The 121,896-nt window shown below is 37.9% G+C and overlaps 1 protein-coding gene across 2 annotated transcripts; it reads right to left on the minus strand.

Moving 5' to 3' along the window:
- Positions 1-32,507: 32,507 nt before the first annotated feature.
- On the minus strand, positions 32,508-119,810 carry TRPM8 (transient receptor potential cation channel subfamily M member 8). Of its 2 annotated transcripts, none has more exons than XM_088132837.1 (24): positions 119,699-119,810; positions 117,552-117,625; positions 116,589-116,745; positions 115,426-115,603; positions 114,029-114,201; positions 112,991-113,165; positions 97,361-97,428; positions 89,884-90,081; positions 85,886-85,988; positions 83,724-83,842; positions 78,961-79,251; positions 78,680-78,775; positions 77,433-77,562; positions 73,400-73,545; positions 66,357-66,469; positions 64,926-65,133; positions 60,641-60,732; positions 57,827-57,968; positions 43,902-44,073; positions 40,940-41,117; positions 39,843-40,033; positions 38,751-38,850; positions 37,359-37,392; positions 32,508-34,672 (listed from the first exon to the last, which is right to left on the minus strand). In XM_088132837.1, exons 1-24 carry the CDS (start codon positions 119,786-119,788, stop codon positions 34,622-34,624), a joined length of 3,279 nt encoding a protein of 1,092 aa, XP_087988963.1. In that variant the 5' UTR covers positions 119,789-119,810; the 3' UTR covers positions 32,508-34,621. The 2 variants fall into 2 exon arrangements, with proteins under 2 accessions (XP_087988963.1, XP_087988960.1); XM_088132834.1 differs by having other exon boundaries at positions 64,917-65,133.
- Positions 119,811-121,896: the final 2,086 nt, after the last annotated feature.

Below are 121,896 nucleotides of genomic sequence, written 5' to 3' on the forward strand. Positions count from 1 at the left end.
CCCAGGTTCCCCATGCACCCTATCAACACTTTGTGTGAGGGAGGCACTGCTGAAGTCCATCCACTTCAGCCACTATCCACCACATGTATTCTACTAACATGGCTGCTGCTGTAGATCTACAGAGGAGAATAAGCACAACTTTAAAAGGTAATATCACACAGCCTGTCCGTCAGCTACTGCCCACTGTGACCAACCAGAGGGGAGGGGTGTACCTCCACCAATTGAAAATGGCCAGTTGGAACTGGACGGATCCCACTCACTGTTACATCATCAGCTTGCACAAATAGCAAGAGTTTGGTTGAGAGAAGATAGAGGAACACTGCTTCAACTTTGGCTTGGAAAATGCCAAAGTCAGCTGGCTTCAGCAATGGGTTGTAGATGATAGGAAGGCTGAATCATGCAGAGGTGTCCTTTAAGCCAAATTTAGGGACCTGTGGGAGTACTTTGTATGTTAGGATAGAGGTAAACTTATATGAAACTTGATCCAGATTAAATGGACATGGGTAGGTTAACTAAGGAAAGTTTATAATTGGTGTTAGATATAGATACATTCTCTCTAGAATGTTTCCCAGCAATTTTGAAGTTGTCCTGGGTTCAGCACCAACTGAAAAAGTTCAGGTGACTATGATTTTGCCATCTTCGTCTGGTACAACAGGTATGGCTGTACCTGGAGAGGATGGATTTTTCTCAGATATTCAAATATTACTGGTATCCAGGCTTGACTACTTGTAAAGCTATGTGAAGCTGCATTTAGAGATGATCTAGTACCTTCAGATGGTACAGAATACTGCTGCCAAAGTGCTGGTAGGGATGACTAGTACTTAAATTGCACTGTACCCATTTCAGCCACCTCACACTTTAAAATCTAGAGTGGAAGCACTTCTCTCTTTCCTCCTTGGAAAGCTCCTAGGTCAAAATAAGAGAGAGAGACTTTTATGTAGCACCCCACCCACATTTATGGAATAGTTCACCCTCTGAGATTCATTAGTCCCCATCACTGTGAATTTTAAGAAAACTCTGAAGACCCAAGTCCCATGATCAAACCATACTGCTCTGTCTAGGGCCCCAGTTGAGGTTGGCTTTATTTTGTCAACGTGTTTTAAGTAGCCTTGAATGCTTTTTAAATAGAATACAGGAATAAAAATATTTTAAAGATATACATTTTAACTTTGTTGAATGTTCAATCCCACAAATTATGTTTGTTATAATGTTGCTAGGATTATAACAAACATAATAATTCTGTGTACATAATAATTCTGTATAACAAACATAATAATTCTGTGTAAAGCCTGTACATTCTGATCAACAAGCCATTTAACCACAAATAGTGCAATTTTTATATTCCAACAGTACTGGCTGGTACTGTTTTATATATATATCTGGCTTATATGTTAGTTGATTACTTATAAACTATTATATACTGTAAGTGTATACTGCTAGAATTTTGCCAGGTACTATACACATCATAAAAACCTAAGATGGGCATGTAAACTACAGAAGATAAGACAAGAAATTAGAGAAGTCAGGGATTGATCAAGATTAGTACTTGTACTAAAATAATTTCAAAAAAATTAAAATCTGCTGATGCATTTATCAGGGGCACATTTTATATTCAATAGGGAGTTAGCAGTTTGATAAATCAAGTTAGGACTTTATGGTCATGGAGAGTGACCTAAAAGGAAATGAGAGAAAGTTTTGGCCAAATAAAGATGATAAATCTGCCCAAGGCATACAGAGAGACATGACAGAAAGCAACTTTTAGGATGCAAAGTTTAGGATCTTGTGCAAAAGTGATTTATAAGTGAAACTGGAAGAAATCCTGGAAGCTCTTTTTGCCTTGAAGTAAATTTTTCAATTGCACATGATTTGAGAGTGCAATGCCATCTGCCAATAGTCTAGAGGTAATTGGGGGAGGAAAGGGGAAAAGCTTTATTTCTAGGTGGTAAACTGTTCAAATCCTCCTTATTCATTCTGCCCGACTTCCAGTGAGGAATGGCGAACTAACACCCTGCACTTCATGGGAGACATTGTGGCCAAAAGGCAGCTGGATGCAGGATCCAGACTGCTGATAATTCTCTCTGGATAAAAGAGGGATCTTGGGATTTCCCTCATGCAATCCAAACAGTTGGGTTTTATTTGTTTTTTGGTGATTTGACAGCAGAAACTGATGTTTTTGCAGTCACTTGCAATCAGCTGGGTGTCATGGGTTTCATCATGCTCTGAGCCATTAATGTAGCCTTTTCATGGACTCAAAGTTCAACCAAACCTCATCTTTTTAATCACCTTGGAGTTTAATTTTTTTCTTACTGTTTCTTTCTTACTGAAAAACCTTCAGAACTGCAATTTGGACATTGGCTTGGGTGAGTCTCTCTTCAGTCCGTTTAAAAAGAAAGAAAGCTTTGTGTTTCCAGCTTTGTAAGATCTTTATTTTTTGCAATATATAACAAAAGGGGGATTATAGTGTTGTTTTCGGAAAGTTTTTAAACACCAAGGATTTGGATGATATTGATTTAAAGAACGACTCTGAAGTTAATTAAAAAGATCCTCTCATGTGGGAAAAAAATTAATGTTTAAATTTCGAACTGATAACAAAACTTTGAAGGTTGACCAATAGAGAGCACCAGATGGCTACTTTAAAGGAAACATTTTATAAGTTGGCTCAAGAAATGCTTGGGCTATTTAACCCTATATTAGAACTAAAAGCTGTTATTGAAGAGAAACAAGTCCCTTGGAATATCTTGGAATAGAAATGGACTTTAAGGTGGACTTAAAAATTATAACCTATAAGAAAGAGATGGAAATACAGGATTTACAAATGGAATTGAATGATCATTTAAAAATTTTAAAAGATATACAAATAATGTATCAAAAGAGGTGTGGGTTGCCTGTTTAATTTGGAATATAAGAGACTTACTGGAGTGGCTATATTGAAATTACAAATGGACTTTGATAAAGATGAAAAGGATTTTGAGAGAAGAGACAAGGATAGTAGAAGAAAGCAGATGTTAGAACTTTATGGGATTCAAGGACTGATGGGAGGAAGAAGAAAAAAAATACAAAATTGGTTTATTCGATTATGGTTAAATAATGGGTCATTATCTCTGGTGATGTTTAATGGATACTTTGGCTGGATAGTTTTTTTTATGGGGGAATGTTTAATTGGGTGTAATGGATTAGTTTGTAATATCTGTGTTAATATTTTTGGTATATAAATAAGGGATTATTATTTCTGATAATGTTTAACAGTTTTTATTTTCCTGTAAACTTTAATTGTTAATTGGGATTAATAATGGATTGCTATCTCTGGTGATGATTAATTTTTTAATTTTTTAAATAATGTTTAGTTGTTAATTGGGGATTAGATTTTGATTATTAAGAGAGGGATTAGGGGGATTATGTTTAAATGGAAAGGAGGACTAAGTACTTACATTGTTAGTTATATCTGTTAATTTTTACGTTTTGTTGATTAAGAAGGAGAGCAGAGGATTTAGAGGTAGGTTTATAGAAAATGGGATGAAGTATGGAATGAAGATGTATTTAGTTGTATTTTAAGAGAGAGTGATAAATTGTTAATGTTAAATATACTTGCTGGTGATGAAGGGGGAAGTTTCTTCTTTTTTATCTTTTGTTTTCTTTTTTCTCTGCACTTTCTTAATGTTATTATTTTTTTCTTCTTTTAAAGTATTTTTGTATTAGGTTTTTGTATTAGTTTTATCTGTTTTATATAATCTTTAATAAAATTATTAGGAAAAATCCTCCTTATTCATTCCATAGGATTAGAACAAGAAAACAACTTCCTAAATTTCAGAACTATTAATATAAGTTTAATCAATGAATGCTAGGGAAGCCTTTCTAATGTCACATTGCCATGGTGTAAGAGTAATAATAATAATAATAATAATAATAATAATAATAATATCAATTTAAATTAATAGAAGAGGTAGAGAAATATCCTTTCATCAAGTTACCTTCAACAGCCTATTCATTCAATCTGTATTTAAAATGTTCTTCACTGTATAAGGAAGAATATTTCATTATTAAAATTTTGCAGTCTTTTGGTCTTTTTTACCATGGCAGAACAGTTGCCTAGTATAAGGAAACTCTATTACAACAATTAGTTATACTTAAGTTATCGGATTTTAGGGGTGAAATCTTCGCCTTCAGATTTCCAGCCCCCAGATTTCAGACCATTTCTCCTTTTCCAGTCCTCCTGAATAAACAGGGCAGCTGGACTGCACCAATTATGTATAATCAAGATAATTTTCTGAGCCTTCTTGTTTCTCATCCCACCTTACCTGCATTTTATCAGCATCTTGCCTTTGGCTATAAGGTGGCATCATCTGTATACAAAAGTACTGTATATATACTACATCCCCACACAACACACCTCAAACAATAGCACAAGCATTCCTTATACATTTATCCATAAATGCACTAATACCCAAGGGGACATCACAAATGCTTGCCTTACTCCCTGCTCACTGCTGAACCATTTGCTAAGGACCTCATGTATTCTTATTATATTCTTACACATGCTTTACTTCTGTCATACAGTTCTCATCACATTCAGCAACCAACCTTCAATATCCATGAAAAAATTCCATAATTGAAGCCTATTCACTTAATCTTACAGTTTCTCTGAATCAACAAGCATACAATAAATATTATTTCCTACATCTATACAAGGACCTGCTGAAGAGCAAGAATCAGGCCTGCACAAGCCCTGCCCAGCATAAACTGCACTTCCCAAATTTTAGTCATTGCCACCTTTTGTATTATTTTTATCAGAGTTCTGCCATTTTTTCAGAATGCTACTGTATTCAAAGAGCCTTATTATTACGTAAGTGTATGTAGCACTGTGGTCAAGACATGATATTTCATAGTGACTGAGGCTGTGTTCCTCCAAGTAGCTACAGGGAATGAGCCATTTTTAGCATGATTAATCAAACTCGGTTTAACACAGGACTCCGGCTTCTTTCTAAAAAATTAAGCCAGAATTTAATGTTCGCATTTCGCATTAAGCCTGGCTAACCAAGCCATGGAAAGATTACTATTCCCACCTATTCCCAGATGGAGATAGCAGGTAAAAGATTAGATGCGCTCACTACTGAGCTAGCCTTATTGCTTCATGTGATTGGCTGTTTCCCAATACTCGTCATTCATTTCAATCTTGTCCTGACCATAAACTCACAGTTTGGTTTGAAGCAGATTGGACTCTTATTTTGCACCATTTCATTTGCAAAAGGGGGGAAATCATTCTAATCCATTTGACCAGATAGCCGTAAAAATTGTTTATTGATTTGTAAGACTTTGTGCCACTTCAATCCAACGATACTGTTAAGTGGATTACAAGATGTCTACAACATACTTTGAACATTTGCAAATATTATAGAGTCACGTTTTAGAGCAAATTCCTAAGGTGTATTGTTGCCAGAGCAAAGGGAATGTAGTAGTGTGAGGGAAAAGAAGATTGTCTATGAAGAATATGGCAGTGGCTGCTCTTGTTTGAGTTACATGAGGAATTTATAGGAGGCCAACCTTTTTTGGGCTTTCTATTGTCACCTTAGTTTTTAAAATCTGCATAATGCAGTTGAAGGAGTTCATCAGCATTTGGGAGCTGGGTCCTATCACTATGTTATGGACATCCTAAACCATGGTCTGATTTAGATACAGGCAAATTAATAGACAAGCCAGCCTGTATTTAGGATACAGTATATTTTGGTTAGGGTTCAGTATCGTTTGAAAAAGCAAGTTTGCATTATTGGCCATGGGGCATCAAATGCATGCTTGGCTAGGAGTGTTTTTGTCCAATTTCAGCAGTTATGTCAGCTTTCCTGGGATAGACAGGACTGGCTACAATGATCCAGGCCTTAGTTACCTAGTCTTTTGGACCACTGAAATCTGCTTTAGGTGGGCATACCTTTAAAGATTGTTTGGAAGCATCAGCTAATGTAAAATGTAGTAGCAGGACAGTTGCTTGATATGCACTTTGGAGACTATATAACCTAATCTTAAGCCAATTACACTGGCTTCCCATTTGTTTCAAAAGCTAATTAAGTACAGTGTTCTAAGTATAAGGCTCTAAGTGGTTTGGGGCCACCACTTAGTATCTGAAAGACTGCTCCCTCCCTGTCTTAATCTATATTCTTCAACAGATCTGTCCCTCTAACAAGAGAGTTGGGTAATGATTATGAAACTTTTCTGATGTTAATCTACTTCCTTGATATTAATAAGCAATTATGACAGGTTTGCTCATGTTAATTCATTTTAGCAGCTGAAACCATTTTTGGCAAATTGCCTTTTCACTTAAGCAACAACTCAGTAGTAAGTGCGCAACGGGACAAAGATTTTCACTAGCTAATCATAAATAGGCAGGCAAGTACAACCAGTTCACCAATGAAAACATAAAAACATTCCTTCAGGATGTGGTTTGGATTTGCAGTGTAAATCTTAGAAGTTTTAAAAAGCAAGACCAAAAGCCAAGCTTTCATATGCATTAATAACAATGCAGGTTGCTCTAGTTTATTTCTATTTCAGTACATGTAAATAGTGGACTGTAATGTGCTTCATCAGCCTAAGAGAAACATTAAATATATTGGTGACAGAATGCAAATTATTTCCAGAGAAAAATCTGTTCCCAATGGACTGCTACTTTTGCATTCTGGATAACACTACCACAATTGCCAACACTTTAAAAAGCTGAATGTGCGTGGCTGCTACCTATAAGGTATTTCCACAGCAGCTAATTTGGCCTGATACTTTCCAGTAAATGCCACATCAAATCTCCATTTCCAGATTACATTAAATTTAATGCCCTGTTTTTGTTTGGGGTTTTTTTGCAATGCAAGCAACATTTCACAACATTAATTTCTGACAACTGAGTATCTATCTGAACATTTCATTCTGCTCTTAAGTTTCTTTTTATCATTCTGACAGTTGTCTGGAAAATATGTTTAAGTTACATTGGCTGAAACATCTTTTTCCTGATTCATAACTACAGAGAATTCTGGATTAGTTGCCAACCAAGGCAACTAATAAATAAAACAATGTACTGGGAGAAGTAAAAATGCTGTCACCATTTAATCTGTTAGTTACATTTCTGATCTTGAGCACAGTAGAAAAGGTAGTTTCCTCAGTACTAGTTAAACAGTGTTTATTATAACCGGGTTAAATGGACTGGAGCAAGTACTGAGCTTCATCAGATCACAACTCTTAAGGAAATGAGATAGCTGGCATGGCTACAGAGGGTTGGTAAAGACCTTACATTAAGGAGTCACTTCCTCGTGAGATGGGTGGTGACCATATTTGAAAAATAAATAAATAAATAAATAAATAAATAAATAAACTAATTGAGTCAGTGCTCCATTTTAGCAGTTAAGGTTGCTCATAAGTTCTTCTCATCTTGCTTGATTTCTAAGCAGTCACAGAATGGCACTGTTAAGAATGAATATCATAATATATTTTACAGCCATGTTGGATGAGACCAAGGACCCAACTTATTCAGGCCTAGGGTCAAACTAATTACCTGCCTATTTATAATTAATCCAGCTTGCTGTGTCACAAAGTCAAGCTAGTTCAAATAATTCCCAGTGATTATATACCTTACAAAATAATTCACTGGTAGACTAGATGTATGCATAACTGGCGCTTGGCAGGAGAATTCCAATAAAGTATTGAAGAACAAATAAAGAACAAAAAGCAGTATGATGATGTAGTTCCTTCTAATAGCTAACCAGAATCTGCTTCTCTGTAGTTTCAACCCATTGGCTCCAGACTTGCCCTCTGAGGTAAGCGAGAACAAAGCCACTCCTTCCTTCATATGACAATCCTTTAGAAAAGTAGATTGCTATCTTATTTCCCTCTTCCCCAGCTAAACGTACCCAATTCTTTTAACTGTTTTTCATAGGACTTGGTTTCAGACCAGATTAGGAAACTAAAGTTCTGAATACTAATACTACTTTTATTGCAACTCTGAATATGCCTCCCCCTTTCCTGTCTTTATCCTAAAGAGAACTAGGGAGGGTCAAATCATCTTCTTTGTTTTCCATTCAAGAGATCACACTTGCCATAAACGAAGTACTGTATATAAATGAAGTATACGATCCCATATGATAATTTCAAGAATATCACAACAATGGAACTGAGATGAATGGAAATGAAATGAAACAAAAGTCCATTCAGCTTCAGCAGCTTCAATATCAAGCATTTAATCTGGTTTATTTATTTATTTGTGCATATCAAATTTGCAAGGCCATCTGATTTCATTATGACTCTGGACATCGTACACTATTAAAAACAATTTAGAACAACACAAATCAGAAAAGAGTGACAAACATCCAGGAAGAACAAAAAACCATACTTCTTTAGAATAAAACATTCCTGCAAGGAGCATTTAGAAAAGAATGCTTTGCTTGGCAGGAGCCACCATGGGTTTATTAAGAATAAGTCATGTCTATAAAAACTTGCATGCAGTCCTGTTTTTAGGATTCTACTAGACAACCCATGACCCGTTGGGTCATTTCAGAGTTATTTCCTTACCTAAAACAGAGAAAGAGATTGACCAAGGAGAAAAAGGCAGTGGAAGTGTGAGTGACTTATGACTTGCCGCCAGCCTCCCCATTGACCCTGCTTGTGGGAAGCTGGCAGGGAGTGTCAGAAATCTGCCTGCCTGCCTGCCTGCCATTTGCCCTCCCCTCACAATCCTCAGGAGAGGCCTGGTGAAGCCTCCTCCTCTTCCTCCTCAGCTGACTTGCAGAACTGCCTGCCACTTTACTGGGCGGAGTTGGAACAAAGGGAGCCACGGGCTGTGAGGAAAACTGCATCCCTCTCCCCATTCTGGTGTTTCCCTGAGGGCCCCCTCCCTTGGGGAAGGAAGAGGGCTCACCTGTCGACCATTGGTGCCCCCCAGCCAGTCCCACCTCGCCAGCATGTATCCAAGTTGTTCTGTTCTCTTTCCTTCAATGGCAACCACTGTTCAGAGATTTCAAATTTCTGCCTCATTTCCAAAGCAGCCAATTGCCGTTCATTGGTTGGGCCTTGCTGCCAGCCAATTGAGTGCAGGGGACAGAGGGAGCTGGGAAAGAGGTCGGGGAAATCCCCATGGTGATCATGTGACCTAGGCTAACCATGGTGGTGCAGCAGCACAGCAGTGCTGAAGCAGCCATAAATTTCCCAAATTTCAATCCCACAGGAGTAATAGGTCTTGGATTTTGGATGCATTCTGTACATTAGCTCATTTGTGGTACCTTGGTTAAAAAATTGTTGCCCTTTGACATAGAAGAATGCTGGTTTATTTCAGAATAATTTTGTTCCACTTTGGACAGATATTAAAAAAGACTTAGACCGATGGGAAAAGTTACAGTTGTCGCTACTAGGAAGAATATCGGTGATTAAAATGAATATTTTGCCGCGAATTTTATATCTTTTCCAGACAATTCCAATATTGGTGTATATTCAGAAGCACCTTTTAAACAATGGCAACGTGACATCTCTAAGTTTATATGGCAAGGGAAAAAACTAAGAATAAAATATAAAGTTTTACAAGATGTGAAAGAAAGAGGTGGTTTGGGTCTTCCTGATTTCAAATTGTACTATGTAGCTTGCTGTTTAGTATGGCTTAAAGAATGGATCACCTTGAGAAATGAAAAATTATTAAACTTGGAAGGCCACAATTTGAGATTTGGATGGCATGGCTATTTGTGGTATGATAAAGTTAAAGTTAATGTGGACTTTAAAAATCACTATATTAGAAGATCTCTATTAAAAGTTTGGACTAAATGTAAACCACTTTTATGCCCTAAGATGCCGATGTGGACACAAGAAGCTTTCTATAGAACTGAAACAAGAGATAAAAATAAATGGATGAGATACCAAGACTTATTAGAAAGAGAACAAGGAGAATATAAAATTAAATAAAAAGAACAACTGGTTTTAGAAGGATATACCTTCCAATGGTTTTCTTATATGCAATATAAAGAAAAATTTAAAATTGATAAAAAAGAATTTGGATTTCAAACAGAAGAAATTGGAATTTGAAATCCAGTTATGTGAAATAGATGAACATTTAATAGCAAAAATGTACAAATTATTGTTGAGAGAAGAAATGGTTGAAGAACAAGTTAAAGAATGCATGATTAAATGGGCAAAAAATATTGGTCATAATATACATATGCAGCAATGGGAAAATGTGTGGTCTAAACGATTAAAATTTACTTTATGTTATAACTTGAAAGAAAATTTCTATAAAATGATGTATTGATGGTACATGACACCCCAAAGACTATCAAAGATGTATGGGACAATTTCCAATGTTTGTTGGAAATGTAACCAACAAGAAGGGTCGTTTTACCATATGTGGTGGACATGTAAAATTGCAAAGAAATTTTGGATTCAAATACAAAAGTTGATGCAGAGCATACTACAAATACAGATTCCATTTAAACCAGAATTATTCCTGTTGGGGATAATGGACTTTCAAATAGGAAAACATCTTATTAAAATTACTCAGTACATGATTACCGCAGCAAGACTTCTTTATGGAATTTTGGAAAATCCAGACATTACCAACAATACAAGAATGGTTGTTAAAACTGATGGATATGGCAGAAAATGACAAACTGACTTGCCTATTAAAAGAAAACTCAAACAACTACTACCATAAATACTATAAATATATGGGATATATTTAGACAAAGAATTATTCCTATTTAATGTATTAAAAACTAGCACTTCTGATAGCCTTATTATGTCTAAGACCAGAGATAGATTGGAAGTTATCTATTTTTCATATCTTTTCTTCTGTTACTTTACCTCACTTTTTCTTTTTCTTTTCTTTATATTTTGCATTTCAAATTTTCCTTTTCATTTCTAACTTTTAAATATGTATCTTTAAAATCTCAATAAAATATTATAAAAAAAAATTGTTGCCCTTTGATGTACCACTTTGCCCAGTTGAAGGTTACAGACACAAGAGTTTTAGTAGCATATAGATTACAATTCTGCCACAAGTAAGCACATGTGGTTCTTCTAAATCACCAGTAAGATACCTTGATGGAAATGAAATACTTTAATTCCAAGCCGCAACACAGCCTGAGTAATAGTTCTGTTAGCGGACATGTTGTCAAATCAAATTCAGGATCTAAAATCTCAGCTAGGAAAATTTTCATATTACGTTAATCCTAGCAGCAAATGGAGTAGCACCCTTTACTTCCCAATCCATATTTTATACCTAAAATATGTATATACTTTAGTAAGCTGTTACAAACATAGCAGTAATAAGAACCATACTCCCTCCCTACCCCCCCTCCAATAATAAGGCTTTTCTTTCTGGAGGCTTGCTATATGCAGACAACACCTTTGCTCACACAGAGAAGTAGTGGGGTATCACCCGATAAAAATGTGCAGGTGTTGTTGTTCAGTCGTTAAGTCATGTCCGATTCTTCATGACCCCATGAACCATATCACGCCAGGCCTTCCTGTCCTTCACTGCCTCCCTGAGTTTGCTCAGTTTCATGCTCATTGCTTCAGTGATGCTATCTAACCATCTCATCCTCTGCCGTCCTCTTCTCCTTTTGCCTTCAATCTTTCCCAGCATCAGGGTCTTGTCCAAAGACCTGGACAAGGTCTTGTCCTCTTCGCATTAGGTGACCAAAGTATCTGACCTTGAGCTTCATTATCAATCCTTCCAATGAGCAATCAGGGCTGATTTCCTTTAAGATTGACTGGTTTGACCTCCTAGCAGTCCAGGGGATTCTTAAGAGTCTTCTCCAGCACCACAGTTCAAAGGCATCAATTCTTCGGCACTCAGCCTTTTTTATGGTCCAGCTCTCACAGCCATACATTACTACTGGAAAAACCATAGCTTTGACTATGCGGATCTTTGTCGGCAAGGTGACGTCTCTGCTTTTTAATGTGCTATCTAGGTTTGCCATAACTTTCCTCCCAAGGAGCAAGCGTCTTTTAATTTCATGACTGCAGTCTCCGTCTGCGGTGATCTTGGAGCCCAAATAAATGAAGTCTGTTACTGCTTCCATTTCTATCCCTTCTATTTGCCAGGAATTGATGGGTCCGGATGCCATGATCTTTGTTTTTTTAATGTTGAGTTTCAAGCCAGCTTTCGCACTCTCCTCTTTCACCCTCATCAAGAGGCTCTTGAGTTCTTCTTCACTTTCTGCCATTAGGGTGGTATCGTCTGCATATCTGAGGTTGTTGATGTTTCTCCCTGCAATCTTAATTCCGGCTTGTGATTCTTCCAGCCTGGCATTTCTCGTGATGTACTCTGCATATAGGTTAAATAAGCAGGGTGACAGTATACAGCCTTGTCATACTCCTTTCCCTATTTTGAACCAATCGGTTGTTCCATGACCAGTTCTAACGGTTGGTTTTTGGCCCGCATACAGATTTCTCAGGAGACAAGTAAGATGGTCTGGTACCCCCATCTCTTTAAGAATTTGCCACAGTTTGTTGTGATCCACACAATCAAAGGCTTTTGCATAGTCAATGAAGCAGAAGTAGATGTTTTTCTGGAACTCTCGTGCTTTTTCCATGATCCAGCGAATGTTGGCAATTTGATCTCTAGTTCCTCTGCCTCTTCGAAACCCAGCTTGTACATCTGGTATTTCTTGGTTCATATACTGCTGAAGCCTAGCTTGTAGGATTTTGAGCATAACCTTGCTAGCATGTGAAATGAGTGCAATTGTGCGATAGTTTGAGCATTCTTTGGCATTGCCCTTCTTTGGAATTGGAACATAAACTGACCTTTTCCAATCCCGTGGCCACTGTTGCATTTTACAAACTTGCTGGCATATTGAGTGCAGCAATTTAACAGCATCATCTTTTAGTATTTTAAACAACTCAGCTGGAATACTGTCGTCTCCACTAGCTTTGTTGTTAGTAATGCTTCCTAAAGCCCACTTGACTTCACTCTCTAGGATGTCTAGCTCAAGGTCAGTGACCACACCAGCATGGACATCAGGGACATTAAGATCTTTCTTGTAGAGTTCTTCTGTGTATTCTTACCACCTCTTCTTAATCTCTTCTGCTTCTGTTATGTCCCTGCTTTTTTTGTCCTTTATCATGCCCATCTTTGCACTAAACGTTCCTTTGATATCTCCAATTTTCTTGAAGAGATCTCTAGTCTTCCCCATTCTATTGTTTTCCTCGATTTCTTTGCCTTGTTCATTTAAGAAGGCCGCCTTATCTCTCCTTGCTATTCTCTGGAAATCTGCATTCAGTTGGTTATATCTTTCCCTTTCACCCTTGCTTTTCGCATTCCTTCTTTCCCTAGCTATTTGTAGAGCCTCATTAGACAGCCATTTTGCTTTCTTGCATTTCTTTTTCTTTGGGATGGTTTTAGTTGCTGCCTCCTATACAATGTTATGGACCTCCGTCCATAGTTCTTCAGGCACTCTGTCTACCAAATCTAATTCCCTAAATCTATTCATCACCTTCACTGTGTACTCACAAGGAATATGATCTAAGTCATACCTGAGTGGTCTAGTGGTTTCCCCTACGTTCTTCAATTTAAGCCTAAATTTTGCAGTAAGAAGCTCATGATCTGAGCCACAGTCAGCTCCTGGTCTTGTTTTTGCTGTCTGTATAGAGCTTCTCCATCTTTGGCTGCAAAGTATATAATCAATCTGGTTTCAGTATTGACTGTCTGGTGATGTCCATGTGTAGAGTCGTCTCTTGTGTTGTTGGAAAAGAGTGTTTGCTATGACCAGCTTGTTCTCTTGACAGAACTCTATTAGCCTTTGCCCTGCTTCATTTTGTACTCCAAGGCCAAACTTGCCTGTTATTTCGATTACTCCTTGACTTCTTACTTTAGCATTCCAATCCCCTAAGATGAAAAGGACATCTTTTTTTGGTGCTAGTTCTAGAAGGTGTTGTAGATCTTCATAGAACTGGTCAACTTCAGCTTCTTCGGCATCAGTGGTTGGGGCATAGATTTGGATTACTGTAATGTTGAATGGTTTGCCTTGGATTTGCACTGAGATCATTCTGTCATTTTTGAGGTTGTACCCCATTACTGCCTTTCCCACTCTGTTATTGACTATGAGTGCTACTCCATTTCTTCTAAGGGTTTGTTGCCCACAGTAGTAGGTATAATGGTCACCTGAATTAAATTCACCCATTCCCGTCCATTTTAATTAGCTGATTCCCAAGATGTCGATGTTCAGTCTTGTCATCTCATGTTTGACCACATTCAGCTTGCCTTGGTTCATAGATCTTACATTCCAGGTACCTATACAATATTGTTCTTTACAGCATCGGACCTTCTTTTCCCTTCCAGATACATCCACAGCTGAACTTCTTTTCAGCTTTGGCCCAGCCGCTTCACTCTTTCTGGAGCTACTTGGAATTGCCCTCTGCTCTTCCCCAGTAGCATATTGGACACCTTCCGACCTGAGGGGCTCATCTTCCGGCGTCATATCTTTTAACCTTTTGACATTGTCCATGGGGTTTTCTTGGCAAGGATACTGGAGTGGGTTGCCATTTCCTTCTCCAGTGGACCACATTTTGTCAGAACTCTCTGTCATTACCTGTCCATCTTGGGTGGCCCTGCACGGTATAGCTCATGGCTTCACTGAGTTATGCAAGCCCCTTTGGCATGACAAGGCAGTGATCCATGAAGGGGAAAAAATGTGAAGTAGGTGGCTGTATTAGATTCCTCTGGTAGAAACACCATATGGAACAGACCTTACCTGGGAAAAGTGAGAAAGTGATCATCTTGTAGAAGATGATCAACATAAATATGGTTGAGATGATCATCAGCATCTAATTCATAAGTTAAATACCTTTTCTGTGACAAGAGGACCCTGGAGACGAGAATTCTTGAACCTTTTCACCTGGTTTGAATACTCTGAGTCTTGTGCAGGACGATCACATGTCCTTTTTTGTTGTTTCGAGTGCTTCTCTATAGTGTGGATCAATAAAGGACTTATGCCAGGTTAAGTGCTGCTGTCAGGTTCACCTGTTGAACTTAATTTTATTGTAGCCGAACCCCCAAACTCCAAATGGCTACTGTGTGCTGTGGCAGCAATGCCCCTTTCTCTCCAGTTGCTGGTTGCTGCCATTCATAGCCATTTTTTTTTTTTACAGGTTTATCAGTGGAACAATGAAAATGGACTTTTTTTTGACCAGGCCATTAACATCCCCAAAGAGGAGGAACAGGTTGAAAACTGGAAAGGGATTTCTTAAGGCAGTTTTATTTCCAGCCAGCTTACGCCCAGGAGAAAAGCAGCTCAAGGCTGCAGTGCAGAAATGTCTTGTGTTCTTTTTTGATGTAACTACTCTTTGCCTGTGGGATGTTTACAGTGCTGATCCCAAAACATCTCTGTACAAATGCCAGCATGATGATGCACAATGTATAGAGAGCATTTTAGAAACTTCACGATTTAAAGCAGCAATACAGTAGTCATTTCAGTTTGATGTGGCAACTGAACATTCTTTCTGCATTTATTAAGGACTTCTAAATAACATGGTATTAAGAATTAAATTTTGTAGATCTGGGCTAGACAACATGGCCAACTAATTTTAATACTAAAGGCTAGTATTTTTCTACCAAACAGACAATTCCATAGCAAAATGTCTAGATAATGTTTCTCACAGTATAGTAGCTATCCCTTCTACAAAAGGCTAACATTTTGCCAGAATCACAGTATTCACTATTCATGTTTTGCTGAGACTGGAACATGAATAGATAACTTTCTATTTATTCTTCCCTGGATCACTCATCAGTTTTGCTCACATCAGTTCTTTATATAGTATGAGAGCATTTGTATACGCTTCTTCTTGATGAAGCAAGTTTATAGTTTTGTTTTGTTTTTAATGCTGAATTTGGAGACACAGCCTTTTACTGGAGTGTGATTTAAAAAAGGAAGAGTGAAAATTGAGAATTAATATAATGTTTATCTGCTTGTTGCCTTGGTATAGTAATGGATCTTCCCTATCCTCCTTCAGAGTTGTCCTCTTTATTTCCTACACTGAGATCCCAGAGAGTTAGTATCATTCAAAGCAAGTAGATTCAAACAGGATGAACCTAAGAGCTAAAGAGCCAAGACTTCCGGTGGAGGAGCAATGGCAGAAGGTTAGTTCCAACTGAAGCTGGGGTTTTTTTTCCTGGCCGAAGCCGGGATTTTAGCACGGTAATCTGGGTGTCTCAGGACTTTTTCTGGGACACAAAGCACTCTCTGGGCAAGGAGAAGCCATCGAATTGCACTTTGTGTCTTCTGATCAGCTGCAACTCATCGAATGATCATGGATGGCGACTTAACAGTGAGCAATCAGCTGGGAAGCGGGTGGAACAGCTTGTCTAAGCCGTGTCTAAACCTTCTTAAAGGGACAATACTTCCGACCACCCCACTTCTAAAATCACTTTTGTTGTACGTTATTTAAAGAATTTAAAGAGGCTATCCCCACTACAGAAATATTTCTTCTCTGGTTGGCTTTTCATTATTTTTGGGATTTCTAAAGTGTGTTTTACTAGATTTGAAGGATTGAAATACAGTGGTACCTCTACTTACGAACGCCCCTACTTACGAAATTTTCGAGATACAATCAGCTCCGGCCCTAAAAATTTACCTCTACTTATGAACTCGCCTCAACTTACGAGCCATTTTCTGCCCATTGCACGTGGTCCGCGGCCATTTTTCCGCCCATGCCACGTGGTCTGCAGCCATTTTCCGCCCGTTCCACGTGGTCCGCGGCCATTTTCCCACCCGTTCCACGTGGTCCGCGGCCATTTTACGCCCATTCCACGTGGTCCGCAGCCATTTTTCCACCCGTTCCACATGGTCCGCGGCCATTTTTCCACCCGTTCCACGTGGTCCGCGGCCATTTTCCGCCCGTTCCACATGGTCCGCGGCCATTTTTCCGCCCGTTCCATGTGGTCCGCGGCCATTTTCCGCCCGTTCCACGTGGTCCGTGGCCATTTTCCCGCCCGTTCCACGTGGTCCACGGCTGTTTTTCCACCCCTGACACGTGGTCCACAGCCATTTTTCCGCCCTGCCGTGTGGTCAGTGGCTGTTTTTCCGCCCCTGACACGTGGTCCATGGACGCCGGAACGGATTAACGGTAATTACATTGAACCTTATGGGAAAATTTACTTCGACTTGTGACCAACTTGACTTGAAATCAGAGTCATGGAACGGATTAAGTTCGTAAGTAGAGGTACCACTGTATGAGCATGCAATCTGAAAGTTTTAATGTTTTGCAGGAATTTTTCTACACTTTTAGGAGACTATTTTTATCTATATCTTACCTTTGTTTTTAAAAAGGAAGATTTTTCTATAAGTGACTTCTCGTGTAGTTGAGAACAATCTATTTTTAGATGCTGTGGGAAAGTTTTGGTCTGGCAATTTTCTCAAGCTATGATTGGTTGTTGATTTGACCCCCCGCTTTGTTTTTTGTTGTTAGTTGTGGATATCCAGTTACATTTGACTTTGGGGAATATTACTTTGGGCCACAAGAGGGAGCCAAAGCATTAAATTTGGATTACTGGATTACTGAAAGGAAGAAATAGCTCCTCTTTTTATTTTTTAAGCAAGTGGGGGAAGAAGAAGATAGAAATAGAGAGAATGACTACCGGAAAGCAAACAAGGTGTGGGTCTGGTGAATTTGACTGGAAATAGATAAATAAATAAATAAATGAAAGGTATGTTTGAAGAATATACTTTAAAAACTACACAAATGATTACTCAAGCACTTGAGTTAAGGTTTACTGAACTGGAAAAAAGGCTTGATCAAAAAATTGATAAAATGGAAAAGAAATTGGAAGAAGGGATTAAAAAAGTTAATGATATTTGGTGGAAAGTGAAAGGGAGAAAGAGCTGGATAAAATTGCATTACTGGAGTTGAGAGATAAAGAGTTTTGTTTAAGACTGAGGGGAATCCCTGAAACTAAAGAAGAAAATTTAACAATTATGATTACACATGCTTTGGCGACACTAATTGACTGGGAAGAAGATAAAATGTCAGATGAGACAGAAAAAACTTTCCGTATAAATTCGAAATATGCAATTGCACATAGCAAGCCAAGAGATGTGTTGGTGCAGTTTTCTAGGAGAAAAACAAAGGATTTGATCTTGCAAGTGTATTTTGATTCTAAACCTAATATTGAAAATGTGGATATAATGCTCCTCAGGTTTTATTTTTTTAATCCAGTAAGGATTTTAAGGAAGAGAAAAGAATATGCCTTCTTGACAAATGTTTTGAAAAAGAATAAAATCCCCTTTCGTTGGGAAAAACTGGAAGGGATAAGTTTTTCCTATCATCAACAAAGATTCAGATTAACTTCAATCCCTAAGGCTAAAGAATTTTTAGCTAGATTTGGAACTAACTTGGAACAGGAAACATCTGGAATTAAGCAAATGGATGTTGTCACATATGGAGAAGGGCTGTCACTTCCACAGACTGTGGTGAATCATCTGCGTAAAGATGGCTTTGAAGTGTCCTACATGGAATATAAATGGGGCAAATGCTCCACAGAAAAGAAAAAAAGTTTTTCATTATCTGAACAAATTGAAATATGATGTAATTTGCTTACAAGAAACACATATAAAGAAGAAAGATATAAAGTATTTGATAAATAAGAATTTGGGACAAGAATTTGTTTCAGCTAATTTGAAGAAGATAAATGGACTTGTATTATATGTTAAAAACTATTTGAAACCATGTTTGTTGTTAACATGACCATGGTAGATATGTAGCAGTTGAAGTCAAGATATATGGACTTAAAATGATTGTTGTGGGAATATATGCTCAGAATGATGATAAGAGTAAAATTTTTATGCAGCTTTTGAATGAACTGTCAGCTTTCTCATACCAAAGTTGGTGTTTGATGGGAGATTGGAATGGAGTTGCTTCACCATTGATTGATAGAACATCTGGAAAGCAAATTAAAATTAAGCAAGGAAAATAACCAAAGTCTTTTTTTGATTTAATGGACAATTTGGCATTGGTGGATTCATGGAGATATAAAAATGGATTGGCAAAAGATTTTACTTTTTATTCAGAGAGACTTACATCTTTTTAAAGAATTGATATGATATGGGTTTCAACAGACTTGGTAAACAAAAATTTCTACAGTGGACTACCAAAGACTTTTTCTGATCATAATTCAGTAAGTATGATAATTAAAAAATTTTCTAGGTCTTTTAGGTGGAGATTGAATGAATCTATTTTGCAAAAAGAAAAGGTTGTGGAGGACTGCAAGAGGAAACTAAAGGACTTTTTTGAGATTAATTTAGATAAAGATGTAGACTTTAAAACAGTGTGGGATACCAGTAAAGCGGTTATGAGGGGAAATTTTATTTACATAATCGTAATCTTAAGAAAAAATCTCAACAAAAATTACAAATGGTTTTGGATCAGATTAAGTTAAAGGAGAAGGAGTTGCAGAAAAAAACCATTTGGTAATAACATTGTTTACCAACTTAAGTTACTACACCAACAAGTTTCAATGTTGATGGTGAAAGAAATTGAAATGAAATTAAGATATGCTAAACAGATGTCAGATTCAGCCTAGGAAGCACACGCTGCTAATGCAGAGCCTTGGTCAGTTTCACTGCCTCAGGCAACAGGAGATCAGGACAAGGAAACAAGGTAATGCAGGTAAGCTACCGACAGGGGGCAGGCCGTTAACTCGCAGCAGGGAGTCATTTAGAAGCGGCAAACTGGAGCACAGCCGGCTCCCCAGGCACCCTGGGCAATTCTGGCTTACAATACACCAGGAGCGCAGCAATCCAGAGGCAATCAGCAGGCAATTAGAAACCAGATTTAAACAGCCACTCCAATTCACCGTAAGAAAGGCTCCAGGAATGCAAGGGCAAGGCAGACAAAGGAAGATTACAACACAACAGAAACCAGCTGAATCTGCCATCAAGGCGAGGGGAAGGAAGACTGCAATGGACAGATGGGTAGCCCAGGGCAAGGGCAAGGGGCGGAACAAAAGGGTAACTGCTGGTAAGGGGGGAACCCTATAAAACTATTGTAAGAAACTGTGCCAGACCAATCCTGACTTTGTCTGTAACCGCCACACATTACGCCTGAGTAAACTAGCTTTCATCCAAGCCTGTGCCTCACGAGGTGTCTATTCAGCGGCGAATGCAGCGAACCTTACAACAGAGACATTTTGAATTTGCTAATAAACCAGTAAGATGGTTAGCATATAAATTAAGGAAAGAGAAAGAGAAAAAAATGATCTCTAAAATTCAAGAAGGAAATGTGGAACTCTTGGATAATGAAAAGATTAAGAAAGCATTTCATAACTTCTTTTCCAATTTATATTAAAAGCAAGAAATCTCTTTGGAAAGGGTTGATGAATATTTGAATAAACAAATTTACATAAACTTTCACAGTAACAGAAACTATTACTGAACAGTTCTATAACTACTTTTGAAGTAGCTGAAGCTATAAAGAGAACTAAATTGGGAAAAGCTCCAGGACCTGATGGATTACCTGCAATATAACGACCAATTTGGGTCACGAACAGCACCGTTCACAAAATTTTGCTTCCGTTCGCGAACTCCGTATCAGGTGACGAACAGGATCCACGGCCATTTTCCCTGCTGTGACACATGGTCGTGGCTTCCTGTAGGGAGGGGGACTCTCCCTCCAAACAATAACTGCCTCCCCACCCGCCTTCCTGTCCTCCACGCCTCAAGCAAGGTTAGTGTTCTCTCTCTTCATAGTGTACTGTACTGTACTTTGTGCCATATTTTTGTGTTTTTTTTAAAAAAAACATATGGTTCAGAATGGATTAACTGTATTTACATTGAACCTTATGGGAAAATTTGATTCAGGTCGTGACCAAAATCGGTTGGCGACCAAATTCGTAGGGGTCAGAACTGATTAACCGTATTTACATTGAACCTTATGGGAAAATTTGATTCGGGTCACAACCAATTCGGGTCGCGACCAGAGTCGCGGAACGAATTAAGTTCATGACCCGTGGTACCACTGTATTGTGTTTTGAAGATGAGATTCTTTTACCTTTTAAAAGATTGATGAACTCTATTTTGCTGGGTGCGGCAATGCCAGATTCATGGAAAGAAGCCAACGTTGCACTTTTATTTAAAGACAGACAGGATCCTTTCTTAATTAAGAATTACAGACCAATTTCATTGTTGAATAATGATTATAAAATATTTGCCTCAGTGTTGGCAGAAAGGTTAAAAAAAACCTTACAGGAATTTATTCATCATGACCAATGTGGATTTTTGCCTAAAAGACAATTAAAAGATAATGTCAGAGTTGTGTTGGATATTATAGAATATCTACAATATCATAATGAATGTCAGATGGCTCTTATTTTTTTGGATGCAGAGAAAGCCTTTGACAATTTGAACTGGATGTCTATGTTTAAAGTTTTGGAAAGCATGGACTTTGGAGAACATTTTATACAGGGAATTAAGTCAATTTATATGCCTCAGAAGGCTAGTAATATTGTGAATGAAGAATTAACTGAACTATGTCACATACAAAAAGGAACAAGACAAGATAGCCTTGGCTCTTTATCTTGGTTCTTGAAGTTTTTAATAGAGATATTAGAAGGGACGAACAAATAAAGGGCTTAAAGATCAGACAAGAGGTTTTTAAACTGAGGGCTTTTGCGGATGACTTAGTTTTGATACTACAGGATCCTTTGGAATCTGCTGAGCATCTGATGAAGAAATTGAAGGAATTTGGCTCATTGGTGGGTTTTAAAGTAAATAAACAAAAAACAAAAATATTAATTAAAAATATGACCCTGCCTAATCAAGATCTGCTGATGTGTAAGATGGGCTTCAGGATTGAAAAAAAGGTGAGATATTTGGGGGTGATTTTGTCAACCAAAAATAGTGTGTTGTTCCTGAATAACTATGGTAAAATTTGGAATGAAGTGAAAAAAGTTTTGGTAAGATGGGAAAAATTACAACTGTCTCTCATGGGGAGAATCTTTGTGATTAAAATGAACGTTTTGCCTAGGATGTTGTTTCTCTTTCAGACTATACTGATCTTGACTACAGATTTACCATTTAAACAGTGGCAGAAAGATATTTCTAAGTTCATTTGGCAAGGCAAAAAACCGAGAATTAAATATAAAATGTTACAGGATGCCAAGGAACGAGGAGGTTTGGGTCTGCCTAATTTAAAATTGTATTTTGATGCTTGTTGTTTGCTTTGGATGAAGGATTGGATAACCCTGGAGAATAAAACATTATTACAACTTGAAGGTCATGAATTAAGATTCGGGCGGCATGCTTATTTATGGTATAATAAAGTTAAAGCTAATAAGGATTTTAAAAACCACTATATTAGAAATGCCCTACTGTGGATCTGGAATAAATATAAGGTAAGATTGTCTCCCAATATACCTTTGTGGTTATCACCTCAGGAAGCATTTACTAGAAGAGAAAATGTGGGAGAAATGAAGTGGTTAAAATATAAAGACTTGTTAAATTTTGAGGAGGGTGAACCAAGTTTTAAAATAAGAGAACAGTTAGAAGGTTTTATATATAATTGGTTTACTCATATGCAATTGTTTGAACTTTCAAGCTGGACAAAAAGAATTATAGATTTGCTAATTAAACAACTTATTCTGATATTCAACTTTGTACAAATGATGAACATGTTATTGCTAAAATTTATAAGATGTTGTAACAGATGAATTTAGAAGATGAACAAGTCAAGGAATGCATGATGAAATGGGCTAAAAACTTCGGATACGATATTATGTTGGAATAATGGGAAAATATGTGGAATAAGGTTTGAAATTTATGTTGAATAATAATTTAAAAGAAAATTTTTATAAAATGATGTATCATTAGTACGTAACTCCTGATAAGTTATCAAACATGTATGCTGGTGTAACAAATGTTTGTTGGAAATGTTTGCAGGGTGAAGGAACCTTTTATCATCTTTGGTGGACCTGTGAAAAGGCTAAAAAAATTTGGGATCAGATATGTATTGCTATTCAAAAGATTCTTAAAGTGAGCATTCAAAAAAAAACCAGAACTGTTCTTATTGGGTTTGATGGACAAAGGACTGGAGAAATATGGAACTTTGCTTTTGTATACTGTATGATCACAGCTGCAAGACTGTTATATGCACAAAGATGGAAGGATTCACAAATACTTACAGTGGAAGAATGGATCATTAAATTAATGGATTTGGCTCAAATGGCAAAGTTAACAGCGTTAATAAGAGATAATACTCTTCTAAATTTGTCTCCTCATGGCAACTCTTCTTAGATTACATGCTTGTGTGGGGAAAAAAATGAGGCTTTGATTGTGGGGTTTAATGATTAGATGGTTTGTGTTGATAGAAATAATGTGAATTTCCATTAGTTAGTGGTAAGAGATTAATTTTTTTTAAATTTGTATCTATATCTGTATTGGAGATAGTTGGAAGTCACTTTCTGTTTCATCTTTCTACCTATTCTCACTAATTTAGTTTTTGTCTTTTTTCTTTTAGTTCTATCTTCTTTCTTTGCTGTGCTCTTTGTTTTGTATTTTAACTGTACTTTTTATATAATATAATAAAGTTTTATTAAAAAAAAAAAGAGCTAAGGAGCCAGTTTGGTGTAGTGGTGACTGTGCTGGTCTGGAAAGCAGGAGGCTCTGAGATCTAGTCCCACCTTGGGCATGAAAGGTGGCTGGGTGACTTTGGGCCAGTCACTCTCTCTAAGCCCAACCCACCTCACAGGGTTGGGTGGGGCAAAAAAATAGGCAAGAGTATTAGGTATGTTCACCGCCTTGAGTTATATATTAAAATGTGGGATAAAACAATGATAATGATAATAGACTATAATTTCATATGTTCATCTTTAAGAATCAGTACAAGAGGCTCATTGCCCAGCAATCTGTAAACCCACTGCAGTAAAGTGGTGAACTGACAGTATACCCCCTATACTCTTAAATTAGCAATCCTGGTCAGCAAAGGAAAGTTACAAGTGGCCTACCCAGACTGCTTATGCTTGGAATGCCGTGAATCAAGTCTGGCTCTTGGTGAATGCATCCACAGTTTATTATTACAAAATGACATTTTGTTTAACCGTTACTGCATATATATCATATTTTTCCGTCAATAAGACGCCCCCATGTACAAGACGACCCCCACTTTTCCAACCCAAAATTAAGAAATCAATATTTTAAAGATAGTGCAGAACACATTTTTATTTAGTAATTAGTTAACATTTACCTGATATGCTCGGTGGGAGGAAGTCCAAACCGTCTCTCTGCAGCTCTATTTCCATGCTCTTTTGCATAACTGATTACATTCAATCACGAGTGAAACTGCCGATAGCTCTGCAAACAGACTTCCTCTAATTGGTTTGTTCAGCATCAGCTGACGTCAGTTACATAAGGCTCGTGATTGGAGGAAGTCTGTTTGCAGAAACAGTATGGGCAGTTTCACTCGTGATTGGAGGCTCGTGATTGGAGGAAGCCTGTATGCAGAGTCAAGCTATTTCACTCGTGATTGGAGGCTAGAAATAGCAGGAAGCCTGTCTGCAGAGACAAAGTATGGGCAGTTTTGCAACCACGCGGTTCTCTCCTTGGCTTACTTCCTTGAATAAGACGCCCTTCAATTTTTAGCATAAGGATTTTAGAAAAAAGTATCGTCTTATAGTTGGAAAAATACAGTATGTACAGAAAATGGGATTAAATATTTTTAAAAGAGGCACTGAAATAAATAATTATATCAAAGCAAGAGTCTTGTGATACTGTGGCTCCACTTTAATATGTTTTACATAATGTTTAATAATTCCATTCTTGACAATGTATTTAATTTTGAAAAGAAATGTTCCTTTTCTTTTTTCAACCTAGAATTCTCCAACTGCAGAATTCCTCACTTGAGAGCACAAAATACCTAGCAAGATAGCACCAAATTCCAGCTAGGAATAAGGTTTTACAGTGGAAAGAGCTTCAGTCTTTCATCTGATATAAGGCAAAAGGAGAAAGATTCAAGGAGGATTGAAGGTAACTCAGTTCATACCTCTCACAATGACTGATGCTCTTTTTAATGTGGCCCAGGTTTAACTCAGCAGCAGGTGACATTAGTGTTATTATATAACAAAGATATCTTAACGCTTAGGGAGGAAATTCCTTTTTCAGTCAGAAAGGCTTCCAAAGTTTTTTTACAGATAATTTTTTTTACTCCTAGACCTTTCCCACTTATACTAACCACAGTACAAACATGCTCATTTTCCTGCCGTGTTCCAATGAAGTTTCTTTTATCTTGTTCCCAGCCCTAAGGGTGAGGTGAGTCTAAGACATCCTTACCTGTACTAATGTTAAAGCCATGTTTTGCTCCTTACAAGGGTAGCCACAAAGTGTGTAAAATCTCTTATGCTTTGCTATCCCTTACACTGGAGGAAAAGGCAGCTGACCAGTACTGAGAGGGATCAGAATAGATCTTATGGGCTGTTTCAGGCTGATTATGGCATGCCTCCCCACCCCCACCCCACCCCCTTATGCTATGAGCAGCTAAAGAGCTAAGCTGAGAGGGGCAAAAGAGATAATAAGCAAGTGGTATTTGCACCAATCTGGGATTGTACAGCGCTCCTGCATCCTTACTACATTGTTAGTCTTAGGAAACTCTTTCGCAACTGAGGTGATTAATTTCTAGTTCAGTACCAATTCAGTGTTAATACTGCAAAAGTGAATTGCAGCAGTGATACCGGAACTGCAGGGAGCCAGTTTCCTACTGATGGGAATTCTCACTTTGTCCCTCCTCATTTAGTCTCTTCCCTCCCTGCTGATTAGTCTATATGGTAATTGGCAGGGTCACTAAGCTTTTTAAACTGAGAAGGGGAAAGCTTTTTTTTTTTGCTCATTGTGAAAAACAAACATAGTAAAGCAAAGAGGGAGGATGCCAGCTGGATAATAATTACAGTATTCCTTGCTGGTCAGCTGGAAGGAGTACTAGTCACTGTTGTCCTTAATATTTATTTTCTAAACATCTAAACACCTGTCAATAACTACTCAGATGTGTTTTCCTGAAATCATGCTTATGATAAAAAGCATGCAAAAATTTCTACAGAAATGCAATTGAATTTTTCACCATTATAAACCTGGACATCTTGAATATATGTACAAAATTCTAAAAATGCGTAAATTTTTGTCAAATCTCAACACATTTACCACCACAGTGTGGAAGAAGCAATGGCATCACATTTAGTTATCTAGAAATGACCATATTTTGATCTGAGAGCCAATAAAATTCATAAAATGCAAACTCACAACCTGGCAAACATTGTAACAAATTGCAAAGATTTATAGTACTCCCATCATTTTTGGTCATAGGCTTTAAATTCCACAGCTACAAGACTGATTAAATTAGCAAGGTACCTTAGAAGAAATGAAACCTTCCTGAAATTAATCACAGAGCAATTTTAAAGGGAAATGTGAGCAATTTAAAAATTGCAAAGCCTTGATGGCAACAAGGGCAGGAAAAAAGGGCAGCATTCACTGTCCTTTCTTTACTAGTTTTATTTTGACAAATAAGTACAATTACACTCACTATATATTGCCTGATTATTTTATTTTTCAGAAGCTTTCACTACATCAGTCATGGTATCTTTCTGGATGACAAAATGTAAGGTTCACTAGCCTGGATTCCATGATTTCCAATGAGACTCCAGATAGTCCCACATTTATCTTGCATTGTGGAGAAATATTAAGTTTCCTAACACCTAAATCTGTAACAGATTACTTTAAAAATAGTATAATTTAAAATACAAAGGAGAGATTCTTCATAGTTGGTTATCATTATTCAGATATTCCAAAGGTTGATTTAAGGTGAAGGTGAATGTTACAAATCTGATTATTTGGGTCTTATATGGCTGTAGTTATCTCTCTGCAGTGAAATTCCTTCTCCTGTTCTCCCTTCCAACCTACAATCAGCAATCTTCTTGGGCTAAATGTTCATTTCTGCTATGGGAAATCATAAACTGTTAGGAGAGACTCAGTTCAAGGGAGTTAAAACCAAGGAAATAGTCATGGTCTCAAGTGAGTATCAGTTGCTGCTGTATTTGCTGTTCAAAACATGTCTGGAAAATCACCAGGCTTCCCACTGTCTCTCTTCTGGCTGGCTAGTTATGGAGGAGCCACAGAACTGATCATTAAAGACTTGGGTAGGAGCACACAATTGTAGAAAAGCTCCCTGCTAGAATTTGTTGCCTGTTCAAATCTCATCCCTCCTGTTCGGATAGATTGTGTATCAAAAACCTTGAAAAAGTTTAGAAATGAAAACGATCCTTAGTCCTGAAGTATCACAGAACTTGCAAATCATTCTCTTTTGAATCAATGATCCTCTTTGGCATTCAGTTTGGTTGGAAGGAAAAAGTTTGTAGTGAGAGAGAATAGCAGTATGATAATTTGTGACTTCCCTCCACCCCACCCCCAAAAATCCAGGCATATGGCTTAAAATCATAAGAAACTCTGAATCAAAATATTATTTCCTCTGGTTCTAGCATTGCTTTACCTTCTGATTTTTCAGTATTACTGAAGGTGCACTTGCAAGAAAATTCACATTGGAGAGGTTATTCCTGATTTCACACTGAAAAGAGCCAGAAAAAGACATATTTAAGAGCAAACTGGTTTATTTCTAAAGGCATGTTGGTCTATTAAAAAAAATCCTACAAAATATTAACTTTTGGGAACATTTTCAGGATATTAACCAAAAAATAAAAAATAAAAAAAGGTGGAGAGACATTTAAGAACATAATTGTTTCAGAGTGACACTTGGTGTAATAGATATGTAGCAAAATGCAACTTTAATATTAAAACAGGATTCTTCTTTTGTGACTCATGAAATTGTATGTAGAACATGGGACTGTGGCAGGTGTATGGCATTTTACAAGATTGGGGCACCCAAAAGTTTTGCTTTTTTGTCATCCCCCAACATTTTGGGCTCTGTTTGGTTGTGAACCACCCAGAGTCCCTCCTTGTGGAGGAGTTGGGCAGTGATATAAATTTGATTTATAAATAAATAAACATTCTAATTGCTACTCTGCATTTTAAGACTTAAGGGACAAGTAAGATATGTTGGTGGTAGTCACAGTACCCCTTCATGGATCACTGCCTTGTCATGGCGAAGGGGCTTGCGTAACTCAGTGAAGCCATGAGCTATACCGTGCAGGGCCACCCAAGACGGACAGGTCATGACAGAGAGTTCTGACAAAATGTGGTCCACTGGAGAAGGAAATGGCAACCCACTCCAGTATCCTTGCCAAGAAAACCCCATGGACAATGTTAAAAGGCTAAAAGATATGACGCCGGAAGATGAGCCCCTCAGGTCGGAAGGTGTCCAATATGCTACTGGGGAAGAGCGGAGGGCAATTCCAAGTAGCTCCAGAAAGAGTGAAGCGGCTGGGCCAAAGCCGAAAGGACGTTCAGCTGTGGATGTATCTGGAAGCGAAAAGAAGGTCCGATGCTGTAAAGAACAATATTGTATAGGTACCTGGAATGTAAGATCTATGAACCAAGGCAAGCTGGATGTGGTCAAACATGAGATGACAAGATTGAACATCGACATCTTGGGAATCAGCGAACTGAAATGGACGGGAATGGGTGAATTTAATTCGGGTGACCATTATATCTACTACTGTGGGCAAGAAACTCTTAGAAGAAATGGAGTTGCACTCATAGTCAATAAGAGAGTGGGAAAGGCAGTAATGGGGTACAACCTCAAAAACGACAGAATGATCTCAGTGCGTATCCAAGCCAAACCATTCAATATCACAGTCATCCAAGTCTATGCCCCAACCACTGATGCTGAAGAAGCTGAAGTTGACCGCTTCTATGAAGACCTACAACACCTTCTAGAACTAGCACCAAAAAAAGATGTCCTTTTCATCATAGGGGATTGGAATGCTAAAGTAAGAAGTCAAGGAGTAATCGGAATAACAGGCAAGTTTGGGCTTGGAGTACAAAGTGAAGCAGGGCAAAGGCTAATAGAGTTCTGTCAAGAGAACAAGCTAGTCATAGCAAACACTCTTTTCCAACAACACAAGAGATGACTCTACACATGGACATCACCAGATGGTCAATACCGAAACCAGATTGATTATATACTTTGCAGCCAAAGATGGAGAAGCTCTATACAGACAGCAAAAACAAGACCAGGAGCTGACTGTGGCTCAGATCATGAGCTTCTTACTGCAAAATTTAGGCTTAAATTGAAGAATGTAGGGAAAAGCACTAGACCACTCAGGTATGACTTAGATCATATTCCTTGTGAGTACACAGTGAAGGTGATGAATAGATTTAGAGGATTAGATTTGGTAGACAGAGTGCCTGAAGAACTATGGACGGAGGTCCGTACCATTGTACAGGAGGCAGCAACTAAAACCATCCCAAAGAAAAAGAAATGCAAGAAAGCAAAATGGCTGTCTGATGAGGCTTTACAAATAGCTGTGGAAAGAAGGAATGCGAAAAGCAAGGGTGAAAGGGAAAGATATAAGCAACTGAATGCAGATTTCCAGAGAATAGCAAGGAGAGATAAGGCGGCCTTCTTAAATGAACAATGCAAAGAAATCGAGGAAAACAATAGAATGGGGAAGACTAGAGATCTCTACAAGAAAATTGGAGATATGAAAGGAACGTTTAGTGCAAAGTTGGGCATGATAAAGGACAAAAAAGGCAGGGACCTAACAGAAGCAGAAGAGATTAAGAAGCGGTGGCAAGAATACACAGAAGAACTATACAAGAAAGATCTTAATGTCCCTGATGTCCACGCTGGTGTGATCACTGACCTTGAGCCAGACATCCTAGAGAGTGAAGTCAAGTGGGCCTTAGGAAGCATTGCTAACAACAAAGCTAGTGGAGATGACAGTATTCCAGCTGAGTTATTTAAAATACTAAAAGATGATGGTGTTAAAGTGCTGCACTCAATATGCCAGCAAGTTTGGAAAACGCAACAGTGGCCACGGGATTGGAAAAGGTCAGTTTATGTTCCAATTCCAAAGAAGGGCAATGCCAAAGAATGCTCAAACTATCACACAATTGCACTCATTTCACATGCTAGCAAGGTTATGCTCAAAATTCTACAAGCTAGGCTTCAGCAATACATGAACCGAGAACTACCGGATGTACAAGCTGGGTTTCGAAGAGGCAGAGGAACTAGGGATCAAATCGCCAACATTCGCTGGATCATGGAGAAAGCACGAGAGTTCCAGAAAAATATCTACTTCTGCTTCATTGACTATGCAAAAGCCTTTGATTGTGTGGATCACAACAAACTGTGGCAAATTCTTAAAGAGATGGGAGTACCAGACCACCTTACCTGTCTCCTGAGAAATCTGTATGCGGGCCAAGAAGCAACAGTTAGAACCAGTCATGGAACAACCAATTGGTTCAAAATAGGGAAAGGTGTACGACAAGGCTGTATACTGTCACCCTGCTTATTTAACCTATATGCAGAGTACATCATGAGAAATGCCAGGCTGGAAGAATCACAAGCCGGAATTAAGATTGCAGGGAGAATCATCAACAACCTCAGATATGCAGACGATACCACCCTAATGGCAGAAAGTGAAGAAGAACTCAAGAGCCTCTTGATGAGGGTGAAAGAGGAGAGTGCGAAAGCTGGCTTGAAACTCAACATTAAAAAAACGAAGATCATGGCATCTGGACCCATCAATTCCTGGCAAATAGAAGGGGTAGAAATGGAAGCAGTAACAGACTTCATTTATTTGGGCTCCAAGATCACCGCAGACGGAGACTGCAGCCATGAAATTAAAAGACGCTTGCTCCTTGGGAGGAAAGCTATGGCAAGCCTAGATAGCATATTAAAAAGCAGAGACGTCACCTTGCCGACAAAGATCCGCATAGTCAAAGCTATGGTTTTTCCAGTAGTAATGTATGGCTGTGAGAGCTGGACCATAAAGAAGGCTGAGCGCCGAAGAATTGATGCCTTTGAACTGTGGTGCTGGAGAAGACTCTTGAGAGTCCCCTGGACTGCTAGGAGGTCAAACCAGTCAATCTTAAAGGAAATCAACCCTGATTGCTCATTGGAAGGATCGATAATGAAGCTCAAGCTCAGATACTTTGGTCACCTAATGCGAAGAGAGATCTCTTTGGAGAAGACCCTGATGCTGGGAAAGATTGAAGGCAAAAGGAGAAGAGGACGGCAGAGGATGAGATGGTTAGATAGCATCACTGAAGCAATGAGCATGAAACTGAGCAAACTCAGGGAGGCAGTGAAGGACAGGAAGGCCTGGCGCAATATGGTTCATGGGGTCACGAAGAGTCGGACACGACTTAACGACTAAACAAGAAGTCACAGTAGTTTGTTCACACACCTTTCCTGGTTAAGTAAGTGTTGGTGTCCAATTTTAACATCCAAGGAGAGTTAAGAGGAGCTGACTTTTTCCCTTAGTTCTCCAACCATGCATCAGAGAACTTAGTTTTATTTCTTACCATTCTGGTAACACTACTATGAATCTTCTCCAGCTTAAAACATCCCTTTTAAAGGGCAATTTATAGAAAGGAACATGGTACTCCAATCGCTTCTGCAGCAATTTCAACACAATTGAAGTATAATTCATCTGCACCTGGAGATACATTCACTTAAAGTAGCAAGGTGAATTCTAATTGTACTTTTATTAATTCTGAGCTGTGTTTCCTTCCCTCCCTTCCCTCAGTCATGTTAGGAAGGATGTATTCCCTCAGAAAAGACAGGTGCAAAGGCGGTGTTAAGAACATCTGCCTTCTCCCTCCTACCTATTAGTAATTCACCAGCTTCAGTGCACAGCACACCAACCTTCTTGATTCTCACTTATTCTGGATACTAATTTGCCAAACCCCTTCTTACTATATTTTGTACTCCTTGCTACATGCATTGGACTCCCTTTCTCAGTTCAATGCTCTAGATAACCCACTGACATGCAGGCAGATCAGCACAAGACTGCTCCCCCTTCTTTAAAACTTCTGATGTACTTGTATAGGGCCTAGATGATCTTCCATTATGGAAACAATTTATTTATGTTTATTAGATTTGCATGTAAAACTGCCCAAACTCACTGTAGCAGAGATCTCTGGAGCTGACTGTGAGGCTGAGAAAGAAATGGGAGTACCTCAAAATATTAACAAGTGGATGGATATTTCAGGGTCAGTCTTATCTGGGAAAAGGACCGGTAGCCCTTTGGTGTTGCATTCCAGGAAAATGAGGTTCAAACAGTTGTCAGAGACCTCACCTTAATGAATTTACTAGGAAATGGGAGCTAAAGTTTTGACTGACTCAGTTTCCAAGGGTTTATATATTAACTCCTACCTTCTTGACAATACAGTAAATCTAACTAATGAGACTTATCATGCATCTTTCTGCTGTTAAGGGTTTAACATTCATTTCCAACTTTTTCTTGCAAAGTCAAATCTCTTAAGTCAAACATTGTTGATCTTTTCATTTTACTAATCAGAAATCTCTTTTCAACTGCTGGTTAGTTAGAATGGTTTAAAATTTCATGTCTTAATCCAGCTACTTATAATAATGACAAAAAGCAGTTGTTAATTGTGGTTAATTCATTCTGATCCACTTTATTATTTTTTAAATATATTTAATGGTAACAGTTACAACCAGTAAGGAAACATATTGATAAAACTTCTTTACAGTACAGACATACAACATTGGAAGCATATTTAGATGTATCTGTGGACATTTTTTAAGCAATTAATTTATATCCCAGCTTTCAGGAGCTCAAGGATTACATAGCAGTGTTCCTGTTTATTTTGAAATGTATTTTAATAATATTTCACTGTGTCCTATGATTAACAAAGAACAATAAGAAAAAAGCGGAACAGGGCCCTGAAAATCAAAACAGAAGAAAAAAATCAAGTCATAAAGCTGAATGATAACATAGTAAACTAAAAACAATTAAGTTCTGTGCTTTTAAAACATCTGAGAATCTAAAAGTGGTGTTTTCCAGGCACTGAAAAAAGCCATAAAATGAATCCAGTTTAATTTCTCAGGTAAGAGCATTCCACAAACATCTGCTATATGTCATTTTGCTATTAACATTATTCTGCCTCATTTGTTCATCTAATATTTTCTGTTCTTTCCAGTTGAAGTTAAAACAAACAAAGTATCAGCAACCTTCATTAATGTTACTTCCCTAATTCTCAAATTGATCAACATTTAATTTCTGCCTCTTAAGAAAATTTCAGCAGGTACAAGGGAGGCATTTAAACTTCTTTTGGTGTAAGTATATATATTTCTTTTTTTAAAAAAACCGTAACCCTAACCCTCAGAATGCAAAGTTAGGGTAAATATTTAAGTGACTCAAGACTTATGTATCACTGCCCCTCCCCCATTAGAAACTGGACCCTGCCATTTCCAGGGGAAAGAACTGAATGCTCAGGGTGAAGAAACCCAAAACAAGGAGGAGCCAGGCTACTTCCCACTTATGTCAATTATCTTCCTTATTAGCTCTTCTTGCCAAAGTCCTGCGCAAAGGTAGAGCTTCTCTCTCCCTAGTTAGGAGTTATCTTTTGACCCCCAAAAGCTATACTCCTGATTTCTAGTTATCTCCTCATCGCTTATAAACTGCACACCAAAAGAAATCTAGTAACAAAATCTAGGGGAAATTTCCATCATTCAGAGAATGTTTAGGAAAAGCTATGGCTTATTTTAATTTTTTTGCCAGTGTTTTATACTCATACAAACAACTACTGTGGAAAAGGAAAAGAAGCAGAAGCTTTATTAATCTAGCCAAAACTTAGAAGGATTTTCACTTAGAGACTTTCCACCTGCAAGACCACAGCAACTGGCATGATCCTTTGGGGATTTCATGCCGAGCCAATTAACCTCAGTTCAAATGTTGCAAAAGCAGTTTAGCAAAATTTCTCTGAAGCTTTGGCAGGAAACTACACTTCCTTTCTCCAGACTCCTGAGATTTTCTGCCATTCATCATTTGTTTCTGGCTGCTCAGGGGGTAGTTTTGCCTGATCCTGCAGAGCAGCCTGTTTGTTACTCTGTTTACTTTTTTCCTCTATCATGAAAAGCAAATATAGTCAGGAGAAGTTATGCCAGCTAACTTCTCCACTGATCACTTGGAGGCAGCCCTGGCTAGAAGCTGAGAGTACTTCACCAATGCTTCTTAGGGTGTGGGGGGAGGGTAGCCCAAAACTTCTATCACAGGGACAGATTGTAAGAGGCATGTCATTTCCTAACAGGGAATGATTATTTCTGAATAATGCCCCCCATTTTAAAAAATAGCAATAGTGTCAAGTTTTTGAGCAGAAGCTTGCTGCAGAAGATACTTCGTGCTGCAGGTATCTTCAGCATCTTTTACTCATGCACTTTCATTTACAATGGAATTATGTCTGATATGGAAACATTGTCAATAAAGGACCTCCAGGATGATTGTGAAGGCATGAGATGTAAATAGCTATAAGCTTACTCAAATATCAGAAGCAAATATAAATCAACAGCCAAGTTTAGAAAACATCAGTATTTCCCATCTTTAATATTATATTATACTGAAAGACTGTCCTGAAACAAATAATATAGACAACCTTACAATTTCCTTGTAAAATAAATACGACTGTAAAGAAAAAACTAAAGTGTCAGATTTAGCCCATGAGCTATTGTTTATTCATTGATGTAGATACCAGATGACATATCCTCTTGGATGCAATTTTCATCTTAATTTGTTAGTGATATCTTTCAGAAGAGACTTCAAATCATTCAGCTTAAAAAACAATAACAACAATTTTGTAACAGGTTAATTTGAAATTAGAACATTACATTTCAGGCACAAGACTGATCTTGACTATTATACTGAATCATAGAAAAGTTTTTCCTTAAGCAAATCCATTAACAATACACTCCCAAATGCATTTACTCAAAGGCAAAGCCCAAAAAGTTCAACTGAACTTGCTCCCAGGGAAGGGTAGATTGGCTTGCAGTATTAATTGAAACCTTATATACCTCAGTTGCTCTCCGTAGTTTGCAACCAAGTTCATTAACATTTGCTGGCTGGGAAATCTGAATGCACCTAAATTTAGCTTTAGCTTCAATAAGCTGTCTTCAGAATTCAAAAAGTGAAGAATTAAGCATAAAAGAATAGGAGCTTGCCAAAGATTCAATAAGATTCTTGTAAAATGTTTTAATAACTCTGTCTCTTATATCAATAATGATGATAATAGTAATGACTATAATAAGCCATTTATAAAGTCAATACAAGTAGATTGTGATTGTAACAACCCACTGAAACAACCTAAGAAGGGATTTTTTTCATGAATGTAAATTATAAAGGCACCAATCATAAATTAAAAAGAAATGTTAGTACACAAATCAAATAAAAATGTACAGTAAAACATATGATTAAAAAAATCAAAGAAAGCTTTTATGTTGTAAATACAAAAGTACATTGAGGCTGCACATTTAAGTGGTACATGCTAAAATGAGAAAAAGGAATCAAGAAGCATAAAGAATTTCCTTAAACAATAAGGAAATATGAAACAAATAATGAGATAATGAATTTTTAAATGGCAGTGCTCCAGATATGGATGGCTTTGGACGTAAATACTGTAATTCTTTTTTAAAGAATGAGTACCCTATTTATTCCAATTATATAACCGGAGCAAAAATTCCTGGTTCCTGGAAGCAGATTCAAGTTTGGATTATTTAACAAATCTTAAATAATTATATTTATTTGGATTAATCAGGGTTCATTTCTAAAATATCCAATTAAAAGAATATTGAATATTGTACATTATGCTAAATATACCAAAATATAATTAGCTTTGCTATCTTAAATTTTTAAAAATAATTGAACAGAACAGAAGGTAAAAATTGCTATTGGAAATGGTATTTGGGTCATTTCTACAGTTAATCACCAGCACAACTAGCATCCATGGATCAGATTCTGTATTTTTTTCAGATATACAGATATATAAACAAGGGTGTGAACTCTCATGTAATTTGTTCAATCTTATTATAGAAGTATTAACACAAAATATTAGGAAAATAAGAGCATCCAACCTCTAACTAGAAAAACAGTATCAATCAGTATGCAGACAATATTTTTTAAGAAATCAAAGTAGAGACAAAGCTCAATTGGAGTTTGAGTTAAATAACTGACGAGCAGTGCAGGCTTAGATATTAACTTAGATAAAGAATCACAGAGATGCTTCATGAAATTCATATCAGTCAAGCTGGAGTTAGATATCTAGGATAATTATTACAGAGGATTGGCACCAAATAGTGTGTGTGTGTGTGTGTGTGTGTGTGTGTAAATAAATAAAAATAAATGCCCTTTGTCTAAACAGTAAAAATAAAACTCAAGTCTGGCAACATCTTTTATTATCATTACTTGTCAGAATATCAGTTCTTTCAATAATCTTGCTTTTTGTTCCAAAAATTCTAAATTCTGTGGCTTCATATTTCATACATAACAAAGATTTTTTTTACACTATAGGTATTATAAAAAGACTAGAATTAGGCAAGATGTGTAGTGTAAACAAAAGGAATATGGAGGTTTAGGCATACTAAATTTAAAATATTTGATATTTTTAAAATCAAAACATTTGATTCCTTTCAAATTGGTACATATATAGTATAATAATTTTTGGCAAGAATGCCTGATTAGTCAGTATTTTGGACAAAGAAGAAACTGGTTGAAGAAACTGGGGAAATCAATAAATCTTTCATTCTTGTTGATAAATCCTGCTATATTTCTTAATACAGTTAAACTGATGCAGGAAAAAACAGCTATGTTTGTTTGATCTGGAAAGCAGTACATATCTTTTGTTGTGCCAATGCTAGGAATTTGCTTTGGCTGAAAAATTATTGAAGCAACAAACAGTTTTGAAAAAAATCAACATAGTCAATTTTAGTCTCCATTTAGTAATTATATTAATTCTTCTAATAAGGCAATCCTCGTCTCCACAAATGTCACTTTGGATCGAAATACTGAATATGAATCCTAACTCCCTTTTATGTATATTCCCAATTAGGTTTGCCCCCCTTCTTTTTTTGTGGTTTTTGTCTTGAGTTATTTTTCTTTTCAACTCTGTAACTTCTATATTTAATTTTTATTTATTCATTATACAGAGAAACAAAAATACATTTTAAAACATTTATTCAAATTATACAATGATGACTTTTAAAATCAAAAAGTAATGTAAAAATGAATCTTAAAATATTCAAATGTAATATAAACTTTAAATTTTAAAAATAGTTCACTATGCATTTCAGCAATAAACATGCAACAAAGCCTCAGTTATCCATGAACGAATAAAAACTGAAAGCAAAAATATTCTAATTTTTAAAATTATTGTTGCATACTTGGAAATACTTTTGCAATGCTTATGGGTATTTCAAAACTCAAGCATAAACAGTGCTTTTGCCTCCCCGCCTCCCCAAAACCATACCTTAGTATCCAGTTGCCTAAATTGTTGGGCCATTCTGTGGAAAGAAATATAGCAGTGAGGAAGGTAGTTCTGGTTTTAATTCTGATCACAAAACAATTTCTCAGAAGAAGCATAACTGGAGGTAATAAAGATCTTTGTATTTATCATAGTCATCAAATTAGGTAGTTTCTCTAAATGAAATGCAGGTAGTCCCAGGGTTAAGAATGCCCAGTGTAAGGATGATCCATAATTAAGAACAGAGCCTACTGTAGCAAAATTCAAGTTAAATGCGCAATGATTCGAGTTAAACACACAATGGTTTGAGTTCATTACACAATATTATACACAATACTATTTATACTACTTATAATACTACTTATACAATTATTATATTATTGTATAATATTGTTCTGGCTTACATACAAATTTGACTTAAGGACAGACTTTGGAAATGGAACTCATTCTTAAACTTGGGATTACCTGTACAATGGAAAAAGGAATCCAGTACAATTTCAGGAACTAAATTGAAATTAATTAATTAATAGGAATCATAGGTGAATCATATGTACTTTTCTGTGCATCATATAACCACCCAGAAGTTTTACATTTCAATTAGGCAAAAGATTGTTGGCTTTTGTAGTAATGCACCTATACAAATAGGTAATGTTACCATGTTATTACTCTCCAATGCCATGAAAGAAGTATAAGACAATACAGATTGATCATGCATTTCAAGAGAGGGATGCCTTTCCTTTCTATAATTATTTTCAGTGTTAAAAAAAATATCTTACAGCTATCCTGAATTCCAGGGATGTAAAGATTCAGCAGGAATCTTTACTCCCCAGTTTTTATAACAAGTTCCATTCCACAGAGTCATTGTACCATGTACTAGAATTTGTACCAGGTACAAAGAAAGGGTTCAGATGCAAGGCATTTGTGATCAGTTATGGGCCTCTTTAATTTTGCTTTTATGCTTACATTCTTAGATCACAAACTGCAATTTTTAATATAGCAGACCGAAATCCAGCAGGGGCATCTGCAGTAATGTATGAATAAAAAGCATGATGACCATCTTCATATTCCAATGATTTTCTTAACATTGGAACCTCCTTCCAATGTTAAGTAAAATTAATTTCACTTTTTAATAATAATTTTTTTTTGAAATGTTTAAATGTTTAAACATCTAAAATGGCATTTTGGTATATGAGACTTTAAAAATTGCCATGTACTACAAATCCCCTAACTGTTCATCCATCTTTCTTCAAAGCCGAATCAATATACAGTATTTGAATCAACGAAGTTTTTATAACTATTAAAATCTGTCAATAAACATATTACATATTCTCAACTTTGGATTTTAAAGCATAATGGAAACTGAATAAACAAACACACAAAGAAAGTAAGCTGACATACTCTTCGGATAAGTCACTGGGCTTGGTATTAATTTTCACGAGGTAATTTTCTTTCATGACAGCTTCCCATGCCAAAGTTTCATTATCTTCATTTCTTGAACCTTCAAAATACAAAATCCATACCACAAGGCACTAGTAGAGTCTTTATTGACAAAAGAAACACAGATGGTAGGGATATAATTTAAAAGGGTAATTGAGACTTGTTTCAGCTGTACACTATGATGGTATGCATGCTTATTCAAAAGGAAGGTGTTACTACTTCTAATTGTCTGAGGGATTGTACACTTAACACAGCTTTACCTACACACAAACACACACATCCTCCATACAGCTCCTTTAGATTATTCTGTGTTCATTCGTAGAAAGTATACCAGATATACTGACTGTTGCGCCTCTGAATTGGGTAGCTAGCAAGGGACAAAAAGGAGACTTCTCCTGGTGCTCTAGGCTATATAACAGAAGACCCTAACCCTTGTGATATGTGGTGTAAAAGCCCAGAATGGGATAACCTGATCAAGAGCTGATTCCAAGTAAGCACTAATATATTATAGGCAAATAAATGCTATGTAAGCTGCCTTGCCATACATTGAGAGAAACCATACCATTTAGAGAAAACGGCAGAATGCAGAATTGTTATATGGAATCACCCAAAGCTGATAGGATAATATTGTTATATTAACATCCTGTAGATCAATAGATTCAAACCATAAATGCTGCTTTAGTGGCAGGATAATGGTAGCAACTAAAAGCAACCGAAAGTGAGATAAATTTGGGAAATAATTCAAATATCCAACATCTGCAGTCTTTGTCCTTCTTATGAGTGACTAAACACTGCAAATATATCCTGGGAGTGCAGTCCCAAAAGGCATCCATTCAATTATCCTGCAGAGGAGACAGACCCCTGACTATAATTCTCACAGTGCCTTAGACCAAAAATAACAGCTGAATAGAGGGTTAGCCCAGGTATTCTTATAATAAAAGTATAGCGATATAACAATTATCTGAGAAATCTCAATCATTTTCTTTAATAAAATGAATACCTCTTTATTTTGCTTCCCTTTCCACCATTTAGTATCCAGTTAAAATAACTTACAGCAAATGGATGGTTCTCTATATTCATTTTTACAACAGCATTTAAAAAGTTTCCTCATCACCATGTAGATATAGGCAAAGATGACAAAAGGAAATGGTATAGCTAAACGGCTGCAGTACTCTTGAACCAAGAAGTAACGCTGGAACTTCCATACTTGGTCATTATTCTCCTGAACTGATCCAACAGTATATCTAAAGGAAAGATTAACACACAAGGGGATTAATCCCATATTCTTTTTTTTTTTTTTATGACTGCTTTAATGTTCTTTCACCCAGGCCTTTGGTGAGGGACAGTGAGACCCCTTGCTTCTTTCTATCTAGTCTGTCATGCTTGCCATCTTTTATTAATATTATTGTAATTTCTTTCTTTCATTATGAGCCACCCAGAGTTGTTGGGAGTCGGGCAGCATAAAAGTTTAATAAAATATTATTACTTTATTAATAATAAAAGGAAATAGAAACAAGAAAATACCTCATGTATGATATTTAAACTCTTTCTTCCATATATTTTATTACATTAGCATAAACACATAGTTCACATTTAATTTGCATAACACAACACTAACAACACATTTCCTACTATATCAAATGTGGGTTTTCTAAAAGTTTATTTAAAAAAACTAAAAAAAGCTAAAAGTGAGTTTTCCTGTTTATATTAACTTTCTAGGACTTTTGTAATATCCATTTATCTTGTATTTATGTTGATTATCTTCTCCTTTAATTTGGTACTTCTGTACAAAGTACAGGAGTCAGGCAAGTAACTACTGTATTTTAAAATGGGGTGAGATTTATTTTGAAATTTGATACTTCTGATACTACTTTACTAATTAAAATTGCTCCATTGCTCTTTTTATTGTTCTATTTATGTCCCAGTACTAGTATGCAGCAAAAAGATGAATATAATAACTTGATTTGAAATTATGCTTCCCATATCAGCAAAACCTGTTGCTGGTTAGAGTGATCTAATCTAGTTTATTCACTTAAAATAAACAAACAAATAAATTATAGAGCAATGGAGGTCAGCTTGAGGAAGACTTTAAAAGTCGACAATGGAAATGGAAATCTTGGAAACAGGAAGTACTCCAAGCTGATACATACCCAAACATGGCTATTAATAAATTAACTAAGAGGATATTGGTGGACAGCATGTAGATGCACACTAATGGAATAGTAATCCACTCGGGGAAGCGAGGGAGGTTATTGGAATCCACTTCAACACACAGAGGCTTGGATTCATTTCCAAGGAAGGTACAGTGATCAAAATCATATGTTGTACCTATCATAAAAGGAAGAAATAGAAAACGATACTAAAATATCAGAAGAACTGTTATATTTTGATACAAATTTATTGATGTGTGGGCAGTACATGTTTTTAGCACCACCAGAAGCACAGCAATAGTAATTTTTTGTATTAAATTTGTACTGCACTAAATCATTCAGACTCCTGGAAGCTTACAACAAAATACAATGCTATTAAAAACATCCAGGAAAACAACCCAAATGTAATAAAGCATTCACAATAATAAAAGAGGAAAAAATAATAAACGATTGAGATTTTAATCCAGAATCTCCATAACCAGCAGCATCCACTAGGGTAGTCAAATGAGTCAGCATGATATCATGATATCTTCTGTCCCTTCTGTACACATATCATTATATCACACACACACACTTTCAAAAGAGATGGAGTTTGCAGCAAAGTGGTATAACAGTTTATTGCGTTTGGAGATAACAACATTCTATTCTATACATGGGGATATTTGTGAAATTTATGAAAAAGTTTAAGTATTCGGTGTTATTTTTACTACTGTTTTTATTCAATATTCAGCATAAAAATGGTTAGTCATTGTGTTGGGATCCTGGTTTATACAGGAAACATGATCAAATAGAAGAGGAGAGTTTGGTTTACTGAAGAAATTTTACCTATCCTCTAACTTAAAAAATGTTACTTTACTTAAGAAAAAAATTACTGAGTGCCTACCAATGTGGCTTTCTTGATCACCTCCATACTAATTAGGTATAGCTCTAGGCAACCAAGATCAAGGGCACATGCCCTGTCAAGTGTTCTGGTTTAGATGCACTTCAGCTGCCCCACTTGTCTTCTGTGGGGGAAGGCAAAGAGCAATGAAAATGCTTTGTGCAAAGCAAAGTATCCTTCTCCCAATCCTGTATCATCTGCAGCTCCCTGCTCTGGTTCCAAGACTGTTCTCCAGCATTCCCCTTTTCCCGCCTGAGCACAACTGGCACAACTACTTGGGCAATTCTGTTGGGGCCAATCCACACTTTTCCTAATGGAGGAAGTGACAAGGTAGCTGAGCCTCTTAGCTCAGAACAAAGAAAGATGTCTGTGTATCAAAAAAGGACAAAAACACTTTGGGCACTAACTTGCACTGAGAGCTTTGGTTCCCTCTTTCTGTTTCTCCTTGCAACAGAGAATAGACCAGGAGCAACTTATCCATTAGGCACAGTGATCAGGAGCCACAAAAAACTTTTTTTTTTAATCAGAAAGCGTAAAAATTTAGTAGAAGTTCTAACTCCCATAAAAGGAAAAGACAGATTCAAGCAATGAAAATAAGTCACAACCTTTGTCCAAGGATCTTGAGATCACAGTCCTTGAGGCTGAGTAGTGTAAATTTACTGACTTACCCATGTACCCACTTACCCATGTGAAAGGTAAAGAAATGCCAGGCTTTTTGAAAAACACCCTGAGGATAAACCTCCAGCTGTGATTTAGATGCAGGCTTGAAGCTGGCTCTGTAAAAGCCTCTACTTGAAAACATCATTTCTGCCTTGCATATAACTATACTTAGATTCATAAACTTACATTGATTTTCCTTTATCAGCCTTCTCAAGTTGACTTCTGGAATGTCATAGCCTGCTTTGTGAATGAATGGACAGTGTATGCCTACAGGAAACAGGCAGAGGTAGGACTGCATTCATGGTCTGCAGGAGTTTGGCTGTGTCCTGGGATGGATTAGGTAGTGTATTGAGCTCAACAGCTACATCACACTTGAGAAAATCCCTATCTTCTCCCCTCCCCTTCCCCAGGTGATTTCTATGTATTGACCTGTCCTCTTCCCAGGTTCACGGACTTCCATGTGCTGGGAAACATCATTTATAAAATTCCTGGAATTAATTGTAACTCTGAAAGATTTATACAAGTAGAAAACTGTACGCTGCAGCCCATTTAGCACATAGATTGCCGCAGAAATGGGAACAGTAACAGGACAGATATTTATCCCTTCAACACTTGAGTCTTTCACCTGAAAAAGCCTGTAGCATCCTAGTGATTCATTATCATGTGATGCAATTAGGGCAGAGCTTTGAGGCAGAAGTCAAGGGCTCCCTCAGCAGTATTAGCATGAAAGCTCCCAGGCTTAGCATATTTTCAACCAAAGGAAATAATAGACACTGCATCCAAGATCATCTTCCACAGCCCTGCCTATCTGTGATTCCTGTTCCTGTTCAAATTGATGAAGAGGGGTTGCCCTAAGGCTGCTAAGGCTGCTGCTAACTGACAGACTTTGTTTATCATTCACACTACTGCATCTAGTTACTGAATCAGCAGTTCACATAACAGTTGAACTTCACAATTAAATTTTAATCTTTAAAGAGAGTGTAACATTTGGCTTCATTATAGCTGAGGCTGTCCAAATCTTGAGAGGTTTAGCAAATTTCAGCCATTTAAAAATCTTATTTTAAAAAGTTTTAATTGTTACGCCTATACAGTACCATTTTGCAATCTGAAAAAAGTTGTTCATTCCTGATCCAGTCATTCAGCATATTTTTCTGTCAGTGATACTACCACTGTCAGTGATACTACCAACATGAAAGGCCTTTCTGAATTATACATTTATTTACATAGTTTTCATTCTAGCTTTCCATAATTCAAAACTATTACCAAGCACAATGATAGTTTTTCAGAAGAAAATGAAATGACCCCCTGCTTCCATCCCCTCCCCATCAAGCAAACCACAAGGACAAAAGGAAATAGGTGTACAGTAACTGCTTCGCAACTACTCCAACCCCTCACTGATTAATACTATAGTTCAATGGATACCATCAATATCAGAAGGATAGTGGCCAAACATTGCAAGGTAAGGCTCATAGATGACTGATCGGAATATCCATTCCCAACGCTGTTCATTCTTTCGTAGGATCCCTTGTCTGGCTACACCGAAAGCCACCATCCACACAGCAAAGAGGAACAAGAAGAAGAAGACATCTATCAGCTGCAAAAGGGAATATTTAAAATATAAACAGAAATATCATGTGGTCTTTGCTAAAAATCTCAAAATTGTATTTTAGGCTAAGGGGAAAAGTTTTATGCCAAAAATAGACAAATACACTATTCTTTACAAAATCAATATTTATACTCTGGAATCAGTCTGAAAATGGACTGAATAAGCTATATAACAAGAATGTTTATTTTAAAACATTGAACACTGAAGCTGTTCAAATAGGTTTTGTAGAATTTCTCAATCAACACAAGTTATTGGCACTTAGAGAACAGCTACAGAATACTTCTGATATGAAGACAAAAAGATGGTTCAGATTTATGCAATTTGTTAGAGCAGCCAGGCCTTCTCCCAAGAACACATGGCTACCATAGGCCAAGTGTACTTAGCAATCATTACACTGGGTGTGAGCAGCCTTTACAATTTCAAGTGGGTCAGCCAACAAAGTCCATTCTTAACATCTGGAAGGCTGAGAGTTGTTATGAGTGGGGTAATAATACAAAAATATCTGAAACTGGGATTTTATTAAGGCTGCATAAACACTGAACCCAGAGCACATCAGGATAATTCACTGTAGTTTTGTTTTAGTCAAGGTGGGATAGATGGTTCTACTTTCCTCTGTCCTTAATTTAAAATCCGTCAGGAGCTCTGCTTTTCATACATATAATTGGAAATATAGTTTCCAAAACAGTGGATATAATTGTCTTATTTTCTTCTAAGACCTAATTTTGAATATTGTATCTCATTCTGGTAAGATTCAGGAAACTGGAAGGAAGATCAAGAGAGCAGAACCTAAAATGGGAATATTTAGCTTTGAGAATGAAGAATAAGGAGGGAATATGGCAGCATTCTTCAAAAAGGATGTTAAAAGAAAAAAAAAATCATTGCTCCATCATTTCCAGATTGTAGGAAGGCATACTCCAATCGAATATTAATGAATATTTTCTAACATTAAGAAAATGGAACCAAGCACCTAGAGAGATGGTGATATGAGCACACTAGATGTGTTCAAAGTGGTAGGCTGGGATGTTTTAATTTGAATTCATGCACTGAGCAGGACTTGATGGCTTAAGTTTCTACCTCCAACTCTATTATTTGATCCAATTTAATATCAATGCTGAAGACACTTTTAAGTATTTCGATTATTGCTCTCATAGAATACTTTTGAGGAAAGAGACTGGGAAAGAGGTAGAGTGCTCTGGCTTCAAATCAAATGATACCAATATTATATACACCCTGACCAGGAGTTGGCAGTAAATCATAACATTTCCTGTCTTTGCATAACTTAACTCTGCTCCAAGTTAGGACTTAATCTGTAATGTATAAAAGCATCTATAATGTATGGTATTCATATACCACCTCATAAGCAAAAAAATATTTCCAATATTTTAGAAATTACCCTTGAGCACAATATTTTTAAATACTTGGGATTTAATAAGAGAGTACTTACAGCAATACTTAGAGAAAACCTCAGTGTTATTTTTTACAAGGAACACATGGCTGGGATATAAATAAAGAGGGTAAATTTGTCCATCCCACAACTGGTCAGCAGTGGATCTTCTAGGGCTAAGGAAGTTGCTTTAACAAATTCCTTTAATCAGCAAAATATTAAAGTGAAGAAGGACCCAAAGGGTGAAATTTACCTTGTGAAAGGTAAACATAATAATATGGTTATACTTTGGCTTCCATTTACTATGTCAACTGAAACCTATACTATTTTTTTTATGCTATCTTCTCTTAAAATTGTCTAAATTGTCATAGACAGATTCTTATTGTGTTGCAGATGTCAGGTTAGATATAAATTTGGTTCAAAATATATTTTGTAAACAAAAACATAGATTGGTTACTAAGCTCTTTATTCAATTCTTTCTAATTGATATCTGGAGGAAAATTAATCCAACAACTAAGGAATAAATGTATTACCCTCCTAGATTTAAGACGTACTCTAGAATTGATTACGTACTAATTTCTCGTTCTCCAGATTTAACAATCATTTCAGCCAACATCAGGTCTATTACTCTATTTGACTATGCCCTAATATCTTTTTAATCTTCACAAATTTGAGACTGAACAAATTCATTTTAGATAAACCTGATATAATTGAGAGTATTAGAAATGCTATCTCACAATACTACCACCTTATCAACAAACCAAATAGCTCTGGGGCAATTATTTGGGAAATTGTGAAAGCTACTGTAATGGGCATCCCATTAAATTACTGTATTTATTAAAGAATATCCCTTACAGCATTTAAAAAGAGAAAGACGCATTGCTAAGCTTTCTTGTCAAATAATTAGAATCGGTTCATAAAGAATCTGGATTAAAATATATATATACAGTATACATATTTTATATATATATATATATATATATATATATATCATAAACAAGAAAATAATTCAAAGTACTTGATTCTGCACTGATTTAATGCAGAAATTTTATGAACCTAGGAAAAACAGCTCAAGACTAATAGCAAATAGATTAATGAAAGAGCAGAACGTAGAGCTGTATACTTGATTACGAATGCTAGTAGAACTAGAATAACTATAATTCTTTTGTTAATTTTTATTCCTTATTATTTTTATTCATCAGATTTATAATAGCCACCAATCTCATAGAAAAGTGACTCTAGGCAGCGCATAATAAAAAAACAATCATAAAATCAAAATATTAAAACAAGTACAATGAAAAACATCAACAATATTATTAACAGCAAGACAGTAGAGAAAATTGATGTTAAAAGCAAGGCAGCCATCTCATTAGATCACCATTTCCGTGAGATCCCCAAGCCTGCTAACACAGCCATATTCTGAGAGCCTTCCACAAGGATATCGAGGATGGGGCCAATTTCACCTCAGGAGGGATGATGTATATTCTTCAGATCCCATGGAATCCCTCAGATCCCGTAGAATTCCATAATTATGGAAATTAGTAATGATTTAAAAAAGTGTGTTTTTCACCATTATAAGACCATTAAGACCACCATAGAGAAGAGTTAAATTCTCCCTTCACAAAAGAGGCACAAGAAATTATCTCAAATTTGAGAAGTCATAAATCACCTGGCCCAGAGAACCTTGTTTTATAAGAAACTGGCAGATATCTTAATTCTAAAATTAGTGATTCTTTCAAACTTTATCTTAAGGGGAAACTTAATTCCAGGATCATGGATACATTCTAAATCAACCCTTTCATCCTGGAGAAGCCCTTGAAACAAATTTCAGGTCTCTGGGAACCCCTAAATAAAAATTAAATCTACAGCTCATGCTACAATGTTCATTTTTTTCCAATCATGTTGTTGTTCAGTTGTTAAGTCATGTCCGATTCTTCGTGACCCCATGAACCATATCGCGCCAGGCCTTCCTGTCCTTTACTGCCTCCCTGAGTTTGCTCAGTTTCAGTTCATTGCTTCAGTGATGCTATCTAACTATCTCATCCTCTGCTGTTCCCTTCTCCTTTTGCCTTCAATCTGTCCCAGCATCAGGGTCTTGCCCAAAGAATCCTCTCTTTGCATTAGGTGACCAAAGTATCTGAGCTTGAGCTTCATTATCAATCCTTCCAATGAGCAATCAGGGTTGATTTCCTTTAAGATTGACTGGTTTGACCTCCTAGCAGTCCAGGGGACTCTTAAGGGTCTTCTCCAGCACCACAGTTCAAAGGCATCAATTCTTCGGCGCTCAGCCTTCTTTATGGTCCAGCTCTCACAGCCATACATTACTACTGGAAAAACCATAGCTTTGATTATGCGGATCTTTGTCGGCAAGGTGACATCTCTGCTTTTTGATATGCCATCTAGGTTTGCCATAGCTTTCCTCCCAAGGAGCAAGCGTCTTTTAATTTCATGGCTGCAGTCTCCGTCTGCGGTGATCTTGGAGCCAAATAAATGAAGTCTGTTACTGCTTCCATTTCTACCCCTTCTATTTGCCAGGAATTGATGGGTCCAGATGCCATGATCTTCGTTTTTTTAATGTTGAGTTTCAAGCCAGCTTTCGCACTCTCCTCTTTCACCCTCATCAAGAGGCTCTTGAGTTCTTCTTCACTTTCTGCCATTAGGGTGGTATCGTCTGCATATCTGAGGTTATTGATGTTTCTTCCTGCAATCTTAATTCCGGCTTGTGATTCTTCCAGCCTGGCATTTCTCATGATGTACTCTGCATATAGGTTAAATAAGCAGGGTGACAGTATACAGCCTTGTCGTACACCCTTCCCTATTTTGAGCCAATCGGTTGTTCCATGACCGGTTCTAACTGTTGCTTCTTGGCCCGCATACAGATTTCCCAGGAGACAGGTAAGATGGTCTGGTACCCCCATTTCTTTAAGAATTTGCCACAGTTTGTTGTGATCCACACAATCGAAGGCTTTTGCATAGTCAATGAAGCAGAAGTCATGACCTCTCAACAAACCCTAGCATTCTGTGGAACTCACTTGAGAAAGGCTGTACTAGACTAGACTTTATTGGTCTTAAGACCATGGTTCTTAAGACCAATAAAGATAAAGAATTGGTAGAATCTTATCATTGGTTATGCTTATCATTGCTTATCAAGCCTTGCTCAACCAAGATTTAAAGATTTTTAGTGCCTGTTTGTCAAGAAGGCTAAATTCTTTTATAAAGTATTATATAAATTCTGACCAAGGAAGGCTCATTAAAGGCAGAGAGTCTGCAGATCCAATTTGTTGCATTTTGAATTGTCTGCATTATAGTAGAAATACCAAAACTCCCTTAATTATCCTCATTTTAGATATTTTTAAGGCCTTTGATAAATTGCCATGGGCTTATTTGATTCTTGACAGAATACCTTCAAATGGGATATGGATTTATTAACATCCTTAAACAAATGTATAGTAAATCTTTTGCAACAATCTAAGAAATTTTTTGGTTTACTGCATACTAGAGGTATAAATCAGGGATGCCAATTATCTCCTGTTATTTGCACTTGCCACTGAACCTGAACAGCTCAAGCTGTTGATGCAACCAGCTTAGATGAGGCCATTTCACTTACAATATCGAACATAAGATCAGCTTCTATGCAGATGATACTGCCCTAATATTAGCCAGTCCTTTCTCTGCTGTTCCTGCCATACAAGAGGAATTGGCAACATTTGGGGCTGTCGTGGGTTTAAAAATAAATTTCTCAAAATCCAAATTGGTGTATTCTAGAGTTGGGCCAAAACACACACACACACACTTTAGTGGCTGGATAGCATAGTGGTTAGACCACTGCTCTTTGATGCAGGAGATCAGGGTACAAATCTAGGCTGGTACCTACCTTAGCAGTAGGGTCCCTGGGGTAAAGACCCCCTAATGCTTCACCTGCCAAGAGTCATGCTTGCTCAGACATTGCCTGGATTAACAAGGTCTGTGCCAGATGTTGGGGAACCAGGACAATCTGATGATAAGTGGACTACTGGAACAAAGCATACATGGACGAAACAAGAGAACCTGGAACTGATGGAATGCTACTACAACAGCAGACCTAATGAGAGGGGATATATGAAATGTATGAGGGGACTATGGATGGACAGAAGACCTACAGTATATCCACACTAAACAACAAATAGCTAGTTACCAAATACTTCAACATAGTGAAGAGAAAGCTGCTCTCACAACTTGAGATAGACCAACTACACATTACATCCCAGACTCAAGAAGGTCTGGAAGAACAACTGAATGTGCAGCCAACACCTGAAGCTGGAATGTTGTTGCCACCCCCTCCATTACAGAGCACAGCAGCTGATATGAGGCATAAGATCATGAATAAACTAGCTACAGTCAACTCTTGAGACTGATTACCAAGGCTCAGTGGAGAAGTACCAACAGATAGTTATGCTATAAGATGCCAACAGAGCCCTCATGACAATCCCTACTACCACTATAACTCAAACCAATGAACTGGTATATGCTACAGCCACTGTAATCCTGGAGATGCTTGGCTATATGATCAAGAAGAACAGCAGTACCATGCCCCACCCCTGGGAAATGAGGCTACAATCAAGGCAACTTGGAGAGAAATTAGTCAGCTGCTGGAACTACATACAGAGCAGTGGTTCACATGGAACCATAATTAGGAGGCAAGGAAGACAGCAACATCCAAGTACCACTAAAGGATAAGACAGGTCCTGAAGAGCTAGCTCAATGGAAAGAACACAGTCCATGTCATCAACACGTACACCCTGCCAGTCATCTGATATCCTGCCGGTATAGTGAGCTGGCCAAAGGAGGATATGGAGGCTGCCAATGTGAAGACCTGGAAGCTCCTCACAATGTACAGAGGTTTCCACCCCAAGACCAACACCCAGAGGCTGTACACCAGCCAGAAAGAGGGCGGGTGGGGTCTGGTGAGTGTCAAAGCCACTGTCCTGGATGAAACCCAGAGCATCTAGGAGTACATCAGTAAGATGGCACCCAAAGATGAGCTGCTGAGAGAATGTTTGAGGCAGCAGCAGACATGGGAAGAAGTTCAAGCAGAGGAAGTGCCATGGCAAGACAAGACCCTGCATGGGATGTACCATCAAGAGATAGCTGAGGTGGCTGACATTGGGAAATCCTACCAGTGGCTGGAAAAGGCTGGAATAAAAGACAGCACTGGCACTGATCATAGTAGCACAAGAACAGGAACTAAGCACCAGATCCACAGAAGCAGGGGTCTACCACACTAGACAGGACCCAAGGTGCAGAGTGTGCAGAGAGGCCTCAGAGACAGTAGAATATATAGTGTCAGGGTATAAGATGCAGGCAGGAACAGCATACCCTGAAGGGCACAACCAAGTAGCTGGCATTGTGTACAGGAACATCTGCACAGTGTATGGGCTATACTCTCCCAAGTCTAGATGGGAGATTCCCCAGAAGGTCGTAGAGAATAATAGGGCTAAGATCCTGTGGAACTTCCAGATCCATGCAGACAGACAGGTACTGGCCAATCAACCAGACATCATGGTAGTAGACTGTCAGAAGCCTCACAATCAGTTAAATAGTTAATCTGCTTGCTTAGTTTCTGCCATTATGAGAAAGGGGGAAGGAAGAGCCATTAGGCGCAGGTGGACCATTATCTAGTTCCCAGGAATGCCCAAGGTTGTACCAGCCTGAGACATGGGAAGAATTGAGGACATGTGCGAGACGGATGATGGACTGGAAAGCAGGGTGCAGGAGGTTGGGGAGAAAAAGGGGTTTTGGCACACATGGGCTTTTAGTCTTGGCAATGGTCTAGAACTGTAGACTGCTTCTCAATAAAGAAATTCTTCTTTGAATCTACTCTGGGTTTCAATGAGATTTACTTTTATTGGGAATTGAGTTTGGCAGATTCTTACATAGACAAGGACAAGAAGGCAGCAGTGGTGATAGATGTAGCGGTGCCAAGTGACAGCAACATCAGGAAGAAGGAGTATGAGAAGCTGGAGAAGTACCAGGGCCTGAAGGAGGAACTAGAGAGGATGTGGAAAATCAAGGCCAAAGTGGTCCCAGTGGTGGTAAGAGCACTCAAGGCTGTGACTCCTAAGCTGAGAGAGGAGCTCCAACAGATCCCAGGAACAACATCAGAGTTCTCTGTCCAGAAGAGTACAGTGCTAAGAAGAGCTAAGATACTGTGCAGAACCCTCAAACTCCCAGGCCTCTGATAGAGGACCTGAGATTGAGGAAGACACATACCACCCATAGGGGTGGGAGGGGATTTTTTTTCACACACACACACACACACACACACACACACACACACACAGTATTTAAAAAAATATATTTCAGCTTGATAAATTGAATTTCATCCTAGTAAACTTAAAATGAAAATTTGGAAATGAGACAAATTAGAAATTATCATTTTCAAATGAATTGCTGCCTCTAAATTACAATTTTTAAATTAATTTCTAATCCCTAGAGTATTATTTCAATTTTATGTTTTACTAATTCATTTACCTTTGTCAACCCTATGAAAATGGCAGAAATTATTCCTTACCTTTATACACTCTAGGAAAAGACTGAGACTACAGACAGTCCCCTACTTACAAACAGGTTACGTTCCAAGAGGTTGTTTGTAAGTCTGTTTTGTTCGTAAGTCCAACCAAGTAAAAAGTACTGTAAAAAGTTAAAAAAAGAGGAGGAGGCAGGGCAGTGGCGTGGGCAGAGGAGCCCTCTCTTCTGCTGCTAATGTGAGGAGCAATAGCATGCAGGCTGTGGAGATCACAGTACGAGCTGGTGGGGTGCAGCATGCTCCATTGCTAGGCAAGGCAGGAAAGGCAGCGGTGGCTCCCTGGGTGAAGGGGGCAGTTGTGCGGGAGGCAATGTTCAGGGTGGCGGGGGAACTGGAGGAAGCAGAGGAGCGAGTGCAGGCGCAGCTTGTGTTGCAAACTGCTGGCTCTTGCAGGAAGAAGGCTAAAGACTGCAGCCTCCAACGTGGGCTGTAAATTCCAATGCAAACTTCCAACCACCCAGAAGCCGGGAGAAGGCAGGAAAGGGTTAGTTTCTGGCACGCCTCATGGGGAGGTTGGAGATTTGTGTTGGAGTTCCTGGAAAGGGTTAGTTTAGTGGGTGAGGCAGGAGAGGCAATGGTGGCTCCCTGGGTGAAAGGGGCAGCTGTGCAGGAGGTGCTGTTCAAGGTGGTGGCAGAACTGGAGGAAGCAGAGGGACAAACGCAAGCACAGCATGCACTCTGCAGCTCGTGTTGCAAACTTCTAGCTACTGCAGGAGGAAGGCTGAAGATTGCAGCCTCCAACACGGGCTGTAAACTCCAATGCAAACCTCCAACCTCCTGGAAGGCAGGAGGTTGGAAAGGGTTAGTTTCTAGTGTGTTGCATATGGGAGGTTGGAGGTTTGCATTGGAGTTCCTGGAAAGGGTTAGTTTAGTGGGTGAGGCAGGAGATGCAGCGGTGGCTCCCTGGGTGAAGGGAGTAGCTGTGCAGGAGCCACCACCGCCTTTCCTGCCTCACCAGGTGATGGGGTACGCTGCGTCCCATCGGCTCTTCCCTTCGCCCAGGGAGTCATCACCGCCTCTCCTGCCTTACCCAGTAAACTAACCCTTTCCAGAAACTCCAACTCCAATGCAAACTTCCAACCTCCTTCTGGCACACCAGAAACTAACCATTTCCTGCCTTCTCCTGGCTTCTGAGTCCATCTTGTTCATATCGGTGAAAGTTTGCAACTTGAAAGTTCATAAGTAGAGGACTGTCTGTATGTAATAAAGCAGTATAATTTTAAAAAATCTCAGAATAGGTTTGAAATTCCAAATTAAACTTTTTATTATGAGACTTTCCATTTATGAAATACTGCATGGATATTATCATAAGCAGAAACCAAAATGGATTGAAATGGAGGCTCCAGAACTATACCCCTGGGATATTAAAAACTTCTCATTTCTACCAGACCCTGTTTAAAGCTGATCATAATCCTTTATGAAGTGCTAATTTGAAAATATGGACAAAATGGTTCCTTTCTCCTCTTATTTTTAGTCATCCTAAATTCCCTACATCTGTTTCTTTATTTTACAAGCGAGGGGCCAATAGGCAATATAGTCTGAAGGACTTCTATTACTCCAGCAATCCAATTAATTTGGAGTTAACAACTGATAAACTAACTCTTCTAAAATGTGCTTGGCTGCTTCATTTTACAGTTTAGATATTTCCATTTTAATTCAGTAATAAAGGCCCAAGCAAACAGATCCTTGATAAATTTGAACCATTGCTATTGAATTTTCCAGATTCATCTAAAGGCCTTATTTTTAAATTATGTAATATTATTATGGAACAATGCATTGGCCCTTAATTGGTTTGAAAATGGCTTGAGAAAAGGATTTCCAGCAAGAGATTAAGAATAAAATAAAGAATGGAAATGGACACCAGTGGCATCTTTGGCCCAAATTAAAGAAAATTGTTTTGTGGATTGTATAGGGCTCCTTATATATTAGCATGTATGAGCAAGGAGAGTGCCTCTTTATGTTGGAATTGTTGTGAGGAAAAGGGCACATCTTTGCATCTGTGGTAGCCTTGCCCCTTGTCTTTTCCTTTTGATCTGAATGAGGAATGTGTTTAGAAATATGGGAATCCCAAAACATCTCATTGACCTCATGAGAATATGGGTCAGGAAGCCACAGTATGGACAGAACATGGTGAAACAGACTGGCTCCAGGTTGGCAAAGGAGGGAGACAAGGCTGTATACCCTCCTCTTATTTAATTAATGAATATATATTAAAGAAAGCTAGATTGGAAGAAGATGAACATGGTTTTAAAATTGGAGGAAGCTGCACTACTCTGATGACATTATGCTAATAGCTGAAAATGCAAAATTGAATATAAAAAAGACCAAACTAATGACAACAGGTACAACAACCAGCCTTAATGTATTCATTATGTTAAGATTGTTAAGACTGACCATCAACAGTAAAGAAACAAGCAGGCAAGAAAGACACTGCAGACTAGCATTTGGCAGAACAGTCATGAAGGCCTTGGAAACAATCTTCAAATGCTGTGATGTTGTCTATACCTACAAAGATCAGAATAGTGCAAGCAATTGTATTCCCTGTGACACTCTAGGGAAGTGAAATCTGGACTTTGAAGAAGCAGAATAGGAAGAGTACTGACACTTTTGAACTTTGGTGTTGGAGAAGACTCCTGAGAATACTGTGAAGAGTCAAGAAAACAAATAAATTGAATAAATTGAACAAATTGACCCAGAGTTCTCACTAGAGGCACAAATGATCAGGCTCAAATTATCCTACTTGGGACACATTAAGTGAAGATCTAGCACTCTAGTGAAGGGTCTAATGCTGAGAAAGGTGGAAGGAAAGAGAAGAAGAGGATGACCAGCAGCAAGCTGGATGGATTCAGTTAGTGGTGATGAATGCCTCTTTGGAATGCCTGAAAGACCAGGTTAGGAACAGATTGGTCATTAAGAGCTGATGGCACATAATCAAACAATCAATCAATCAACCTCAGTTTGCATTGTTAAATATATTTCTAGGGTCCACTCCAGATATTCACTCTAAAATATTAATGGTATTTTTGTTGACTACTGCTAGAGTGTCCTTAGCTAAACACTGGGAAGATAAAATTGTGACACTGGACCTCTGGTTTCAGAAGGTCTAGCATTGTGATGGAAGGCATGAGTGGGAAGGTTCTGGAATGGAGCTTCAAGGTTGCCAGGAGAGGGGAGAGACATTCCAGGGGAAGCACCTTCTTCTCAGTCCCCAGCTGGAGTGTGGGAAAGCCAAGAGAATGAGACTGGCCCCTCCCTAGGGGCCTCATGGTTATAGTTACTGTTGTTGTATAGGTTTAGTCTGGCGAGATTCTGTCTATTAGGTGTAAGCTAATAAAAGAGCTAAACTGTTCTGGACTGTCTTGCTGTTGTTCTGGGGCTGAACCTGACATCAATCTCGCCAGACTCCTACTCCCATCAAGAGGGGGGAATTTTTAAGCATGGCAATGGATCCCCAGGGAGTTCCTTTGACACCTCAGCATTTGGCAGCGGCCTTACTAAAGCATCAACAAGTGAATGCGAAGAATGTGCATGCCCCAGAGTTGGTCCATGACTTCCATCATCGTTTCCCTGGCAAGCCGAAGCCTCACAAGCTGCCCAGTGCCCCAGAGGTTAAACAGCAAGCGGAGGGCATTGACAGCGCACTCGAGGAAGGTTTGGTGGGGGCCTTGGGATCGGAAAGGGCTGGCACGCAGAGTCCGCAGCCTTCAACTTCAAGATTGCATTTCCTGGGTGGGAGGGGGGCTGATTCTACTAATGCTGTAGCTGTTTTGCAGAGCCAATCACCTGAGCTGGGAGAGGCGCCAGGGAACACAGACAGGAGCTCAACACCTGAGCTTTCATCTCTATCGCCGCTGCCCAGCTCCCATGAGAACTCAGAGGGGGAGTTTGATTCTGAAGAGGGGGGTGATGTGATGGAAGGCATGAGTGGGGAAGGTTCTGGAATGGAGCTTCAAGTTTGCCAGGAGGGGGGAGACACATTCCAGGGGAATCACCTCCTCAGTTCCGAGCTGGACTGTGGGAAAGCCAAGAGAATGAGACTGGCACCTCCCTAGGGCCTCATGGTTATAGTTACTGTTGTTGTGGTATAGATTTAGTCTGGTGAGATTCTGTCTATTATGTGTAAGCTAATAAAGGAGCTAAACTGTTCTGGACTGTCTCACTGTTGTTCTTGGGCTGAACCTGACAAGCATATTGTCATAGCAGAGAAGTTGGCCTACATCCTTCAGTATTGTTCTGGTCAAGTTAAAGTTAAAGCCTTCTCTAATAAATGGCCAGATTATATAATAAATAGCCAGATTACATGATTTATGTAAATCAGGGGAATCATGACTATTTTATGCCAACCAAATATATTAACAGATAGGAAGAATATTAAGGAAATATTGTTTGATTATGTGATTTGCTTTTCTTGTGTTTTTATCCATATATGTATATTTGTGATTTTTTTAAAATAAAAAAAAATCAGTTGCATTATCTTTCATCATAGTCATCATCTTTATCTGTTTATCTTGTGATCATAAGCAAGTGTTTTTCAGAGCTAGATCTAGTCACCCAAGCTCTACAATCTCACCCAAGCTCTACAATCAGTGACAATCTAATGAAAATGACAGTACATTTGCAATAATTGCTCCACAGGTTCAGAGAAAGCATCATAACATTTTCTCTGGAGCAGAAGCTGAGCCCAAAGTTAGGTGGTGTAGCTGTTAAGACATTAGTTTAGGACTGAGGAGATCTACCTTCTGCAATAGAAGCTCACTTTTGGCCTCTCACTGTTTCTCAACCCAACCTTTCTTATAGGGTTGCTCTTATAGAGATAAAAATGAAGGGAGACAAAAAGATAAAAATGAAGGGAGATACCATGTAAACTATCTTGACCTCCTAGAGGAAATGCAGATATAAACTTAACAAGCAAATCAATTATCAGGTGACTAGAAATGAAGGCCTTTTCACACATGAAGTGAATCCTGATCTCAGATCAACATCTTTCTCTTAATTCCCATGAGGTTTTGGAAGATTTTGGGAATCTGAAGCTATTAACTTTCAAAGTAATAACAATCAAAGTTAATAGCTTCAGATTCCAAAACTTCATGAGAATTAAGAGAAAAATGTTGATCTGAGATCAGGATTCACTTCATGTGTGAAAAGGCCTTCATTTCTAGTCACCTGATAATTTCTTACTGTCTTCCTTTGGACGTGTTCCAGTTTGTCTGAATCTTTCCTATACTATAGTGACCAGAATTAGATACAAGATAGATAGATAGATATATATATATATATATATATATATATATATATAGGGTGTAACCAACATCAAATGCTGCATATGTCCCCCCACTTTCATATTCTCTCTCCCTTTCTCTGTCTCTTCTAATTCTCTATCTTGTTTTTTTTTAGAACAATTAATCAGCCTCTAATGTTTGAATAGAAACTAAAGGCAAAAACTATACAGAATGTTGTACTTTTATGCCCACATTTATTTATTTATTTATTATATTTATATCGCCGCCCAACTCAAACAATGTGACTCTGAGTGGCGTACAAAATCATGAAAAAAAAATACCAAAAAAAATACCCCTATCACTAAAGCAAACTAAAACAATTAAATGATGAGCAGGACTAAAATATAGCATAACTCACCAAATGGGAACTCTACTCATCCTGACCCAAGTGCCTGGGAAAAGAGCGGGGCCTTGACTGCCTTTCTAAAGGCCTCCAGAGTTTAAACTTTTCTTAAACAGAGTTTCAGTTTGAATGACGCACACATCTCATCTTGAATTAAACTTGTGTCTTACCATCCTTTGAAGCATAATTATCTTGGGACCGAGATTCCTGCTTACTGTGAAAATATGGATTAATCTTAGAGTAAAAATAATGTAATCCAGACAAAAAATTACTCTGCCAGAATACCAAGATGTTTCATTTGAAGAGTGGAGCCTGTGAAAAGAAGAGATACACATTAGTAGAAAACTCCATTCTCAACTTATCTAGTTTCCATAGTTCTCTCTCAAATACTATATTTATTTTTTTGTTACTGTCACTAAATAGTCCACTAAATAGTTTAAACTGAGAGATAAAATTGTCTCTTAGTGCTTCCATATACTAAATTTTCAATTATTATCAACTTTATTTGGATTGTCTGTTTCCACAGTGTGATATTTTCTTTGTAAGAAGATTCAAGTTTTAATTTTGGGTGCCTTTATTTCCAGCTTCGTAAGTATACTCTGTAAAACAAGGCTGAGCATTTTGGGGGTAGATAACCTTAGCCCAACCTTTAATATTTGGGGGGGAGGATTGCAATTAGTGGAGTGCTCCAAATTGGGTGGAAGTGCAATACAAACCAGGGAGGAGGGAAATTATTTTGTTCCCAGCTTTTGGGAATAGGATTTTTGTTTTTTAACGTGTTAATCCAATTTTAGGGCTTACATTACAAATTCATGTATTTCTACCTCACAATAGTAAAAATGGTGCCACAGGACTATCAGAGGAGCTTGGGCGCCACAAAAAAGCTGTTGGGAGAGGTGGAAATTGCTCATTATTCTCTTGAAGTCACTGTTTACAAGAATCTGTATTCCAATTTGTCAAAATGTTTGTTTCTTATTTAGCAGATTTATATGGTGTTCATTCTCAGTGACTGTAGATGAACATGCCTGCCACAGAAAGCTTATCCTCAGACAATTAAGAAGAGCCAGGGAAGAGACTAGCAGCAGAAACAAATTGGCTCTTGGTTTCAGAATAGCTGCAGCTCCAGATTTCAATCAATACTCCTCTGAGCACTCTCCAAATCTGTTGGAGCAATGATAAAAGTGGGTCAAGAGCCAGAGGGCTGAGGGATGCAGAAGCAGATGAATGCAGGGAAAGATTTCTTGGGAATAATGATCTACTTGAAAATTGTTGTAGGTCCCAAACTAGAACAACATTCTAAACTGAGAAAATGAAAAACATCTGAATTAGGACAATGGCTGAAAACCTGGTTATAAAGCCTACCAGTCACAGATGATTAAGTGTTGGAAGCAATATATTCACCTTGTACTTACTCTAAGATTAATTATTTGGATCTAAATAGAGTTTGGACCCTGTCTCTACTCCTTTCTTGTACATCTGGTGCCTAGAACTTTCTTGCTACTTTGGCAGACTTCTAGATCTCATTTCTGCTTCATCCTGGTCACCCACTCTTTGGCTAAAAGGAAAATCCAGACTTAGCAATTCCTATTTATCCTACTTTTCTGTGATGAATTATGAAGGCCAGGCTCAGGGATATAAGCATTTTCTTAGCTCGCCAGAGGAGCATGGGAAATACAAGAGGATGAGACTGGCACCTCCCTGAGGAATTCACACTATTGTGGCTGGATGGCTTGGGAGCTGGAGTTTCAGTCTGGGAAGATTCTTGCTAGAGGTTGTAGCTAATAAACAAAGCTGAACTGAATTTGCATTGTCTCTTGGAGTTCCTTGGACTAGGCCTGACATCAATCTTCCCAGACTGAAACTCCAGCTCCCAAGCCATCCAGCCACAATAGTGTGAATTCCTCAGGGAGGTGCCAGTCTCATCCTCTTGTATTTCCCATGCTCCTCTGGCGAGCTAAGAAAATGCTTATATCCCTGAGCCTGGCCTTCATAATTCCATTCCATCACATTTTCTGCAGAAAAAAAGGCACTAAATGGTTTACAACATATAATACAGACAATAAAGTATACTCTACCAATTCAAACTATAAAAATCACCATCATAAAACTTTAAAACATTGGGGTAAAAACTATGCTTTTAGTCGCCTCATAAATTATAACAAGGACTTTATCACCAGTGGTAGATTAATCCATAGACAGTCTCCCCCATAGAAAAAACATAATTATATACAACTTCCTGGTAGTAATCAAAGAGGTAGGAATGAAATTACCACAAGGCAGTGCCTCCAACCCCCATCTCTCTCAAGCACTTCAAGTAGATACCATGATCAACTATGCTAAAAGTTATTAAGTGATCAATTCCTTTTTTCCTTCTCCTGAAGCCATTAGGGCAACAAAGTCCATTTTCACATCAACCCAAACTGGATTTTTTTCCCTCTCTTGCAAAAAGTGGTTTTTAAAGCCTCATTCTTAGGATGCTTTCAATTTTACTTGGTAGGTTTTTAGATCACTTTATTTTGCAAGATGATGAAGGATCCTGTTGTTTCCTGTTATACTTCTTTCCATCACACCGCAGTGATGTAAACATCTTGATGTTTGAATCTGAAAAAGCCCTTGTAAGAAATCCCCTGAGATGTCTTTCCATGGTATCTAATTGAAGCATCGGAAGACAGGGTTGCAAACTGTTGGAGAACTGATTGTACAGTGAAAGACAGGATAGCCTTCCCACAATACACGTCTTTCAGTCACCTAATAACCAGGTAAGTGCCAGTATCCCATGCCAAAGTATTCCTCCCACATATTCTTTGCCTTGGAAGTGAATTTCAAAAGTAGTAACTTTTCTATCAGATTGAAAACTAATGAGAAAAACTGCAGGAATTTTCAGCACATCACTCACTTTTACATCATTATCATAGCATATTTTTGTTCTGCTAGCTCTGAACTCAAGGCAACAATAGTATCACTGTGGGACAACTGAAACACACCTGAACACAATTCCTGATATGAAGTAGAAAATTCCAAGGGTGTCCATAACATTCCATAAATCAGAAAAATATTTACTCCCATTCATATACCACTAGTAAAAAACAGAAACAGAAAATTATAGAATAGAATAAAGATGAATAAACAAAACCACGAACTCAAACATTTATGTCTACCTAATATAAAACTGATATATTTATCAAGATTTTTAACTTAATTAAGGATGTTGGTAAGAACCAAGTAAGATCAAAGAACATGAACTAAGGACACTTAGCATTGAAAGTCTGACTTCTTGCGTGTTTTGCTATGTGATCTAACATCTTTGTGTACCACTGATTCACTAATTTTGATGTATGAGAGAAAGTGGGTGCTCTGAAATTGCTATTGTCTTTCTTGCCTACCAGGACAAAAATGCATGGAGTGTGGTATAACTTCAGATGTGTTATAAATAATAGTGTATTTGCAATTGCATTTTTCTTTTAATCACATCTTAAATGGCATTATAAAAGCCTGACCAAAGGAAGTGCTTTATTTGTAGAATTAATACTCCTTGTCCAATTAATCTTGTACAATTCTCTAAACCAACTGCCATATCAAAGTTTTAAGATTTAACAGATCTTTTAATTTAATCTTAATCAGAGGGCTGAAATCAATCCATGGGATTGCAGTGTATAATTGCTTATTCTTCCCATATGTAACAAGTGATCCATTTCAAAATATGGTGGAGGCATCATATTTAATTCCGTAGCTACTGACCCATGGTATTCCTGAGAATTTTATTCTGTTCGCCATATCATTTTATATTTACATAAAAACACTGCAAGACATTATCAGGAGATTTGGAGTGCATATGGATAGATATCTTTTTCATGATCAAAGGAAATGATGATTTGAATAGACTGGGGTTGCAATGGGCTACCTCAGAACTAATACATGAAGATTTAATGAAGACAAAAATAAAGACACTCCTAGTTAGAAAGCAGGAGTCTGATCAGTTCTGGTAGAGAAGAATCAGTTTGGCCGTGAGTCTAGACTAAGAGCTGCAGCTGCTCAGATTCTGGATATAGCCAAGAATGTTGAAAGTGTCAAGTTAAACTACACACAAAACACCCACTAAACACTAAACAACACCCACACAAAATATACACTTATGGGGAGCCTGAGACATTTTTTTGCTGTTTCACACACAAGGAGTACTTTCAAGACAAGAAACAAAACATAAGCACACAGCTATCATCCTTCCTAATACATCCTGGGACAACATGCAACTACAGGTCACACCAAATCCCAGATATATGAAAAAAAGCACTGCAAAGACACCCCCAGATGGCTAGAACACTGAACTGGATTTTTACATTGAATGCTTTCACCAACAAGCTAAAGCCACAATAATCAATTTAAAAAATCTCCCTGTATGCAACTATCTCAGCGGAGCAGAACAAGATGCTAACAAAAGCCTCAAGAATAACAATGACATTGTAATCAAACAAGTTGACAGAGCAGGGGCAGTTGTCATCATGAATAAGATAGAGTACGTCAAGGAGGCTGAGAAGCAGCTCTCTGATACTACATTCTACCAACTTCTCTCCTCAGATCCTACAATATATCAGAGAGAATTATGCAATCTGATGAAAGAATTTCCTAAACACATACAGGACCACATCTGCATGGAAACACCCAGGAGTCCTGGCCAGGCATCTTCTACCTACTTCCCAAAATACACAAACTATGCAACTTGGGCAGGCCCATTGTCTTAAACATTGGAACTGTCACAAATGGAAAATCAGGCTTCATGGACTCAGACTTCATGCCACCAGCACTCCCAGCTACATAAAGACACCCCAGACTTTCTAAGAAAATTGAACTCCATAGGCAATCTCCCTAACAATCCACTCTAACCACCATGTACCAACATTCCCCACAAAATGTATTTCAAGCTATCAACCACATCATGACTGGTGCCAAAACAGCATGTCTTGCTAACAAAATGTGTGGTTTTCTATCCACTCATAACTACTTCATCTTTAGCAATAACATGTACCTGCAAATCTGTGGCATAGCCATTAACAATTGAATATGTCCTCAATATGCCATAATCTTCACAGCTGACTTAGAACACCACTTTCTTAACTCTCACCACCTGAAGACTTTATGAATCTCTCATCAAATTCCATCATGACTTCAACAACTTCCAACCTCAGCCTAGACCTATCTATAGAAGTTAATTTCCTTGATGTCACCATAAAAGTACACAATGGACATGTAAATACCACATTACACAAGGAACCTACAGATTGTCATGCAATCTGCTTCCACCTTCCACCCAGAATACAACACCAAATCTATCATCTAGAGCCAGGCTCAATGCTGCAATCACATTTGTTCTTAACAGAGATGTTCAAGAATACCCAGTGAGATCAACAGATAAATCAATACAGTAGAGCCAAATAAATTCGCAGGAAGGACCTATTAAAAGACAGGCCACAGAAACAGAACAAAAAACACCACTGGTTGCCATCTACAGCTCACAACTCAAGCCACTGAAATGCATTATTAATAAGCTACAGCCTATACTGGACAATGATATTGCACTTTCTCAGGCATATAGCCCACCATCCAACCTGAAGCAGATTCTCACAAACAACAAGGAACAACAGAACAATGATGTCAACATGGGAATGAGACCCTGAAACAAATCCAGATGTCTACTTTGCCTCACATCTACACCAACAGCACTATCACAGACTGCAACAATGTTCTACTTCACACATTCTTCTTCCAATGTGATATATGCTATCATCTGCCAGCAAAATGCTCCTCTGAATTCTACAGAGGGCAAATGGGACAAACTTTGCACAAAAGAATTAATGAACACAAGTTTCACATCAGGACTCAAAACAAGGACATAACATTTCAACTTCCTAGGACACTCCATAGCAGACTTCAAAGTGACTGTTTTAGAAAAGCAGGACTAACAGCTCCATCAAGCAAGAAACTGAACTCATATATCAAAAGGTTTCAGGCAATCTCAGAATCTCAAAAAAAACACAGTGGGTTTTAACACATTACAACTGTTAATTGATAAGGTACTTGTGATGTACATATTCAGCCTGTCTTCCCATACTTTTCTCTTACCCCAGTGCAGCCACTGTATGCATCTGATGAAGCGAGCTGCAGCTCACAAAAGTTTATGCCTTTTAATAAAAATTGTTAGTTGGAAAAGGTGCTACCAGACTCCTGATTTTTTGCCACCATAGACTAACACAACTCTCATCTTACAGTATAGGTTTTTATTCCTAAGGTCACACTTCTCCATAGTGGCACTTTCTTTAATTGCATCTAGACTGGATTTATTACACAGAGCTCACTCACAGCCACTTTTCAATATTTTTCAGAAATCACAACTGATCTAGAATGTAGCAATGGTGGTCCTTATAGGCAGAATGATCTAAAATATATTATACTATATCTGTCTCTGACACAATTCAAAGTGTTGGTGATAATCTTTAAAAGTCTTCAAGGCTAGCCCTATGCTAATAGGGCAAACCCATTACCGCCATTTAACAGCCACTGCTATGGGAGCTTGTATTGGTTGCTAGTCTGGTTCCAAGTACAATTTAAGTTGTTTGGTTGTTAACTTACAAATCTCAATGTGGCTTGGGACTAGGCAGAGGCATCTGTTCCAAGTAAAATCTGCTTGCTCAGTATGTATAGTGAGTGCCTATTAATAGTCTCCTCATATTGGGAGATCTGACAAGAGGGACTCAGAGGCAGACACTCTTGGGGGAAGAGTGTCCTCTCATATGAAACAGCTATGCCAAGGGGCAAGAACAGCCCCTTCCTTGATGGTATTCTGGAGGCTTATGAAAACATGGTTATTCCAGAAGGCCTCCAGAGATCATTCTAGTTAACCCATCCCTGTGCTGGCTTTAACTACCGTATATTTAAGCATTTTTTTACTCTGGTTTTACCAGTTTAATAGTAACTAGAACTGTGATTCTCAGTCCAAAACACAGCACAAAAGCTGGGTAAGTTTATGGACTAGGAAACTATGGAAACTGTGGAAAATCACAGCCTCACTAAAGTTATTAATTAATCTACACATGGAGTCTATGTCCTAAGGATCTAGACAGCATTTCAAATAATTTATTGGAACCAGTGTGAAAATCAAGATGCAATAGGGGAAAAAAGCCATTAGATTTGAACTTCGAGAACTTCCTTGCAATTGGAATAATCTTCCTGCAAATAAAACATGTTTGATTTCTAAGCACTCCCTACTTGTCTCACTTCATCACAAAGCAGGATGAAAACTAGCACATAGAGAATCAGTTCCAGCATGGTGGGCTCTTTTTGGAAATCCATGAGCAGGACATAGGCAAAAAGGAGGAGAAAGGCAATGTAGAAGATGACAGTCCAAGAGAAGACCACAAATGGTGAAGTGAAGAACCACGCATAATAGAAGAACAGCTTTTTTCTCCTTTCTATTGGCTTTTTCCTGAGCAAGGGAAGCAAATAGTGTACAATAAATTAATTATTCCTAAAAGAATTAAGTTGGAGAGACAGGTTTGAAACACATTTAAACATTTAAACTTAACCACTCAAGTAAGCATGCTCTAGCCCATGCATATATTATCAAATTATACTTAACTGATCTATCAACTAGGAGGCCAATGGCTAAAGCAGATATAGCTTAGTTTCAAACTACTTGAACACTATTCAGGCAATGCTTTATAAAAGCTGTAATCATCTACAGGGCACTCAATTCTCTACACCAAATTTATATAAATATTTTTTTTTTTTTTGTCTGCGCTCAGTCATTGCTGACCCTGCAGTGACTGCTTGGACGAGTCCTTGCAGTTTTCAAGGCAACTGTTTTCGGAAGTGGTTTGCCAGAGCCTCCTTCCTAGAGCAGAGCCCAGCTGGCGAGCGCAGGAGGCGGGGTTTCCGTTGCTTCGCGCCCTTTTCGGGCGCGCACGGTTTTTCGTGCTTACCGGCAACTGCTCCCAACTCCTTTTTTGCAAGGCGCCACCAGCATTTTTCCTCCCACCGGAGTGAGAGTCCCCATTTATCTACTCACGTAAGTTTTCGAACTGTTGGGTTGACAGGAACTGGGGAGGAAACAGGAGCTCACCCTGTTTAACGCGAAGGCTGGACTCGAACCGCCGAAGCGTCAGCCATTTCTGGCCGGCAACTTTCGGTGTCATTAAGCCACTGCGCCACCGCGTCCCCATATAAATATTAATTATTATGAAAGCCAATGTGGTATAGTGTTTAAGGTGCTGGACAAGGAATGGAGAGACCCAGGTTCTAGTCTTCCCTCAGCAGCAGAAACTCACTGGGAGACTTTGGGGCAGTCATTCTGTCTCAGCATTTGTTTGTTTGTTTGTTTATATTTCAAATTTAGTCACTGCCCATCTCACTCAGAGAGTAACTCTGGGCAGTTTACAATAAAAATAAGAATAAAAACCAATTAAAATACAATAAAAACAATACTAATAAATAAATTATATATTTGAAAGGAATTCATCCAAGTTCCTGAATGAAAGGCAGATATTAATCTAATAAATAAATAAATTTTTCAAGAAAACTCATTTTCTAAGCAACTGCATCTGTCTCCTTTCTTTAAGGGCAAAAAGCCTGAAATCAAAAACTTTCACAATCACATTCACTCACATATACAAAAAGTACTTCATAATACTGTAAAAGGCATTTTTTTACCTGAAGGAAATGAAGCTACACCCTATTAAAGGGAAAAGAAAAAGGCACAGAATGATCTTCCAGTTCTTGGTGTCTCTGGAAATTTCCCCATACCATTGTTTGGAAAGAAAATTCTGAAAGACAGAAATATGAGATCATTTCATATCCAGTCAAATGCCCTAATCCTTCAGTAGTACAACGGTATTTATACAATGATCTGAATAGCTCCACTAGAATTCTACTACTGAAATTAAACAGACTTCAGAGCCAAATAGACAATATACCATTTATACTTGCACGGTTTTAAAATTATAAATTGCAGGAATAGTGAAGGGGAAAGATTGATCTTATAATGGGAACTTTTTCCTTGGCACAAACAATAGACATCGGCCCTGAACAAGTGCAAGGAGCAAGAAGTCAAATCACTATCCATCCAACGCCAGATGGAGGGATACAGAGATTGTAACTTAATTTTTTAAACCCAAGTTGATTTATATACATTTCAATTAATCAATTAAACCTGCAAAGATTTGCTCATAAAACGATTCTCAACATTTTTTTCTGGTTTAGAAAATGCATACATGTGTAATAGAAGGCACAGTCTTAGAAGAAGTAATGCTTTCTTCAAAGCAGCTTCAGGGAACAATTTCTAGAGAAGAGACCCATTTAGCAAGTGAACAGGAGTTTGGTGAGGGAGATGAATGGGGAAGATTTTGTCTTCTTCTGTTCATCTGAGGAACATGGAAGAGAGAACTGTTCTCACAATTTGCAGAGGATGTGCCATTATTTATCTCCTCTCTGAAGAGAACAAGAACTACATGAGCTACAAGTTTAAAAAAATTTTTTTAAATCAAAACATTACATAGTGTAAATCCTGTAAGGGTTACCCCGTTTGACTCAGAGAAACTCTCGTGACATGTGTGTTCAGCAAAGAAGTTTACTCAAGCGTAACGTACGTAATTACAGACAAAGCAAAGACTGGCTTGGGACATGTTACAATACAATTTATAGTTCCCCCGTTCCCATGTTTAGCCCATTGCTTGGTTACAGATTACCCGGAGTAATCCCCCCCTTCACTCAAATGGCAGATTCAGTCCAACTCTTGTGTTCTTGATTGCTTTCTATTGATGGCGTTGTTGTTGTAGTCGTTGGGTCTTTCTGTTGCTCGCAAAGCCAGGAGTTCCCCAATCATGCGCTGATTGCTTTACCTCTAATCCGCTGCTCTCCGCTGATTGCTTTACCTCTAATCCGCTGCTCTCCCCTTTTTCTACAGCTCCTGCAGCAATTTGGCATTGACACAAAGTATCCACTTGCAGTTTAGTTAAGTGGCGCCAGCTGGCCCATTAATCAGTTCTCACTTCCCCTTTCCTTGTTAGCCCTCAAGCGGTGAAACTGACTACGCAGAGCTGGGCAAGTTCCTAGCCGTGCTGTGCCAGCTGAATCTGACAAATCCCACCATTCCTTGTAGAACAATGATTCATAGAGTAATTGTTTTGTCATACAATGGATTTTACCAGAAACGTTCTCAAGCATAGCTGCAGATGGGATCTTATTTTTTATATTTATTTATTTATATTTCAAATTTAATCACTGCCCATCTCACTCAATGAGTGACTCCAGGCAGTTTACAATAAAAACAAAAATAAATAGTTTAAAATACTGATTAAAATACAATAAACCAATGTTGAATTAATAAATAACATCTTCTAAAGTAATTGATGGTGACAGTTTGTAACCTGTGTGTCTTCAATGCCTTATCATCTTGTATAGATATTTCTATTATGGTTGGTCGCACAGTCAGCCAGATGTTTAGACTGGATTTGGCATTTTTATCCACCTATTGAGTCCTTCCCAAGGATCTGGGATAGACAGATGTTGTTTGCTGGTGTTAAAGGTATTGTTCCAGTAATTCTGCAGCTGCTGGCCCTGGTCGCTCAGCCAACAGTCCTGAGTCCTGTGGCCCCCTTGTCACCAGATGTCCAGGAACTAGAATACCTAGCGTAGCCCTTGTTGACTTGGTCGATGATCAATCTGATATGGGTTTCTGTAAATTACGTCTCACCGTATTGTTTATGGGAGAGGCATTCTTCATCTGGCTCCTCTGATGAGACCTGTCCAGTATGGTTGAACCTCTTGCATAGCTCTCATCCTCCTTGGAGCACACAAGCCCCACAACCACGTCAAGGTAGTGCCTCACTGGGGGGGTGGTATTATTATTATTATTATTATTATTATTTTCTACTATTTCTATTATTAGCAATAACTAATTTGGCTGCTAGAAGTAGAAACTTAGAAAGTTTTACTTTGCAATGTCCTATCAAATATCTATAGGAAGTCTAACTTTGGAGAGAATTCAATCTTCTATTTAGTTATATTCAACATTTCATTAAACAACTTCTTCCAAAAATATTCTTCTCATTCACACCAGAGGCGAAAGAATGTTCCTTTCAATTTATAGTCTTGTCAGCAAATCACTGAATATTTAGAAGATATATGTTAGATTCTTATTAGGGTTTGATGCTACTGTATGTTTATGATGCATTATAACCTATACAGAAATCCCTCATGCTGTCAAAAAGACTGCCAAGTATTATCACCTTATGGTTTCTATTAGTCCTGTGGTAGATTCACCATAAACTATTTCAAATAAAATCTAATATATTTTAGATTAGATTCTGTGAAAAAAGTAACATTAATTTTTCAAAGTTAGATGTCTATCCAAACTTTTTAAAAATGTGTAATATTGAATTTTTACACGAAAAAAACCATGGCACCTTTTATTTTGTTGTTTAACTTGCTTTAAATTGCTCCATCATCCTTTATACTGCAGCAAATATAAAACATTTCTTTTAATTCTATTGTACATTAATTTAAAACAAAATAATAAAAAAATTTTGCCATAGTATATCAAAAATATTTATTGGAAGAGTTTGAAACAGATATATTGGTTTTAGAAATGTCATCCTCTTTCTTGCTGTTATATAGCCTAAAATACTAAGTTAGCCTTGTTTCATCTTTTCATATCCTTTCTTTTTTTTTTTTTACAAGCAAGGCCATAATTATTATTGAATAGGCTATTTAAATTCCTTAAATTCAATAAGTAATTTTCTCCCTCTATATTAATTCCCTAGATTTGATCATTCATATGTGATGCAATAGGTAACATTTCAATAAAGGACTCGTCCCATTCTAGCTTCAAACCCTGTTTAAGTTCTTTAAATATGTGCTTGATACAATTAAAGTCCACTTTGGAATTATTTAAAAGCTGCAGTTTGCATTTCAGTTTCTTCTTCCTCTTCTCCAATGGAGGAAGATCGCCAGTTGTTTGTTTCTGTCTCTTTCATGTATGTTCTCATCACTTCAGTCTTTTGCAATGCACTTCTGGACATTTTGAGTTTCTTAACTGCATCATAGAGGAATTCAACATGCCGTCTTCAACTGAGTTAAGACACATTCCCCCACACATGCTACAAGTGAAAACTGATTGCCTTCCTGGAAGAGAAAACATAGAGACTAGAGATGAAGCAATTAAGAAACTCTAAATGTCTGGGTTATCAGGAAAACTGAGGAATTCTTGAATTAGATACTGGAAGCAACTGCAGAAGAAGCCTGCAGTTCTTGACAAGCAATCCCAAGAAGCCTCCCAGAAAATAGAAGAAAACCAGGAGAGGGGATAGAGACATGAAAAAATGTAATAAAAGGAATCAGTCCTGTTAACAAGAGCTCTTTTTCCTTGAAGCTTCAGAATAGATTTCATAATTTTCTCATTGATGATTTTTCTGGACCCCTGGACAAATAGCAGCTGCAACAAGCTTTAGAGTCTGAAGAAGAAATTTCTGACCCTGTCCTAAGAGATATATGGAAATGAATTGAGCATTAGAATTGTTGGCAATTCAAATATGGCAAGAAAACAGAATATTTTGAATAATTAGCTGCACAAGAACATACATTGAAGTTATTTGCTTATGATACTGTACTAACAATTGCTCAGCCTAGAGTCTCTTTAACAGAGTTGATGGAACATATATGACACTATGGTTCTGTGTCAGACTATCGAATCAATAAAGAGAAAACTTAAATGCTGACATGGAATTTGATAGAGAATGAAAAGCAATTTGTATACGAACTAACAGAGTTTAATATCACTGCTAAAAAGGTCAAATATTTAGGAATTTTTAAATAAAAACAACAAAATATATTTCTGAATAATTATTTATGAACTTGTAATAACAGATGTTTCTAGATGGAAGAAACTAAATTTGTCCTGGACTAGTCTTTGCAGTTTTTTTGGCAAGGATTTTTGGAAATGGTTTGCCATTGCCTTCTTCCTAGAGCTGAAAGAAAATGACTGGCCCATGGTTACCCAGCTGGCTTCGTGATTGAGGCAGGACTAGAACTCTCAGTCTCCTGGTGTCTAGCCGGATGCCTTAACCATTACACCAAACTGGCTAAGGCACCAGGATAGAACCTGGGAAATCAGGAGTCCTAGTCCTGCCTCACTCACAAAACCAGCCACCTTGGGACAGTCACTCTCTCTCAGCTCTAGGAAGGAGGCAAACCTTTTCCAAAAAACCTTGCCAAGAAAATAGCAGGGACTAGTCCAAGCAGTTGCCAGCAGTCAACACTGACTCAAAAGCACCAAAAAAAAAAAGGAAGAATTGCCGTAGTTAAAATGAGTATTCTACCAAGACTAAATTTTCTATTTCAAATTATTCCAGTTTTTATTGAGAATAAAGTATTAAACAACTGACACAGACAAGTAACAAAGTATATATGGTCTTAATAAAAGGCCAAGGATTAAATTCAAGTATTAAACAACTGACACAGACAAGTAACAAAGTATATATGGTCTTAATAAAAGGCCAAGGATTAAATTCAAGAATTTACAGGATTCAAAAGAATGAGATGGTCTAGCAGCTCTGAACTTCAGATTCAGCTGTGCCATGGATTTCAGAACATATTATATTTCCCTATAGTTCTGTCACTTCCATGGAAGGGGCTGGTCTTCTGGAGGGGCTGCAGAGATATATTTGGGTTGATGTACACAAAAGTAAACTATTCTTAAGAGACTATGCAATATTAAGTAACCTACTGAATGTTTAACTTAAATACAGGAAAAGAGTAAGTCCAGATTTCTCCCCTCTTGCTTTGTTATTGAATATCTATTTTTATGAAGGCACTAAGAAATATGCTCCTACATCAGACACTAGGCAGTAGGGAAGAGGTGGATGAAGAGGTAAAAGACTGGAAATTTTGAGAGAAATTTCCTAATTTCTATTAGAAACACCTAATAATATTGCATCCAGTCCTAGGTATTGCATCTTAGGAAGGACCTGGACCTGGAAGGTCTGAGTGTGACCAGAAGACAGCAACCAAAATGATAAGGGGCCTCATCATATTGGGATTTAAGAAAATATAGAAAGGAAAATTGAAGCATAGTCATTCACGTGAAATGGATTTCAGAAGAACCAATTTCCACATTCTTACAGGATGGGTAGCTAGATCTCGTAGACAGAAATCCTAAGTACGAGAAGGTTGGGAATTTCACAAAAATAAGAAACTGGAAGTATATGATTTAATTAAAAGAAAACTTGAGGCAACTTAGGAAATAACTGTCATTTTTAAAATTTATCTATTTAATCAATTTATATAGCCATCCATACTGTGATTCTGGGTTGCTAACATAGGGTTAAAACCAATTGTGCTGTTCATCATGTTAATAAATTACTTGAATGAGAGAATAGAAAATATGACCCTCCAAATTATATATGAGGTAGGAAAAATCAAAGGCATGAATATCGGTAGCAGTGCATGCAGAAAGGATCTGGGTATCTTGGTGGATCACAACTATGAGCCCATCAGTGTGACGTAGCTACAAAATAAACGAATGGAATCCTACACTGCATCCTGACACTGGATTGACAAGGCATTGTTCCTTTTTATTCTGTATTTCTCAAGCAGCACCTAATAATATTGCATCCAGCCCTAGGTATTGCATCTTAGGAAGGACCTGGACCTGGAAGGTCTGAGTGTGACCAGAAGACAGCAACCAAAATGATAAGGGGCCTGAAGAAAAAAGTTATAAGAATTAGCTAGAGACATTGAATATATTCAGCTGGGAGAAAAGAAGACTGCCGGGAAACAGAATAGCTGTTTTCTGGCAATTGAACATTTCATGAAGTAGATGTTTTCAGTGTTATTCCAAAAGATAAAATAAGAAGTTTTAAGTTGCAAGGAAGTACATTTTAGTTAGACATTGGGAAGAATTTCCTGACTGTTAGATAATGGAATGGACAGGAGGTGGTAGACTCTCCTCTGCTGTGGTATTTAAACAGAAGCTCTCTGTTGGACAGGCTCTAGTAGTGGATTGACGATCAGGGTAGGAGGTTGGACTAGATAATTCCAAGGTCCCTTCCAGCATTTATATTCTATAACTCTTAAACAAAAATGTTTCACAATACTTTCCAAATAATTATGGATGTGTTTTATTAGATGTAAAGCTTATTTTATTGACTAATTCCATTTCAATAATGAGATATTAATGTTGCACATTTTCTGCAGATGACAGTAAACCATTTGAAAAAGCTATTTTTTGTGACATTGAGCAGAAATGGGGAGATATAATGGGTACTTCACTTAACCTGTTCCCTGATTGTTGTTTTCCAACAACAGTTCCAAATCTCAGACATGCAGCGTTTTCAAGCACATGGCTTCCCTGCATTTAAATTGGGGAAGATGGTTTGGACTGAGAAAATTATATGTGGAAGAAAGGGAAATGACAAGTTTCTGAATTCCTAATTACTCTAGCCGAAACCAATTTTTCTACAATCAAAGGGCTCTTTTTGATACAAACATTTTCTCTGAATGAAATTAAGATTAACAGATAACATGACCAAGGTATATGACACTTACCATGCAATCCTAGAGGTACATATTCAGAAGTTAAGTCTCACTCATTTCAGCAGCCTTAACTGCAAGATTAATGGATATAGGATTGCAGCCTATTCTGTTTCAGCAAATAAAACATGTAAGTAGGTTATATGTCCTTATTTCTGCTATTTTACCTGGACTCCTGGCTGAGCAATGAATTGTTGGTCCTTAGCTTCTACAGCAAGTTCTAGACAACTGTTTCCACCCCATGCTTCACAGGAATAAATAAGAAGCTGTTCTGCCAGATCTTCATCACTGCTGTAACATTCCGTGAACAACTCTAGAGCAATTAAAATGCATAGTAGTTAAAAAGTTATTCTTGTTTTTTAAATTCTGCCTGTTAAATTCTGTATGGTAAATTTTCATGGCTCCTAAACCAGTTGTGGTTATCAATCCTTATCCCAAGGCCACAGTGGTGTGGAGAGGCTGGCAATCTGCATGGTCTGCTACCATGGGCTTCACTGGCCACTGTTTATAACCATGCCCTGGTCCTGGAGAAAAGATCAAAACTCAGTTCTAGGGCAACTGTTTTGCCTGCAGATGGTCCCAAGTTCAGTCTCCAAAGCTCCAAATAAGAACACAGCTTGAGATTTGCTACCATTAATTGGGACAAATAGTCTATCACACAGAAAGACAAACAATCAGAATTCAGTAGCAGAACCCTTACCTTGCATGCAAAAGGTTCAGATCCAAGCACCTCTAACAGCATTGCCGCAGTAGGACAACTAGGTCTTATGTCCAGAAGAGGCCCCTTTAAATGACTATACTCACGCTGAAAGGATAACCGTATGCTGATCAACCTACAGAAGCTGCCACTGTTCAGTTTGAAGGCAATCCTTAATTGTTCACCTCTGACTCAGAAATGTTGAGAACACAGAGTGAAACCTTGCCATGCCTGAGCATGACAAATATCTTCTTGCATTTCACACAAAAGGGGAAGGGGGGAAAGAAGAAAAAGAAGACTGGCCCTTTGCAATCTCACCTAGCTTAGAAAAATAGGGGGAAACTAATAAAATTCTTCTCAACTACATGTCAGTTCCTCATGTCTGGGTCACATTGGCATTTAGTTTAATTTTACTTTTATATGTATCAATACACAAACACAAATAAATAAGCATACAAATATATAATCAACACCAAACTTCAACAATATAATTTATTTGCTTCTTGAAGCATCAAAATACCTTAATAGACATTAATCTTTGTTATGCCAAAAGCATAACCTTTCTGCCAATTTCAAATCTTGATCATTACTTTTAAGTCTAGGTCACTCATAGGCCTAATAATAAGAGAGTTTTGGTTCTGTTCCTACAACATGCTAAGCCATATTATGGTTTAACACAAACCACATTATAGTTAACACAATATATTAAAGACTGTTCAATCATGGCTACCAACAATAAATACATTTGTGGTGTTTCATTCAAGTACTTTTATTTAATTAAGGGGTGGTGAATCTGTGACGCTTAAAAGGTTTGCCATAGCTTTCCTCCCAAGGAGCAAGCGTCTTTTAATTTCATGGCTGCAGTCTCCGTCTGCGGTGATCTTGGAGCCCAAATAAATGAAGTCTGTTACTGCTTCCATGTCTACCCCTTCTATTTGCCAGGAATTGATGGGTCCGGATGCCATGATCTTTGTTTTTTTAATGTTGAGTTTCAAGCCAGCTTTTGCACTCTCCTCTTTCACCCTCATCAAGAGGCTCTTGAGTTCTTCTTCACTTTCTGCCATTAGGGTGGTATCGTTTGCATATCTGAGGTTACTGATGTTTCTTCCTGCAATCTTAATTCCGGCTTGTGATTCTTCCAGCCTGGCATTTCTCATGATGTACTCTGCATATAGGTTAAATAAGCAGGGTGACAGTATACAGCCTTGTCGTACTCCTTTCCCTATTTTGATCCAATTGGTTGTTCCGTGACCGGTTCTAACTGTTGCTTCTTGGCCCGCATACAGATTTCTCAGGAGACAGGTAAGGTGGTCTGGTACCAATTTCTCTTTAAGAATTTGCCACAGTTTGTTGTGATCCACACAATCAAAGGCTTTTGCATAGTCAATGAAGCAGAAGTAGATGTTTTTCTGGAACTCTCGTGCTTTCTCCATGATCCAGCGAATGTTGGCAATTTGATCTCTAGTTCCTCTGCCTGTATAAGAGTCTGTATAGAATCCTTATATAGGGAACAGTATAGTAGCATATGGCTTAGAATTTCTATTGAGTCATCACTACACAGACATAACTGAAGGTGCATAGGAGTATCCTTAAAATGTCCAAAAAGAACTGCTGAGGGCAAACTATCCAACCTGGCTATGGTGAAGGCCTTACAAAATTTCAAAATTGTAATGGATGATAAATAAGAGGCTGGAACTTTTGGAAGAAAATGATAAATACTGAGGTGTAACACCTTATTTAAATTTGTTTGGAGATCTATACTCCAAATTTGTTGTTTAAAGGCAGTTTTAGCATTATCAAAACCTAATGAGCACAGACTTTCCATAGAGAAGCCCAGCAATTGAATTTTTTCTAGGGCTTTTTTAAGCCATTATGATTTAAAACAATCTCTAAATACTCATGGAACCAAACCTATAGGAAGTAGAATTAACTTTAGCCAGAAGGTAAGAAGGAGAAACCACAATCTAGCATCCAATGAAATTATACCTGTTTCTACATGTAAGATAGAATTTTTGATACTTTTTGGAACCATCAACATGGTTCTAATAAATTTATTTTGAATGGTTTCAATAATATTAAGCTTTGCAAAGGAGCCATAAAGAACCTGAGGCTTAGCTTGAAAGACCTTGCAAGCTGCAGGGATATAATGGGCTCCTTTTGAATGGTAAAATCTTACAGTAACTATAGATGCACACTGTGCCACACTTGCCTGGTGAGCATTCCAAGATAAGGAAGCATGGAATTGCACTCCAAGATATTTACAGGTGCGCATCTGTTCAATCTGAGTCCCATTTATTTGCCATGTGTCAATTTTATGACAGTGTCAGGCAAAAACTAAGACTTTGGTTTTCTGATAATTTATTGATAGTTTTTGTTCTGTACAAAATAAAGCTAGTGCCCTAAGTGCTTTTCTCATTCCCATCTGTGAAGTAGACATAATAACTACATCATCAGCATACAGTAGTGCTGGAATCGCACAATCAGCCAAAATGGGTGGATGATTGAAACAGCAAGCACTTTGAATTATTGGATTTAGATATAAATTGAAAAGTAATGGAGTTAATATGCAACCTTGTCTTATACCTCTGTAAGTTGGGACTGTTTAGATAAATGTCCCCAAAGGGTACATCTAATTTTCAAGGAGGTGTTTGAATAAAATGACTGAATAAGCACAAGCAGCCTTTTATCAATAGAGGAATGTCTCAGACTATCCCACAGGTTCTCCCTTGGTATTATATCAAAAGCTGACTTAAAATCAACAAAGGTTGCAACGGGAGAGCCACTAGAGGGTGCAGAATATTTTCTGCCAAATAGCAAAGAACCAAACAATGATCTAATGTTGATTGCTCCTCTCTAAATCCAGCCTGTTCTTCAGCAACGATATTTTCATTTTGTACCCAATCGATTAATTTTAGATATAAAAATCTAGCATAAAGTTTATTTATTGTGTTTAATAAACTAATATACCTACATTTTATAGGGTCAAGTCTATTTCCTTTATTTTTGTATAATGGTACAACACTCCAACAGCCAACAGCTCTTCAACAACTCCATCACTGAAGCTAATATACTATCTGAATTTTCTGCTTTTAGCTTTGAAGAATAGTTTTTAGTCCTGGGAATTATACATGAAGCAATGATACACTTGAGCAAAAACTGTATTTAATATGTCTCACTTTCTCAGCATACTTAAGTGGACTGCACTTAAATATGATGAGCTATCCTTCAGTCTTTCCTCTGAGTCTAGTCTTTCTTCCCTTACTGCAAACTGTAGCTTGCTTGCAGCCTTGTTTCTATGCCAGTTATTAGTTTGGAACCTTTGGAATATGTCCTATTGGTGAATATGTTAAAATCCATATTTAAAAACTTGAGTTAAAAATTGTAATCCACTGTTTTACAAATGTACTAAATTCAAAGATAATTTTAAAATGTAAGCTTGAATCAATTTTTCTCATTTATTTAATCTCTTAATTTATAGCTGAACTTCTTATATTAGACCTTACCCACAGCTCTTGTTTCGTACTCATTTGCCAGCTCTTCTGATTCTCCAGCAGCATTAATATCATTCTTTACCTTAGCCAAGCTTTTCAGGAGCTTGCTGGCCCCTAGTGCTGCCAAGGTACAGCCTCTTGTCTGCAAAGAGAATTGTCAAATCACCATTTGTGACATTCTAATATGGTAATGAAGTTAATATTCCCAAACAGCAATGCAGCTATGTAGTTTAGAAGGATTCTATTCCCTGGAGCCATATTTCAGTAAACTTGTGGTCAAGTAGCCTTGCTTTATCCTGCAAAATCTTCTAAACAAATGAAAGCTTTAACTTGCACAATAAAATGATTGAAAATGATGAGAATTTTTCCTGTGCGTTTTCTAAACAATCTACTGAACATGACCCTCTTGAAATAGATCCTTCCATTCAAAAAAATCCAAGGAATATGAGACTTTCCTGCAGCTGTATTACTAAACTGGTTCAGAAAATGCTTCTGGGGTTTCACCTAAACCAACATTTTAAATTCACCTATTTTTGTTTTATCATTCCTTTTTTAACATCTTCCTTTCAATACAGCCAAGAATTGCATTTGGCCTTTGAAGTATGTGCTGGGAAAAGCCAGGGCAAAAACTAGATTTGATTTAGTTTATGTTTAAATTTATATTTAAACCCCGGAAGCATTTTCTAAACCAGTTTAGTAATACAACTGCAGGAAAGTCTCATATTCCTTGGATTTTTTTGAATGGAAGGATCTATTTCACTTTATATGTTTACTCTGCAATGAAGTTCGCCCCGAGATCTGAAAGGCCCCCACCCTCCTGGTGCTTTGAAGAGCCTTGAAAACATAGCTCTTCGCCCAGGCCTTTGGTGAGGGTGACTGAAGCCCCCTTTAGATTATGTGGGTGGTCTTCCTTTGTTTCCATGTGGTTTTGTCATCCTGCCATCTTTACCCTTCTTTTTGTCTTGTGTTGTTTTTCTTCTTTTCAATGTTTTAAACAATTCATAAACCATTTAGAGTTTCTGGGAGTTGGGCTGCATATAAGTTTAATAAATTATTATTACTATTATTCCCAATAAATTTCATCATTTTCCTTGTAATTTGGCAGCATCCTTTGGAGGGTCTTTGGGGTTTTAATGTCTATGTAGAAGTAATTCCTACTGACTTCAATATTTTTATCTACAGGAATCTAGCCTAGGGGTATATTTTCTATCTGATTGTGAAATCTAATCATTGTTAGTGATGCCAGAAGTATGAAATACCTGCTCCCAAATTACGCTGGATAGTTCCTTTTTGTTTTGAAGGACAGCCCAAATAAAGAGAGCTTGCAAGGGATGCCTCGTAATAAGAGATCCATCCTGAAAGGACATAATTACAACAAAAAATCAAAAATTAACAAAATATAGGAATTCAGTCTTAATGCCTGTTTTGTTTTACATGGAAAAATCTACTCAGAAGTAAGTCCCACTGAGTTCTGTGGATTCAATTTGAGACAGATGGGTATACAATTTCAGTTGAAAAGTTAAACCTGTACTTGACATACCAGCAGCTGTATCTCTATGTCATCTTTGGCATTTTTGTCTTCTTTTTTTATGCCCTTTCTGAAATCCTCTACCATCTTCCACACAAAAGTAAGAAGAGCATCATTGTAGGAGTTCTTAGCAATTTGTAGGTTTTTAAACACCAGATTGCTGAAGTTGTTTGTATAGAGTTCTGTTAAAACTTCATGAGTGAGGAACTTCCTTAGATTTAGCCCATTTTCAAGAAAGAGACGAACAAATTTTGGTCTGTCCTTTACCAGGGCTGTAAACATGACATCCTGAAGATCAGCAGACTGGCAACAAACAAGAAACAACAAAATATTTACCAAATTTGGGGGGGGGGGAGGGAGAGACATCTTGGGAACAGCAGCCTAATTCCAGCTGTGCCAACTGCAACTTATTTTTATGGTACCCTTACTGAGTAGAAAATACCAATTGATAGATCAGGCGTTTTGACAGCTTTATATCACTTATACACATATCAAAGCTTTCATATGGAGTTTCAAAAAATGTTGAAGAGATATTATTGGATAAGGTGGTTGTACAACAGCTTCAAAGAATCTTGGATGAAGTGGATTATCTGGACCCCTTTCAGGTGGGTTTCAGACCTGGACATGGGAAACAGCCTTGGCTGTGCTTTTGGATGATTTCTGGCAGAAACAGGATGGGGCTAGTGCATCTATCCTTGCTCTGCTTGACCTCTTGGCAGCATTCAATACCATCAACCATGATATCCTTCTGGACTGGCTGCGGGGATTGGGGTGGACAGCACTGTATTGTACTGGTTCTCTTCCTTCCTCTGCAGCTGGTTCCAGTCAGTGTTGATCGGGAGCAAGAGGTCCCACCCTTGGCCCCTGTTATGTGGGAGTCCCACGGGGTTCAGTTCTCTCTCCACTCCTGTTTAACATTTACATGAAGCTGCTAGGTGAGGTAATTTATTACCATGGAGTGAGGTACCATCAGTACTCTGATGAAACCCAGCTGTACATCTCCCTGGGAAACTGAGGTTCTGTTTTGGTGTTTGGAGGCTATAGGGGCTGGACGGGGAACAACAGGCTTTGGGTTTTGAGGCCTCTGGGATTTGGGAATTTACCATCTTTGGTGCTGGATGGAGTGGCAGTGCCCCAAACAGACCCTGTGTGCAATCTGGACATCCTTCTGGACTCACAACTCCTGCTCAAGGAGCAGGTGGCAGTTGTGACCAGGAAATCCTTTGTGCAACTTCAGGTTGTGTGTCAGTCGCACCCATACCTGGATCAGGAGGCTCTACTCTCTGCCATTCATGGCCTGGTCACCTCCCAGATGGATTACTGTAATGTGCTCTACATGGGGATGCCCTTGAAGAGCATCCAGATGTTACAGCTGGTGCAAAACATGGTGGTGCAGCTATGTGTGCCCCAAGATCAGTGCATGTTACACCTCTGCTCTGTGAGCTGCATTGGTTGCCAGTTTGCTTCTGGGTTCAATTCAAGGTGCGGGCTATGACCTATAAAGCACTACATGGCATAGGGTCAGGTTATTTGAGGGACTGCCTCTCCCTGGTTATATTTTCCTGTTCCATCAGATCTGGCAGAAGGGGCATGTTGTGGGTCCTATCTACGAAGGAATTCCATCTGATGGGACTCAAGAGGAGAGCCTTTTCACCCGTCATGCCTGCCCTCTGGAATATCATCCCCCCTGAGGTGAGATTGGCCCCAACCTTCTTGGCCTTTAGGAAATCTTTGAAGACATGGCTGTGGCATCAGATCTGGGATGTGGGGAGACTGCAAGATGGCTTCATTGTTTGTAAGCTTTTGTTGGCACTCTTCTGTGTTTTTATGTTTCTGATCTATTGTTTTGTTATTTATATAGTTCTTTTTTTGCTCTTTTTAACTTGTAAGCCGCCCAGAGCCATGCAAATGAGATGGGCAGCTATATAAATTGAAATGAATGAATGAATGAATGAATGAATGAATGAATGAATGAATGAATGAATGAATGATGATGCTGTTCTTATTATGCAGCATCAATATAGTATGTCAAGTTTTCTTTCTCAATTAACCTATGACCTCTCCCATTTTGTTATTCTACCTCTTTTTGGAAGAAAAAGTGACAGTGAACCCATTAATCTGTTTCAGTGCTCATTGTTAAATGTCTTGTCTTGTGGCAAGATCCTAGTTTTGGTATGGTACAGCAGTGCTCAGTGGAGCATCTGATAAATTGACCTAATGCTACAAAGCCTGAATAAATGGAATTCAGTTTCTGTTTCCCCCTCCCCAATTCTTTCCCATGTAAATTCTTTTATACAATCTAGTTATATTCTGTTATAATTACAACAATATAATAAAAAGAAAAAAGAACAATATTCCATCCCTGAGGTCCTGGGTTTAGATAGCAAATTGGAAATTAAAGGTTTCTATCAATGAAGGTACTGATAGAAACCTTTAATTTCCAGTTTTCTGTCTAAACCCAGGACCTCAGGGATGGAATGTTATTCTTTTTTTCTTTTTATTATATTGTAATTCTTAATACATTGTATTGTTTCAATACAATGATAGTTATACAATATTAATTAAAAACTATTGACATTTTACTGTTTAGATAATTTAGAGTGTTGGAAATAAAAAAAAAGAAAGAAATATTCTACCAATACTAATTACAATTTAGGATGTTGGTATTACAAATAAAAAATTATTGATTTTTTTCATCCAAAGCTGAATATAACATTAAAAAAAAGAAAGTGCTGCAGATCCATAAAGTATTTGTTATATAACAACAGTTTTGATCTTGAGCTGATTACTTAATGATGAATCTCCATTGTATAGTTACTTAATAAGTTAACATGTTAATAAAAGGAAAAAACAGATAAAAACCAGATTTAATAAGAATTAAAATACCTTTAAAAAAAAAGATAAAGAAAAAAGAACTATTGGGTTTCTAACTTTCCTCTTTTTGTACATCTGCTAATTTATAATACTGTAGACATTTAAGGGCCTTAAGAAGCCAGACTATAAGTGATTATATTTGTCATGCTGCATGATGTATTGTATGTATGGGAATCATTCTTGTTTAAACTTCTATTGTGTATATATACTGTGAGTTTTCCCACTGCTGCATATTCTCCAAGTTTAAGTTCCCAATGAGATATTGGAATGATATCTTTTTTTTTTCCAGCATTGAGCAAAATTTATTCTCACTACTGTAAGCCTATAATTCATTAAATTATGACATTTCTTGTTGATTTTTTTCCCCTGAGATTATACCTAATAAAAAAAGTTGTGGTTTCATTTCAGATTTAAATTCCAAACTTTTCTGCATTGTCCTTATGTATCTTCTTGTAAAATGTTCCTTCTGTTTCATGGCATTTCCAACATTTACTACTATATGATTTGTCTATGTTAGATATTATTGATGGAGTTGTATAACATCTGTAGAACATTTTGTACCAATTTTCCTTTAAGTTATAAGTTGGTATATGACCCCAGTAACTTTAAGCTATTATAATAGAAGTAATTCAAAAAATTGTTGGAGGTGTAAAAAAGAAATTGGGACTTATCTGCATTTATGGTGGGAATGTGAAAAGTTAAAAAAAATATAGGAAAAGGGCTTTGTTGAGATTAATGAAATATTATCTATTAATTTGCAAATAAATCCAAGAATTGCATTACTGTTAAATTTTGGAAATATGAAATTAGACTGGCAAAAGAAAGAGATGATAATAATTTTTGTTACTGCCTTAAGATTAATAATAGTTAAAAATTGGAAAGTGGATTTTGAATATGAGCCTGAAGATTGGTTTAAAGAAATATGGAATATTGCTATTAATGATAAATTGACATGTGAACTAAAATATAAAAAGAGACTGGCGAAAAGGAATGATTTTGGTGTTATATGGGGTGAATTTCTGGAATATGTTTTTATTAAAGGGAAGGGAGTAAAACCAGATCAATATATATATCATCCTTTTGGAGAAGAGGGCTTATTAAGAATTAGTAATAATAAAAATTTATGATAATAAAAAGTAAAAAGACAAGAAGGGTTATAAGTCCCACGGGTAATGGGTGCACATAGAGGTTAAGTTTATATGTGTCCTATTTTGGTTGTTTGATTGAATTATTTTATGTTTTTGTTATTATTGGTTTTATAATAAAAAAAGAAGAAAAAGTTATAAGTTGATATAAATTTTATAGATTTAGTCCATAATTCTTCCCAGAATATTATTCTTGATTGGGCTAAGCTGAGTCTCCTAAGAGAGGCTGGATTTCAATTATCCTGTACAGTTGATAAAACTGAGTACTCAGAGGAAAAGGGAAGAACAAGGAGGACTCATCTATGAGGCCCAGATGATATCTTTCCAACTATACTCTGTGCAGTGAATTCTGAACACATCCCCAAGACTTCCTATTCAAGGATGTAGTAAGAAACTAGCTATTCTGATTTTTTTTAGGAGTTCTGTGTATGTGATTGTTATCTTCCCTTGTTTTCCTGTATTTCCCCTTTTCCAATAAACTCCTTTTTTATATTAGAGATTTTCCTTTGTTAATTTAATAAAGGAATTTCCCATTAAAACATTCCACACATGCACAAATACAACAGTTACACAGCCACCCCTTTTTTCAGAATTTGTTAGGTTTGTTAAGCTTTATATTTCTTACTTCGAGCAATAATATTCAAAGTGCACCTTTCTAATTTTCTTATGATTGGGGTGTCAGAAAGTTGAGTTTGACTGGGATCAGCCAACTGTAACATCTTTTTAATTTTAGCTTTTTCAAGCCACATTGCCTACCTCCCAACGTCGATCATTGGTAAAAATCTCTTCACTGGCTAGATCCAACTGATTCCATTCCAAAAGCAATTTCAGTTGACCATTCCAGTTATCTTTATCTTGTTCGTTTCTGCTGAAAGCTGTAATTGGAGAAGGAACCCTGGTTAATATTAAAACCACACTCTGGGAAGTACAGTATTCAGTTCTCTTTTTCCAGCTACTCATCTTGTTTGAACTCCCCCTTTTTTTTCTCTAGACCTGTCTATGAAGAAGAATTAATGCTGCTATTAAAACTATGAAAAAGAGAATTTTGACTGTTTAGATGCCAAAAGGTGTTTTGCTCTGAATATATTACTACTTGCGTTTTTTGGTAAATAATACTTCTGTAGCAACCTCTTCAAAACAAAAATTCATAATCTAATCTTATGAATTCTCCAAGAAAAAGATTGTCTTTTAACCTTATGATTCCTCCATAAAGTTGGATCTTAAAGCTGTAATAGGTCCCAAATTGAATACAGCCCTCCACCCACAATATTTTACCCCAGTCCAACCTTTACCAGTGATTGAAGCAGCACACAATCATATTAACTGGGTTAAACATCATCATTTGAGAAAGACAAGAATCCTCAGTAATATTTGTCAGGAAGTGGCTCTTTATTTATTTATTTTTACTATTTATTTAAAACATTTATATAGCTGCCCATCTTGTACCAAGCTCTGGGCGGCTATATAAACTATAAACTCTGGGCAGCTATATATGTACCAAACTCTGGGCACCAGGAGAGTATTGACAAAGCTTCATAGTATCACAAGCCCTCTCTTTAGTCACCAGGTAAGTGACAGTAAGCATGGCTTGGCTACTGCAGCCATCAGTGTTTTGAAGGCAATTTGTTTTGTAATGGAGAAGCTTGGTTTTTCTTCCACTCTTGACTGAATTTAGATGTTCTCATAACTCTGTTGATTGGGCAGAATTAGTGTAACCCTGTTTATGGCTACATTTACCATTACAGGTAGTCCTCGCTTAATGACAGTAATCGGGACTGGAATTTCTGTTGCTAATCCGGTTGTAAAGTGTGATGTCGTGTGACTGTGCCACTTAGCAATGGCAGTTCCCGGGTACCATTATTAGGCGAGGACTATGCGGGTCATTAAGCAAGGACCTCATATGATCATGACTTTCAACTGCCTACTGGCTTCCCCCTTGGCTTTGCTTGTAGGAAGCCAGTAGGGAACATTGCAAATCATGATCACATGACTTGAGGGCACTGCGCTAGCTGAAACTTCGAGGAGCAATCATAACTACCACTCTTTCAGTGCCATCGCAAGTTTGAATGGTCACTGAATGAATGGTTGTTAAATGAGGACCATCTGTATGAGAATTAGTTCACTGGGTCATTTGATCCATTCCTGATTTTCCCACAATATATCAACCACCTCAGTGACTTTCTATGGAAATCAGGGCCTAACAGTGTGAAATTATTCCAAAAAATACAAATGCAATTTTAGGTTGCATCAACAGTGGTAGAATTTCCAAATCATGGAAATTAGTCATTCTACTCTATTCTGCTTTGGTCGGATCCCATATCTAATATTGTGTCCTCTTCTGGTGACCATACTTTAAAAAGAATCTCAGTAAATTGAATTATGTTCAGAAAATCAAAAGATTGGGGTTTTAGGAATGAAACATTAAGAATAAAGAGTGAAGGAATCAGGCATTTCAGTTTTAAGAAAATTGAGAGATAACATAACAACTGAAAGGCTGTCATTCAGAAGAATGCCAAGAGATCTTCTCTATTATAGCAGGCTGGAGATCATGGAATAATGTTTGTAAGCTAAAGGAGGAAGGATTTCAGATGAACATCAGGAAAAACTTTCTAATGTAAGAAACGGCAAGCTGGATGTGTTCAAGCAAGTAACATACAATATTAGGAATATTGTACTTTACACTGGATTCCTGCATTGAATAGGAGATGGGCTCATGGCCTAAATGCCCCATTCAAATTCTATGATTCTATAAGTGAGCTCTGAATTAATTACTTTTAAAAATTTCCACTCATGGTGGTTTGTTAAATACAGTACTGATAATTAAATAAATTATAGCTCTTGAAAGCTATTCAGGGTTTCTGGAAATGTGTAGCATATAAGATGAATCAATGAATAAGAAAACAATAATTACAAAATACCTTTATAAAGAGCATATGAAATGGCATTGCTCACAATTTCATCTCCAGCTTCTTCAATTTTGATCACAGTTAGCAGATGAGGATTTTCAAATATTTCTTTGATCTAAACAAGGTAAATCAAGATTTAATCTATCCCCAAAATCTTTCTAGTCAAGACACCTTTCTTCCACTGAAAAATTTCCTGACACTTAAAAAGAGAAAGTTTTAAGTTCATAGTAAGTAGCTATTACGTTGTATAAACCTTACTATATTAGCCTTATCTGAGTGTATATTTATCACACATTTATCTTGTGCTTTACAAAGAACAGATATAACAGACTTTATCTCCACAGAACTTACAGTTTAAAACTGACATGAGGAAGAAACAGATAACTGTAAGAAATGGAAACATACAGAATACATGTGTTTCAATGGTGTGTACCTTGGCTTAAATACAGTGAAGCTCAGAGTCTAAACTTTTTGGAAAATACAAAAAGATTTATAGAAAGGAAAATGACTGCACATTCCATTTGCAAGGGGAAAATTGCTGTATTTCTTTCTGGGAGAAAGAAAGACCCCTTTGGGCAGTAAGAAAGAGAAACAAAAGTCAAGGAAGGAACATGTAAGGAATAGACAGGACCCAAATGACTCAAAGGTGAGGACAAGTAGCTGATGCAGGACTCAGGAGTGGACAAATCAGAGGAAGGAGGTAAGCAATTTTGCCAAGGAAGTACTGGATGAAGGTTAAATAACAGAAATCCAAAGAGAAAATGACACCATAGTCAAAGCAACATACCATATGTCTACAGCCTTAATATTCCTACTAAAATCTGGAGAAATCAAATCCACAATTTGGAGGGACATCTAAAATTTTCTCCCAGATTTTTATTAAAATAAATTTAATCTCATTATATGAAATTCTGTGAAAAATTAGTTCAAAATAAATTGTCATGGAGTTTTAGATTTTAAAAATCTTCTCCTGATAGATTGTGATTTCAAAAGTAGGCTGCTACTAAAAGTACACTTTCCTCCTTTCTCTTCAAAAAGATGGATTTGAGCATATAAGTGTATAACCTTCTTGATCCTTCCTATAATCTCAACATTTCCAGGAACAGATAAACATTGGAATTAGGCACTAATTACAAGGGTTGAAGATACATATTTTTGTGGAGTATGAATCTAATATCTAGAAAGTATCTATGAAGGAATAGCATATAAACATTCAGAGTAGTAAAAGAAAGTGATAAGCACAAAATGCAAGAGAACATCATGAGTAATACTGGGAAGTGTTTATGACAAACCCTCTAATATGATTATAGTCATAAAGTAATAGATTAAAAAAGTTGTGCTCTGATGAAATAATATACCAATAATGGAGAAAGCCTTTTCTGCAAACTAAATGATTCTTCCATTGGGGTTTAGGGCCATTTTACAAACAGAACATTATCATTTTCCATGCACCCAGTTTTTCCTATCAAAATAACATTAACATGGTATGGATCATTGATTAAAGACCAATATACTTGAACTAGGACTCTTTTTTAGGCTTTTCTATTTGCTATGAATTTGAATTTATGCTGAAACAAATACACAAATCACTCAACCAAATTAGCCACATAAATGTATCATACTTCAGATGAAAAAATACTATTAGAAATGGGGCAGAAAAAAATTGAAACACTTTTGAGTGAACAGAATTTTGCCATCATGTTTTTTTTCCTTGTCTATTCTTCCTTTATTTATTTTGGCTTTGTTTGTACAATACAGTACACTAGATGAAGCTAAAAGGGCAAGGGGTACAGTTCAGCATGTTATAAATAACCAGATATTGCTTTAGCATGTTGTATGAGCCAGGCCATATGCTTTATTTGTTTAGGCATAGCATGTTCTATGGACATAGTAATCATTCTTTGTTAATCCAGTCTTGTGTTTAAAATTTTGTGTGAACCTAGCTTATGTGTACAAATTGTATAGCTAAGTTATACAAGTAGTCCTCGCTTATCAACCACAATGGGAATTGGAAAATAGGTCGTTAAGCGGGGCGATCGTTAACCGAGTCACCATGTGACTGGACCCAATTTTACGACCATTTTTACAATGGTTGTTAAACAAATTACCATTGTTGTTAAGCGAATCACGTGTTCTTTAAATAAGTCATGTGGTCATTAAGCAAATCCAGCTTTCCCAAAGGACTTTTTTGCCAGAATTCACTTAATGACCATGTGATTTGCTTAACAACCACATGATTCACTTAACAAACTCAGTGATTCACTTAACAACCATCATAAAAAAGGTCACAAATCACAATCACATGACCACAGGGGTGGTGCAACAGTATGCAATGGTCATAAGTGTGAGTACAGATCGTAAATCACTTTTTCCGAGGGCATAGTAACTTTGAACCATCATTAAATGAACAGTCATTAAGCAAGGACTACCTGTCATGTCAGCTCTGGTGAAGGCTCTTCCTGATTCTCTCCACCAATTCAGTCCTCAAATAGTTGATTGGGAAAGTGACAGAAGCTGTTAACAAATTCTGAGTGTTTTTGGCATAAACTGAGTGTTACTAATTTTCAGGGAGAAAAAAGCCAAAAGGAAAAAAAAAAAAGCAGACAGCAAAAGGAAAAGACATTCAAAAGGAACAAAAGCAACATCAAGCAAAGCTCAGATACTGAACATCTGTCTAGCACTATACAGTGTACAATACAATTTTGCTGTCAACTAACCAAAGAAAAGAGCTCTGTTTATAAATAAATAAACTACTTTTAATAACTACATTTTACCATGGGATTCTTGGACTTTGCAATACCATAATTGTCTACACCAAGCTTGCACAGGCAAAGCCTAGAGTGAGTTTTAGCAGCAAGCACACTGCCTGGAGAAGCCTGATCATGTTTCTAAAAAAAAAAACTGGAACTCTCCTGCTAGTTGCTTGCAAACCCTCAAGGGGTCACAACCCACATGTTCAGGACTCTTGGATTATCTCATATTTTGGGTTCACAGGATATAAATTAAGTAACCAAACAGCATCTGCGGAACTAATTGTAGGGTTAATGAATCAGGGCTGCAAAAATCTGGACAACAGCACAGCGATACAGAAAACTTCAGCCCCTTCCTGGCATCTAGTACCTCCCCAGATTTGACAGCTCTAATCTGCCTTCTAATAAATGGGTGTTAAATTTTGTGCCAGCCAGCCCCCCACCCCATCATTTGTGAACAGAAAGCTTCCTAATGCAGGCAAAAATGTGCCCTAGCCCAAAAAGGTTATCTACCTTGAAACACACAAATAAATATTTGAGTGAGGAGATGTTCTAAGTGCCATCACTCTCTCTCTCTGTAGCTATATATCTGGGGAAAATTGTAAATAATTAATACAGATTATTACAAATAATTAGCACAGATTCTATAGAATTTCAAAATGGTCTCTTGGTAGTTCATAGTGAAATGCTATAAAAAAGGAACCAGAAAGACAAGTCAGTGGGAAAGCAGTCACATTCTTAGCAATAAACAAGGCATAGCAGTTGAAAATATCACACTGTTTCTCAAAGCATGCTCATATTGTCCTAAGAAATATCATTCTTTGTGGCTTCAATTAATTCTGCTTTAGTTTTTGCTTCAATTCATCATGATATAGCTAAAGAAAAAAATCTGTTTCTAGTTTTACAAGTCTTTCCATTTGAGATGTTCTTTTAAAATATATTTAATGTATTTTTATCATTTAACTCGTTTTATAATTTTATTGTTATTTTGTATACTTTGTAAATTGTCTTAAGAATTCTTTTAAAGTGAAGAGCAGGATATAAACTGCATTATAAATTTTATTATTAATAAATTAATAAATTAGGAAAATATTAAAACTAGCTATTGCATCTAAGCCCTGAACTATCTGAAGCAGAATACATTTTCCCCTTTTCTCTTAGGTCAGCATTCATCAAGCTCTACAACACAGTCCAGCAAATTAATTATATGTACAACCAGTAAATCTCCCAGTTACATAAAGAAAGAATTTATACACTTACACATTTGATCCAACTCTCAATTTCCTCTTCACCGAGTCTAGAAAGTGTGCGAGGCAAGTATCTGAGCAATCTCTCTTTAACAGATGAGGAAGTCAAGGTGCCTTCAGCCTCTGTCAAGCTTGCAATCACATCTGCTATCTGACCAGAACCTTCCACCACAACACAGGGAATTTTGTTCTTGATGGCAGTGTTAATCGCCTATGGAAGAGACTACTGACAATTAAAGTTCACAGAACAGTTTTCCAGCTCTATGTATGGGATATACGTGAGTCCAGCTGTGCATACAGCTGCTTCCAGTAGTCATAGTGCTTTTGTATGTACAAAATAACACACGCACAACCATCAATCCTGGCAATCCTCATTCATGACACCCCCATCACTCCAGCCAGTCATGTGGCATTATGCCAGAACAGCTAGGGGTACATGATGTGGATGACAGACTCGCCGTTGCAGGGCCTAGTTAACTGATTTGAAAAACACCACATGTTCAGCTGAAAGTGTCATGCAGAACAGTTATTGTAATCTAATTTTCATTGTCTACAAGTAGCCCTCTTTTTAAAAAGTACTGCTTTCTATTAAAGTAGATCTACTGTACCAGAACAGAAGCCACACTTACTGCTCTTCTGAAAGGCTTTCCTGGTTTGTGTACTTCCAGTTTACACTATAGTGGTTAGACAAACTGTCATCTAGAAGCACATTCGATAGGACATGGCTAAACCTATTAGGTCTGCTTTAAGTGAAAACTGTTCTAGTCTTCATCACAGGGCCTAAGCACACTGAGCAATCACAACATTTCTTAAAGGCTTCTTAACTTGTTTGGGTTATCTAGCCCGTTTAGATCGGTTGTTAAAATTACGTTTGGAAAAACAGGAATGGAAGATGACTAGGTCTGTCCGTCTCTCTCTCACACAGTTTTCTCACTTATTAGCCATCCATCGCCACCAGCCATTGTTATCTTTTGCCGCTCCTGCTCCCGCGCTATCTTCAGCAAGGTTAGCCGACTCCGAGAGAATTCCCAGTTCTCCGGTGCACCTGAACTGCTGCAATCCGGTCCACTCGGGAAGTCTCTTCGGCTGTCAGCGGCACCCTGGGAAATGTAGTGCAGAGGCAACTGGGCTTGGAAAGTATAATAAAAGTTTCCTCCTTGGAATGTGGTTTATTCGTTTAAGCTTTCCACCAATACCATCACAAAGAAACCAGGCGTTTTTCAGGAAGAACCAGCAAAAATACTTTGGTGGACCTCAGTAAATGACACCCCCCCCCATATATTTGGGAATGGCACGTGTTCTGTCCAAAGTAAGTAAATCCATGGAAATGGAACGTATCTCTTTCAAACAATCTTCCTTAAAATTGGTGATGAACATTAGGATGATTAAAAGTAAAAGCAGAAGTATAGAAATATTTTTTTATGTTTAGGATAGGTTCCTAATTTCTGTTGGAAAATTATTGTAATTTCCAGTTACGTTTGCACCCAACACGTTCCCAGTCAATTCCTGTATTCAGATCAGAGCAAGCACACAAGCTACTTAGTTCAGCTAGCAAAAATATAAAGCTTGATATTTATTTATTAACAGCAAACCCAAAAACAGCTAACTGGCAAAAACAGGATAGAGGACAGGCAAAAGCTCAGTGAGTGGGTGGGTGTGTAAACAACAGGCAACAATTTACAGTATGTATTTACTTATATAGCAAAAGTCACAGAACTTTCAAGATCCACTGGAATATATATATATATATTGTGGCTAATTAGCATGGTCAGTCCCAAGGGGAGTGGCCTTTGGTTATTCCAGCTGTAACCCTTTTATGTACATAGCAGTAGCAGAACAGAGATGGAAAGTGGGACACCAGGTAATCCCTCCTCTATTCTGTACCAGGAGGAAACCATTTGGTAGATGAAGATGATGTATCCAACATCCCCCTTCTCATCAGCTCCATGCGTTGAACTGTAATAGGTTATATCACCTGGCATCATTTCATGCTGAGTCCCAATCCTTCTCTCAGCCTGAAGAAGAAATCCTGGGCAGTGGCGTGCTAGGTACAACTGCCACCATATCAGTTGGACAGTACTTCTTTTTACTTGCATAGTGCAGTTGATCATCTGTGTGTTTCATATGGATCATCTGGACTGCTTTGTGTTTGCAGTTCTTATACATTCCATGTTGTCTTCAAACAATTTGGTTGAGATTGGTTATTTCTGCAACCCTATTTTGTTCTGGTTATAACTTAATTTTTTTTCATGTTTTATGACTTTATTATTCAAATTATTTTCAAATTCCCAATTGCAATATTCTCTTCCATTATAAGTCTTTAATGTCTTTATTTTTCTTTCGAACTTGTTTTCTACATTAAGAACTGTATAGTTTGAAATTCTCAAATACTTCACTTATTGCTTAACAGCAGTGTTTCTCAACCTTGGCAGCTTTAAGATGTGTGGACTCCAACTCCCAGAACTCCCCAGCCAACATGCAGTTGAAGTCCACACATCTTAAAGTTGTTGAGGTTGAGAAACACTGGTTAAGAAAGATGTGCAAGTAACAGTCAATTAATATTACAAAGTAGTTTTTTCTGCCCTTTGTTTTGATTGGCATGACACTACAAAAGTCTGAAAAAATAAGTTCTGGTGGGCTGGCTTGTTTGAATTCAACCCCGGGGAAACTGTTCCTCTTCTTTTCAACAACACATTTTGATTCTCTTTGTTTCTTGCAAGCACAAACATTTAATCCAATCGCTAGGTCCGCATCCTTTATTTCCTTACAACAGACTCAAGCATGTGACTGAATCTTCTATGCCATTTTGCAGAATTATTATTATTACACATACTGTACACCCTGCTACTTTAGTTTAGCTTGTATAAGCTCCAGCAGATTAGTTTCATTGTGCTTTCCACAATGAAGCTTCCTTTCTAACAGTGCAAAATCAACATTTTTGCAATCATGTTGCATAAGATAACACAGGCTTATGTAATTTGCATCTGATTCAAGTACATAATATGCTTCTTGGAATATTCCTACTTTTATTACGATTTATCAAGCATTTCAGTTTAATATTGTACCACCTTTTCTACATACAGCTATCAACATTCCATTTCCTAAATTAACTTTTCCTTAATAAGATTAATCAAACACAGATATATTGACTTGATATTATTACTATCCAGCAAAAATTTGTTTTTCTTTTCAAATTCAAAATTATATCCAATTTCAAGTAAGCATTTATTTGGTTTTTTCTCCATCATATTATTTTTGCAATTCATGTGCAGGCTTGACTTTTCTTTAAGGACATTTCATCTCATTATCTTTCTCTGTTGTATGGGTTTTAACTATGTAAAATTTTCTATTCTTTGTAAATCTTTGAAAAATCTCTTAATATGCCTTTTCCTATTGCAGTAACAAGAGACTATGTTTCTCCTTTTTATCTTGTGTAGAGAATTCCCTTCAGTTGCATCATTCAGTTCAGGCTGGTATGTCTCCAATTTGGCAGTTACATTTTCAAGGGAAACATCATGACATTTAATGAACTCTATTATGTATTTATAGTTTTCTGGTAATGGACTTAATAACAGTTCCTTGGTGAAAACTTCAGAAAGATACGCACCATTTGTTTTAGTATCGTTCTATTCAGAAAACATGTTGACATACGTTCCATTAAAAATCCATTCCCTGATATTTCAGATTTACTATTTCTGGACATTAAAGTATTACTGCTCATTCCTGAGTGTGCATAGCTTGTCCCAAATCTCCTTTTCTAAAGCAGTTTTGAATCAACATATAGTTTGTCAAGTTCAATCTTTGAATTATTTCAGATTTCAGTAACCTGCCCTATTTCATCCAAGTTACCCTAGCTTGGGCTTCTGGGCATGGCATCTCCAAAACCTTTAAGAGGTCCAGCTTTTCAAACAATGCTTCACCCTTCATATTCCATCCACATATTGTATTCTTTCCCACCTTCAAGGATGAGATTTTCTGGTCCCAAAGTCACTGCCATTTTCAACAATTTTATGCTAGTTTTATAGGCATCAAAAAAAATGTTCCTCAATTAGAATGTTTTAAATCTTAATGATATCTACAATGTGTGGGCTCTGAGTGCTAATTCAGCTGTATGACAGACCAAGTGCCTGAAAATAAAAACTGGGGTATTTTGGTTGTTCTAGGTGCTCATTATTTAGTATAGTATTTATCTACTGGCCCCATAACTGTTTGTTTGCAAAATGGGATAGACAGTCCCAAAGGTCTTTGGTTGTTCCACCTTTAACCGTTTTATGTATGTAGCAATACCAGAATAGAGATGGAAAGTGGGACACCAGGTGCTCTTTCCTCTATTCTGCACCATGAAGAAACCATTTGGTTGATGGGGATGATATATTCAACAATTTGGCTACCTTTGCTCATATATCTAGTAAAAAAGTGTTTTGGAATTTGAGCATTAGTCAACAGAAATTTAAATGAAGAAAGCAGGGTAAGAGATCTTTAGGTACAGTCGTTGACATCTGGATTTCATACACAGTTCACATCTGGATTTCATATGTCACATGGGTGGTGAATTTAGGAGAGGGCTAAGGTTTTTTAATGTAAGAAATTTATGTTTAATGGCAGGCATAATGTAATATTCTTCATTTTTTACTGTATTGTATCATGTGGAACTCATCCATAGTATATGATAGCCATCACAGAAGCTGATGGAAGTATTAGGAGCAAAAGGTTATACAATATGAAAAGAAACCAGAGTTATTGGCAGCCTTGCAGTTGGGTGGCTGGTTGGCGGTTGTGATAAGTTATTGGAACCAGTTGTTGCCTCATTTAGAAAATATAACTGAACAGGCCCATTGGGTATTGTCAGAATATGCCATGTGTGCTCAAAGTAAGGGAGGGCTTGTCTATTAAGAAGTGGATATCGGTAATCATACCATTGACTAGAAGGCAACTGAGTAAGATTGCTCTTTCTCACATGAGCCTTTTAGCTGCCCAAGATGCTGTCTGACACCTAAGCTTACCTGTGCAGAGGATTACAACAACCCCACATTTTTATTTCTTAAGTGCCAATGGAGCCTATATAGAATCCAGTGGCTCTCTTGGAAATAAGGAGACACCAAAGCATGCCAGTTCTTTCCAAATGTTGCTTAAAAAAAATAAAATAACCTTTATACATTTCCTGGAGAGGCCATAATTTTTATTTGTCCCTTCTCCTCTCTGAACATTGTTTGGATATATCCTTCCAGGAATATGACAACTTTATATCAGCATTTATTTATTTATCTAACATTTAGTATGTTCATGGACATAGTTCAATAGAAGAGAAAATAACTCAGGGTTGAAGAGTCCTTGGTGCTCTCTGAGCTTGGTTGTTTGCTTGTAGACGTTTCATTACCTGATTATGTAACCTCATCAGTGCTAGTGAGCGTGGGGTTTGCTCCCTGTTTATATACAGTAGCTTGCCCTGCCAGTTTTGGTGGGGGTGTGATAATCCTCTGCCTGTCTGTCCTACATAGGGTTACAATTGTTACATTGTATGTTGTAGATCACTCCTGATTTTTCTTCTTCGGTTATTGGGTCTTTTGGTATACTTACGATGTTTTGGAAGGCTTTAGTTGGTTTGTGTGCTATGGTGATATTGTATGGTTGTAATACTCCGTTGGTTGCTTCTGAGATGTTTTTGATGTATGCTAGTGTTATCCTTTTATATCTCGTGTTGGTTGTGCTGTAGTGGGTTGAGTGGTCAGGCACTTGTTGATAAAGTTGCGTGGGTACCCATTTTGTTGTAAGATGCTGTATAGGTGGTCTGTTTCCTTTTTTTGGTGTTCTGCGTTGCTACAGTGCATTTGTACTTGTCTGAATGATGTTCTTACACAGCTCCTCTTGTGGGAGGTTGGGTTGTTACTTTGGTAATGGAGCACTTGGTTAGTGTGGGTTGTTTTTCGATAGACTTGTGTTTCTAATATGCCATTGTTTCCTCTGCTGAAGAGGATATCCAGGAAGGGAAGTGTGTTGTTTTCTTCTTCCCTTGTGAATTTTATTCCTTTAAAGATGTTGTTGATTGTTTCATATGTCTTCTCTAGTTGTTCCTTTTTCATTATAACGAAGATGTCGTCTACATACTGGATTCATATTTTTGGTTGTATGTGTGGAAGTGCCCTCCAAAACATCTTAAGCCCTCCAAAACATCTTAAGTAAACCAAAAGATCCAGTAGCCCAAGAAGAAAAAACAGGAGTCATCCTCAACATACAGTGTTGTAAGGATTGTAACAGCCACTGTGTAGGACAGATAGGTAGAAGACTAGCAGAGCGCAACCATGAACACCAACTAGAAGTCGAAGACATTATGAAAACTCCTTAATCTCACAACACATGGACAGACTCAACCATAGACTCAACTGGGATACTGTGAGGATCCTAGATTAAGCTAAATCCAAAAACACTAGGGAATTCCTGGAAGCTTGGCATTCAGACAAATCAGCCATCAGTAGATACATAGAGATAAACCACATTTACATGCCATTCAAAAGAGACAATAAGAAAGCTAAGAAGGAAACAAAAAGACCAGAACACATCTTCTCCACCAGTCAACAACCAGGTAAGCAGGGATTAACACCAAACAAACAACCAAGCAGAAAACAATACCCTAATCAAGGACCTACCAAGGAGAAAACCACACCCCCACCAAAACTAGCAGGGCAAGCTACTGTATACGAACAGAGAGCAAACCCCACTCCCTTTTAGTACTGAAGATGTTACTTAGCCAGATAATGAAATGCCTGCAAGAAAACAACCAAGCTCAGAGAACCCCAAGGACTCCGCATGTTATTACTCTCCAATGCCATGAAAGAAGTATAAGAGAATACAGATTGATCATGCATTTCAAGAGGGGGATGCCTTTCCTTTCTATAATTATTTTCAGTGTTAAAAAAAGTCTTCCAGCTATCCTGAATTCCAGGGATGTAAAGATTTACTCACCAGTTTTTATAATAAGTTCCATTCCACAGAGCCCCCCACCCTAACCCCACACTCACTAGCACTGATGATGTTACCTAGTCAGGTAACGAAACATCTGCAAGGAAACAAGCAAGTTCAGAGAGTACCAAGGACTCCACATACTGCCTTCCTTTGTGTGGAATGCAGGTGCTTTAATGAGACACTAATTGGTGCTGCATTCCAGCTTCTCCATGCTCTGAAATAGCTTTTCAGAATTGAATGCAACACATTGCATAGCCCTGCTTGTGTACCTGCCACTTTTCTTTACTTTTCTTTTTTGGTCTTTCTGTACTATTCATGACCAGAAATGCATGACAGAGAGTTGTTTTCCAGACTAACTGAAATGCAATTTATAAAACAAACAAATGTACTTAAAAGGATGGAAAGCCACACATTCAAAATATCAAAAAAAGCTAGATTATTTTATGGAAAAAGTCACCAAAAGGACTAAAAAAAATGCTGAAAGATTAGCTTTTTCTATGAATGCCTCTGGGGCTTAGGAAAAATCTTACTTTCAGAGTTTCTTTTCCTCCTCCTTGGGCAAAACACACAATTGGAATCTTTCCACCATAATTAGAATCTGAAAGATAAATACTATGATAAATACAGATGATTTTTAACAATACTATAAAGTTCCCCTACTAGAATTAATGTAATTAACTTTATAATTAAAATCTGTCTTTCCAAGTTTATTTTCACTGAAATAAGCATCAGTGTACAGATCAGCCTTTCTTATGACCCCCAACTACATCTAATTGTGTGTTCGTGTGTGTGTGTGTGTGACTGGATAGCGTAGTGGTTAGAGCACCGCCCTTTGACATGGGAGACTGGGGTTCAAATCTGGTCTGGTGCCTACCTTACCAATAGGGGTCCTTGGGCAAAGACCCCCTAACGCTTCACCTGCCTACCTCAAATATGAGAGTGACATGAACTAAGAGAGTCATGCTGGCTTGGACATCGCCTGGATTAACAAGGTCTGTGCCAGATGTTGGGGAGCCAGGACAATCTGACGATAAGTGGGCTACTGGAACAAACCATACATGGATGAGACAAGAGAACCTGGAATTGATGGAATGCTACTACAGCAGCAGACCTATTGAGAGGGGATATATGAAACGTATGAGGGAATTATGGATGGACAGAAGACCTACATTCACACTAGCTGAGAAACAGCTAGTTACCCAATGGTTCAACATAGTAAAGAGGAAGCTGCTCTCACAACTTGAGATAGACCAACTATACATCAAGAAGACCCGGAAGAACAACTGTATATGCAGCTAACACCTGAAGCTGGAATGTCACTGCCACCCCCTCCATTACAAAGCACAGCAGCTGATATGAGGTACAAGATCATGGATAAACTAGCTACAGTCAATCCTTGAGACCAATTATCAAGGCTCAGTGGATGGTAGTATGTTAGAAGATAGTATGTTAGAAGATGCCAACCGAGCCCTCATGACAATCCCTACTACCACTATAACTCAAACCAATGAACTGGTATATGCTATAGCTGCTGTAATCCTGGAGATGTTTGGCTACACAATCAAGAAGAAAAGCAGTACATATTCCCCTTGGAAAATGAGGTTGGAGGCTAAGATCAAGCAACTCAGAGAGAAGTTAGTCAGCTGCTGGAACTACAGAGAGGTATGGAGATTAAGGATAAAACTCAGCTACTGAAAAAATACAAGGGCCTGACATCATCTGAAGCCCTAGAGAGTGCTAAACAAAGGCTCACAGCACTGGCTGCCAAGCTAAGGAGATACACTAGAGAAAAAGAGGCCAAGAAGATAAATGCCCTGTTCTCCGAAGAACCATCCAAGGTGTACTCCCAACTGCAGTGCAACAACACAGTACTCCCAACTGCAGTGCACCAATAGAGAAACTGAACAGTACTGGAAGAACTTATGGGAGAAAGAGAAGATACATAATACCAGTGCAAAGTGGCTGCAGGACCTGAGAGCAGACCACAGCAATCTCCCAGAACAGGAACCAGTCATCATCACAATAGCAGACATCCAACAGCAGGTCAAGAACATGAAGAGCTGGACAGCACCTGGCCCAGACATGATTCACACCTACTGGCTAAAGAAACTAACAGCAGTGCATGAACACCAAGCAGGACAGATGAACCAGTTGCTAGCAGCAGGCTCCCACCCAAACTGGCTAACACAAGGTAGAACAGTGCTGATCATGAAAGACCCCCACAAGGAAACAGTACCATCCAACTACCGGCCAATAACCTGCCTCCCCACAACATGGAAAGTCCTATCAGGCATCATAGCCACAAGCTATAGGACCATATGGGCCAGTACATGAGCATGGCTCAGAATGGCATTGGGAACAACATCAGAGACTCAAACAGCAGTCGCTCAATACTCAAAATCTAGACAGATCAATCTGAGCACAGCCTGGATTGACTACAGGAAAGCCTACGACTCAATGCCACACACATGGATCTATGAATGCCTGGTGCTATACAAAGTCAACAGGACACTAAGGACCTTCCTCGAGAACTCAACAGGACTATGGAAGACAACACCGGAAGTCAATTCAAGACAGTTCGCACAAGTGGCCATCAAGGTGATGCACTGTCCCCGCTGCTGTTCCGCATAGGCTTAAACCCCCTCAGTCAGATAATCACAAGGATGGGATATGGATACAAGTTCAAGAGTGGAACCATCATTAGCCACCTTCTCTACATGGATGAAATCAAGCTGTATGCTAAGAGTGAATGAGACATTGACTCACTGATCCATAGATCTACAGTGAGAACACTGGGATGTCATTCGGACTGGAGAAGTGTGGCCGGATGATAGTAAAGAGAGGGAAGGTAATTAAGACTGATGGGGTGGAACTACCAGCAGGCCAGATAGCAGACATACAAACCAGTTACAAGTACCTTGGTATCCCACAGTCACATGAGAAACATGATGAGGAGGCAAGGAAGACAGCAACATCCAAGTACCACCAAAGGATAAGACAGGTCCTGAAGAGCCAGCTCAATGGGAAGAACAAAATCCATGCCATCAACACATACACCCTGCCAGTCATCTGATACCCTGCTGATATAGTGAGCTGGCCAAAGGACGACATGGAGGCTCCTCACAATGTATGGAGGTTTCCACCCCCAAGTCCAACACCCAGAGACTGTACACCAGACGGAAGGAGGGTAGGCAGGGTCTGGTGAGTGTCAAAGCCACTGTCCTGGATGAAACCCAGAGCATCCAGGGTGTAAGATGGCACCCAAAGATGAGCTGCTGAGAGAATGCCTAAGGCAGCAGCAGACATGGGAGGAAGTTCAAGCAGAGGAAGTGCCATGGCAAAACAAGACCCTGCATGGGATGTACCATTGAGACACAGCTCGGGTGGCTGACATTAGGAAATCCTACCAGTGGCTGGAAAGGACTGGACTAAAAGACAGCACTGAGACACTGCTCATGGCAACACAAGAACAGGCACTAAGCACCAGATCCATAGAAGCAGGGGTCTACCACAGTAGACAGGATCCAAGGTGCAGACTGTGCAGAGAGACCTCAGAGACAGTCCAACACATAGTGGCAGGGTATAAGATGCAGGCAGGAACAGAGTACACTGAACAGCAAAACCAAGTAGCTGGCATTGTGCACAGGAACATCTACACAGTGTATAGGCTAGACCCTCCCAGGTCTAGATGGGAGATTCCACAGATGGTCGTGGAGAATAACAGGGCTAAGATTCTGTGGAACTTCCAGATCCAGATGGACAGGCAGGTACTGGACAATAAATCAGACACTGTGGTAGTAGACAAGGACAAGAAGGCAGTGGTGGTGATAGATGTAGCGGTGCCAAGTGACAGCAACATCAGGAAGAAGGAGTATGAGAAGCTGGAGAAGTACCAGGGCCTGAAGGAGGAACTAGAGAGGATGTGGAAGTCAAGGGCCGAGTGGTCTCAGTGGTGGTAGGAGCACTTGAGGTGTGACTCCTAAGCTGGGAGAGTGGCTCTAATGGATCCCAGGAACAATATCAGAGCTCTCTGTCCAGAAGAGTGCAGTGTTAGGAACAGCTAAGATACTGTGCAGAACCCTCAAATTCCCAGGGCTCTGGTAGAGGACCCGAGATTGAGGAAGACACATACCACCCATAGGGGTGAGAAGGGATTTTTAAAAATATATAATATATATGAAATACTGCCATGTAGAAATATAAAAATAAAAGCATTCAAAGATGTTAATGTAGACATTATTCACCCTTGGATTCTGCTGGCAGTCACACAAAATCTTGCTATCCTACATGGTACCTTATCATCCTGATGTAAGAGAAAAAAAGCAAGGATAATCTTAAGTGGAGCTAACATTACATACATAATAAAGTTTTTTACAGGAAAAACAGCACAAAAGCATGTTTTTACTGCTCTAGAACTACAGGAGCATACACATATCTGTTGTTGTTTTTACCATGGAAGACAGATTACTTCCCATCACTAAAAAAAAGTAAGTTGTATCCTATCAATAGCTGAGAAAACACACTGGTTTCAAGAAGCTATATAGCTACAGGGATAGACTGAACTCCCCTTACATTTAAAAATGGCTGCCATACCTCTTTACCTGTTCAGAATTCTAGAATTACAAATTCACCCACTTAACTCCCACTCACCTACAAATAGTTAAAATATTACAATTACTCATGATAATCTATTTGAACTTTTTCACATGAAAGTTCCATTATGAACTTCTTGCAAAGAACATAATCTTAGTATAATTTATTTAGCATTCTCTGTGGAAACCAACCAGATTATTAAGATTACTATATCAGCCACATAAAAACTTTAAAATGTTTATTTGTAAGTGTGAAGGGTGATTTTTCAAATCATATAGTGTAAACAAAAGTGTTTATATTAAAATGAATACAAGGGGGGCTATTCATTTTAATATATTATATAACCTTTCTCCATGTAGGAATCAGTTCGCTTAAATGGCCTATCAAACTAGTATGGTTACACAATTAATGCATGAAAGTAAACAAGGGCCAGTCAGTAAGGCTTTAAGTTTGTCCCATGTATCTTACTAGAAATAAGGTCAAATGCATTCTTAAAATCAACAAAAGCTCTGGACAGAGATGATTTGGATTTCAGAATATATTTTTCAATTAGATGTGCAACAGTGGTTTAGTGGAGAAAAGGACAGATTTTGATATCTTCCACCAAGATATTCTCAATGAACAGCTGTTCTGAAGTTTCCAGTACAAATACCTAGCATAAACTTTGCTGCTGATGATTAAAAGACTGATTCAGTGACAGTGTATCTGCTCATTTCATCCACATTTTAAAAAAATAGGAATAATAATTGTCAGGTCCCAATTTCTTACGATACTGACTGACCAGGCTTTAGGCCTTCAGCAGTAAAGGTAAAAATCATGCCAATATTGTGGCCCATCATCCTAGAATATTTCTGATCAGTTTTTTTCCTGCTTTCATTCAATTAACCAATTTAGATATCTCAGATATGTAATGTGGGAGGGAACCAACATCTGACTCATCTGCCAGATGTAACTCATGGAAATAGGCCTCCCCAATTTCTATTGGGATATAATCATTCATAAAACAGAGTGTACCTTGAGCCTTCAGCAAAAGATGGCAGTTCTGGCAACTATCATCAAGTTGTTATCCCACCTTTTAGATGTATAGAATTTGGCTACCTTCCTACAGACTTTTCAATCTTGGTCATTTAATAGGAAACATGTTGTTCCCTGTTGGAACCAGTTTGGATGGTTTGAGATTAGATGAGAGATTAACTCCATCCTCCAAGGGTAGATAGGGCATTTTAAAAGTACATATGTGACCACACTAATTTCAGTGTTTGAATGTACTCTGGATAGGACATATTGAATCTCCAAGTCAATATCATGGAAGGTATTTAAGCATGCCAGCGTGAGTTCCCTCCTGTGTGAGGGTGCAAGTAAGAGTATTTGGGGATGGTGAAATGAGCTTGTTATAGGCAGTGGTGATTGAAATTCTGTGCTCATTCCAAGTTTTAGATAGGGATTTGGGGGTGAGTCCACAGTAGATTAGATTGAAAGTTGTTTGCTTCTTCCATGGCAAATTGTATCAGTTTATCAATACAAACTGGATTAGGGACTCATCCTATAGATGTGTTTAGGCCAGTACTTTGATTGGCAGAGCCTCAAGTGGGCTTCAACTGTGACAGAACAAGGAACAGAGAGCTAAGGATTTTGGATTTAACTGCTTCTAGTGCAAAGGTATCTTTATAAACAGAACACTGTACACCACAAAGAGCTTCTGTTCGGTGAGATAAATATTTGATGAAGGACATGAATAAGTGTCTCAGAATGATAGAATTATTGGCCTGTGTTCAAATAATACATGAACAAATTGAGTGAAATTGCAGAGATTTTAGCATCTTTGGGGCAGATTTACCAATTTGTTCAGTTCATCTTATATGAGAGCATCCAAATTTAGCCACTAAACAAGACTGAAGCAGGGACTCAACAAATAGATCATATGTTAAGGATTATACAACCACTGGGAGGTGCTCAGCTATCCTCTTGGACTGTTCCATTTGAAATGCAGATCTAATTTTGGAAAGCTCTGAGTGGCAAAATCCTGCATAATTATTTATTATACATGTAGTCCTTGATTTATGACCACAATAGGGACCGGAAAATTCATCGTTATGCAATGTGGTCGTTAAGCAAGGTGTCACATGACTGCACCCAATTTTCATATTTTTTGCAGCAATCGTTAAGCGAATCACTGCAGTTCTTAAGTGAATCATGTGGTAGTTAAGCAAATCACACAGTTGTTAAGTGAATCACATGGTTCCCCATTGATTTTGCTTGTCAGAAGCTGGCTAGGAAGGTTGCAAATGGCAATCACATGACCCCAGGATGTTGCAACTGTTGTAAATACATGCCGGTTGCCAAGCACTTAAATTTTGATCATGTGACCACGGGAATGCTGCAGTGGTTGTAAGTGCAAGGATCAGTCGTAAGTCACTTTTTTCAGCACCATTGTAACTTTGAATTGTTGCTAAACAAATGGTTGTAAGTCGAGGACTACATGTCACGTTAGAATAATCTTAGCCAGGAGATACTGTCTTTTCCACCAGTAAAAGATTGGTAGCATTTTGCATGTAAAACCAAAATATTTTGAACGAGGGGGACTTATGACTGGTCCTTGAAGTTGTGGCTGTTGCAGTGTCCCCATAGTCACATGATCATGATTTGGGCGCTTGGCAACTGGCTCACAATTATGATGGTTGCAGCATCCCACAGTCATGTGATTGCCATTTGCAACCTTCCCTGCCGGCTTCCCACAAGCAAAGTCAAAGGGGAAGCCAGCAGGAGGTTGCAAGTCACTTCTGCATGTCGCTCCTGCTCCCACTGCTTTTTCACCTGCCCATGTTCCACAGCGCCAGCCCGCACCTGCCCACCTGTCCACCTGCTCATACCCTGTAGCACCCGTCCATGGCACCTGCCTACCCTCCAGTAACTCTCGCCTGCCAGCCTGTTTACCTGGACTCCCGCCTCTTCCCACGTTGCAGTCATGTGAAGTCCTCACTTAACGATCCACACAGTCGTGGGATTATGACAGCAACCGGGAATGCTGGGATTACCCTCGGTAAACAAAGTGGTGACATGACATTGAGGTTTATGTCCACATCGCTTAGCAACAAAAATTCCAGTCCCAATTGCTGTCGTAACCCACCTGTATGTAGCATGTTCTAATTTCTGCTCTATCACTTTAATTTAAGAATGTATATGCAAAGGATAAATATACATTACATTTAATCTGCTGTATTGTATGAATGTTATTAGTATAGCAATAGCATATCAAAAGGGGATGACTTTACATATGAAGTTCAAAGCTTGGTAGAAATAACACACTCATCCCTCCATTAGGTTTTTCCCTCCCTACGCTGCCTTCACAATAGCATTAGATGAGAATAATAGCCATCCTCAAGAACCCAGGTCTCCTATAAAAGGAGCAAGTTGAATGTAGTAATTAATTAAGAAACTCTACATTACTCATTTTTTATTTTTATTCTGCTATATCCCAGGCAATGAAAGTAAGGAAACTTTGCAGCAATAAATGCCAATCTCTTTTGAATTGGAGCATGATCCTTAGTCAGGTAAGCTTCCTGGTCAATGCTGATAATTTTGAGCTGGACTTTTTCTCCAGTATTTACATTCTCAAGCATCTCCTCTAAAAACTTTCACACATCTTGTCAAGTACAGTATGATCTGAAATTACTTTCTTTCCCCCATTGTACCAAAAAGTGACTGGTGGAGTGTTAGGAGATATTACATCAGCTTCTTCCATACCTACAGTGACCATATGTCTTTTATTATAAAGGGCAGTCCTTTATTTCAGAAAGCTGCCTTTTAGATTTATTTATTTTTCAAAAACTTACTTCTGTCCTTTATTTTGGTCATTTAAACTTTTACCGTACAAATGGTAACGCTTAATTCACAGACTTTCACATTCATGTGAAAAATATGGAAATTGAATTGTCTTTTTAAAATAAATTTACATATACTGTTTGATTTTAGATACTTTTATTAGAATATGTGTTTTTGTAACTTTTTTGGGGGTTTTGCTCTTGAATTTTTCTTTGTAAAGCAAAGTTATAAACATATCCTTATGAACCTCTTTCAGATTTGCCCCTTTTTCAGGTTTGTCCTTTATTTTTTCCAGTAAAATATGGTCACCATATGCATACCTGGACTGTTAGCTCCGTCTGTTATTAAAGTCATTTTTGAAAGCTCTCACCTGGTACTGGGTGTCCCCTCAGCTCCACCTTGTAGCGTACTGCAAATTGCTATGGCTGACTCTTGGAGATTTGTTATTCTTCATGTTGGAGTTGGGAAAGACTCCAAAAAGCAAAATAGAGTGTCTTGTCTCTGATCTGGCAGCATCTCAGGAAGCAGTGTGAATAAAGTGTGAATAAAGCTCAGGGTTGACTTGAGCCTATTCAACCTTGTTAGTATTTTTAGCTGTTTATTTTTGGGAGGGAGGCCAAATAAATTGTTAAGACTTTGTGTAATGGAATCCTCCTCTATTTGTATTCCATTCTGTTTGTCCCAGTTTCCCTTGACAAAGTTGATGAGAATACCAGGGCTTTAAACATTTTATCAAAAAGTTAACACAGTGGCTAAATCCTATCCCAGTCCCTGTTTTTAAAAACACAGCTTGATATAATTTGAAACAGAAATGAAACTAATGTGGAACAACTTATACTTATGTGAAAAAGTAAGTACACCCCGTTGAAATTTTTGACTTTTTCAACATATTTCAACATACAGATAATCTTCATTTCAAGCAATACAGTGGTACCTCGGGTCACGAACGCTTCTGTTCACGACCAATTCGGGTCACGAACAGCTCCGTTCGCAAAATTTTGCCTCCGTTCGCGAACGCTGGATTGGGTGACGAACCGGATCCGTGGCCATTTTCCCTTCCGTGACATATGGTCGTGGCTTCCTGTAGGGAGGGGGACTCTCCCTCCAAGCAATAACCGCCTCCCCACTCGCCTTCCTGTCCTCCACGCCAGAAGTCGGGTCGAGCAAGGTTAACGTTCTCTTCATACTGTACTTTGTGTCATATTTTTGTGGTTTAAAAAAAAAATACATATGGTTCAGAACAGATTAACCATAATTACATTGAACCTTATGGGGAAATTTGATTCGGGACGTGACCAAAATCAGTTGGCGACCAAATTCGGAGGGGTCAGAATGGATTAACCGTATTTACATTGAACCTTATGGGGAAATTTGATTCGGGTCGCGACCAATCCGGGTCGCGATCAGAGTCATGGAACGAATTAAGTTCGTGAACCGAGGTACCACTGTACTGATAAAGGGGATATAATGTAACAAATGTCACACACCATTTACATTTTGTAGTCCATTATGTAATTGAAATAAAAGTGCAAATTTCACATGTGGAAAAAGTAAGTACCGTATTTTTCCGACAATAAGACGCCCCCATGTACAAGACGACCCCCACTTTTCCAACCCAAAATTAAGAAATCAATATTTTAAAGATAGTGCAGAACACATTTTTATTTAGTAATTAGTTAACATTGACCTGATACACTCGGTGGGAGGAGGTCCAAACTGTCTCTCTGCAGCTCTATTTCCAGGCTCTTTTGCATAACTGATTACATTCAAGCATGAGTGAAACTGCCGATAGCTTGTCTCTGCAAACAGCCTTCCTCTAATTGGTTTGTTCAGCATCAGCTGACGTCAGTTACATCAGGCTCGTGATTGGAGGAAGTCTGTTTGGGAGACAAGCTATTTCACTCGTGATTGGAGGCTAGCAATAGGAGGAAGCCTCTCTGCAGAAACAAAGTATGGGCAGTTTTGCAACCGCGCGATTCTCGGCTGACTTCCTTGAATAAGACGCCCTTCAATTTTTAGGGTAAGGATTTTAGAAAAAAGTATCGTCTTATAGTCGGAAAAATACGGTACCCCTCTACACTGATCACTACCTCAAATATCTACAGTTAGAATCCAGTACATCAGATCAGGTGCAAAGGATTAGAACGTTGTTAGAGAGGATCTGGGAGGAACCTGTTTTATTGAAACCTCATTTAGTTTGATGTGCTCTTTCTTGCTGACATGTGTGATATCACCATGCCTAGATCAAAAGAGCTCTCTGAGGCCTTCAGAAAGAAGGTTATATATGCCTATGAGATTGCGAAGGGATTTAAAAAGATTGCCAAATAATTGGACGTCAATCATTTCACTGTCTGGAAGATCATGTACAAGTGGAAAACAACTGCCAACTTGCCCGGGCCTGGCAGTTCCACTAAGTTCAACCCAAGAGCAGAATGTGGGATGCTGAAATAAGTCTCTAAGAATCCCAGAATTTCATCATGTGACCTACAGGTAGCTCTTGCCACTATTAATGTTGAAGTGCATGAGTCTACCGTTAGAAAGAAGCAGCATAAATTAGAACTACATAGGAAGTGTGCCAGGAGGAAGCCCTTGTCCAGAAAGAACATCAGGACAAGACTAAAGTTTGCTCATGAACAAAGACCAGGACTTTTGGAATAATGTATTCTGGACAAGCAAGGCAAAGACAGAGTTATTTGGCCATGGTACCAGAAGTCATGTTTGGCAAAAACCAAAGGCAACATTTTACCAGAAGAACCTGATACCAACTGTATACATCATGGTGGAAATGTTTGGGACTACTTTGCTGCATCAGGGCCTGGATAGCTCACCATCATGAAATCCACTAGGAATTCTTCATTGTAATAGAGGGTGCTTGAGGATAATATGAGTCCATTGATCAAAAGACTGAAGTTCAACTGAAAGTGGACCTTGGAACATGATAATGACTCTCAACATTTCAGTAAATCTACCAAGGAATGGCTGAAAAAAAAAAAGACATGGAGGGATCTGAAATGCCAAATCAAAGCCTGGACCTAAATCCCATCAAGATACAGTGGGGTGATGCCTAGAAACCATAGCACTTCCATGCATACAACCAAAAGTATGGATCTGGTATATAGATGACACCTTTGTTATAATAAAAAAGGAACTACTAGAGAACACACATGAAACTATCAATAACATCTTCAAAGGGATAAAATTTACCAGAGAGGAAGGAAACAGCAACACACTACCCTTCCTGTATATACTCATCAGCAGAGGAAACAACGGCAAGTTAGAAACTCAAGTCTATCGAAAAACAACACACACTAATCAAGTACTCCATTACCAAAGTAACAACCCAACCTCCCACAAGAGGAGCTGTGTAAGAACATTATTCAAATGAGCGCAAATGCACTGCAGCAACCCAGAACAGCAGAAAAAGGAAACAGACCACCTATACAACATCTTTCAACAAAATGGATATCCATGCAACTTTATCAAAAAATGCCTGACCACTCAACCTACTACAACACAACCAACACAAGCTATGAAAAGGGTAACACTGCCATACATCAGAAATGTCTCAGAAACAACCAACAGACTACTACAACCACATGGCATCTCTGTAGCACAAAAACCAACTAAAGCTTTCCAACACATTTTAAGTAAACCAAAAGACCCAGTAGCCCAAGAAGAAAAAACAGGAGTCATCTACAACATACAGTGTAAGGACTGTAACAACCACTATGTAGGACAGACTGGCAGCAGAGCGCATCCATGAACACCAACTAGCAGTCAGAAGACACGATGAAAACTCCCTAATCTCACAAGACGTGGACAGACATAACCATAGTTTCAACTGGGAAACTGTCAGCATCTTTTTTTTTTTTAATCCGCTTTCAATCGTGACTGATTCTACAGAGACTGCCTGGACGAGTCCCTGCAGTTTTCCTGGTAAGGTTTTTTCGGACGTGGTTTGCCACTGCCTCCTTCCTGGGGCGGAGCCCAGCTGGCGGCTGCAGAAAATCAAGTCTTTTCCATTGCGTTGCCTCCAGCAACCAGCACCCGATTCCCGTTTTCCCGTGCAAGGCGCTACCAGCGTTTTTCCTCCCACTGGAGTGAGAGTACCTATTTATCTACTTGCTTACACTTTCCCGCTGCCAGGTGGGCAGGAGCTGAGGGTGCAAGATGGGAGCTCACCCCGCCATGCGGAGCTTGTGCTCAAACCACTGAAGTGTCGACCATTTCTGGCCGGCAACTTCCAGCATCATTAAGCCAAATCCAAAAATGCGAGGGAATTCCTGGAAGCTTGGTATTCAGACAAGGTAGCCATCAACAGGCACGTAGAGATAAACAACATCTACACACTATTTAAAAGAGACAATAAAAAGGAAACAAAAGACCAGAACATCTCCTCACCAACAATCATCACCCAGATAAGCACAGATTAACACCAAGATTATCACCAGACATACAATAAAGCAGTAAACAAAACCCTAATCAAGGAGCTGCCAGGGGGGAAAAAAAAACACCACCAACACAGGCAGGGCAAGTTGCTGTATATAAACAGAGAGCAAACTCCACTCCATTTTAGCACTGAAGATGTTACCTAGCCAGGTAATGAAATGTTTGCAAGAAAAAAACCAAGCTCAGAGAACCCCAAGGACTCCACAGAAGGAAATGCATTAATTTTTTATTGAATCAGTGGACTATAAAGTAAAAATTTCATAGTTACTTTATTAAACTACATCACCTTTATATATAGGTAGTCCTCGGGTTATAACAGCAATTGGGACCAGGTTTCCCATTACTAAGTGATACAGTCATAAAGCATGATGTCACATGACCGCATCACTTAGCGACAGCAATCCCAGCAGTCCCAGTGGCCATTGTAAGCCCAAGATGCGCAGGTCATTAAGTGGGGAGCAGCGGGAGTCCCAGGCAAGGAGCGTGGGGATGCCATGAGAGGTGTGAGAGGCCGGGGGAGGCCCTAGGAGGGCCCATGTGGGCTGCGTGACTTGAGGGAGGCCGGAGAAGGCTTGGGAGGCCCAGTGGAGGCTGTGGTATGGGTGTAGAGGGTGCTGCAGGTAAGAGCAACTTACCAGAGTGATGTGCAACCTTCCCTGCCAGCTTCCCCATTGACTTTGCTTGTGGGAAGCTGGCAGGGAAGGTTGCAAACCGCAATCACATGACCACAGCTCGCTGCAACATTGTAATTGCAAGCTGGGCACCCGCGTGTAACTGCATGAGTGCTGTAATGGCCTGAACTTCAGGGACTGGTCATACATCGATTTTTTCGGTGCCACCGTAACTTTGAATGGTCACTGAATGAATGGATGTAAGCCAAGGACTATCTGTATTTATATGCTGTTTGAGTGAAGATAAAATATTGATATGTTCACATATGTTAAAAAAGAAAAAAACTTTACATGGGATGTACTTACTTTTTCACATGACTGCATGAGGAATAGAAGGCTGCTTAAACTTTAAGATTTTTTTTCTGTGGAATGGTGAGGCTATTAGCATAGAAATCAGTAGGGTGATACTGGTGTCAAAGTAGCTTGGATGAAGCAAGGAACAAATAACTTATTTTTGTAATGACCATCATTTCTATAAATCTTATTAAGCACCATGCATAGTGATATTCGATTCAGTTGCAGGAATCAAGATAATTTAATTTCATAGAATCATACTTGGAAGGGACTGTAGAGGTCATTAAGTCCAAACCCCAACTGTAGGATTCACTACACCATTCCTGAGAGATTGCTCTCCAGCCTTTGTTTGAAAACTGCCAGTGAAGGGGAAGGAACCATTCCATGCATTAACCTATGCCACTGTGGCAACCTATTCCCTTACAAGAAGTTCTTTGTAATGCCTAATCTGATCTACACTGTTGAGGTTTTATCCTATTCGTTCTAGTTTTACCCTCTGGATTAAGTGAGAATAAATCTGAACCCTCTACAATGTGACTGCTCTTCAGACATTTGAAAAGAGCTATCATGTCCCCTCTCAACCATCTCTTCTGCAAGCTAAACATATCAAAGATCTTTTAACCATTCCTCATAGGACTTGGTTTCTAATCTTGGTAGCACTTCACTGGACTTGCTCCAATATATCAATCTCTTTTTTAAACTGGGGTGTGCAGAACTGAACACAGTACTCCAAGTGATGCCTGTGCAAGGCAGAGTAGAGCAGGATAATTACTTCCTGTGATCTGGACTCTATGCTCCTCTTGATGCTCCTCAACATGTCATTGGCCTTCTTCTTTGCAGCAGCATTACCCTGTTGAGATACATTGAACTTGTGATCCACTAGCATAGAGGGCATAGAGATTGGCCTTGAAGGATAGTGGGAAAATCTATTACCAAAGGCAATGGTCAGATAAGCAGGGCTTGAGCCCATTTCAAGAAACTAACTTGAGTGAAGGCCTCAGACAGGCCCTTCCCTAATTCACATGAAGATAAAATGAGGAAGGAGGGAAGCACATTCAATCTTGCATGATTCTGTTACTATAGTTGTTACAATTAAAGTAGTACCAACCTACATGGCTTTAGTCTGGTCTACCCTATAGGGCTGACAACTAATCCACCTGAGTCCTTCTCATATGTGCTGCTTTTGAGCCAGATTTTTCCAATTCTATACACTTGATTTATGCCACCTCCTTACTTAGATCAACAGTTGGTGTCGTAGGGTCCAAATATATCTTTAAATATCTGTTTAGCTGTTTCTTCTTGTTTGGATGCATGAAAAATATTTTATTTTTCTGGGTGGGAAGCTCCAAAATGTTTTTTTTTAACTCAGCCAGTTTATTACTAACTATCCTTAGCTATGCTTCAATATGGCAGTAACCATCTATGCTGTAAGCAGATGTTGTTCACCAATAGAGATCTACAGGTAGACCATGCTTAACAACGGTAATTGGCACTGGAATTTCCATCACTAAGTGACACAGTTGTAAAGTGTAATGTCACATGACTGCACAGTTCAGCAACAGCAGTTCTGGCAGTCCCCGGTTTCCGTTGTTAAGCAAGGACCTCACACGATCATGACTTTCAACTTCCTGCCAGCTTCCCTATTGACTTTGCCTGTGGGACACTGCCAAGGAAGTTTGCAAATTGCGATAATGTGACTGCAGGACACTGCAACTGTTATAAGTGCGAGCCAGTTGCAAAGAATTAGTTTGAGTCACCCCATTTTTGCCACGTCCCAGACATTTCTTTCTGGGCTGCTCTAAAGATATCTGCTATCCAATTTGTGAGTATCTTAAAAGTCATTACCTCAGCACTTAAAAAGCTTATAACATCTCAAAGGACCAGACTAAACATTGCAAGAGTGCACTGCCATTCAGGTATCTACACAAACTAGAAAAATACAGTTCTCTTAATTAGTTGAAGCACAGTCAGTGAAATATATTTTCTGGCTCCTTGGGGTATGGTGTTTCAGAGGCCGCATGCTGAGTTCAAGATCTGAAATTGATCATTTTGCTCATGCTCTTTTGTAAATCACAATGTAAACAGAAATAATTTCCCATGTATTCCATCTAATAACTACAATTTTTCTAATCAGCAAAGAAAATATTTTTATCTTAAATAATATGTTACATCTGTATAGTTATCTTTTAAATATAACATATCCTATGATATTTACAATGAAAACCTAAACAATATGTGAGTCAAATGAATTTATTCATCCTCAAAAATATAACATTTGACACTGATTGGGTACTTAATTCTGAAAAATAATCATCCCCTTTAGAAACTGACCTGGAATAATGCGTTCTGAAATATATTTTTCTAACTGGGCGCGTAGCTTTGCCTCTATACCTTGATACCCATGAGTTCCATTATCAACCAAAATTAGATGTGTATGGTTATTATCCAAGCAGTATAATGGGTCCCTTTTGAGGTCATCCATGATGTAGTGTGCTGAATAATATGTCTGGGAATTAGATAAAAATATTTAGGTATAAAGTTCCTTCCAACACCATATTTTTTGCATTATATAGTATATTTAGCAACCCCTTTTCAAATTTTGAAAAAAAGAGGCTAATAACACAATAAATACATATTCATTTGGACAATAAATCTCACTAAGCTGAGCTCACTGAGCTTGTGGAACCTCAAGCCCTGACCAGAGGTGCACTGGTTGGAGTATTTGCAAGCATGGCTCTCTTAAAGTTGCCCATGCATGCTGCCACCAGATATGCAAGGCATCAGCCTTTTTGCATAGACAAAAGCAATTTCTCCGTGAAGAAACTGATGGGAAGGTAGGAGCCAGGGTTTAGGAGGAACACTGAGAAGAAGTGGGACCTCTCGCTTAGATTTCATCCATTTCTTAACTGTATTCTTGTAAGCAGCCATTTGAAAATTAGTGTCACCAACTTTGATGTGCAAGTTTCCCTTCATTTCTTTTTTGATGTTCATTGCTAAATTATTACCTGGTATGATCCATCTTTATGTGAACATAATCTTTGTTCTGTCCTATCTTTTCCTTATTCTGTCAATTCACATAATTCATTTCTAAGACTAATTTGGCTTTCCACATGATTTGCAGCTGATTTAATTGCTTTGTAAATGATACATTGTTTACAATATTCTTTCAGTCATTTCATTAATAATTAGTCAGGATCAATAACTGTTCAAGCTTCAAGAGCTGTAGGCTATATAATGTTAAGTCCTTGTTTCAAATATCAGTGCAGACATGAAGTGATAGAATAGATTTAAATGAGTAAATCTCTCCCCCATATATAACATTGGAACTGAAATAATTCTGGGATGTAAATTGTTAATAAAATTCAGTACCTCAGTATCACAGCTTCTGATAAGACTCTCACGATTAGATACCATGCCCCAAGCAGCTATGCCAATAGCAACCACATTCTCTTCAGAGCTCCTACTGATAGTATTATCTCGTACTACTTCTCCAATATACTTCATCAGTCCGTAATGTGTACCTCCAGTGAATATCCAGGCTCCTGCACATTGTTTCAAATCAAACATGTTATTTGTTTATTCATTTACAAATATCCCACTCAATCTAGCAAGGATTCGTAGCAATTTACAACTGATGCACAAAACATCCACAAAGTTTAGACTGCTCCATGTAATTTCAAGCAGAAAGGAGAGATTTTAGTACTTTGAGGCCTGTATACTTCGATGCAGACTAGGTTCATTTTACTTTCCATTTTGCAACAGATAATAAGTCTGGATTATGAATGAAATATTTGGAATAGCTGGGAGTAAATACTCAAATCTACCCTCAGCAAGATTTGTGATGAAATTATTTGAAAAGCTATACATTACTAGCGCATTCTTTTTCAATTAAAATATATAAATAATATACTTAGTCACATAACACAATGCTCCTGTGTCATACCTCTGATTGAATCATAATACAAGTATACTTCCAATCAGGTGTGTAAACTATCCTAATTTCTACGTGTGTTTTAGAAAGTGTTTTAAAGCAATATTTAAACTAAATTATATTAGGTTTCCATTTAATATCAAATAAGATGCAAAACTTTTTCACATAAAAATTGAACTGATTTTTTGATAATGAAGAGCCTATTGTAAAAAAAAGGAACTGCAAAAAAGGGAAGACCAATGAATGCATAGAGAATGAAACATTAGATGACAAAGTGAGCAAGATATGAATACGGGGAACATAAATAAAAGGTATCTAGAGGTGATTAAAAAGTAAACATGAAAACATGTTTGAATATCCCTCCCAATTACTCCTTAAAACTTATCAGCAGAACTATTCAGAAATATTTTTCCAGTAAAACGTGTTCCACACAACTACCAGACATAGATATACCAATTAAACTTTGCCTTTTAAATGTATTACTGTTTGCAAATAAATTCCCTCCCTGGTTTGGACAGACACTGATACATTCAGCTACTACTTCCAGATTTTTCTAAATGTCACAAGGCAGACATCTAGCATATTTAAAATGGTAATTTGTATCTCACTGAATTTTACTCATTTTGATGATCAATAAAAGTTTAGGCAAGAAACCCCAGTATGCTTAACCAAAAAAGGTTTATAATGAAATGAAATGAAATGAGTTTATTTTTAAGGCTAGAGGGTTAACTCCATTTATGTTCTCTCTCACCTCCACTTTTCTTCTCCATATTTAACCAATGAAAGCCCATTTGTTTTTTGCTATGCCAGACTTAAGAAAAAGGACATACTTTACCTTTGGATTGTGCAATATAGATCAACCGGCTGACAATCTTACGAATGCGTGGCTTTAAGGCAAAATTTTTTGTTCCACCTGTGACAGAGATGATGAGGTTGGGTGTTTTCAGTTGCCAGTGTTGGGTCATTAGGTCATAGAGGGTTTCAGAGTCTGTGTCACATGACAGGCGAATGTACTAAGAAATAAAAATAATTGTTACAATGAGAAAAGTACCCAATTTATTCAAAATACATATGTCTCATTTTGTCATATGTATTTTGAATAAATACATTTTGTCATAAGTAAACTCCCATTTACATTGGCCTCTCCTTCTGTTATGAAAAGCCCTTTCTTATACAAGCAGATTTCTGTGTAGTACAGCATTTTGTTTTAGAAGTTCTTAATCCATTCACAAAGTTTCATTGTGCCCCTTTACAACATCTTAATAAGAAGGAAAAATAAATGTTTAACAACTCTTCTAATTTGGAATTCCTTCACGCTACCATATTTTGAATGGGCATTCAAATATATACTTGGGCCCTGCTTTTTCATTATATAGTTTGTCCCGGTTTAGTGCCCACCCTTGGTTCCAGTGAAATGGTCACTAAGCAAACCATGTGACCGAGAGAGAGAAACACTGTGAAGATCACTGGGTGCTGCCATTTCATCTGCATAAAGTTCTCCAGTATAGCTATGCCAGCATTACTCTAACTCCAGCGTGCATTGTTGTCAGGCATGTGAAATTTGGGCATAAGCGCGCACATTGGTTGGGAAATGATTTTTTTATTACTGTTTATTATTGTCGTCTTTGCGAACTGTTGCTAACTGAGGTAGTCGCTAAAAAGGACTGGCTGTATTTAAATAACTGCTGTATCCATCTCATCTTTTTTTGCCCTATCAGTTATTCTAGCATACTTTTGTGTTGCATTTTTATGAACAGTTCCAAATTTTTCTATAAAAGTATACAAAGAGAATGAGAAAAAAGAAACCTCCAAGTATCTTGGTAATTTTTTGCAATAAAGTATTTTAATTGGATTTTGTAAAATGCTGCTTGGGTTTACAGTGTGTGCACACAGTCTCAGTCTAATATCTCTTAAAATTGTGTAATTCAAAGGTTAACACCTAAAGAATTTGATTTTATATGCAAAAAAGAAAAGAAAAGAAAAAGATGATTATCTTACCTTTCCTGTCTTACCCAAATTTTCAAATTCAATGTCCCCAAAAGCATCAGTTGGGAATTCTTTGGTATGTTTTTTATAATTCCATTTCTCATTATTGTTAATCTGCATCTCTTCTACATGTTGTGATTTCAAATATCCACACTTACATTGGTTGTCACTATAAAGATATGCATATGTGGAAACCATTAATCAAAAGGAGTTTGTATTTTGCAAGGATATAATAAACAGATAAACTTTAAACTTTTTGTTCAGCTTTCAAACACTTTGGGAAAAATTGCAGCAATTTAACACTAATCTGCCCCCATTATGAATTGTATAGCAGTAAAAATAATTCCCACCTTTAACAACTCAATAGAGTTGGAAGGGGCCATCTAGGCCAACCCTCTTCTTACAGCAGGAAAATATCCCTGATAGACAGAAGCTTAGTCTCCACTTGAACACTTCCATTGTGAGATTCTTGAATGGCTAAGATAATGCCTTAGCAGGCTTTTAGAGCTTCACACAATATTTTAAAAGAGAAGAAAAGAATAATAAATTTAGCCAAACTTGCAAAAAACATTAAGAGGCTATATTTGGACAGGAATGTCCAGATCTGGCATTTTCACATACAAAATTTAACTAGTTCAAGTTGAAGGTTCATGTTGAACCTTTTAGGTCCCTCACTGAAAGCAATTCATATTTGACTCAAAATGCTCAGCTATGCTTTTTGAGGTCAGGTGTAAGCATAATTTAAAACTTGCGGAAGCAATAAAATGCTGGGTGTGCAAAGCAATGGAATTCCAGTTCAGCTGGATGTTTTGACTCAGTGAGGACAAGGCCCAAAGTTATGGCGAATCTGCCTCAAACTGCCTCAGATCTGATGTATATTTGGTGATGCTCTGTTCCATTTTAAAGATAGGAAGCAGAGGAGTTACTTCTTTGAAACTCTGCACATACCTGTATGGCATATAAATATTTACTTACTTGGACTTGGCATCTTTAGTGAAAAACACACACATTCTCTTCTTAAAGTTCTCTTGAACAAAGTGCACCAAATCCTTTGGAAGCAAGATTTGAAAGCCTTAGTTAAACCCAGGTGTATACAAGTCAAAACTAATTAGTAGCTTAATAATCTTCCTTTGGAAATACACATTACGCTAAGCAATTAATAAATAAACATTATTTTTAACTTTTAAAAGAGCCTCCAACATCCATTCCTGTATATGATTTGCACAAGCCTCAAGATCTTAAAATAAGATCTTAAAATGTTGTTGTATATTCTTAGATCTATTTCAACTTAGTGAATGGCCCTTTTCAAAATATCCTGTATAAAGTGAATTGACCAAGGCCAGTCTATTTGCTCTGTTTCTTCTGCCTTCTAGTACTTCTGTAAATCCCATCATTTTCCTTTCTTTCTTTTCTTGGGCTGCTCAGAGACTGGTGTAGCATAGAGTTCATCTAAGAATGTGAAAGCAGTAGCCCCATTCCCTTTTTTTGCTACAGGAGGATATTTTATACCTGCAGCACTCCAAGTTTAAAGCTAAATATTTGTCCCAACTCCTTTATAGCATTTCTATAGCTGTCTGTCTGATGGAACAAGTTTTTCTTCAGCCCTACAATCTGTTTTTGGAATACTCAAATATGTACTGTTGGCTGTTTTGTGTTTTAAGGTAGGTTTGTCTTCTGAAGAATATAGGTCTTGAGTTCTCAGTGCATGGGTAAAATGAGTTTATAATGATTTGACTTCTAATTACATATACGTAGCTTGATTTAAGAAAGGAGTGAGCTGAGGTTTGCAGACTCTGCAGTATGTTTCTAAGCCTTGTATTCCTTATTCCAAATAAATCTTTCCTGGAGTTCATGATTATTTTTATTTGAAGCTTAAATGCAACATTCTTCTATAGAAATGTTGCCAAATTTCCATTAGAAAAAAATCTTCCATTCTACATGTACTTCTAAATATTTCTAGGCAGTTGTTGCCTTACGTTGTGTAAGAGGACTCATATAAGGACAACCTTCGGATCTATGAACTTCAACCCCTAGAATTCCTCAGCAAGTGTGGCCATTACTGAAAATTTGGGGAGCAACAGGCTATCAATTTGGAGGGTGTCCAACTTGAGAAGATTGTTGTAGTGTTGTGTACTGTATGTTCAATTTATATGCCCACTCCACTTTGCAATTCCAATTTTTATTCTAAAAGACAGCAACATAATGAAGCCTGTGGTTATACAATTTTGCTTTAAATCTGCATAGTATAATGACCAAAATTCAAAGCATATATCAATATAATGTAGAAAACAGAGTCGCTTGTATTTTATCTACCATACCAAATTAAATTATGAAGTGGGCATAGGTATCAGCTCTGCACACTCAACACTGTTAATGCAGTTAGTGATGAGGTTACTTGAGGGCTTCTGAACCCATAGATTAGTATATTCAGTTGTAGCTGATCACTTGTCTACTTCAGAACAATGTATTGTGATCTGTTATTGTGAATATTATCACACTGTATAAAAATCAGGCAAGCTCTAGAAGTTTAACAGTCCAACCCTAGTAAACAACCTCCTCCAATTATATGTTTTTTTTTCTCTGCACATGGCAGTTACATTTTTTTTAAAAAAAAATCTGCGCTCAGTCGTTACCGACTCTGCAGTGACTGCTTGGATGAGTCCTTGCAGTTTTCAAGGCAGGGTGTTTCGGAAGTGGTTTGCCAGAGCCTCCTTCCTAGAGCAGAGCCCAGCTGGTGAGCGCAGGAGGCGGAGTTTCCGTTGCTTTGCGCCCTTTTCGGGCGAGTGCGGTTTCATGCTTACCGGCAACTGCTCCTGACTCCTTTTGCAAGCCGCCGCCAGCATTTTTTCTCCCACCGGAGTGAGAGTACCCATTTATCTACTCACGTGAGTTTTCGATCTGTTGGGTTGACAGGAACTGGGGAGGAAACAGGAGCTCACCCTGTTAACATGAAGGCTGGACTCAAACTGCTGAAGCGTCGACCATTTCTGGCCGGCAACTTTCAGCGTCATTAAGCCGCTGCGCCACCACGTCCCCGGCAGTTACATTTAACATCAGCTTAATGTGTCTGGAGGGATTCTACGAATATTATTTGTATAGAACTGGTTTTATTCATCACTTACACTTTCACTGTATGATAGATCCATGCTACGAGAGATACTGGAATAAAGACTTTTTGAGCTCTCCAGGATACCATTTCTTCTGCTTTTCATGATGTCTGTGAAATCTAGAGTAATGACACCTGCTGAAGAAGAAAAGTAGATTTATACCTCTTGCTATTAAAAATATTTTCTTTTTGCCAATGATCTGTATTTTTTTTTTTTTTTGAAAGGGCATGGAGGATGTTAGGGAGCTTGGTCATGGAATGGAGGATTTTTTTTTTAGAAAAATAGACTTAATATATATATCTAATTATTAACTTATTTGTATTAAAAAAAACAGAAATAGAAGCCTGCATGATTGGCAAACAGAACACATATGGCTGGTGACAGCGCTCCAACAGATTTTGGACTAAAGGCACAAAGTCATATAGGTGGTATATTAGCACTGGGTTTCTATAACTGTAGGTTTGGCCAAATGGCCAGAAGCCTCATCCAAAAAACTCAGGAATAATTCTAGATTTACCAGTCTTAGCTTCTAAGCAGATGATCAATGCTCTGTCCAAATCCTACCATCATTGTGGGAAGCTCCCAATTTTATCTGAGAGGCAATAGCAACAATTGTGGGTATCTGTGCAGATCTGCTCTGTAAGGGATTATCTGAAGAATAGAGGAAGAAGACTGAGGAAACTTTGGGTGTGCAAAGTGAATGGCAAGGATGACATCAAAAGAAGTGATGGAAATATCTCTTTCCATCTCTTTCCCAACCCTCTCAGCTTCCAAGCACAAGTTTTTTGTACATGTACCATTATGAAAAAGAGATGAGTGAATATATGTGCCCAACTATACAATATGTATATGAAAGGAAATATATTTCAGGAGTATGTTAAGTGTAGCTCCTTTGTCAGAATAATTTTGATTGTTTTTGATAAGGTGGCTCTTCTTTATCAATAGAGACCACAAAAATCTCAATCTTTCTTTTCTCACTCTCCCTGATACACACACAAAACAAGAAGTCTGAAATGTCTTATTTAATATCATTCCGCAGCATTTTTACAACCCACTTACTAGTGTATTGGTGGGTGCTATCTATATGAAATCTCCACTTATGCTTGTTAGAAGCACCATTAGAAGAAATCAGTATATCATAATTATGTGCCAGCTTATCCAGTGTTCCACATCTGTGGCACACCAGCATCCTGTACTTGCCAGCAACCATTTCCAATAGAGCAGCAATTTTAAAACCTCATCACATCTGGAAAAAGGACTCTATGGAACAAGTATCATCTGCAGTGAAGCCAGCATTTCATCCACTATAACCGTGAAAGGGTTTCTAACTAGTATTTCCATAGCAATAGTAAAAAGTTTTTCTCTAGAAAAACTCTGAAGAAGGGAAGAGATACTTTTTTCTATTCCAGCATTTTATGAGTTATAGATTTTTTAGTAGCTATATCTGTATCTAGATAATATATTAGAGTTTTTGGAATGTTTGAAAGTAATTGCATGTGCCTCCAGTTTTCAACCAATATAAAATCATACTCTGGATATATTTCACTTCTGTCATTGGATCATTACAGACTTGCATCATTAGGGTAGTCAAACTATTCTGTACCCATTTAAATCCTATGTACACTGTCCCATTTTAAGAAGAGTTCTGCTAGCTTCTAGCAAAACCCAGTATTGATTGGCTAGCCTTTGTAAAAAACAAACAGCCAAAACAGTTTTTAAAAATTATTTCTTAAACAATAAATACATTTTAACTGGATAAACATGCAGCACACTTGATAAAATTAAAAGATAGACAGCATGCTTTAGTATATAGGAAGGGAAGAGGAAATTAAGACAAGTCTGTATGTTCCTGAAACAGCAAAAGCTAGAGACATTTGTATGGACATCTTAAGAGAACAATTGTATTTCAAAAGATGGAGAAATATTTTTTACAGCAAGTCCATACTACAATGCCTTAGAGTAAACCAAAACACATGCGTGTTTCTGAATGAAAAGAATACTTTCACCATTGATACTTCAACTAACTTAAATCATTCTGATACATATCAGCCAGCTTAAATCATTTCAATAATGCAGATCATGCTGTATTAGTAATGTTGAGCTTGTTCAGTCCTGCATCATATCTTTAACTTGAAGATGATTTAGGAACAACTTCTTAATTGTTTATTATATATTTTCATAGTACTACTTTGTGATCCATCTAGGTCAGGTCA

The sequence above is a fragment of the Python bivittatus genome, unplaced genomic scaffold, assembly GCF_059951505.1.
Source record: "Python bivittatus isolate LINGU-HERP-01145 unplaced genomic scaffold, Pbiv_v1 ctg000020_np1212, whole genome shotgun sequence".
In the NCBI taxonomy this organism is placed as follows: Eukaryota; Metazoa; Chordata; class Lepidosauria; order Squamata; family Pythonidae; genus Python; species Python bivittatus.

Coding starts and splice junctions, on each gene's coding strand:
- TRPM8 (XM_088132834.1), bottom strand. CDS start 119,788: ATGAAAAGCAGAAGAAATGGTATCCTGGAGAGCTCAAAAAGTCTTTAT. Junction 113,166..114,028: donor TCAGAAGCTGTGATACTGAG/GTACTGAATTTT, acceptor TCTAATTCCCAG/ACATATTATTCAGCACACTA. Junction 77,563..78,679: donor CCAGCGTAATTTGGGAGCAG/GTATTTCATACT, acceptor TTCTCTTTGCAG/ACAAGAGGCTGTACCTTGGC.